Here is a 144179-nt window from a genome sequence, read left to right as displayed (position 1 = left end):
CCTTTTGGAAGACTTGTCTGAGACTATAAGCTGATTTTTGGCTTAAGAGCCATGCTGACTACTGTAAACTTATTTGTATGGTTCTTAGCCGCTTCCAGATCCCATCTGTGTCTCTCAAGGCAGTTTGAGAATGAGTGGGTGGAGTTAAGGTGAGTTAGGGCTAGAGTCATTAGAAGCTGCCCAAGCCCACCCATTTGAGCCTGCCCACTGTTGGCGGAAGTCAAACAGAAAAGGTTGCATGTGGCAGATGCAGAAGTGGGGAGGGAGAAGGGTTTAGAGCTTTAGCAGAAAGCTTGGAGATAAAGTGTAGATGTAACCAACCTTCTTATTAAATAAGAAACACAGAACCAATGCAAAGAAGAAAGCCAAGAGGTCAGAGCTAAGAGCTAAAACCTTACCCTTCCTCCAGCAGTGGTCCTACCTCTCCGAACCAGAGCTACCCCTGTGTTAAAGTCTTTATATAGAGTTCCTGTTCTGCCTTCTCATTGGTTGTAAACCCAACCACATGACCACCTCATCATGGCCTGTCTGTATAGGCCTCCAGGTTTTCCATGATTGGTATTGAGATTAAAGGCATGTGTATCCAATAATGGCTGTATCCCTGAACACACAGAGACTTACCCAGCTCTGCCTACCAAGTGCTGGGATTGCAAGTGTACACCACCACTGCCCTGCTTTCCTATGGCTTGCTAATAGCTCTGACCCCCGGGCAACTTTATTTATTAACATACAAATAACATTTTAATACAAATAAAATATCACCATATTTCCCCTTTTCTATTTTAATAAAAAGAAAAAAAAGAAAAAGCTTATAACTAACATAAGAAAAACTATATACAAAAGTACAATAACTATATACAATATATACAAGTAATAAATACCTAAACAATGTCTAGTTCATTTGTATTTGACAAATTCAGAGAAAATAATTCCATTATCTATTCTATTGTATCTAATTTACTTTCTATCCTAATTAATCTTCAACTATAACTAACTAATCTTCAACTCACTCAGAGACCCAAGAAGGAAATAATATTAGCTAACAAAAAAATAAAAACAGGAAGTATATGCAAGCAACTTCCAAAAAATTGTGAGTTGACAGAAACAGCCAGCTGCCTGGACAATCATCTGAGGCTTCTCCACAGTGTTGGGGCGTCATCTTCAGCCTATAGGCTTAGCATATCTGACAGACTCATTTGTGAAGTAGAATGTACACAAGGTCAACAGTTCAACCTCACATTGGGTGAGAGCAGTCTATATACCAGAAACACCTGAATTCCACTAGTGTCATGTCATGATTCAGGATTTTAAATTCTGGAAATTGTTGATGTTTTTTGAATTCAGCTGTCCATTCTTCTTGGCTATGTATATATGTGGCTTCATTTCAGCATCCCATTCTTCTCCACATCCCTCTATTAAATGCCATTCTACTGTTGAGAGGTGTGAGCTTAGTTACTTTTCAAGAATAACTGTTTCAGCTACCTTCCCATTGCACATCAGAAGCCATCGGCCCACTGCCTGTTCAGCTGCCTTCAAAGAAAAGGGCACTGTACCTTTCCTGGATTGTGAAGGCCACTTCAGGGATGGTGCCATATTGTCCTGGCCTCAGAAGATGCCTTTTGATAAAGCTATAACCACACTTGTTTTGACAAGAATCAGTAGTCCTTAGTTTCGTGTCCTGTCTGTCCTGTTTGTCAGCAGTTGATTTGAGGATACTTTGTTGTCCAGTGGCTAACTTTTGCCACAATGAAAGTTAACTCCAATTGCAGTTTTTTCAATGCCCATATTTTCTCTGAAGTAGATTGGTACTGCCAGGAGCCGACATGTCTCATAGTCATAACAAAAAAGAAAAATTTTCTAAGTTATTAAAACATTTTAAATGCCATATTCTATAGATCTCTGAAGGGTTTGAAGATAACCTGTCTACCTAAAATATATCTACTCAATCTTGAAAACATACCTAATATAACTACAAGTTCTATTATAATGTCTAACTACTAACTTTCATTTCTTTATATCCTAATAGTTGGTAATAACAACATTCAAGGATCAGAAAATTGCATTACATTGTTAAATGAATGGTACAATTAGAAATATACATATAGCATTTTCTAACAATATCAATTTCAATAATAAAGTAACTTTTTTATTTGCCTGTTCGCTGGCAGAAGTTCCCACAAAGCTGTTATTCGGCCAGAGTTATCGGTACCTACCCCTATCCGCCAATGTAGGTGGTAAATGTATCCGCCCCTTTGTCCCATGGCTGTAGCCGAGAGAAAAATAAAAAATTAAAAATAACAAACCGGGATCAGACTCTAATCTCGGGCTTCCCCAAAGAGTGGAGAGAGATCTAAGAATCAGCTCAAGTTCGCCATCCTCTTTGTCAAGGGATTGGAAGGGTTGCTACTGCACTACAGTTGGTCCACCATTGAACCCTAGATAGCATTTACCCCCTTGTCAGGAGTGAAAATGTGCCTGCTGTTGCCAGCACAGCCCAAGGACAACCCCCCCGGGGTGTCCATCGCAAAGAATATAGCTCAGACTACAGCTGCGAGAATGGCAGACTCACTATGGTGAAGAATCATGGCAGTATCAGTAGTGGTAGCTGCATAGGGGTCCAGCAGAGATGAGGGACACATGCGCACACTCTCACAGTCTCATGGTCTCGCTGGATGGGGGAGGAGGCAGCAAGTGGCAGCAGTCAGCAGGTCCTCAGTGGTCTATCGAGTAACGGCACCAAATGTTGGTTATGCTTCAGCGGAGGAGAGTGCTGGTCAGAAGAATCACAAGCCATGGTTACCTTTTTTGAGCTTTATTGGAAGTGGGGGAGGGAGAGAGAGAGGACAGATGGAAGGAGAGAGAGCAGAAAGAGAAGGGGGACGCACAGAGGGCACGCCCGCTTTTTAGGCTGGGACGCCGTCACAGGCTGGTGACGTAATTAAGGACATAATCCTCACACAAATATGTTTTTGTCTCTGTAGATACTTATTCAGGAGCTTGTTCAGCCACAGCACACACAGGTGAAAAGACTAAACACGCACAAACACACTTACTTCAATGCTTTGCCATCTTAGGCTTACCGGCACAAGTTAAGCCTGACAATGGACCCTGTTTTACTAGTAGGGCAATGTTTGATTTTTTTTTTGACAGATGGAATATTAAACATACCACAGGGATCCCTTACAACCCCCAAGGCCAAGCAATTATAGAAAGAAACCACCAGTATCTTAAGGAACAGCTCGTAAAACAAAAAGGGGAAATTAGCACCCATATTCAGTTACAAAAGGCCTTATTCACTACTAATATTTTAAATTTTTCCAAAGGAGCAACTGAATCTAAATTTCAAAAACACTAGGGCCAATTGAACCCCAAGCCCCAAGTTAAAGTTAGATGGAAGGACCCTCTGGCGCAACAATGGAGGGGACCAGACCCCCTGATCACTGTGGGTAGAGGGTTTGGGGGCGTCTTCCCAATGGGGGAAACAACCCTGATCTGGCTCCTGGCTAGGAACCTTGAGTTCCCACCCGTTCCCTCAATACAGGAAGATGCCCAAGGACAAACTGACCAACAAGGAGGACAACAACTATGGTGGCCACAGCTCGTCTTTAAAAACCAAAAATCCAGAAAAGTCACCACTAACCACCCCCAAGGGCTCCTAGCCCTTGAGAAGTTCTAATGTTCCCTAACAATTACAGATGGCGGTGCTCCAGCTGGTGGTCGTCCTGCTCTTCCTGGCTCAGGCTTCGGCCCAGAGGGACCCACACCAACCTCAGCGGGTGACCTGGGCAGTGATCAGTGCTGGCAATGGAGAGACCCTCAACAGCACCACAAGGGAAGTCGTCCCACAGACCTGGTGGCCCGATCTTTACTTTGACCTTTGTGACCTGGCCAGAGGATCCTGGGATGTTGGGGATTGGACCCCCCTTCATAAAGGACGGCCCGAGTGCGGGGGCCCACGAGGATGCAATCTGCCACAAGTGTCAACCCCTCAACATCCGGGCTGCTCTCATGTTCTGAAGAGGGCAGTCTTAAGAGACACTGACTTTTATGTATGCCCTGGAAGTAATCGAACTGTCATAGACGTTTCCAAATGTGGTGGGGCGGAAACCTATTATTGTGCCCAATGGGGCTGTGAAATGACTGGGACGGGCTCGTGGATCAAACATAAGGGGCCCATCATGGTTCAACGGGTCCCGCTCCCCCGACTTGCTACAAATCCCCTATATGGCCGATGTACTTCATATCTATGTAACCCTGTTAAAGTGACCTTTACAGAGGAGGGGAGGAGGGTAACCAATTGGGAAGCTGGCAGGATGTGGGGGCTCCGGCTATATCAAACAGGTTATGATCAGGGACTACTCTTTTCCATCCGGAGGTCAATTCAGCCAATTCAGGGTCCATAGCTGGTGGGGCCCCCACAAGCAAGGTTGCCCACGACCACTCATCCTGATCTGTACCTTTGGGCCCTGCATATTAAATAGACTGGTTATACTCACAAGGACTAAGAAACAGGAAATCCAGCTCATGACTCTCCATGCCCATTATGATAAGCTCAGCACCAAGGACTCACAATATGTCATAGGTATACCTTAAAAAAAGGTGCCAAATGGGTGAACTTCATAAAGAGGTGCCCTGAGCCTGAACCTTAAAATAAAGCGAGCCTGCTTAAAAACAAAAAGGGAGAGTGTGAAGGGCACATGGGCCACAATGATGGCACCAAGAGGAAGTTGGACAGGTGGAGTTGTTGTTTACTTTGAGATTAGATTGGATACAGAAATCAGGCCAGATGATGGCAGCACATAAACAGCTCATGGACAAAGGAATGAATATAGGGGGCCTGAACATGTGATAGGGTGACCTTTAAAATGATTGGTTGTTTCCTTCCACCCCTTCCTAGGGTTCTACAATTATCTGCTTTAAAAGATGCTTACTGCTTAATAACAAATAGGTTTGTGCTTGACTTGACTCCCCAAGATGTCTGTCCCTGGGACAAAAGGGAGGCTGTGGAACAGACCAGCAGGGCACTTACCTTTCCTCGCACCCACTCCATCCTCCTTCCAGTGGGCTAAGACCCTACAGAAATAGGTCTATGGAGATGGACTGCATAAGAGATTATCTGCATACTAAAGAAGGAGATGAGGGAACCAGGCTAGGGAGGTGAGGTCCTTTTGTAAGACCTGGCCAAAGCAGTAGGGGCTGTCTCAGAATTCCTGGAGCAAAACCATGCAGGTGAGCTGCTACGCAGACAGGTGTCTATGTCCTCCATGTGAAAGCAAAGGGGGCTTGGGAAGATGGGTACAGAGGGATAGTAAAGAAGGCATCTTCAAGACCAAAGACAGAAGAGATGGCAGCAGAGGAGGACATGGGGGGGATGGAGTGTGTATGGGTTAGCCACCACAGGGAAGGTTTGAACCAATGCCTGGTTGTTTTTCTGGAAGTCCTGGACCAGGTCATAAGTACACTTGGGACTTTTGACACATAGATGGGAACATTGTGAAGAGAGTTAGTGGCAGTCAAGCTCAGCCATGGGAGTCTACAAGCATGGGTGGGAAGTCTTCAGGAGACTGATACTGCAAAGGGAATCAAAGCAAGCAGATTTAGGATTTAGCTCAGCATCCAAAGAAAGGTATAAGAGAAACCCTGTTTAAAACACACACACACACACACACACACACACACACACACACACACACACAAATGAAAGAAAAGAAAAGAAATGAAGGGGCCCTGCAGGTGTCATACAGGGAAGCAAGCCCCACAAAGAGATAAGAATGAATACCTGATGCAGATTGACTTCATCAACCTAATCAGACTTCGGGGAGTCTAAAAACAGGCACCTTATTCACAATGTATTTAAGCCCTGCACAATTTTTAAAAAGTGTCCTTTTGTAAAACAATCCCCATTGCACAAGGAAGTGTAATTACATTGAGACTCAACGAGGAGTACATGTCATTTCTTCCTAGAAGATGGGTTATAAAGATAGGACACCTGCACTAGCTTAAGGGCCTAAAGCCTGGTCTCTGTCATACAGATAGCATAGAGCTCATTTGGGCTGTTAGACACCTCTGGTCCTGGTTGTAGCAGCTTGGTGGAGCCTCTGGCAATCAGGGTCATTTAGATTGCCAACCACCTCTGGTCTTGGTTGTAGGAGCTTGATATGGCCTGGCCCAACAGATAACACAGAGATCACCAGGCTTTTAATCACGTCCAGTTCTCAGCTTTCTGAATGGAAGAATAGATTTTTCATTTTTCCCATTGGAAAGACAATCCTGTATGCTTACTATTCCCGGTTTCTCTGGAGATCTGTGGGATCAAGGATCTTCTTGCTAGGTTCCTAACATCTCCCTTCTAATTTTTTAAGAAAACGTAGTGGCCCTAATAAAGGCCAAGGTTGAATGCATTTCCTCTATAGCTAATTTACAGGCAAGCATAAGAGATTTAATAAGAATATCTGATGGGGGACAGAGGAAAAGTGAAAGCCATTCTCAAAATTCATCCATCTCTTTATTCATTTCTGCTAATATTTTTGCTGTGAGCAAAATAGAACATCAGGCTCTTTCTTTTTATTTAGTATTTACTTTAGGTTGTATCTCCTTTATGGCAAATGCTTTTGGGCAGAAGAAATACCATTATATTTTAAAATGAAGTTCTAAAAAATAAATAAAAGTTAATATAGCTAAATAGTATAATAGTATGTAAGGAATTAGGTAAATGGGTGTAATATGGCCTATTTCACATAAACCTCTATATATAATTGTAGTCGTTAGATGTTCCAGCTTTAACCTGGAAGTATTACCCCCATTGAGGCTTTGGTAACTGTCACACCCACAAGGCAAGGCCAAGACAGGAGCCCTTAAGACCTGAGATCCGCATGCGCCGGCTCTCTTGGTTCCTGGATCCTGGACACTGGAGGTAGATTGAGCAGAGTTTTCCAGAGAACATCACTGGCCTGCGCTACACCTTTCCTAGACCCTGTAACCTATCCCTTTACTTGTAAGTTACCCCACAAAATAAACCTCCCTTTTAACTATGCAGAGTTGCCTTAATACTACAACCAATATCTGGCACCCAACATGGGGGCCGAACCCAATACCCTGAGATTAAAATGGATAGGTATAAAATATTATGGTAGATTATTGTATATACTAGTAAACAAATTTAGAAAAATAGCAGCCTTAGATAATTTGCACTTTTATAGATTCTTGTATATTGATACAATGTAAACTATTTTTATATTCCTGTTTAAGATAATTTAGATATTGATACAAAGAGAACAATATTTGTTGTAATGTACATATATTTTGCTCTTATTTGAAATATTTTGTATATTGATACAAATGTAAATTAATATCTGTCATACTGTATGTATGCTCTACCTCTGTTTAGGACATTTTGTATATTGATACATATTTAAGATTATTGTCATATTGCATATTGCACTATACATTCCTACCTCTGTTAAAGATATTTTGTTTATTGTCACAATTTTGAAGTCATTGTTCCTTTTACCATACATTTGCTTACAGACTGTTTACCTTGTTTACATGAAGCCTTAGTCCTTAGGTTATTTAGGTAGATAAGACTTATAGATTTATAGTCACCTATGCTTGTCATCTCTATAGTTATGTTAGTTAGGTTATCCAGATTTAAAGATACATAGGTCAAATGGACAGGTAATCTTCAACCACTTCATGGACCTAGAGAATATGGCATTTAAATAACTTAGAATTTTGTTGACACGAGACACAATTGCTCCTGGCAGCACCAAATTGATCCCGAGAGAATGTTGGGCTTCTAAGACATTTCCATTTGGAAGTTTGTCTTCTTGGCACAAAATGGCCTACTGGACAAAGAACTGCCCTTGCCTCAACTGCTGACAGTATGAATGCTGTCCCTTTGGAATGAGTGGGACACAAGGAAAAGTGACTACTGAACTCTGCCAAGACAGGGTAAGATGGTCTTTCAGAATTCCTGCTTCTGAAAATGGTCTGTCAGATACTCTAAGCCTATAGCCAATTTAAATGCACCAACAATGCTGAGAAACATTAGGTGACTGTCCGGGCTGCCAGCTGTTTCTGTCTACTCTTGCAAGACTCCCAAAAGTTGCTTGCATCCATCTTCCATTTCTCAGATATCATTATATTCCTTCTCAGGTCTTTGATGGGATTGAAGACTAACAGTTATAGTTACAACTTTACAACATATATATATATATATATATATATATATATATATATATATATATATATATATATATATATATATGCTGTGGGATGTTCTGTATGGCAAATGTGTTGCTCTGATTGGCCAGTGGCCAGGCAGAAAGTATAGGCAGGACAAGGAGGAGAATAAAGCTGGGAAGTGGAAGGCTGAGTCAGAGAGACACTGCCAGCCGCCATGATGACAAACAGCATGTGAAGATGCCGGTAAGCCATGAGCCACGTGTCAAGGTATAGATTTATAGAAATGGATTAATTTAAGCTGTAAGAATAGTTAGCAAGAAGCCTGCCATGGCCATACAGTTTGTAACCAATATAAGTCTCTGTGTTTATTTGGTTGGGTCTGAGCGAGTGGGACTGGCAGGTGAGAGAGATTTGTCCTGACTGTGGGCCAGGCAGGAAAACTCTAGCTACAAATGGCATCCAACATGGTGGCAAGAGTTTCCACCTAAAAACTGAGAAAAAAGATTCTAAAACGGAGCTAAAAACAGCTTCCTAATTGTCTCTCTCAAATGAGTGGCAGCTGCCAGTGTGAGCTACTGGTGGGTTCCTATTGTGCATGCTCGACCTGCAGTTTGGCGAGAATGAGGCCTCTGCAAGTGGCACATTAAGCTGCATGGTGGATTTAGCCTTTGCTAGTACAAAAAAAAAAAAGAGTTTTTGGGCTGCACGCTGCTTGGATAAAAGCATAGACCCACAATAGCTCCCAGAGCTGGTGGTAAATGTACCGTACCACCGCCATGTTGGGAAGCTGAGGTGGGTGGAGCCAGCAGCCACAGCTGCTGCAGTTTAAAGCAATAGATTCATAATAAGACAGATTCAGATGTAATAGTTTACAATGTGTGTAAAATATACGTAGCCTTGAAAGAGACAAAAAAGGTGATATATACAGTTATATAAACAAATAGTTTTAAAAAATAAAGTCTTTAAAGAGACAGTAAAATTAATATAAAAAATAAGCCACGTGAAGATGAATATTATACAAAGAATCTGGATTGTGTTGTCTTTGGGATTTTTAACTGCAGAAAACATTTGATTGTAAAAGCTGTTGAGTTATGCCAAAAATGTATATTTTAAAGGTACTTTGACTTCAAAATTTGGATGTAAGGATATGTTGTTTTGGAAAGGAGACTCTGCTTTTGTTCCCACAGAAAGCCAGAGGCTATGGATTTGTTCCAGATTAAGATACATCAAGTTTGACCAGCCAAGACCCCCTGAAAGGTCTCCGATGACACCATGGCCCAGATGTTCCAACATCCAGACTGGTTTGAAGGCAACTGGCTCAGACGATACAGCCTCACGGACTATTCCATAATCCTAAAATTTTCTTTATGTCCCCATAAGATACAGTGCCCCCCTCCAGCAGGAAGTAGTAAGAGAAGCTATGCCCAAATTCCCAAATTATATGTAATTTTACTTTGTTAAAGTTAAAACTTTCCTTTTTGAAAAAAAAAAAGAAAAGGGGAAGTGCTGTAGGATGTTCTGTATGGCAAATGTGTTGCTCTGATTGGTCAATAAATAAATTACTGATTGGCCAGAGGCCAGTCAGGAAGTATAGGTGGGACAAGGAGGAGAATAAAGCTGGGAAGTGGAAGGCTGAGTCAGAGAGACACTGTCAGCTGCCACGATGACAAACAGCATGTAAAGATGCCAGTAAGCCATGAGCCACGTGTCAAGATATAGATTTATAGAAATAGATTAATTTAAGCTGCAAGAATAGTTAGCAAAAAGCCTGGTAAGTCTCTGTGTTTACTTGGTTGGGTCTGAGCGGCTGTGGGACTAGCATGTGAGAGAGATTTGCCCTGATTGTGGGCCAGGCAGGAAAACAATATATATATATATATATATATATATATATATATATATATATATATATATATATATATATATCCTTAGAACATATTAAGTATTAGAATTAGGTTCTGTAGGATAGGACACCTTTTGGAATGATCTTTGTAACATGCCATTTACCTATGCTCCAGACTTCTCTGGATTTTAGTATGTGTAACTTGTTTGATATTGTTCGTGTTGGTTGTAGTTCCATCTTATCTAGGTCGTTATCCCTTATTACTTCTGCACAATATTTGATAATCATCCATATTGTATAAAGTCTTGTATTAGGTTAGAACCTTCTTAATTAGAAAAAGGGGGAGATGTAGTGGGTAAATGTTCCAGCTTTGACCTGGAAGTACTACCCCCATTGAGGCTTCAGTAACTGTCATACCTACAATGCAGAACTGAGACAGGAGTCCTAAAGACCTGAGATCCAGATGTGCCAGTTCTCTTGGTTCTTGGATTCTGGAAGCTGGAAGTAGACTGAGCAAAGTTTTCCAGAGAACACTGCTGGACTGCGCTACACCTTTCCCGGCCCCTGTAACCTATCCCTTTACTTTTAAGTTACCCCACAAAATAAACCTCCCTTTTAACTACATGGAGTTGCCTTAATAGTACAAGCAATATATAATCTTTAGCATGGCAAGTCAATATCATATGTCTACTATCAGAGGAGTGTCTTTCCTACTCCCTGATAAAAGGATTCTTCATTGATAAGAATTAACGTGCAATACAGTGTAGCTAGAGTTTTCCTGCCTTGCCCACGGTCAGGGCAAATCTCTCTCACCTGCCAGTCCCACAGCCACTCAGACCCGAACAAGTAAACACAGAGACTTATATTGGTTACAAACTGTATGGCCATGGCAGGCATCTTGATAACTGTTCTTACAGCTTAAATTAATCCATTTCCATTAATCTATACCTTGCCACATGGCTCGTGGCTTACCGGCATCTTCACATGCTGTTTCTCATCGTGGCGGCTGGCAATGTCTCTCTGACTCAGCCTTCTGCTTCCCAGCTTTATTCTCCTCCTTGTCCCGCCTATACTTCCTGCCTGGCCACTGGCCAATCAGTGATTTATTTATTGACCAATCAGAGCAACACATTTGCCATACAGCACATCCCACAGCACTTCCCCTATTTTTTTTCCAAAAAGGAAGGTTTTAACCTTAACAAAGTAAAATTACATATAATTTGGGAATTTGGGCATAGCTTCTCTTACTACTTCCTGCTGGAGGGGGGTGCTGTATCTTATAGGGACACAAAAAAAATTTTAGGATTATGGAGTAGTCCATGAGGCTCCATTGTCTGAGCCAGTTGCCTTCAAACCATTATGGATGTTGGAACATCTGGGCCATGGTGTCATCGGAGACCTTTCAGGGGGTCTTGGCTGGTCAAACCTGATGTATCTTAATCTGGAACAAATCCATAGCCTCTGGCTTTCTGTGGGAACAAAAGCAGAGTCTCCTTTCCAAAGCAACATATCCTTACATCCAAATTTTAAAGTCAAGATATCTTTAAAATATGCATATTGGTTTAACTCAGCTTCCTTTACAATCAAATATCTCTCTGAAGTTAAGAATCCCAAAGACAACACAATCCAGATTCTCTGTGTAATATTCATCTTTACGTGGCTTATTTTTCATATTAATTTTACTGTCTCTTTAAAGACTTTATTTTTTAAAACTATGTATTTGTTTATATAACTGTATATATCACCTTTTTTGTCTCTTTCAAGGCTACGTATATTTTACACACATTGTAAACTATTACATCTGAATCTGTCTTATTATGAATCTATTGCTTTAAACTGCAGCAGCTGTGGCTGCTGGCTCCACCCACCTCAGCTTCCCATCATGGCGGTGGTTTACCTCCAGCTCTGGGAGCTATTGTGGGTCTATGCTTTTATCCATGCAGTGTGTAGCCCTGAAACCTCTTTTTTTGTTTTGTTTTGTGCTAGCAAAGTCTAAATCCACCATGCAGCTTAATGTGCCACTTGCAGAGGCCTCATTCCCACCATACAGCAGGTCGAGCACGCACAATAGGAACCCACCAGTAGCTCAAACCGGCAGCTGCCGCTCATTTGAGAGAGACAATTAGAAAGCTGTTTTTAGCTCTGTTTTAGAATCTTTTCTCAGGTTTTAGGTGGAAACTCTTGCCCCACGTTGGGCACCAAATGTAGATGTAACCAACCTTCTTATTAAATAAGAAACACAGAACCAGTGCAAAGAAGAAAGCCAAGAGGTCAGAGCTAAGAGCTAAAATCTTACCCTTCCTCCTGCAGTGGTCCTACCTCTCCGAACCAGAGCTACCACTGTGTTAAAGTCTTTATATAGAGTTCCTGTTCTGCCTTCTCATTGGTTGTAAACCCAACCACATGACCGCCTCGTCACAGCCTGTCTGTATAGGCCTCCAGGTTTTCCATGATTGGTATTGAGATTAAAGGCATGTGTATCCAATAATGGCTGTATCCCTGAACACACAGAGACTTACCCAGCTCTGCCTACCAAGTGCTGGGATTACAAGTGTACACCACCCTGCTTTCCTATGGCTTGCTAATAGCTCTGACCCCCCCCCCGGGCAACTTTATTTATTAACATACAAATAACATTTTAATACAAATAAAATATCACCATATTACAGTCATTAACTATAACTATCATTTGGATTAGTCCTTGTTGTTAGCCCAAAGCCTCAGCTTAATGAGTTAATGTCCTGTCCTGATGTCTCCCCACATTATTTGCTTACTCTCCCCCTTGAGACTTCTCCTCTTAATAGATCTGTCATTCATCTTCAGAGATGTCATTCTTCTGGTGGTCTATAGATGTCCTGGTTGTATGTTTTAGATGTTTCCTTTCTCCAGTGGTCTCTGCATGTCCTGGCTGGATGCATTAGATCAGGAGCCTTCAGGGACTTTGTTCATATTCTAAAAAGATTCAAGCATCCCCTCACCTCAATGTTAGAATATCAAGTTCTTTCTTTTTACTTAATATTTACTTTCAGTTGTGTCTCCTTTGGGGAAAATGCTTTTGGGCAGAAGAAATAGCACTATATTTTAAAATGAAACTCCTAAAAATAAATTAAAGTTAATATAGCTAAATAGTACAATAGTATGTGAGGATTTAGGTGGGTGTAACTACCCTCATTAATTAATTAATTAATTTGTTTATTTATTTATGTATAATTTGCCAGTTAGTTACTTGATGGCGTTGACCTACAATAGCTTGACCCTGTGGATATGAAGGGATTTTAGGCACATGATTAATATTAAAATTTCTCAAATCATTTGGTAGCATAAGCAAGAAGGACCATTATCATTTTTCATTGTAATAGGTCCTACAAAGTACATACATAAAAAGCTACTAGGCAAAGTTAAGTTTCAGATAAACATAATGTTATCTTCCTGGAGTCACCAGGGCCCCATGCTCTGCAGCTGACTAGTTAGGGAGAGGTATTGTGCATGTCTGAGATGCACTTTGAGTACAGATCTTTACATACTTGATAGCAGAGAATGTCCAAGACACAGACAGCTGTATTTTCAGATATGAAGCTGATGTCCATTTATTACCAATTATGCATTGGAAGTTTGAAGTATTGTATAAAGTTTGTCTTTATGCTGTATATAAACAATGCCTTTGATAAAGGACAGGCACTTGTGAACCTCTTTTAATTGTTTTCCTTGCCAGAGTGTGATCTTTTCTCACGCCAAGGGAAAGCATAAAACTAAAAACAAACCAAATACATTTAATTAACAATTATCAATAATTTTTTAAAAATTTAAACAAGGCCTTAGGTTAAGATTTAGGATCTTTAAAGTTTAGGACAATTTTAGTTCTGAGTTTAAGAAGACCTTCTCACTAGGTAACAGGATATTTAGAAGTATCTCAGAACTAATCATAGACTCCTGCAGGAGAAAACAACTGGGTTCCCATGGAAGTATGAACGTACCTGTAGAGCTGATACTATAAATGAAACAAAATTGTGAACAATATCAAAGCATAACATTTCATGGAGGAAGAACTTGCTCGAGGATTTAGTTTTTACTACCTTTTACTACCTATAAGCAGTTTGATGTGACAGATTCTGAAGCTGTAAGAAAAATAATTTTATGTGAAAATTTTGAAAACTATCTAATTCTTACTGACTGTCTTTTTTGGTTAATCTCTTTTGGGACTCCAAGGGGATTTAAGAAACATATAATTAGGTTTGCATTTTTTTTTACCACCATATTATCTAGAAAAAAAATTCTAAAAATCTTTATTGATTCATATTTTCCTTTTTAAATCCATCCCAAGCCTCTGAGGTTTTTTAAAAAATTGTTATATTGTACAAAATTGTAAGTCTAAACCTTCAAGCTTTAGACTATAAGCAGTCTAGGTGGATGGGGTTTTCAGTGCTTAAAAGGCCTGAAATGGAGGAGGAGACTTCTATTTTCTTGATGTGAAGAACAGATAAAAAATTTTAATTTTGCTAATACACTGAGTACTTCATGGGATGGATGTGTGATTTGACCACGCAGCCATGATAAGTACATCTGACTTTAAACAAACTTTGCTGGTTTTAGTTACTTGTCTTAGGCTTAACCCTGAAAACATATATAGAAGGCCAAAGCTTTTCCTTGTAAATGAACTAAATTTGTACTTAGCATAACTGCAAACTTGGTTCTGAGCACACTAAAGAATATGATTGTTTAGGTGATTGGCCATTACCTTGCATGTCTTAATTGTCTTTTAACACTACATAAAAAGTTAGTAACTTTCACAACATTAGGATTTTACTCTTAGATATACATCTCAAAGTTAATTTTTGTTAACCTTACTATACCTTTATAACCCTTAGGAATTTATCATCATATAAAAATTTGTTCTAATCCAAAAATAATAAGCAGAGGGTTCATTAGGACTAGGACATTTTCTAGGTCCTGCCTTTTACCAATAGCAGCCACACTGCTCCTGGCTAAACTCCTAGGCAGGATTTTCCTTCTAGTGTTTTCTAGAAACAGAGGGCCCAGCTGTCCTGTTTCAGTAAGATTGGATTGCACTTAGCCTTTTCTTCACTTTTGTCTCCTTTCCATTTCTATTTCAAACTACGTGTGTCCTGTCCAATCCAACTCTCTGTTGACTAGTCTCAAGTATCACATTTCATTTATATCCTTCCACTATATCCTCTCTACATTCACATTCCTTATACAACATTCCTTTTCTCTCAAGTTCAGTCACTCACCATTCTCGGTGAATCTCTGTCCTTCATGTATTAATCTTATATGAGGTCAGTTAATGTTGAACCTCAGTCTTCCTTAAGGATAACTATTTTGGATGAGGATGTGCAAATTGAGGTTCCAAAGCTACCCATTATGACTATAAGACTCTGATTTTTCCTAATTCATCCACTAAACTATCATCCATATTAAATAAATAGCGGTCAGTTAAAATATTCAGTGGCTGAGAAGCAGCTAATAAAACAGATAACACTGAGTTTAGGTATTTGAGCTCCATAATAACCCAGAGTCAGTGGGTACAATCTTTATTGTGGAGCATGTGGAATTTGTGCATAAACAGGCTCTTTGTCCTTTTCAAGAGCCTCTATAAAAGCATTAAAAGCAATCTCTACAGCATTTGTAATTTGTGGCAATACCCATGAAGTATTTTTATAAAATCTTAAAGGAGGATTTTTTTTATAGATCCTGAATAACATTTTAATATGACCCACCAATTATTAACAGTATGGAACAAATAATTTACCTACATTTTATTTAGTAGAAAATAACTTTTGTAGACTCTTTCTCAGTAATCTATTATATTTGTGACCTGCTGCTTTAGTAGCCACATTATTTAATAAGCTAATAACCTGCTCTGTTTCAGGTGTTACATTTTTATAGAATTTAATCAAGTGTTTCAAGAAAGCAACCTAAAGAGAAGAGCCAGATATTCAGTAACAATAATCAGACAAGAGCACACTCAATGATATGGTTCAAAATTATGAATTTTGTGCCTTTAGTTTATTTACTTTAAAAATTAAGCATTCATTAAGCATTAACTAGACAATCAGGAGAAGAAAACATCCTCCATATAACGAATGACTAATACCTCGGGAAATTTAAACAGCATTGGCTTAATGTTTTATGCCTGGTTGTGATTGTTTCTGCACTAGAAGTTGGGTTTGTTTTAAATTTTTTTCTCCCAAGAAGGGACCACTGATGCTGGGATATTCTGCTATTGAGGGCAGGGGGGGGTGGATTTCCCATGAATGGGACTTTAATGTTGTGTTATTCCACTATGAGGGGAAAAAAAGACATTTAAACAGAAATCAAGCAAACAAACAAACAACAAGAAAATCTAAGTTCTGAGCAGGCTGAGCTAGCTGATGCAGCAGCAGCACACACCTGCCTGGCTTTTCATGAAACTCAGGTGTTGCACTTTGAGTAGGCCTGCCCTGGGCAGAAGGGGCTGACAGGAAGCATGTAGCCAGAGAGCTCTGAGCTCATGCAGGAGAGCAAGTCCTGAACCCGCCTGGATGGTCTGGAAGTCCAGAGGTTCTGGAGTCCATTCTGCCCACCCTGCCAAGATGGGAACAGCAGAAAATTTCTCTCTCTCTCTCTCTCTCTCTCTCTCTCTCTCTCTCTCTCTCTCTCTATATATATATATATATATATATATATATATATATATATATATATTTTTTTTTTTTTTAAATAATTGACAGGAAATTTATTATCCCCATTTGCATGTGCTCACTTTACTTTAGTTCCTGTTCCTATGAAGTGGCAGAGCTGTAACTCTGAATGTTTTGGTCCTTTGGATCTTAACAAATATTTTAATAATTGTACTAAATGTTTGGTCTCAGAGGACTTTGAAGAGCCCATATTTAGCTCCACTCTCTCTCTTTAGGGTCAAGATCCCTTTTCAGTGAAAGGACCAGGTTTCTCTAACCCTAATTTCTATTTAAAAAAAAAAAAAATTTTTTCTTACCATCTCTGAAGTCATGAGCCCCACACTGTAGTGCCAGTTGAGGGGGGACCCTGCAAGAGCCATACAGGGAAAGGCATCCCACAAAGAGGTAAGAAAGAAAACCCAGTGCAGATTGACTTCATCAATCTCAATCAGATTTTGGGGAGTCTAATAACAGGCAGTATATTCACAATGTATTTAAACCCCACATAACATGAAAACAAGTTTCCTTGTGTAATAGAATCCCCATTGCACAAGGAAGTGTAATTACATTGAAACTCAACTGAGGGTACATGTCATTTCTTCCAAGAAGATGGGTTCTAGAAACAGACTATCTGTACTAGTTTAAGGACCTAATCTGGCCTGGTCTCAGTCATACAGATAGCATAGAGGTCATTTGGGCTGAGAGCCAGTTCCAGCTCTGGTTGTGGGAGCATGGGGGAGTATCTTTCTATCAGGGTCCTTTAGATTATTAGCTACCTCTGGTCTTGGTTGTAGGAGCTTGATATGGCCTGGCCCAACACATAACACAGATCACAGGCTGTTAATCACTTCCAGTTCTCAGCTTTCTGGATGGAAGAACAGGTTTTTCATCTTTCCCATTGGAAAGACAATCCTGTATGATTAACATGCCTGGTTTCTCTGGGGATGTTTTGAGTTGTTTAACTTCCTGTCTTCCTAGTTTCCCCTCAGGATAGAATGTTCCCTCCCCCTGATGTAATTGTGTCACCACCATATTAACTCAATAAAGAAATTTGATTGACATTGTGACACTGGTTGGTATATTATTAATGTACAAACTGACTTGTAAGTCACACACCAAAGAAAGCATGGATTACCCTATTTATAATCCAGTGCCTAGAAAATTTTTAAAGCCCCTATCACAGAGCTTCTTCATATATAAAATAGGTCAACAGATGGCAATATCAATGGCAAGTCTCAGTAGATGGTGAATGTCCTGCGATTCCACTACTGCATTATGGAGATGAAAATGAAAAAAAAAAAAAAAAAGTCACCACTAGACTTTAACCTCCAAGTGAAACTGCTGCCATCCAGAGGTGACAGTTGTTCAAATATTTTTTTCGTAGTCACTGGAATTCACAACTAGTTGAAAGACATGAAAATTGAATTTTGCTCTTTCCTGGCTATAGGTAAACAATATGCATGCTTCTCTGTGCAAGGTAACAGAAGAGAACTGCAGCACCCAGACAGCCTCATGGTCAGAGTGTTCCCTGTGGTCACCATTGTTTAGATGCAGTTATTGGATAAATTTCAGGGTGGGTGTGTGTGTGTGTGTGTGTGTGTGTGTGTGTGTGTGTGTGTGTGTATACAGAGAGAGTTATATATTATATTTAAAAGTTTTATATTATGTGAAATATAACAATGTTTTATAGGCTGGGTGCAATAATAATAGTTTAATAGGCTGGGTGCAGTGGTGCATGCCTTTCATATCAGCACCTGAGAGGCAGAAGCAGAAAGATCTCTGTGAGTTTGAGGTTAACCTGGTCTACATATTGAGTTCTTGGCCAGCCAAGGCTATATAGTGACATCCTGTCTCCAAAACCAAAATCACAGAAACAAAACAAACCCAGTTTTATATCAGTGCTCTAACTTAAAAGCAATATCCCAGGGCCAGGCAGGAGAGATGGCTCAGTGGTTAAGAGCACTAGCCACATGGGGTGATATTGCATTCCCCAATATATTGTGCATCCTAATAAACTTATCTGGGGTCAGAGAACAGAACAGCCACTAGATATAGAGGCCAGAAAATGGTGGCACACGCCCTTAATCCTAGCATTCCAGAGGCAGAGATCCCTCTGGATCTCTGTGAGTTCAAGGCCACACTGGAAACAGCCAGGCGTGGTAACAGTGAGCCTTTAATCCCAGTAAGTGATGGCAGGAAGCAGAAAGGTATAAAAGGCGTGAAAACCAGGAACTAGCCTGGTTAGGCTTTTAGGCTTTTGGGCAGCAGTTCAGCTGAGATTCATTCTGGATGAAGATTCAGAAGCTTCTTGTATAAGGAAACAAGATCAGCTGAGGAATTGGCGAGGTGAGGTGGCTGTGGCTTGTTCTGCTTCTCTGATCTTCCAGCATTTGCCCCAATACATGGCTCCAGGTTTGTTTTTATTAATAAGACCTTTTAAGATTCATGCTACAGCCGCACTTGCAGAGGACTCAGATTTGGTTTCCAACACTTCATGGAGACCCATAACCATCCCTAACTCAAGTTCCAGAGCATCTGGTACCCTCTTCTGACCTATGCAGGCACCAGGTGTGCACATGGTACATATATGCAGGCAAACACTCATACACAATAAAATGAAATAAATAAATCTTGAAATGTTAAATAAGCTTAGAACAACAACAACATGAATCTCTATTACAGTTCTGAAGGCTAGAAGTTTAGAAGAGATCTTATTGGACTAAAATTTACACTGGGGCCTTTTTCCTTTGGTAGGGTTAAGGGAAAACTCTTCCTTGTTCTAAGAGTCTCTAGAGACTACCTGCTTTCCAAGGCAAGGGCCCTGTCCTCCATCTTCAATGCCAATACTATAGCATTTAACTGTTTCTCTGATGCCCTGCCTTCTCTATTGAGGAACCCCATATTTAGATTAGAACATCCCCCCCGCCACGTGATTTAAAAACATCTCTACATCTCAAGGTCTTTACTTCAATTGTATTTCAAAAGACCATTTTTCTATGTAACGTTCTTGGTTCACAGGATAGGGGTTTAGGACAAATTTGTCTGTGGACATTAGTTTGTAACTATACATGTATAAATGTAAACAACCATCAGGCTTCAAGAGTTGTGGGGGCTCACAGAGGCTCCCTAGTATGGCCTCACTCAAGGTCAAAAGTCCAACCGATAAAGACCTGACTCCCTGCGCAGATCTCTTAGCAGCCTGTCTCACCAGGCACTGTGCCCCTGGCCTCAGGTCACAGTTGATACACAAGGAACCTTAGAACATTGAGTTGCCATGGTGAATGGATCTGCCCCTTATTGTTTACTCAAGGAATGAGCTATGACCTTCAGAGGTAGCTTTGGAACTCCTTTTGTTATTGAAAAAAGCCTCCTGAAAAATATGTATATAGCTGTGCAGAACAGAGGAGAACTAGAAAGAATTAGAACTTAGAAGGAATTAGAACTAGAAAGAATTAAAGCCTTTTAAATTAGAACTGAAGAAGAATAAAGAGCATGACCTGACCAGATCGTATGTGAAGTTATTATAGAAATCTTTCTATCCTCACTCTTGAGAAGTCTTCTCTCAGTTACTCTGGGTAGTGGCTTGGGAGCCGGATTCAAAGGCGGCTAAAATCAACATTGCCTCAGGCAGCAACAAGAACCACAGACGCCTACATGGGCCCCAGTGGCAGGATGGACCATAGATATCGATATAGCCTCAGGCTGCAGCATAGATCATAGACATCCACACGGCCTCTGGATGTAACACAGATCACAGACATCAACACGGCCTTCAGCAGCAGCATGAACAAGGCCATGGACATCTGCTTGTCTTCTGGAGGTAGAATTGACCAAGAACATCAACATGGTCTATGGCTGCAGCACAGATCAAGGACACCAATGTGGCCTCTGATGGAAACACAGACCACAGACTTCAACAAAACCTCTGGTGGTAGCTCAGACCAGGAGCACCAATATGGGCTCCAATGGCAACATGGACCATAGGCATCAACAAAGGCCTCCAGCAGCAGCAAAATCCACTGACTTCAGCATGGCCCCAGGTAGCATCATAAACAAGGGATGCCAACATGGCTTGATGGCAACTCTGGTGGCACAGACCATGGACCAAACAATGAATATCAACATGGCCTCCAGTGGTAGCACAGACCACAGAGGCCGACAGGGCTCCTAGTGGTAACAGGAACCATGTTAATCTACATGGCCCCCAGCAGCATCTCAGACTGTGGACACAAGCATGACCTTGGGGGCGGGGGGTAGGCACAGACCACGAACATCAACACAGCCCCAGGTGAGAGCATAGACCAGGGGTATTCCATTATTGTAAGTAAATTTGTTGCAAATCTGTGGGTTTGGTCCTGAATTTCTGCACCAAAACATGAGTTTTGCAACTCTGGGAAGAGGTATCCTGACCACTTGGGAGTCAAGTAACAGTTGGAGCTGCCATGAGATAGCAGCCCTGGAGGGCGAGGTAACAGCTTAGAACAGCTGACAGCTGGAGGACAAGGTATCCCGTATGCCTGGAGCCACAAGCCGCATAGGACAGCTCTGATGGCTGGAAGGCAAGATGTCCAGCATACCTTGAGCCACTTAGGGCAGCACTGCCCTGCAGGGGAAGTTTTTCTGACTGCTCCAAGAGTCAGGCCTGGAACTGCTTCAGCAGGGAAGGGTATCCTGATTGTTCAGGAAAGTCAGGCCTGGAGTTGCCAGGACAGCTCTGCAGGGAAGGGTATCCTGACTGTTCGGGACAGTCGGGTGCTGTGGGATGTTCTGTATGGCAAATGTGTTGCTAATTAGTCAATAAATAAAACACGGATTGGCCATTGGCTAAGCAGGAAGTATAGGTGGGACAAGGACAGAGGAGAATTCTGGGAAGTGGAAGGCTGAGTCAGAGAGACACTGCCAGCCGCCATGATGACAAACAGCATGTAAAGATGCCGGTAAGCCATGAGCCACATGGCAAGGTATAGATTAATGGAAATGGATTAATTTAAGCTGTAAGAACAGTTAGCAAGAAGCCTGCCACAGCCATACAGTTTGTAACCAATATAATAAGTCTCTGAGTTTACTTGGTTGGGTCTGAGCGAGTGGGACTGGCAGGTGAGAGAGATTTGCCCTGACTGTGGGCCAGGCACGAAAACTCTAGCTACAAATGGCGTCCAACATGGTGGCAAGAGTTTCCACCTAAAAACTGAGAAAAAAAATTCTAAAATGGAGCTAAAAACAGCTTCCTAATTGTCTCTCTCAAATGAGCGGCAGCTGCCGGTTTGAGCTATTGTGGGTTCCTAGCGTTCACGCTCGACCTGCAGTATGGTGGGAATGAGACCTCTGCAAGTGGCACATTAAGCTGCATGGTGGATTTAGCCTTTGCAGGTACAAAACAAAAAAAGGGGATTTTGGGCTACACGCTGCTTGGATAAAAGCATAGACCCATGATAGCTCCCAGAGCTGGTGGAAAACGGAAAATGTACTACCGCCATGTTGGGAAGCTGAGGTGGGCGGAGCCAGCAGCCACAGCTGCTGCAGTTTAAAGCAAGAGATTCACAATAAGACAGATTCAGATGTAATAGTTTACAATGTGTGTAAAAGATACATAGGCTTGAAAGAGACAAAAAAGGTGATATATAGAGTTATAGAAACAAATACATAGTTTTAAAAAATAAAGTCTTTAAAGAGACAGTAAAGGTAGTATAAAAAATAAGCCACGTAAAAATGAATATTACACAGAGAATCTGGATTGTGTTGTCTTTGGGATTCTTAACTTCAGAGAGATATTTGATTGTAAAGGAAGCTGAGTTAAACCAATATGCATGTTTTAAAGATATCTTGATTTCAAAATTTGGATGTAAGGATATGTTGCTTTGGAAAGGAGACTCTGCTTTTGTTCCCACAGAAAGCCAGAGGCTATGGATTTGTTCCAGATTAAGATACATCAGGTTTGACCAGCCAAGACCCCCTGAAAGGTCTCCGATGACACCATGGCCCAGATGATCCAACATCCAGAACTGTTTCAAGGTGACTGGCTCAGACGATACACCCTCATGGACTACTCCATAATCCTAAAATTTTCTTTGTGTCCCCATAAGATATAGCGCCCCCCCTCCAGCAGGAAGTAGTAAGAGAAGCTACGCCCAAATTCCCAAATTATATGTAATTTTACTTTGTTAAGGTTAAAACCTTCCTTTTTGAAAAAAAAAAAATAGGGGAAGTGCTGTGGGATGTTCTGTATGGCAAATGTGTTGCTAATTAGTCAATAAATAAAACACTGATCGGCCATTGGCTAGGCAGGAAGTGTAGGTGGGACAAGGAGGAGAATAAAGCTGGGAAGCAGAAGGCTGAGTCAGAGAGACACTGCCAGCCGCCACGATAAAACAGCATGTAAAGATGCCGGTAAGCCACGAGCCATGTGGCAAGGTATAGCTTAATGGAAATGGATTAATTTAAGCTGTACGAACAGTTAGCAAGACGCCTGCCACGGCCATACAGTTTGTAACCAATATAAGTCTCTGTGTTTACTTGGTTGGGTCTGAATGGCTGTGGGACTGGCAGGCGAGAGAGATTTGTCCTGACTGTGGGCCAGGCAGGAAAACTCTAGCTACAGTCAGGTTTACCTGGTGTGATGGGGGATGGTCTCCCCACAGGATATAAGCAATCCTGCTCCTCTCTGGAGAGCTGCTACACCTGAGCTTTGCTCAGCCCCCACTTAAGGGGACTTCCTTGTAGAGCTCTGCTTCTCTGGCCTAAGATGTTGCTTCTTTTTCTTCACTCTGCAAAAGGGGAAACCCCTGCAGAAATATAGCAATCTCCTCCAGCTCAACAGAAAAGTATTACTTTTTCAGCTCTCCCTTGCTCTGTCCACTGAAGGACATCTTAGCAAGGATCTTCTCTACACCACTGAATGAAGATTCACACCCAAAACTTCACACCCAAAACTCTTTAGAGAAAGAGATTTATTTGGGAAGGAGTCATCTAGGTGGAGAGAACAGCCCACAACTGACCAGGCAGGGCAGTTTATATAGGATGCCTTGGGGGCAGAGTCAACCAGTGATTGGTTAGTTTTTTTTCTGCCCAGAGATATGGTGATATTTTATTTGTACTGAAATGTGATTTTATTTATATGTTAATAAATAAAGTTGCCCCCGGGGGTCAGAGCTATTAGAGCCATAGTGAAAGCTGGGTGGTGGTGGTGGTGCACGTCTTTAATCCCAGCACTTGGGAGGCAGAGCTATTTGGATCTCTGTGTGTTCAAGGATACAGCCAGCATTGGAGACACACGCCTTTAATCTCAATACCAACCATAGAAGACCTGGAGGTCTGTATAGACAGGCAGTGACAAGGCAGTCATGTGTTTGGGTTTACAACCAATGAGAAGGCAGAACAGAAAGTCTATATAAAGACAAACAGACAGGAAGTAGGTCTCTTTCGAGAGGTCTCTTGGCTGAAGAGGCTAGCTGCAGCAGGCGGGTAAGGCTCTTAGCTCTGATCTCTTGGCTTTCTTCTTTGCATTGGTTCTGTGTTTCTTATTTAATAAGACCGTTGGTTACATCTACACAGAGATTGGCCAGTTTTGTGGGCTAGGGACGGAGATGGCCCTGATTTCAGAGCCAAACTGTGTTTCTTTCACTGGCCTTTCTTGGCTTTTTGACACTGCCTCTAAGGCCAGGACACATTTCTTTTACTGACTGATTCTTGGGACCAAGAGTGTTATTTTGGCACTAGTTTCAGAGTCAGGGCATGATTCTTTGGTCTGGGTTTGGGGATAAAGTGTTCATTTCTCTGGCTCAGGTCCCCAACCCAGGCTGTGTTCTTTCCCAGCAGGACTGTTCTGCTCTGTGGTTGGTTGGTTTCACAAGTCAGTTGTCCAGGGGCAGAGATGGCTCTGATCTGAGCCAAACTGTGTTTCTTTCCCTGGCCTTATCTGAGCCATCTTTCCCTAACTCTGGGCTCCAGGGTCAGAGTGGGTTTCTTTAGCCAGCCCCTCTTCCCTATACATATGGTCTCCAGTAACGATATGCTCCATGGGTATCAACACAGCCTGCAGCAGCAGACAGAAAAATGGACACCCCAACTGTAGCACGGACCACATAAAGCAACATGGAGTGGCAGCACACACCATGGAGATTTTTTGAGAAGGCCCAATCCAGAAAATGAACCATTCTCCATCTTGGACATCCCATCGTTGCTCAGAGTCAGGGTGGTCGTGGAGCTGGGTAGTGCATTAGGGGGCAGAATGGCTAGAGATCCAGGCTGCTGCTTACCACCCTGCCAGTGCCAGGTTTTTTGAGGAGGCTCAACCCAGAAAATGAACTGTTCTCCATCACAGACATCCTGATGTTGCTCAGAGCCAGGGTGATTGTAGACTATCACTGAGACTGGTCTGGGATATCCTGCTGTTACCCAGAGACAGGGTGATCATTCGGCTGGTCAGGGTATCTGAGGCAGGATCCACTACAGCTCCAGGCATCTGCACATCTCTCTGTCCTTGGTGAAGGCCTTCCTGCTGACTCAGTAGGTATGACCTTTGTACCTGTGTCCCGTGGGCAGCTCCACAGCAGCGGTGTCTTTGTTGGGAACAAGAACCCACCCTACGAACCACCATCTTGAATCAATCTTCAAACATTTTTTTAAAAGTTCTGACAACAGATACTCCATACATGCCAGGGCACATTTACCGGAGATACAACCATTCTCTCTGACACTCTTCCCTGATTTTCTAACAGCAGGACACCACTCTGGCTTTGGCTTGAGTTGCTGAGGCTGAGGCATTGGTATGTGAGGCTCCTCCTTGGTGGCTGCAGACCAGTGATGAGGCCTGGTGCAGGATACCCAGAGCTGTGGGGAGAGGATGCAGGAGAGACTCTACTCCTCTGTCTCTCCCTCTAGTCTTCTGCAGGGAGCTGTGTGTGCTACAGCCATCTTAGCTCAATCCTGTCCTCCCTTCATTTTTTAATTTATCTGCCATTCAAAAATGAACTAATGGAAAAACTTTCATATCTGGTCATAAAAGTGGAGGTCACTAATACTGACGTGATTGTACTTCAGGTTTAAGATACGATGAGCACAAACTCGTATCAAAACACTGATTTAATTTAGAATTTCCCATAGGCTCCCAAGCACCGATAAGTATAGTTGTCTATGACAGTTTTCATATTGGATGTCACCACAGATTAAGCATTGATTTTGATCATTTTAGATGATAAAGAAATGAGTCAGTGACTGTAGATAACATGATACAGGTCTCTCATGATTGCTTTGACACAAGCTATGAAACTTCTGGGTACTGTAAATACCTATCAGGCTTGCTACAAATCCACTTCCTAGGCATGTGCTCCCTGCCATTGCTGATCCCTCTGTCACTCAGGTATGCATGTTCTCCTTCTCCTCGGATGGGAACCCTAAAACAAAAAACAAACAAATTTCTGCAGAGTCTGCCATTGCATTTACTCCTGCGATGATAGCTCACTCGTCTCCACTGCTTATTTATAACATGGATCACATAAAGGCAGAGTCCAGGAGGAATCACCAGCACGAGATTTACACCTAGTGACTTTTACATTTTCAGGGTTCGATTTGATGACCAGACCTTTGTGATTCGTCCATGTTGAAGCCTGTACTGTGTGTACAAAGCATTGACTGGTGCTTGCTGCCATGTTCAAATGAACTTCAGCCATGGGTAACACCACAGGGTGATCATCAATCCTATCTTGAAGTATTTTTCACATGTATAAAAGTGGGAGAAAATGTAAAACTTAGTATATGGCTGAAAGGTCTTTAATGATGGACATGACTGGGGCTGTGTTTCACCGTTCCAGTGAAATGGGTCTGTTCAAAACGGCTATGCTCACATCAGGAGCTGTCTGGGGTGCTCTTTGATGTGAGACTTGAGAGGAGGTTCCCAAAGCCCCTGGAGTCTCTGCTTCTGTGACAGGTGCAGCTGTGTAAACAGCTGTCTGACAAGTCCTACCCCAGCTGTTCTGCAGTGGATTCCTGGGGTTCCAGAGCCCTTAGTAGCCATCAGCAGTTCTGTCTACATCCCACAAGGACAGTCATCAGCAAGAAAAGATTTTCAAGTGGTGATAGCAAACAACAGAATCTACCCTAGATGCTATCATCATACTAGGGATATGGAGTGAAATAACACTAAATAAATCCAAGGGATTTAAATTTGTCAAGATGTGGAGTTTTCTGGGGATTGGCTGTTGCATTTAACACACAACTTACCCCAAGGCACGCCTCCAGCCCAAGGGTTTATTTTTCTTCCTTTCCAGTACAGTTGGCTTCACGTGACACTGTCTTTCATCTCTCATCACAACTGACACACATCACAACACATGAGCACAGCAGAAAGAAAAGAAGTCTGAAAACATACAAGTTGTTATATTCAGTGTTGTCTGTCCACCTCCATGGGTGTTGTGTTGACTCTCTGTGCAGGCCGATCCAGTGGGCAGAATCACCCTTGTATCTCATCAGGAAATCCTGTCATAAAACACAGAAAGCAAATACATGTGTCTCTCAAGCTTCAGATGACCACGGAGTCTCTGCTCTACAGTCTCTTCTCAAGATGGCAGCAGGTTTGAACTCAGGATAATCGACTTTGGAGTCTAAATAACCCTCAGTTCTCAGTGGATACATTTTACTACCATAATCCACAGTACAATGGCAAATATATGTCTGGCCATGCAGAGTGACTATTAGCATTACAGACAGAATGTCTTTGGAATGTCTCAGGGCTACAGCCAGATGTGTTACCATCACAAATGGCACATACTAACATGTGACCCATGTCCCCTGGTGCCTGGGGTGGAATCCTTCCTCACACTTCAGCTTTGAGCTCCCTATCTCAAGGAAGTAAATATTCAACAGAACAAACAACAAACCAATTCCTGATCCTTTCTTACCAGCTCATCCAGGCTGTCAAATCGAGCTAGATGGGCCTCCTGTGCCATACAGAAAGTCTGGCTGAATGTCCAGTTTCTCATGTCTTCAGAAAAATAAAAACATTTACTCCTAAATCCAATCCACTCTTTTGGGCAAACAGCACAGATATTTTTGATTGAGACCCGTTCTTTCTTTTCTTTTTCTATAATGACAAAATAAAGAAAACTCCTCACTTCACTGGATTTAACTATGGATAAATATCTGCAAGCAAATCATGACATGGTCAAAATAGGTTTTTGATATCAAAACTTTGAATGAGGCCTTCCTGTTATCATGTCACATATACATTAAATCCATATGAAAATATACCAGATTGTCAGAATGGCAATCATCAAGATATCTCACAACAGATATCAGAACTCTGGGCAGAAAGAGGGACACTTACTCACTGGTGGTAGAAGTATAAACTTAAACATCCAGTATGGAGGCTCCTCTAAAAATTACAAATAGATGTTTTGTGACTCATCTATGCCACATTTCTGGGTATACATTGAGAGAACACTATACCATAACACAGAGAAACTTGCACATCCATGTTTATTGCTGCCCCATTTACAATAATAACAAAATGGACCTGACCTAGATGTCCATAAAATGGCTAACAGATCATGAAAATGTGGTACATGTATAAAACAGAATGTTATTCAGACATAAAGAAAAAATGCAACTTGCAACAAAGTGGGAGACCTAGAAAGTATAATATTAATTAAGTTCACAGAAAATCAGAAAGAAAAAGATCCCATGCATTCCCCTGTGATAATATATTGTTTGTAATCTAACAAATAAAGCTTGCCTGAAGATCAGAGGACAGAGCCAGCCACAGAGTTAGCCATAGAGGTTAGCTAGTGGTGGCATACACCTTTAATTTAGCACTCAGGAGGCAGAGGAAGAGATCCTTCTGGATCTCTGTGAGTTCAAGGCCATGATGGGCTACAAGAGATTAATCCAGTCTTACAGAGAAACAGAGCCAGGCAGTGGTGGCACACAACTTTAATTCCAGCATTTGGGATCACACACCTTTAATCTCAGCACTAGGAAGTTTGCGACAGAAAGTGATAAGGCTGAGCAAAGAAAGGAATATAAGGTAGGAGGAGACAAGAACTCATACTCTTTCGGGCTGAGGAGTTGGTGAGGTATGACATGGTGGCTGTGGCTTGCTCTGTTTCTCTGATCTTTCAGATTTCACCTTATGTCAAGTTCTGGGATCTTTATTATAAGACAATTTAGGATTCGTACAACACACCCCCATATGCTTATCCTAGCCTATAATGTATAGTGTAAACAGCTGTGAGTGTGGGCATAGTGTAACACCAAGAACAAGGAAGAGTAGTGTAAGGCAAAGAGGAAGGACAGGATGCAGCAAAGGGCACATAAGCCATTAATAGGGTTATAAAGAGCATTATTTTTTTGCTGGTATTTTTTCTAATTTGTGGCTGATAAGTGTATAAAAATGTAAATTAGGCGAAAGTCTAAAACCATGACCAAAGTTCCTTGACTTCAAAATGTCTATCCTAACTGTGTGGAAGGTGAATGAGATAGATAGGATTTGGGACTTGGCAAGTGTTAGAGTGGCTATATTGATGGAGCTGTGTGATGTGTTCATTTGTGAGTCTATTATAATAAAGTGATTGTTTATAAGAAGCCCTAAATGCAGCAAGCTTTCAGAGGGTTGCTTTGAAAAATAACAGACATTTTTCTTTCATAATTTTGTATTTTTCTTCCTTTAACAGATAAGAATGAATGCATGGCTCTTTTGAAGGGCTATTGAGCCTAGAAATGAGTGGTTTGATAAGAAATATTAAATACTAGAAATGACACACACACACACACACACACACACACACACACACTTATTTTTAGTGTAGGGCAATTTGTTACATCTGTTCCCTGTTCTCATAGGCAGGACCATGAGGATTTAATGAAAGGGACAAATACAACAGAAAATGAAGGTGACTGTATCTTCTTTTTATCTGACTCTTTTCACAGCTACATAACAGGTTAGGCTACACTGACTAAGTCTTCTTGGCAAATGTTTGTCCAAGTTTAGACTTGTGTATTATTCATTGACATGGTTAAAGTTGATTTTATAAAATAATATCATGAATCATTTACTCCAGCTATGGCAGGAAAGCTACACAAGATTTTATCACATTATTCAAAATAGTCTAACAATGAAAGATTGGGAATCACCTATTTCTGGAACATTCTATTTAATATTTTCAAACCATGGATGAAGATGTTAACCGAAACCATGAGTCATGGTTGGTGTGGTGGTTCTGGACCTTCCCCAACCACACTGCTCTTCACTCCTCTCACTTCCCTTAGCTGCAGCAGCCTCCTTGAGGCTACTCCTTTGGGTTTTCTTTTCCTTGTTCTCTGCCTTCAATTGGTCTCCCAGGTGGACATTTGTCTCCTGCATCTCTCTAGAGCTTGCTGAACGCCATCTTCCCAGGGATGCTGAGCCTGGCCTCCTGTGCACACCACAGCCTGTGCTGTTCCTTCACTGCATCTTCCTGCTAGACCCCAAGTTCCCAGAGAACAGGAATTTCCAGTGTGTTTTCTCCCCAGCCCCTCCCACAGCGCCTGGCTCACAGTGGTCAGTAAGTCTAAGTGACAATGTGGATGTGGACAGAATGCTGCAGAATCTGGAGATGAGTCACTCACCTGACAGTGTAACAGTCAGTGCAATTACAGCTGCAGTGAGGACGACGATCACTGCATAGCAGCCGTAGAGCTTTGCAGGGGACCCAGGGGAGAGGACGCTGGGACAATGTACTTGGAGCTTTTTACCTGTAAAATATGAATATAAGAATGCCAAGTTCTTGAGAAAAATGAAAGAAACTGACCACAAAAACCCACTGTACAACTGCCCACCAGTACCTGAAAGGACACTGCAAACCCCTTTCAGAGAAGGTCCTGGTCCATGAAGGATGCCATGGTGGAAAGAAGACTAGAGAGGATGGAAACAGAACCTTGACCAGGGTCTTCCAGTTCCGGAACTAAGGGTGAATCATCAAAGAGCAAGAAACAAAAGGAGTGAGGAGCAGTGAGAAGCAACAACAACAGTCAGCTGGACTTCTCTCCGTAAAGTGTTCTGGTTAAAAGGAGGAACAGACACATTAGGGGGAAAAAAATCAGTGTAATTAGACCTATGAACAAACTGAGAAAAGAGGAAAAACAGAAATATCTCAATAAACACACCAAAAGTGTGTGAAAATTAGGAATCAGAGGAACTTCCTCAACCCTACAAAAGATATCCATTAAAAACAAAACAATAAATCCAACTGCAGTCTGCTTGATTCCCAAGGGTACAGTTGAGAATTCTGTCCCAGCAATCAGGAACAGGAGTAGGATGTCTGCTCACTACTCCAGGATGACTTTTCACAGGAGGGCCTCACCAGGCCAAAGAAATAGGGTCATGTGGATAGACAATGGCTCAGCAGTTAAGAATATTTTTCTTCCATAGGACACAGGTTCAATTCCTAGCACCTACAAGGTAGCTTTCAACTGTACACAACTCCAGTTCCAGGAGACCTATCACACTCTTCTGGTTTCTATAGTCACCAGGACGTATGTGATGAGCAAATGTGTGGATAAGACAGCCATATACATAAAATAAGTGTCTTAAAGAAAGTTTACACTTTTTGAAAACACATGAAAGTGTTTCTCTTCACAGATGACATGGTCCTAGCTGCATAAAAATTCTAACAACTCTACAAAAGACTACTGGATGTAAAAAAATGAGTTTACAAAGCTGCAGGACACAATGTCAGCATGGCAAAGTCAGCTGCATTTTACTGTCAAAAGGAAGTTAACATGTAAGACCGCACCATTTATTGTAATGCCAAAAACCATAAAATTATACATCTAAAAAAAATTCATAATCAGCATAACAAAAACTACATGTAAAATATGAAGGAATCAGAACAGAGCTAGAGAGTTGGCTCAGGACCTGGGGTGATTCCAGCACCCACATAGTAGCTTACAACCATCTATGATTCCAGTTTCAGAAGTCTGACACCGTTTCCTGACCATGGTCAGACCTAGAAATGCATGTGATGCTAGATATTTATGCAGGCAAAACACTCATATGCATAAATTTTTTTAAATAAAAAAAAGAAATCAAGGAAGATCTAAACACATAATTGTTGTGGGATATTTGTTCACACAGACACTCCAAGACTGCCAATAAAGTGTAACATTGAATCATGGGCAGAGCTAGTGACTAGGTGACCAAAATTAGCCATGGATGTTTTGTAGGACCCAAGATACATATATAGAGAGAGAGACACAGTAAGGGGCTAAGAAAGAATCCCAGCCCATTTTGGATTAGGGAAGGCAAGAGACAGGAGGTCACTGGTCTCTTCTCCACTGCTTCTCTGATCAATCAGGTTTTTACCCCCATTACTTGACTCCCTTATTTTATTCAATAAAAGAACAATATAAATAAATGCTTCACATAATAAACTGGAACACTCAATATTGCTCATATGTCAACAATTTCTTAGCAAGTTTATATATGCAACAGTTTCACTTCCTGGGGAATGATTGCCTTCAGAAAAAAATGAAATTTATAGCACCAAATTATATGAAAGGTACTATGATAACTAAAAAGAAATGAATAGTCCAAAATGATTCTGAAAAAGAAGGGTCGAATTCAGAGATCATTCTGCCTAATTTCATGATTTATGGGAACAGGAATAAAAAAAAAAACAGTACCACAGCCTGGTGCTAGGAAAAGAGTAGACACTAGAACAATACAGAAGAAAAAAAGACTCAGAAGTTATATCAAACACGTGTGGTCAACAGATATTTAACAGAGATGTACGGTTTTTAGACTGGGAAAGGATGGCATCGCTCCAGTATGTGCTACTGAAACAACCTGGTGTCTGTCTGCTAAGCACAAGACATGAGAAAGACTGTAGACCTAAGCACAAAACTTGATATTGTAAAGTCATTTGATTCCTCAAAAAGTGAGAGGAATGTCTCTGAACTTGTCTTGGGCAAAAATCATCTTAGATTCAAGAGAAATTTGACTGACTATATAACAGGAGGTTGATGAATTAGATGTTGATATGACTCTAATGCCTTTCTTTTAGAAAGGCAAAATTGTGCAACCACTATGAAGCTGTTTGTGCAGGAACTGCACAATATGGTGGTGTGCCCCCATCCTACCCACATATCCCCATACTGAAAGGAAAGCCGGCATTTAAGCTTTAAGAAAAAAGAAACTTTTACGTGTATATTTGTAGCAGCTTTAAGGATCACTGTAAAAAAAAAAAAATGCATCATTTGCAATCATCCAAATGTCCCGAAGATGATGACAAGTTAAACAAACTCTCAGAGGAAACAAGTTAGACCACAAGCCTGCACTTGCCTGTTTCTCATACAACTTTACCAGGCATTATCCCAAGGCTTCTGACTCAAAAGTCCATAAACAAAACTTATCAGCAAGCTTAAGCAAACTTATAGGCAGTGAGCCACAGGAAACTCTCCTTCCTGCTTATTTGAAAAGAAACCCAAACTGCCATGACTGGCTTCCTCCTCTCACTTCTCTACAAGTTTCCCACTAGATTTTCTTAACTTCTTTGTGTAACATTTAACTATATGGTGCTAGCACACTTGTGAATTCAGAGCACTGCTCCTGTGCAGGTGGTGCTGTGGACTGTCTCTTAGATTCTAGCCAGCAGTGTGTCTGACTCACTATTGATAGACACTGCACTGTCTGAAGAGCAATGCTGCATCAACGTGAAAGAAGTCAAATGTGAAGTCTGCTTCAGGGATCTATTTTGTGACATTCTGGAAAAGTAAGTGTGTAAGGGCTAGGGACAGAGGTACAGAGTGTCTGCAATAGGGAATGGGGAAGCTGAAGTGGGGTAGGGGGCAAGGAGTCTATATATCCTTTGTAAACTATTGTTTTGGATTTATTTTGTGTGTATGAGTGTTTTGTCTTTATGTATGTATATATGTGTACTACATGCATGCCTCGTGTTTGGGGTTCTGAAGAGTGTGTTAGATCCCTGGAATTGGAGTTAGGGGTGAGTGTGAGCAACCATATGGATGATAGGAATCAAATCCAGTCCTCTGTAAGAGCGATAAATGCTTTTAATGGTTGAGCAAACCCTCCAACCCCTATATATCTTGATGAAGAATGCATGATTATATGATTTCAAAAGTGATGAAGATGTACATCAAGTGAATTAATTTTACTGAATGCAAATTATACGTTTTACAAAGTTTCGACTGACTTTAGCCATTGCCTTTTGCTCGGTTTTACACATCTAAAATACCAGGAAGCCTCTCACATTAACAACAGGAGAGGATATGTAGGATTGGAAGGCTTTAAGCACTAAACTGTGGCCTTTGGATTTTGGGTCCACACAAAATCTCAACCTGCATTCTTTCCAGTTATACAAAGGTATGGAAAGTAGCATAATTCTCACGTGCTCATTTCCAGCTCCAGCACTTCTCAGCATGTGAGCAATCTGGTTCCCCCGGGTTCTACTCCTCATAGCTCCTCACATTCCCTATAGAAAGTAAATCTTGGGAGATTTCTAAACTCCTTCATATTTTTAATGCACAGACTTCCTTATGATTACTAGTTTTGCATCCTACTTTAAAAACCAATCTTTCCAAACCCAAAAAAATAATATAAACTCCTGTCTGATTTTAGCTAGTTCTTTCAAACTAACAAGCATTGTTAGGCTTTAATGCCTGACTAATTTCTCTCAACATGTCACCCAGGTCCACCCATGTTGTCACTAAAGAGGACACCCTCTCTTATCGGTGTGTAGTATTCCATTATATATGGGAGTTGATGAGTTTTGCATCCCTGTTATTGGATATCCTCCGCCACTGATGCAATAAGCCAATCAAATAGAATAAATCCAGGTTTAATAGAGCAGAGCAAAGCATCTCCCTAGTAGCTCTAGGGTAGCCTGTAGGTGTGGTCTTGATCATCTCCAGGAGGGACCGACTTTGGTGGGCTTTCTGAGCGGAGGGGCCCCTACTTGGCGGTCTTTCTGAGGGGGCAGGGTCTGGAAAGGGAGGAGTAGGACCAAAGCATGGAATGCTCCACTGCCCCCAGCTGGAGAGTCACCATCAGGAGTATGGATCACAATTATCCCCATTTATTCACTGATAGATGCAGATGTGTTCCACATTCTAGCTATTGTGAACAGTGTTACAATACACAATCGAGTACAAATATCTCTTGGGGAAGGTAGAGAGGAAGTAGACAATATTTACTATAAAGTGGTGTCCGTCTGGTGTTTAAAGGCACAGTAGGATGAGTACAGTTCACCATAACATACAGTGTTTCTAAAAATAGCTGAGAGGGTTTCAATATATTCACCATAATGAATCAAGGAACGTGTGTTAATTTTAATGTGCCAATCAAAATACACATCCTACTCTGTGTTGGATTTCCCAGCTACGCCTTGATCTATATGACCGCACATGCGCAGTTCAGTAGCCAAGCCAGGGGCCTTATGTCCTACATAATCCATGCACTGTGTGGTCACAAAATCTGCGCATGCATGTAGCTCTGTAAACCCATTTGCTCAAGTGCAGGGGAATCCATAAGAAGAAGGACACAGACCCCTCCTCCTCTTCTTCCTTCTCTTTCTCCTCCTCTTCATTGTCTTCCTCTTCCTCTTCCTCTCTCTCTCTCTCTCTCTCTCTCTCTCTCTCTCTCTCTCTCTCTCGTCATGCTATCTTCTATCCTTCCCCTCGCCCTTCTAATAAAACTCAGCTCTGATATGGGTTTTGTCGTGACTTGTGACTTTTTCTCGCAAAGTAAAAGCACCTCCTTAAAACCAACTCTTTGGCCTTGAGCTGTTGGGACTAGTTCAATGGCAGGGGCCCCACTGGCAGGAGAAAAAGCTTGCCGGTTTTGTTTTAAGCTGCCCTAGGCTTTGTCTCAGGCCTGGAAGGTGATGAAGAAGGCTGCCACCTTGGAAGTTCACCATCTGTATTGCTTAGTCACGGGCTCTCTTATAGCCTTCACAGTATTTATCTAACCCCTAATCCCTCAGAAGTATTTGGCTTGCCAGAGAAACCGTAGTATTATTCATGAGCTTGAAAGGACCAAGCAGATGCCATAACAGGCTGCTCAGTCTTCTCTGAGAGATCAAGCCTCAATTTCAGTTTCCTGAGACTGAGCAAGCAGTTTCTGGGAGGGTTGTGAACAAAAGACATAGTCCTTGCAGTAGCTCCCTTTCTGCATGTACTCTGACTGCTCAAAGTTCAGCCAGATGTTTACTGTCTGGGACACCTCACCAAATTAGAGTTATTTGCATGAGTCAAAAACAGAGCCTAGACCACTGAGCCAGCCCCCACAGTCAGTACGTGCTTGGCCAGCCAGCCCCCATGGCGGCTCAAGGACAAAGCCTGGGACTTGTCCTGGACTGCCCCCAAAATGATAATTGTAACCCCCAACCAGTAAATTCAAAGGTTACATACACTCACCCAATTAAAAGAAAACAGAAATAAAAATAAAACAATCCGAGTTGCACCGTGCAAAACCCCGAAACCCCCCCAATCGCCCTGAAGGGCTTGTGGGTTTTGCCTTTAAAAAGGTAGCCTCACAAAGAAAGAGCTACTCCTCCCTGACTCACTGTATTGGATGTAGGAATGAGTTCCCTGTCTAGACTTGTATCTACAGAATAAACCTTGCTGTTGCATTCTGGACATCCAAGGTCTTCAGTGGTCTCTTTGGGGTCACAATCTGGGCATAACAAGCTCTCTCTTTTGGTATTAGTTAGAGGAGGTAAAACGGTTAAGAGAGGCTGCAGTGGGTCTGGGACAGCTGAGTCCAGAGACAGCAGATATGGCAACTTTCACCTAAGTCAGTTTGTTTAAGGACGTTGCCCACTGCTGTGAGGACTTGGCTGCCGTTTTCAACCCACCAAAAAGTCTGAAGAAGGAAGGAAATCTTTACTTTTGTAACTTTTCCAAGCACAGTAAGTGCTCTGACTTACCGAGAGGAGTATGTGACTTGCTGGCACCTGGAGGGCCTAGCCACAACTCAAAGTTGGGGGCAGCACATAGAGACCAACACATGTGGCTTTCCCATACGCAGGGTGGGTTCTTCAGTCTGTTTAAGGGTCCTGGGTAGGTGTGGAGGAGGGCCACTTTAGGTGTGCACTGGATGGCCCAGGATAGGGCCCAGGGATTCGAGGGAGGCCTGGTTAGATTGCCTTCCTGTTCACTTTGTTCCCCACCTGCCAGACTGTGTTTCCCATCACCACAGCAGGGGGCCTGTCCACCTAGAGGAACTTGGCCTGAACACCTGAGGCTGCCACTAGACCCCTGAGCTAACAATAATTGTGAACTCTTTTTTCCAAGAACTATTCTATTCCTAAACAAAAATATGAAAGTGGAGGTGGAGCCATGGCTAGGAGGTGGAGAGCACTTGCTGCCCTTGGAGAGAGAGGACTCAGTTCATTTACAGCACCCACAGGGTGGCTCACAATTGTATAAGTCCAGTTCCAGGGGATTCAACACCTTCTTCTGACCTCTGTGAGCACCAGGCATGCATGTGGTGCTGTCAGGCAAAACACATAAAGGAAATAAAACTTTAAAAAATTAAAGGGAAAGGGATTTAAAGAATAATATATAACTGTTTTTCAAAATGCAAGGATACAGTTTTAAAGTAGAAATCTCCAATGTCCTTTTCCCATCATTTACCATAATGTAAAACTGCAGATGGATTTGCAGGTGGGATCGATCTCCCAGCCCCTCCCTACTGAAAAACCTGGGATATAACAATAGGAACAGAAGGGCTGAGATTGTTCCCTGATGTCACAGATTCATTTAAGGCCAGGAATATACCAGTGCCCTAAGGAAGTGGGAGAATTTCTGACAGCCCTGAAGTCTGGGGAAAAGGCGCACATGGGGAGGGGAGGGAAAGGGGGCACATGGACTGTGGGAGTCAGGAATGGAGGTGGAGAGGAGGTTGGGAGAGGGGCACTTTAGTTGTGTACTAGATAACAGGGATGTGTCTGAGCATGTCTAAGGTCCTCCAAACAATCCCCTGGGAATCAGGATGCTTACTTTGCTTCACAAACTCAGAAGGACTGTTTATTTCTCTCCCTGAGATAGCGGGGTTCTTAGAATCAAGTATGAATGCGGGGCTAAGTGGCTGCAAGTATCTCTAAGACTACGGGGAAATGTAATTTGATGGGTGGCTATTTCAATCCTAACTCCTACAACACATCTCTACAGTTCTTTTAATTACTGTGGGTGAGACAAGAGTAAACCGCAGCCTCACAGGCTACTTCTGTCTACACACACATTACCACACTCTGGGGGAACCAGTGGATCTAAAATTCCAGATGCCGGAGAAGAGTGCACTAACAAGTTCGCTGTTGGTTCCTCTTTCCCCAAATGTATATAAGTAACATACGCCATGACAGACTAATACAGAATTGCAACAGTGCTTCCTGCCCACGCTAGAGCTCTCCACCCAACCCCGGCTTCCCAGCCTCTACCAATCTCTAAGGACACCTGTTGCAGCCTAACACAGGGAGTTTCCTCTCCCCTAGCGAAACTCCCTCTCTCCCTTAAACTTAATTCATTAAATACATACGGTTTTCTCCCACGCTAGCTGGCAAGGAGGAGTCTGCAGTTAACGTTCTCATGGAGGCTCTTCTGCACGTGCATCTTCCTGCTGAAGCAACCCTGGAATGAATGAGGATGTTTGCAAACCAAAGGTTTGTTTGAGCTGGTTTTCAAACCACCTGACTTGGAGGCTCCGCCCAGCTTGCCAGTGATTTGTTGTTGCCTGATTCATCAATCCTGAATATATCCACCCTTTCAGCAAATAAAATCTGCTTCTGAGAGAAAGAGAGTTAGAAATTTGTAACAGTGAATGTGGTGTACCGTAAAGTAAATAAATGGAACTGAGAATTGTTTTACATTTTGATAGTGTAAAATGCTTTTTAATTACAGCAACTTCATACACTTTTCTCTTCTGCCAAGGTGTGATGACAGGGGGTGTTCCACTGTCCTGCGGAAATCAACCTAAAAGCAAAAGAACTGCAAAAGGGGGAAATGTAATTGCCAGCCCTTTTCAAGCCTTGTGAGAACGGAAGTTTCTGGAAAGTAACAGCAACTTCCACAGAACCTTCTACATCACGGACTGCCTAGCAATCAGTGACCACAGAGGATTTGAAAACCTGTAAGTTCAGAGCCATCTTTAACCCTCTTTAAAAAATTATTTTACCTTATGCATATTAGTGTTTTCCCTTGCATATATATATATATATATATATATATATATATATATATATATATGTGCACCATGTAAACGCCTGGTACTCATGGAGGTCAAAGAGGGCATCAGATCTCCTGGAACTAACTGAGCCACCTCTCCAGCCCTCCATCTTTAGCCCTCTCAATACCTATTTATTGCTCTTCACTGTCCCTGACCTTTATGACCATAAGGTAACTCAGAAGACTAGCTTTCCTTGGAATATATTAACAGACAGACAGCTCCCACAAACCCAAGGGCTAAGAGCATCATCAGGTACCATCTGACCCCTGGAACAAAGGTCCCCTCACTTTGTTGTAACCCCTCTCTGATGTTTCCACCAATGTGCTTAAAGTGTCTTTATGGATGGCTTCCTTTGTTCTGTGACTATAAAGACTCCACTACCACCTTGGAACATGGAATTTGGGGTAATGTAAATCTTGGTCCTGGGCCATGGTCACTCATTTTGTCTCCAGAGTAAACTTGTATCCCTTGAGGTGAGAGTTGTGATTCTGCATACAATGGACAGTGACTCTCTGGGAAGAGGATAGGAGAGCACATTGTCTCTGTAGGACAAGTGAGGCAGAGAAGAGGTAGACTGGATACCAGCAAGCTGAGAGTGCTTTATTGGAATAGTGAGGTGCTCAATCATTCCATGGCATGAAGATTGAGCACATTTATAGAAGCTGGAGGGCATACGTGTGTGTGTGTGTGTGTGTGTGTGTGTGTGTGTGTGTGTGTGTACCAGAAAATTGCAGCTGTGTTTGTGGTCTGATTGGGAGCAGGTGAGCTGTCTTCACTACCCAGGCACGTTGTTTTTGCAGGTGGAGCTGAACAGTCACTATGGGCCTAAGAAATTCCTTATGGATGGGGCTACAGCCTAATGCATCCTCACTCAATTCCTTGTGACCTGAGTCTATTACTCTAAATATCCCAACTCTGGTAGGGTGAAAAAAATGGTGGAGAGGATTTGTCCTTTGGAGATGATGCTGGTGGGTCCCAAAGGTGGAATTGGCATGTTGAGGATATAGAGGGGTCTTTCCAGAAAGTGTTGTCTGCCTTTCTTGGTGTTTGATTCTTTCTAATAATTGCCTAGCATTTCCCCATACTAGGCAGGGTTGATTAGCATCAAGTAGCACTCTGCCTACAAAGGCTATCCTTTAAAAAAAAAAAAAAATAGCCTGTCAGTGGGGGAGGAAGGTGAGCAACTTCAGAGATCAGAGTCTGATTAGAATAGGGAATGTAGGTAAATCAGGATATCAGCCGTCAGAGGGGCAGGGCTTATGGGAAAGGAGTGTGTTGGGTTGTTAAGGGCAGATTAAAGGAGCCAGAAAAGGCAGAAATAGAGAGGCAAGCCATATCTTCACACAGAACCATTTATACTGGTAGAAACATAGTGAGGGGGTCATCTCAGATCTCACTCACATGGATAGATGAGCCATATATCCCATGCCATGTTGGTATATGAGCAAATGTCTACTCCATGAGGGTGGACAAGAAAAAAATTCCAATGAAGGAAACTGACTTCAACCTTTATGGGGGCAGAAATGACTTCTATATTCCAGAAGCTGAGACTTTCAGTAGGAAACTATCCAAGTGTCTTGTGTGTGAACAGCTGTGATTTGGAAGGAGTGTCTTGAGTGTACAATGTTGGCCTTGGAGATGGTGTTTGTGTTGTTAGACCAGAGTTAGGATAAGACACAGCAGTCTGTTGGGCCATTTGGACGGCCTGGATTTTTGAGAAGAGAGATGAATCATTTGTCTTTTTGATGTCCCCTTGGTGGAGAATGACGTCATGGGAAGGGGAACTCCTTCATTTCGATATCCAAAGGGAGTTCATAATTGATGTTTTCTTTGGTTGGAAAACCCTTTACTGCAGAGTAAGGTGTTGCATGGACTATGTTGTAGACGTATTGGAAACCAGTGTATGTATTGGCTATAAGATAGGAAGAAAATACCTGGACTGAGTCTACCAGGTTGATCTCAGTCCTCAGGGGAGGCTTTGCCCTGGAGGAGGTGGGAATGGGGGGTGGGGTAGGGGGAAGGTGAGGGGGGTTGGAGGGGGGAGAACAAGGGAATCCGTGGCTGATATGTAGAACTGAACTGTATTGCAAAATAATAATAATAATAATAATAATAATAATAATAATAAAAAGATAGGAAGAAAAGCAAGTATGAGAGCCCAGGTGAGGACAGTTATTGCTGCCCTTGGGAAGCTGTGTGAGGAGTAGGGATTTGTCTTCTACTAAGTGTGGGCTTGGGGGAACAGTGGGGTTCTGCCAGCACCCATGTCAGAGGAACTACAGTCAGCATGGAGCTTATGGAGTTCAGTTCACCTAATAGCAAAGCTGAACCCTGGAGAGGCAAAGCCCTGGGCTCTGAGGGAAGGGAGAGAGAGATTGTTCCCAGAATGCCCCTTGCTGCTGCAGTGCATCCTCCTGCCTGCTGTGGCCATGTGCCTGCTGTGGCCATGTGCCTGCTGCATTCGGCCTGGTGTGATGAAACCCCACTGCTCACGGGCAGTTACCTGCAGATCACAATGAGGATGATTTTCATAAGAGCAATGATGATGAGGTCAATGATTTAATTGGACTTCCTGGGTTAGCCTAAAACATATAGATGGTTAAGACAGGAAAGATGATTAGGAAAGTGGTTTAGGTTATTTGGCCAATTGCTTCAATAAAAGATTTTTAAAAAACCAACTTTATTTTATACTAAAAGATACCTTCCTCTTTGTTGGATGTAAAATTTGAAGAGGATAGAAAATGAGAACAGAGAGGTTTTGTGTATTATAGACCCATGATTAGAAAAACAGGCTGATGATCAAAGAAAAAACTATGTCCCTGTACCCAAGGTTAGACCTGAGTTCCTTAGTCATGTAACTAACAGAATTAATCACAGGCCCCAGTATTCACCTTGAAAAAGCCACGTTGTGAAAGGAAATTAAATGACGCTATTGCTATTGTGTGTAAAGAAAGATAGATGATTAGCTGACCACTCCTTTAAAGTTTCTCTGGAGTAAAATCAGGATAAGAACCTGCTACACTAAAACTCAAACAGCTGCCAGCCAGTATGAAACACTTAGCTTACTTAAACCTTTGTCAACTAGTAATAAAAGAATCACCTCTAGGAGGTGAAAATGTTATGGTGGGAAAATTAATACAAACAAAAATGTTTAACTACTTGTGGGCTTCTAAGAAAAACAGGTAACTTGTAATCATAATGTAATTTCTTCCTGTGTAACATTTTAATTTTTTTTCAAAAATATGTAACTTATACTTATGAAGTAATCTTTTCTTTCATAGAAATTTTTGTCTTAGGGGGCTGGAGAGATGGCTCAGAGGTTGAGAGCACTGGCTCTTCTTCCAGGGGTCCTGAGTTCAATTCCTAGCAACTCCATGGTGCCTCACAACCATGTATAATAGATCTGATGCCCTCTTCTGGCATACATGCGGGGGAAAAAATTTTGTCTTAGGAGGTGTAACAGGAATAAGAGAAAAGTAAAAATAGAAGGAAAAATGAGGAAAGATGTAAAGGGAAACATCAGGAAAGAGGTAACAGGAAAAACATCTGAAGGAAGTAGAAGGGAAATAACTGGGAAGAATAAGAAAAAGGAAACAGCAGGGGAAAAGAACAGAACAGGAAGAAAAGAACACATATAATTTGGTAATTTGGGCGTAGCTTTTCTTACTACTTCCTGCTGGAGGAGGGCACTGTATCTTATGGGGACACAAAGAAAATTTTAGGATCATGGAGTAGTCTGTGAGGCTGTATCGTCTGAGCCAGTTGCCTTCAAACCATTATGGATGTTGGATCATCTGGGCCATGGTGTCATCGGAGACCTTTCAGGGGGTCTTGGCTGGTCAAACCTGATGTATCTTAATCTGGAACAAATCCATAGCCTCTGGCTTTCTGTGGAAACAAAAGAGACTCTTTTCCAAAACAACATATCTTTATATCCAAATTTTGAAGTCAAGGTACCTTTAAAATATACATTTTGATTTAAGTCAATATCTTTTACAATCAAATGTTTTTCTACAGTTAAAAGTCCCAAAGACAACACAATCCAGATTCTCTGTGTAATATTCATCTTCACGTGGCTTATTTTTTATATTAATTTTACTGTCTCTTTAAACACTTTATTTTTTAAAACTATGTATTTGTTTCTGAAACTGTATATATCACCCTTTTTGTCTCTTCCAAGCCTACATATATTTTACACACATTGTAAATTATTACATCTGAATCTGTCTTATTGTGAATCTATTGCTTTAAACTGCAGCAGCTATGGCTGCTGGCTCTGCCCACCTCAGCTTCCCAACATGGCTACGTTTACAGCCAGTTCTGGGAGCTATTGTGGGTCTATGCTTTTATCCAAGCAGCGTGTAGCCCAGAAACCAATTTTTTGTTTTGTACTAGCAAAGTCTAAATCTACCACGCAGCTTAATGTGCCACTTGCAGAGGCCTCATTCCTGCCATACTGCAGGTCGAGCAGCATGCTAGGAACCCACCAGTAGCTCAAACTGGCAGCTGCCGCTCATTTGAGAGAGACAATTAGGAACTGTTTTTAGCTCCATTTTAGAATCTTTTTTCTCAGTTTTTAGGTGGAAACTCTTGCCACCACGTTGGACGCCATTTGTAGCTAGAGTTTTCCTACCTGGCCCACAGTCAGGACAAATCTCTGTCACCCACCAGTCCCACAGCCTCTCAGACCCGACCAAGTAAACACAGAGACTTATATTGCTTACAAACTGTATGGCCGTGGCAGGCTTCTTGATAACTGTTCTTACAGCTTAAATTAATCCATTTCTATTAATCTATACCTTGCCACGTGGCTCGTGGCTTACCGGAATCTTCACACAATGTTTCTCATCGTGGTGGCTGGCAGTGTCTCTCTGACTCAGCCTTCCACTTCCCAGCTTTATTCTCCTCCTTGTCCCACCTACACTTCCTGCCTAGCCAATGGCCAATCCGTGTTTTATTTATTGACTAATTAGCAACACATTTGCCATACAGAACATCCCACAGCATTAACCTCCAAGTGAAACTGCTGCCATCCAGAGGTGACAGCTGTTCAAACCACTTTTTCATAGTCACTGGAATTCACCACTAGTTGAAAGACATGAAATTTGAGTTTTGCTGTTTCCTGGCTATAGGTAAACAATATGCATGCTTCTCTGTGCAAGGTAACAGAAGAGAACTGCAGCACCCAGACAGCCTCATGGTCAGAGTGTTCCCTGTGGTCACCATTGTTTAGATGCAGTTATTGGATAAATTTCAGGGTGTGTGTGTGTGTGTGTGTGTGTGTATGTGTGTGTGTGTGTGTAGAGAGAGAGAGAGAGAGAGAGAGAGAGAGAGAGAGAAAGTTATGTATCATATTTAAATGTTTTATTTTATATTATGTAAAATATAACAATGTTTTATATACTGAGTGCAGCAATAATACTTTAAAATTTCAGGTGCAGTGGTGCATGCCTTTCATCTCAACACCTAAGAGGCAGAAGCAAGAAGATCTCTGTGAGTTTGAGGTTAACCTGGTCTACATATTGAGTTCTTGGCCAGCCAAGGCTATATAGTGACATCCTGTCTCCAAAAGAAAAATCACAGTAAAGAAACAAACCCAGTTTTATATTAGTGCTCTAACTTAAAAGCAAAATCCCAATGAGGGGCAGACAGGAGAGATGGCTCAGTGGTTAAGAGCACTAGCCGCACTTGCAGAGGACCCAGGTTTGATTTCCAACACCCTGTGGAGACCCATAACCATCCCTAACTCAAGTTCCAAGGCATCTGGTACCATCTTCTGACCTATGCAGGCACCAGGTGTGTGCATGGTACATTTATGCAGGCAAACATTCATACACAATAAAATGAAATAAATAAATCTTAAAATGCATAAATAAGCTTAAAACAACAACATGATGAATCTCTATTACAGTTCTGATGGCCAGAAGTTCAGAAGAGATTCTATTGGACTAAAATTTATACTGGGGCCTTGTTTCTTTTTTAGGGTTAAGAGTCTCTAGAGACTACCTGCTTTCCATGGCAAGGGCCCTGTCCTCCATCTTCAATGCCAATAGTATAGCATCTTAACTTTTTCTCTGATGCCTTGTCTTGTCTATTGAGGAACCCCATAATTAGATTAGACCACCTACATGATTTAGAAACATCTCTCCATCTCAAAATCTTTACTTCAATCATATTTTTCTATGTAACGTTCTTGGTACACAGGATGGGGGTTAGGACAAATTTGTCTGTGGACATTGGCTTGTAACTACACATGTATAAATGTAAACAACCATCAGGGTTCAAGGGTTGTGGGGACACACAAAGGCTCCCTAGTGAGGCCTCACTCAAAGTCAAAGAGTGAGCTTGCTTATCCACCAGGGCTGCATAATGGGATAATTTGGCCATGGGCATGGTTACCAGGTATTTTCAAGGGTCTATACTTGGCTGTACATTGTGCTTTGATCTTGAAAGGGGAAGGTCTTTTCCCTCTCCCTTTGGAGGTGTATGGAAAGCCCATTAGAGAGTCGGGCAGTGGTGGCATAAGCCTTTAATCCCAGCACTCAGGAAGCAGAGCCAGGTGGATCTCTGTGAGTTCGAGGCTAGCCTGGTCTACAGAGCAAGATCCAGGTCTACAGAGCAAAGCTACGTAGAGAAATCCTGTCTCAAAAAAAAAAAAAAAAAAAAAAGAAAGAAAGCCCATTATTGACTGAGGAACCTCTCAAAGCTATTCTGTGTCTCTGTCTTTTTCTAAGCCTATATTTCTATCTAATACTTCCTCATTCCTCTCTCCTTCCCCCAAAAACCCTTCAAAAGGTCAGAGCTGAACTCCCACATATAGAGCATGGACGTGGAACTTGGATACATAGGATAAAGAGAAGTAACACTGCACGTTAAGTGTGCATGCTCGAATAATTAATTGGAGTGTGGTGATTTTCTTTTCTTCAGGAGTAAAATTGTAAATATAGAACAGGGTAATGTTAGACAGTTGTTTATACATTTGCTTGTATATAGCTTGAAATCTAGGGACACTGAGGTTAGGCTGCAGCAAGTATCTCTCTCTCTCTCTCTCTCTCTCTCTCTCTCTCTCTCTCTCTCTCTCTCTTTCTACTAGGTTAGGTCTAAAGTTGTATATAAGTAAGTCATTAAAGTTTTGGTGAGATTTGAGAAGTAAAAGCTTTATGTATAGGAATATGGTGAAAACTTTGGCTTAATAGAAGGTTTAACTTAGAGTAGATTTCCCCCAGCATGGGACCTGGGATGAAGAAAGCAGTGTCCAGGACTGAGAAGCCACTGTGAACCTAGCAGTCCCAGAATGAGCAGCGGCTTCAGAAGTCCCAACTGCAAACAGTAGCAGTGGGAGCAGTGACTGACCTAGCATTGGCATCACAGGGAATCATTGCATCACAGGCAACAGACACCAAAAGAGCCAGGGCAAGCAGAGAGGGTCTATGTGTTTTCTGCCATGAAAGAGCTGTGAAAGCAGTCAGCCAGAGTGTTTTTGAGGACATGGCTGGAGGCTATGCTCCACAACCGTGACAAGCTGCAGGCAAGTACCTTGAGCCCTTGTGATGCGAGGCAGCAATTGAGAGCCTAAGGACACCAGGGTCTGTAGGCTGGTGGGCCCAAAGATGGGTGGCACAGTGCTGTGGATATCTGTATGCTGTGAATGTGTTGCTCTGATTGGTTAATAAAAGTGCTGATTGGCCAGTAGCCAGGCAGGTAGTATAGGCGGGACAATGAGAAAGGAGAATTCTGGGAACAGGAGGGCTGAGTGAGGAGATGCTGCCAGACACTGCCATGAGAAGCAAGATGTAAGGCAGAACTGGGAAAAGGTACCAAGCCATGTGGCTAAACATAAATAAGAATTATGAGTTAATTTACATGTAAGAGCTAGTCAGTAATAAGCTTGAGCAAATGGCCATATAGTTCGTAAATAATATAAGCCTCTGTGTGTTTACTTGGGCCTGAGCAGCCGCAAGACTGGCAAGTGAGAGAGATTTTTCCTGACCACCGGCAGGCTGGGACACAGGAAAACTCCAGCTACAGCACAGATAGACCAGGTCTGTAAAAAAGCCAAAATGGGAAGGAGCTAGCAGCCAAAGCCACTGTTTGCTGGTGGGAAACAATGCATGGCTCCTTAAGAGACAGCTTCCTGGTTCATGCTGGCTGCATAGAGAACTCTTTCAAGAGGTCTACAGCAGCTCAACTATGGTGACAGTGATGCAACCTTCACCCTGGAGCAGATCGCCTAGGGGAAGGTTACCAGCCACAAAGGCAAAGTGCCTTTGTAGCTGAGAGGGAAGTTTCAGACACTCCTGTTTGAACTGAGTTGTTCCATTCAAGGAAACTGCAACAAGTTTTTGGTTGTGGGTTTCTTCACATTTGGATCTTTTCGCTTCAGATTCATTATGACTTGGAAAGCTATACTGTAGCTGGAGTTATCTCCACTCCCGCCCAGGCCCGCAGCCACTCACACCCAAATAAACACTCAAACACTTATATTATTTAAACTGTTTGGCCTAATGGCTCAGGCTTCTTGCTATCTAGTTCTTATATCTTAAATTAACCCATTTCTATTAATCTATAATTTGCCACGTGGCTCCTGGCTTACCGGTACTTTACATCTTGCTTCTCATGGTGGCAGCAGCTGGCAGCATCTTCTAACTCCTCCTTCTACTTCCCAGAATTCTCTTCTCTGCTTATCCTGCCTATACTATACTTCCTGCCTGGCTACTGGCCAATCAGCATTTTATTTATCAATCAATCATAGCAACACATTTTCACAGCATACAGAAAGACATCCACAGCACTATACATAGACTTCAGGGCAGCTGACAAGCCAGATCACTGATGTGGAGCTTTCAGTGGAACTTTAAGACTGGTAACAGAACTAGGTTTTTGAACTTTTCAGACTTAAGAAGTGGAATTGACAGGAGTGGTTCAATTGCAATGGGACACTTTTGATTTCACCTACTCATATATATACATTATCACTATAATGACTTATGAATTGTTTGTATAGAAATGGAATTGTTTGGTGTAGAAATAGAGAAGTTTGATTTTTCTACTAGATTCAAGATGCAGCTTCAAAAATTAATAAAGGGGGAGTTGTTATATTCCTCAGTCTATTTAATTTTTAAAAATGTACTGATGAATAAGAATTGGGATAAACTTTTTGCTGCTGGACTGGAGCAGCTCAGATGCAAAAACATTTTCTTGTTCTTTGTGTAGATAATGTTAGCCTATATTAATGTACCCTATGATTTGTTAGCAAAAGATGCAAAAAGTTTTATTAAGAAATTGCTTTTGGATGTTTCCTAAAGTTCATGAAGTGTAAATACTTCTACTAATAGTTTGCTTTTGGGTGTAAGTTTGTAAGAATTGTAATTGGGTTAGTAATATTCATACTAGAGTTATGATGTTAATGAACCATAGTATGGTGATGCTAAGGAGTCCTTAGGTTTGATGTGGTTGTATCATGAGTTTATTGAATAAAAAGAGAGCTTGGTGCAGCTAAAACTGCTAAAGTCATCTTAGAACCATTTTAAAAAGACCATTCTATCTTGATCATCCTCTACTGCTTTACTAGGAGGTATAGCAGCCATAAAAATCAGATATATTGATATGATTATTCCAGATATTTGCAAGATTGTAGTAGGACAGGCCCATAGGGTTGAGGAAATTGGCTCAAACCAGCTGCCAAGGCATCCTTACAACATACTTCCTTATGAGACAACCTGAAGTCTGCCTGAGGGTCTAGCAATGGGTGCTGTCAGAGTTCCTGATCACTGTTAGAGTTCCTAATGGTGTGAAGTCTGCCTGAGGGCCTAGCAACAGCCGCTGTCAGAGTTCCTGATCATGGCCAGCCAATGAGGGATGACTACACAATGCTAACAGATTGGGACACAGATTGGGTGCTGGGAGAAGGGTATATAAGGCCTTCCCTGTTATTGAATTTATGAGTTTACTATTTGCCTTCAACTGACTCTCGATGTCTGTGTTATTAGGCCCACCTTCTCACCCTCTCCCCCAAGAGAGTCATTAGGATCCAACAACATCTGGCAGCTGAACAAGGAGCTTCTGTTACATTCTCTTTCCTGGTTCAGATTCTGATAATCTCCCTCTCTTCACTGGAGGTACTTGACAGCACTCCCAACAATTAGTTTTGGTGAGAAGGCCCCTCAGTGTTACGTTTTTCAGTCCCTTTGGCAGGTAAGCATTGGGACCTCCATTTCTTTCCCTTTTTTGTGTTGTGTCATGTTTCTCTGCCCATCCCATTTTTTTCTGTTTTGGTATACCTGGTACATCCATTTAAGGATTGACCCCCACAGGAGGTAGAACCAAGCAAGGCTAGCCTCCTGAAAGCCATAAAAACCACAGAAATCCCCCACTAACCACAAGATGTAAGGGTACAATACAAATTTTCACCACTGTTGACTGTCATCTTCTCTTTGACTGTTGTTTGCTTGCTGTTTCCTCCAAAAGATGGCTAATCTTTTCATCACCCCAACCATTTTCATACTGGATATCGCTACAATATCCAACGGTGAGGAAGCAGACAATTTGGGTCCCACAAAATCTGTCAAGGAGAATGTAGCTGTCAGTTTGGGCCCCCTGAAATCTGTAAAGGAGAATGAAGCTGTCATTAAGTCATGCGCTGCTCCCTCCTCTGCTCGTCCACCACCGTAGACGACTATGCCTCCACTGCGATATTCTTGGGGCAATCTACCCAAGTACCTGCCTACCTCAGGAGATGGCTACTTTCCCATGGTGCCAGATGTCTTATAACCCTCACACCCTCACCACTGTCAGTCCATAGGCCCATACAAGCCTTCCCAGTCAATGTGGGCCCAACTGCCGATGCCCAGCAATGGATTCCGACCCCCACAGCTGAACTCTCCCTTATTCAGAAGGCAGTCAATGAGTTAGGCCCAGATTTCTCCTACTTTCAGCAGGTCCTTGCTCAATGGTCCATGCAGTTACAAACTTGTGTTGATTGGTACCATTTCCTTAAAGCTGTGTTGGAACCTGTAGTCTTTCTCAGTTGGAGATCGGCCTATGATAATCTGGCAGACTTCCAGGCCCAGAAGAACACCCTACTTAATACTGAGAGTTGCTAGTAGCAAAAGACAATGGGAGTATACAGCAGTGACAACTAGAGTTCAGAATGTCAACCTATCAGAACTAACAGATCTGTTAGAGGAAATCATCAGGCAAGGTGTTATGGAATTACTGCCTTTTGAATGAATTGGCTATTTCTTGTAAACTTCTTGTGCAATAACAACTATAAATCTTCCCATTTACCATGTATCTCCATGTCAGTGTACATGTAATCTCATGATTGCATCTCAGTCTTATGGGCACAACTCTTCTTATACATTTAGAGTAATTGGATAACTTTCCCCAGCTGTGTTTATTTTTCATTAACATATCTGGCCAGGGCCGTTCTCCAGAGAAAAATATTTCACCAAAGATACCTTTTTCCAGGGACAAATGCAGAGAAATAAACATTAGTTCATCTCACCCACAGATAGAGAAAAGAACCACTAACAATTAAATCCTCAACCCCTTACCTTCACCCCAGGTTATTTACACAAGACACTAACTTAAGAGACTTACTACTCACATTCCTGGGATGAAGTTTTAGCCACTTGCTAGTTACTGAGTTAAGGTAGTTCCTTCCCACTGACCCAAGGATATTGACTATAAGACCAGGCAGGTGATAGGTGCCAAGTTTCTTTCTTGTGCAAATTAAGTTTTAATTCCTCCTCAGCCAGGTGCTATTCCTAGATTCCCTAATTGATCTTGGTCTTTAGTTGACCCTACCAGAGAACACCCCTTTAGTCACTCACCATTTGGGTTTTAATTGGAAGCTGACAATTGCTGCTTTATGTGTGGATCCTTATCACCTCTCTTTGTGACCCTGAAAACTTCAAGCCTCACATTACTTTGCCAAAGAATTACTGCATGTGTATATATATATATATATATATATATATATATATATATATATATATATATATATATATATAGGTTCTCTGAGAGCATTGGGGGAATGGATTTAGAAAAACAAGATGAGGACAGAGATGTAAAAACTAGGTAGAGATGAGAGAACAGCAGAAGGGACTGAGAGCAGGAGGGACTGAGAGCAGGAGGGACTGAAAGAAGCTAAGTATGAAAACAGAAAAGAAACTGTGTAGATAGAATTGACAGAGAAGAATAAAATGAATGGACTGACGAACTCAGTGGGCTTAGATTCATTGAATATCCCTCAGATTAGTATCCTTAGCCACTTGTAGCATCTGTTCTGGATCCTGGTAGAAATCTCCTGAAAGTAGGCACTTGGGGGAATTCAGTAACTTAACATCACAGTGACCTGTGATATGCTCACAGGACATGGGGAATATGTCCATCCTGTGCACCAGGCACAGACTGGCTTGAATGCCTGTTTTCAAAAGGTCTTGGACTGGGCCCTGAGAACCTACTAAGGGTTCAGATGAGCCTATATGTATCTACTGTTTTCCTGCCTGGCCCACATTAAGGACGAATCTCTGTCACCCGCCAGCCCCACAGCTGCTCAGACCCAACCAAGTAAACACAGAGACTTATATTGCTTAAACTGTTTGGCCTAATGGCTCAGGCTTCTAGCTATCTAGTTCTTACATCTTAAATTAATCCATTTCTATAAATCTATACCTTGCCACATGGCTCGTGGCTTACCAGCGTCTTCACATGCTGCTTGTCATGATGGCAGCTGGCAGTGTCTCCCTCACTCAGCCTTCCACTTCCCAGAATTCTCCTTTCTCCTTGTCCTGCCTACTTCCTGCCTGGCCACTGGCCAATCAGTGTTTTATTTATTGACCAATTAGAGCAATTTAACATACAGACCATCCCACAGCACCTATAAGCACTGGGCATCTCTGCCAAAGAGCACACCCCTGCCCCTGGTGAGGTGGAGAGATCCTTTCTCCCTCCAATGGCAGCCATTAGCCCCCCTGATAACCAGAGGAAGAGGGTATGCTTGTGTTTTTTCTCAGAGTGTCACTATGCCAATATGGATCTCAGCAAGAAATGTTCACTTGGCCACAGATCAGCCTGCTTCCACCAAGGAGGAAATCACCCAGGATGGGTAATGTATATACTCCCCTTTCTTGTTCTCACTGCCCCTCTATAGGCTGAAGACTTGTGGACCCTCACTTTCCCTCATTTTGTATGACACCTTTTCAGATGAGGAATGTTAATTTACCAGGATGGAAGCTGGCTAAATATATTTTTATATTTAGGGCCAGGGCCCATGGTCTGCTAAGTTTCTATATTATTCATTATAGTTAACACATGGAACTTTCCAATTAAATCAAACAAGGGCAGAGGATATGGCCTTTGACTCTTTATTTTTTGAGGTTTGGCATGATTTAAAAAGACTGTTTGATCCCTCCTGGATTTTCACTTATGTTTTGATTGGTAGGGTAGTGCTTTTAATCTTTCTCCTTGTAATTATCTCCAACACATCAGGCAACAACAGGTGACCACTAAGGTGACTCTACAGGTGTTAATGGCTCTTAGACAGCCAACTCACAGCCCTCCACAGGAGGTAATGCATGCCTGACTTTCTGAAATTCAAAAGGCGACTGCCTGACCATCCCCACCCAGGATGACTCCTCAGAGATGGATGCTCTATGAGGGCTGATAGTCAATGACAGGTAAGAGCTTGTTTGCTACCCAACCTAATACAGGCACAGTCTAGTTGCTGAGCCCCCCTGAGGTGGGGTCAACAAGGCTGGAGCAAGGAACTACAACTCCCACTGATCACCCATGTAATAAAATAAAAGGGTAGATATGTAGTGGGAGAGACCCATAGGGTCAAGGAAATTGGCTCAAACCAGTTCCCAAGGCATGCACATAACATACTTCCTTATGAGCCAACCTGAAGACTGCCTGAGGGCCTAGCAACAGGCACTGTCACAATTCCTGGTCAGTGTCACAGTTCCTAATCATGTGGAGACTGCCTAAGGTCCTAGCAACAGGCATGTCAGAGTTCCTGATCGTGGCCAGCCAATGAGGGATGACCACACAATGCCAACAGATTGGGACATAGCTTGGGTGCTGGGAGAAGGGTATATAAGGCCTTCCCTGTTACTGAATAAATTAATTTGCTGTTTGCTTTCAACTGACTCCTGGTGTCTGTGTCCTTGTCACTTTACCTTCTCACCCCCTCCCCAGAGGGAGTACTTAGGATCCAACAACACAAGCTCTTAGTGGAAAGCTGATTCAGAGCTGCATGGAGTTAAGCTCTGTACCTCATTTGAAGTCTTTATATTATAAAGACAGGGGGATCTGGGGTGTGCAAAAGAGGCTCCCTAGTAAGGCCTTACTCAAGGTCAGACAAACTGAGCTTGCTTTACTCAGCAGTACTGCATAAAGGGATTCTTTGGCTAGGGATGTGGGTACCAGGTGTTTGAAGGGTCTACACTTGATGGTACATTATGCATTGATCTTCAAAGGGGGAGGTCTTTTGCCTCTCCCCTTGACAATGTATAAATAGCCCATTAGAATAAACCTTGAGACAACTGGGTATTGACCCAGGGCCCTCCTGAAGCTATCCTGCATCTCTCTCTTTTTTGTCATCTCCACCTATATTTCTATCTAATACTTTCACATTCCTCTCTCCTCCCACCAAGAATCCTTCAACAGGTCTGAACTGGACTTCGACAAAGGTTCATATTGAATGTGGCCTTTCGCCTCATAATATACAGTCCTTTATGCTGCTCATTCATCCAGTCTCTCTACCATGTCAGGCTGTGAAAAACAGAGGGTCCAAGGGCAATGAGGCAGAATAAACTGTGAACAATAATTTTCATGATGTTTTGTTTTTTTTTTATCTTTTCAACACAGTTTTGTGAATCATCACTCAAATATGTGTCCAGGACTTTTCTATAATGCATGTACCTAAGAGTCAACCTTGTCCCTTGAACAACCATGGTAAACTCTCTGGTCCACTAACCTGAACTGGGGTGTGCTTGTTTCTTTAGTTCACAGCTACCCACTCTATCTGGGAAGACTAGAAATAGACTTCTGGGGAAGATGTTGCCTCATTGTTTAAGGTGAAATTGATGGAAAAAAATGTTTTCTTCTGGGAGGTTGTAAGTATGTCTCAGCTTTATGAATAGGAAGAAATAGAAATATGATAGAAACCATTCAGTGCATAAGCATTAACATTAAATTTGTATGTAAGGACTAACTACTTTAAATATACAGAACAGAATAGTGAATTGAGGCTCAACCCACACAAAGAACTACAGGCAATTAAGTAATGCCTAGGGGAAAGAGCACACCACTTGTTTATCCAGTGCCAAATGATCAGCTCTGAGAACCACATAGAAGTAACATTATGCAGACTGAGCAGGTTCTATTAAGAAATATATGTATGCTTGCATGAAATAAAAATTAATGTGAAATAGGCCATGAATTTGAAAGAGGACAAAAAGGGAGTGCTCATATAGGAGGTCTTAAAGGGAGGACTAGGAAGGAAGAAATGTAATTATAAATACTCTAAAAAATCTAACTAGTTTATTTGAATTGTAATTGTTTTAATCATTTTATTTTCATTTTTTCTTATTTACTTTACTTTTCTTTATTGAAAATAGATTTTTTTTCATTCAGTATATTCTAAGTACATTTTCCCTCTCCAGTTCTTCCCAGATCCTCTATCTCCTACCCATCAAATCCATACCCTTTCTTTCTCTCTCTCATTAGAAAACAAGAATATAAAAAAATTAATTTAATAAGGTAAAACAGAAGAAAACCAGAATAGGACAAAATAAACAAACAGATAGAAAACAGAACCAAAAACAAAAGAAACAAGTACAGATGCAGAAACACACATTTGCTCACATAGAAATCCCATAAAAACACAAAATCAGGGGCTGGGTAGATGGCTCAGCGGTTAAGAGCACTGGCTGTTCTTCCAGAGGTCCTGAGTTCAATTCCCAGCAACCACATGGTGGCTCACAACCATCTGTAATGAGACCTGGTGCCCTCTTCTGGCCTGCAGGTGTATATGCAGACAAAACACTGTATACATAATAAATAAATCTTTTAAAAAAAAAAAAAGAGAAAAACACAAAATCAGAAACCATTAAAAAAAAAAAACCAAAAGACCTGTAAGTTAAAAAAGAAACTATATCCAGGCAAACCACAATGAGACAAAAAGACCTTCTAAAATACTTGGAGGTTCTTTTGTGTGGGCCATCTACTGCTGGGCATGGGTCCTAGCCTTAAATGTGGTCTGTGTGCCCTGTAAGACTCCAATGGAGAAAAATAATATTACTTTTGTGAGTGGATATAAAATTAGAAATAGCTTCTAGATTGGGGATGGGACCTTGTGTCCGCTTCCCCTCTCTGCACTGGCTCCCCATCCTGGCTTAGACTCATGCACACCCTTTGCATGATGCTACAGTCTCTAAGCTCATGTGTGCATCAGTACTGTGGATTCCAGACAGTCTTGTTTCCTTGGTGTCTTCCATTCCCACTGGCTCTTACACTCTTTCTGCGCCCTCTTCTGCAGTATTGACTGAGCCCCAAGGGGAGGGATTTGATGGAGACATTCCACTTAGGGTTGAGTTTTCCACAGTCCCTCTGTCTCTAGATGCTGTTCACTTGTGAGTCTCTGTATTTGTTCTATTTATCACACAGGGTTAGTCTTCTATGATAATGGCTAAGCAAGACACTGATCCATGAGTACAGCAAATGTCATTTGGAGACATTTTATTGCTGTGTTCCTTTAGCAGAACAGTAGTATTTGTCTTTCCCCTAGGTCCATGGCCTAATTAATCTCAAAGTCTTGGCCACCTTAACTTGGGTTCCATCTCATGGAGTTGGCCTTAAATTCAATCAGATATTGGTTGGCTACTCATACAACTTTGTGGCATTATTATACCAGTTTACCTTACAGGCTGGTCGCCATTGTTAATCCAAGGGTTTGTATCTGAGTTGGTCTTCATCTGTCTTCTCTGGTAGCATGGATAGCTGTAGGAGGCCAGCTCCCACCTTTTAAAGGGTTCCTATTAGGAGGAGAGAGGGATAAGAAAATATCAGATAAAAAGATGGACATTGACGGTGAGAAGAAAGACAGAAACACAGGATAGCTTAGAGAGGACCTGGGTCAATACCCAATGGCCCCTTCTGCCTCTTCAAAAGGGCTTTTTATAACAATGCCAAGAGATAGAGCAAAAGACCTCTCCCTTGCTAGATCAAAGCACACTGCACAGTCAAATGCAGCCCCTTCCAAACACCTGGTAACCATATCCATGGTCAAATCATTCCCCTATGGAGCTCTGCTGAGTAAAGCAAGCTCAGATCTCACTAGAAACTTCTGTGGGTCTCCACAGATAGTACTATCCAGTACCATGAATGCTAGTCAGTATAGGTGAAGGCTCTAGGTAGGCAACAGCTGCACCTCTCCATGTTCAGTGAGTTGTATAGGTGTTGTTTTCAACAATTGGGCCTTACCATCAGTTTGTAGAGAGCAACCAATAACCTTGGCTATAGCCTGAGTTATTTGGGGGTTTTCCAGGGGCCCCTTTGGCCAACAACTTGATTAGATGTAACCCACTGGAGGTTCATTTGGTGACAGATGTCCAGTTGGGGCTTAGCCTCTCCTGTGATTAATTTATTTCATTTATATTTCTTTCACAAATTAATGTATTTTAAGAAGCTTCTACTGTAACAGCCTTCCATACAACCCTTCAAATGGCCCTTGGTTTTGTTGGTTCCTCCCCATAATCCGTTCTTTACTCCCCTCTTCCAGTCCCTCTCCCAGTTTGATCTTCCCAATACAGTCCACACTCCACTGTCCATCTATAAAGCATTTATTCTTATTCCTTTTCCTAGGTAAAAATTTTTCCTCTCCTATAGTCCCTTACTCTATACCTAGTCTCTGTAGTTATATGGAATGTAACCTGCTTATTGAGAACTTTACAGCTAACTGTGGTGATATTGTGTCCCCCAATATATTGTGCACCCTAATAAACTTATCTGGGGTCAGAGAACAGAACAGCCACTAGATAAAGGGGCCAGAAAATGGAGGCACACACACCTTTAATCCTAGCATTCTGAATGCAGAGATCCATCTGGATCTCTGTGATTTCAAGGTCGCACTGGAAACTGAGCCAGGCATGGTGGCACACACCTTTAATCCCAGGAAGTGATGGTAGGAAGAAGAAAGGTATATAAGGTGTAAGGACCAGGATCTAGAGGTTTTTAAGCTTTTAGCTTTTAGCTGCAGTTCAGAAGATCCACTCAGATGAGGATTCAGAGGTGTTCAGTCTGAGGAAACAAGATCAGCTGAGGAATTGGCAAGGTGAGGTTGGATATGGCTTGTTCTGTTTCTCTGAACATTCAGTGTTTACCCCAATACCTGGCTCCAGGTTTATTTTTATTAGTAAGACCTTTTAAGATTCATGCTACAGCTAACATCTACATGTAAGTGACTACATACCTACCATATTTGTCTTTTTGTGTCTGGGTTACCTCATTCAGGAAAATTTTCTTTTTCTAGCTCCATCCTTTTACCAGTGAATTGCATGTTTTTTTTTCTTTTTTTAATAGCTGAGTAATATTCTGTTGTGTAAATGTACCACACTTTCCTGACCCAATTGTCTGTTGATGGACATCTAGGCTATTTCCAATTTCTGGCTATTTTAATGGAGCAGTAAATGAACATGGTTGAGAAATGTCTCTCTTGTAGGATGTAGTCTTTTGAGTATGTACCCAAGAATGGTATATCTGAATTTTGGAGTAGATCTATTCCCAGATTGTCAAGGATCTGCCACATTGATTTCCATAGTGGCTGCACAAGTTTGCACTCCCACTAACAATGGATTAATGCTCCCAGATGCCACATCCTCACCAGCATGAGCTGTTATATCTTTTATTGGCCAATCTGACTGTTGAAATCTGAATATAGTATTCATTTGCATTGTCCTAATAACTAAGGATATTGTACATTCCCTTAAATGTTACTCAGCCATTTGTGTTCATCTTTTGAGAACTCTCTAGTTAGATATATACAATATTTTTAATTGGGTTATTTACTGTCCATTTTTTCAAGTACTATACATATATTTTAAATATTGGCAATGTGTTGTTGGAGGTATTTTACTTTTCTGAGGGGCCCGCCACCCCTCTCCCATAATTATCACACACAGAGGCTTATTCTTAATTATGAATGCCCAGCCTTAGCGTGACTTAGTTTCCAGCCAGCTTTCCTTAAATTAACAAATCTGTCTTTTGCCTCTGGCCTTTTCTCATTCTCTAACTTCTGTAAATCTTACTCTTACCCCATGGCTTGCTGTGGCTAGGTGACTGGAGTTCTTCTTCTCTGGCTCCTATATCTCAGCTCTCTCCTCCTAGTTTTCTCCTTCTACATACACTCTCTGCCTGCCAGCCCAACCTATCCTTTCTCCTGCCTCACTATTGGCCATTCAGATCTTTATTAGACTATCAGGTGTTTTAGACAGGCAAACTAACACAGCTTCACAGAGTTAAACAAATACAACATAAGCAAAAATAACATACACTTAAAATAGTATTCTACTATATTTCCCCCTTTTTGTCTAAATATAAATAAAGGTTTTGACTTTAACATAGTATAACTATATACAATTAAAACAGTTACCAAGTAAGAAATAATTTACAATATTCAGTCCATTTGTAGTTAGCATATTCAAAGAAAATAATACATTATCTATCCTATTTTAGTTAATCCAAAGTTTTATATCTAACTTATTTTTTATCATAACTAAGAAAAACTGCAACTATAACTACCTAGTCTTCAACTCTATCAAAGGCCCAGAAAGATGTAATATTATTTAACAACAGAGACATTTAGGTGCCTGAACAGTCACCCAAAGTTCCTCTGCAACACTGGGGCATCCATCTTCAGCCTATAAGTCTAGAGTATCTGGCAGACTCTTCTGTGAAGCAGGAATTTCTAAGGACTGTCCTGCCTTGTTTGTGCAAAGTTCATCAGACACTTTCCTCTGTGTCCTGCAGAATGTCTGGCAGACTCTTCTGTGAAGCAGGAATTTCTAAGGACTGTCTTCCTTGTTTTGGCAAAGTTCAACAGTCACTTTTCCTGTGTGTCCTGCATGTCCAGTCTGCACAGCACATTGTCAGCAGTCAAAGGCAAGAACAGTTTCTTTACCTAACCATTGTGGCTAGCCTTGCCACAATGAAAGCAAACTTCAATACCCATCATCTTCTCTGAAGTAAATTGGTACTACCACCAACAGATGTGTCTCATTGTCCTGAAAAAACCTAAGTTAACAAAACATTTTAAATGCCACACTCTGTAGGTCTTTGAAATTTTTGAGCCAGGCGGTGGTGGCGCATGCCTTTAATCCCAGCACTTGGGAGGCAGAGCCAGGCGGATCTCTGTGAGTTCGAGGCCAGCTTGGGCTACCAAGTGAGTTCCAGGAAAGGCGCAAAGCTACACAGGGAAACCCTGTCTGGGGGGGGGGGGGGAGAAAGTTTTGAAGACCATCTATCTATCTAAAATACATGTCTATATGATCTGGAAAGCATACCTAACATATCTATAAATTTAATTGTTATAAATGACTAACCACTAACCTATGTTTCCTGATTATCCTATATAGTTTATAATAACAGCTTTCAAAAACTAGAATTTCACCCTACATTTTTTAATAAACTGCATAGGTACAATAATTTAAACAAAAATAGAAACATATATAATATTATATAACAAAAATAACCTTCAATTTTTAATCAATATACAAAAATCCTTTAAGCAAGAGTAGAAACATATATACAGTGTAACAAAAATAACTTTAAATTTGAATCAATATTCTATACTCCCCTAAAATGATAACAAACATCCATAACCCAACAAATAACCAAAGACCACCCACCCCATCTCTCGGGAATGTGGGTGTAGTATTCTCCATACTTCTTCCTGCTGTCTGTGAATGAAGTATCTTTAGGGTCTCAGAGAGAAAATTTGAGATAATGACCAAGTACTGAGAAGACCAGCAGTAATTTTTGCTGATAGATATCACCTGTCAAGTGTCAGGAGGTCTCCCCTGCTCAAACCTGATCCATATTAACCCTGAAGGAATCCAAAGCCTCTCATCTCCTGTGGGAACAAAACTCCAAAGTATTTTTGATTTCCATTTGACAAATATATTTTTGACTTCTTTTTTAAAGTTAAGGCATTTCTAAAATATCTAGATTGGTTCAATTTAGCAGTCCAGTTCACAATCCCATGTGTCCTAGCAGCTGTCTTTTGTTTCTCAACAGTCAAACAATTCAAAATCAACACATACAGGATCCTGACAACCTGTATATTTCCCATCTTACGTGGCTTTTTCCTTTTATATTACTTTTACTCTCTCTTTAAAGACTTTATTATTATTTTTAAACTATTTCTTTCTATGACCATCCATACCCTTTTTCTTAAGCCTACGCACATTGTAAACACACTGGAAACTAGAGTTTTTCCCATCTTGATCTCTTTTACTACATATCTTTCAGCCTTTTTTGACTGCACAAGCAAACTTTTAAACTGATAATGTACAGCTGGAATCTATGTGCGCTCACAGCTATCAGTTTGCTCTACCCACTTCTTAGGTCAAGAAAGCCAAGCATGAAACTTGCAGTATAGGAGGTTTGTCTGACCAGGAAGTGCATCCAACCTCCCTAGAGCTCTACACTGCTGATGCTCGCACTGCAGCAGGGGTTTTAACTTAGTTACTTAGTTTTTTTGCTCCTACTTCACGTACTGACTGCTCAAGAGCTTACTGACCAGCAGAAACTGTCTGGCCTAAACTCTTAAAGGAGTTGTTTCTCCAACTGCCTTCTCCTCTTCTTACTCTAAACTTGTCTCTTTCTCTCTTTCTCTCTCTGGTGTCAAGGCCCAGCCCAATGTTGAGGTTCAGCCCCAACCTATCAAAGGGTCTCTTGAAGGGAGGAGGGAGAAATTGGGGCATGCTAGATAGGAAATACAAAAGTACAAGAAGAAAAAAGATAGAGACAATGGATAGCTTCGAGAAGACCCTGGGTCAATACCCAGCAGACTTGACTTTATTTCTTGGGCTTTTTATATGCTAGTAAGGGGAGAGGCCAAAGACCTCCCCATTTCAAGATCAAAGCACAATGTACAACCAAGTATAGAACCTTCAAAACACCTAGTAACCACACCCCACAGCAAAGCATCTTGTGATTAGGCCTTGAAGTATAAGATACCTTGTGGTGATATTTTATTTGTGCTGAAATGTGGTGATATTTTATTTGTATGCTAATAAGTAAAGTTTGCCTGGAGATCAGAGGAAATAGCAAGCCATTTTAAGTAAACACAAAAGTCAGACAGTGGTAGCACACGCCCTTAATCTGATTTCTTGGAAGGCAAGGTCTCTGTGTGTTCAAGGCCACACTAGAGAACAGGGCCCAGCGTGGTGACACACACCTTAAATCCCAATACCAACCATAGAGACCTGGAGGTCTGTACACACAGGCAGTAACAAGGAAGTGCAGTAGCTGGGCTAAGAGCCAATGAGAGGGCAGAACAGTAAGGCAATAAAGATGTGGATAGACAGGAAGTAGCTCACTTTTAGGAGCTGCAGAGCTGGTGTGGTAAGGTTAGTTGGTGGCTCTATTTCCCTGATCTCTAAGGCCTTCACCCCTGTATTTGGTGCCATGTTCTTTATTTAATAAAACTGGTTAAAAATTCGTCTACAATACCTGGTAACCATGCTTTTACACCTTATTATGCAGCCTTGGAGAGCAACGTAAACTCTGACTCTCTGACCTGGAAACAAACCACAAGTTGGAATCTTCGTGGGCTCCCACACTCTGGATTAATTGTTACTACGTAAATCATGTTTGTTTACAAAAATCTTGGCCACATCCAGGAACTTCCTGTTAACCTGTTCAGAACCAAGTCACTAGGGAAAGAATGTTCTCCCCATGATTTGGGAAATTCTACAGGACTTTTTGGTTCGATTGGAGATGTCCTGAGAACTAAAAGTCTTCCTCCATAAACAATTATTCTCCCTGCATCTCTGCTCTCTGCATTGTCAGGAGCCAAGTAGCCTAACTGATTCTCATGGGAAAAAGCAGTGTACCCAATCTTCCGTTAACAGTTTCAATAGCAACCATTCTTCGAAAAAGCAGTGTACCCAATCTTCCGTTAACAGTTTCAATAGCAACCATTTTTCAACAAAACCACAGTATGTACCTTTTGATCTACTCCCTGAAACATAATGGTTTGCTGTATGGTCCGTTGATCAGGCCCTGGAACAAAGAGACCTTTTCCTGAACCCTACCTTACCCTAACTTCCTCCTAGTAACTTTCCATACCCCTATCTACTTCTCCTAGCTCCTAGCATATATAAACCTGATTCCCCTTGCAATAAACGAGACCTTGACGCAACTCAGACTGACTTTGTCTTCCTTTACGCGCCTGGTCTCCTTTCTCTCTCACCCCCATTGATCTTTCAGGAGGTGCCTCCTCGGGTCTCATCAAATAACGTGGCCCGCGGGACGGGTCACTGCATCAGACTGCATGCAATCTCCACTTTCTTTTAGGCCTCCATCTTCACCCCTCCCACCCACCCTCCCAATCCGGGTGGTCCACCAAACTTAAACAGGTACCCTGCTGACACTTGTCTCTTACAACTAAAGTCTACAGTTCTCACCAAGACATAAAGATCTTCCCCTTTAACATTTTAAATAATCTTTTTCCCCTCTTTCAACCATGAAACAGCTCTTTTGGTCTCTTTCCTGCACCTAATTTATCTCATGATGTGTTATGAATGATTTATAAGATTGCCAATTTCCCTATACATTTATGATTAAGAGCTTTCATTTTCATACTAAAACCACTTCAATTCAAACATTATTTTTTAGGCTAAATCTAACAGAGATAATATATAAAGTTCTAAATTTATACAGACAACTAACTTATACTATACACTGTTACAATAGATTTACTTAAACTTTAACCTATTAAACATAATTAAATATTACAACTTAATACTAGTCATCTACCCCTCACCCTATGAGAGAAAGATTTGCTACAGCAGATGGGTATATGGCTGATGTCTTCTAATGAACTAGTATCACCTCAAATGTTACAGATGGAAATTAGCACTGAAAAGGGCTTGGATAAACAAGCCCAGGACAAAATTGTTCCAAAGATTAAAAATGAAAGATCTAACTTAGGATATCAAAATTTAACACAGGGGCCACTGTTCCTTTAACTACTGATTCCATTACCTGGAATTCTGATGCTCCTATCTGGGTGGGACAGTGGCCTTTACCCTGTGAAAAGATTCAGGCAGTTACCTGTCTGGTGGAAGAACAACTTCAAAAGGGTCACATTGAGCCTTCCACCAGCCCTTGGAACACTCCAATATTTGTTATTAAATCAGAAAAAAATCAGGGCAAATGAGGATTGTTACAAGATCTTAGAAAATTAAATGAAATCATGGACCCTTAGGATTAGGGTCACCTAGGAGAATATTGAATAAACGTTTAAATTTGGCTGTGGGTATATCCAGGTAAGGACAAATCTAATATCTCCAAGCAGTTTTTGAAAATCATTTAAAGTTTTTAAATGGCCCATCCATAATTGAAAAAGTTGTGGAGAAATGGGCACTTTGCAACCTGGTCTGCCATCACTGTCTGCCATCCCTAAAGGCCATAATGTAATTGTTATAGACTTACAAGATGGTTTCTTTACCATACCATTACATCCCCAAGATGGTCAATGTTTTGCCTTTAGCCTGCCTTCACCAAATTTTCAGAGACCTTTTCAGAGATTTCAATGGAAAACTTTACCTCAAGGGAGCAGGACAAGCCTGACTTTATGTCAGAAGTTTCTTGATACAGCTCTCTTGCAAGTTCCTAAACAGTACTCTGATGTTTATCTTGTTCATTATATGGATGATATATTGATTTCTCATGCTGATAGAGTTTATGTACAGGAGGTGTTACAATTCCTGGTTCAACGGTTAACTTTATATGGGCTTCAGGTGGCCCCTGAAAAAATTCAAATTCAGCCTCCTTTTTCTTATTTGGGACATGTTATTCACACAGACTTCATTTCTCCACAACTTTTTCAATTATGGATGGGCCATTTAAAAACTTTAAATGATTTTCAAAAACTGCTTGGAGATATTAATTAGATTTGTCCTTACCCGGATATACCCACAGCCAAATTTAAACGTTTATTCAATATTCTCCTAGGTGACCCTAATCCTAAGTCACCACAAAAGTTAAGACCTGAAGCTGAAACTTCCTTGGCTCTTATAGAAGAAAAACTTAATTCTCAGAGACTTCTTCATGTAGATTATACTAACCCATGGAGTCTTGTTTTACTACCCACTGAATATATCCCCACTGCCTGCTTGTGGCAGAAAGAGCCACTAGAATTATTACATTTGCCAGCAACCCATAAAAAAATTGTAACTGCCTATATCCCTCTGGTTGCCTCGTTATTAAGTAAAGGAAGAAAATGGAATACAGAATTATTTGGGCAAGATGTTCATGACATAATAATTCCTTACACAGCTAAACAACATAACATTTTGTCTTATGAGTATATAGAATGTCCAATTGCTCAACTAGGTATATGGGTACTTTCTCATATCAATTACCTGACCATTATTTGTTAAAATTCATATTACTACAGCCTGTTGTATTTCCTTATAAAACTAAATCAGCCCCACTTCCTCCTCCAGCTGCCTTGTCTTTGTGATGATTCAGCTTCACGTCAAGCTGCATTGAATATTGTTGTTCAAAAAGAGTCCTGTCCTACACAGGAAACCTCTGCACAGGGACTGGAATTAGTAACAGTGATTACTGTTTTTGAAAGACTTAAAGATAAAACTTTTAATTTATATACTGATTCTCAATACATGGTCAGATTGTTTCCTCACCTAGAATCTACATCACTCCCCATCTAGCCAATAGTCTCAACAATAAACTGTTACAGATAACTTTTACTTACATCATAAGCTATTAAAAATAATTAAAAGGATACAATTTAATATTTAGTCATATTACAAATGATTGTATTCTTTATTATATTCAAAACTATATTTTAAACATGCTAAATATTAATATAAACAATTCCTTATTTAGCCCCCTGACATTTAAAATGTTTAAACTTCTCACAATAAACAAAACTATGCCTTGTTTTGATTTATGCTAGGGCTCTATTTTAATTTTGTATGCTTTAGACTCAATCGTCTTCTTTTGTCTGATAAAAAGGTGGGGTCTATTCCCCAAGTTACTCTTTTACACAAAAATCTCAGACCTAAATTCAATAGCAAAGGGCTATACTGCTCCTATTGGCAACTAAAATCTATAATCAGTGCCTCCAATAAAATTGTGGTTAAATATGATAAACACCCTTCCTGAGGTTTCAGCTGCCTTCTCAACTTTTCTTATGTAGCTAGAGTTTTCCTGTGTCCCAGCCTGCAGGACCCTGCAGGGTCAGGACAAATCTCTCTCACCCACCAGTCCCGCAGCCACTCGAACCCAAGTAAACACACAGAGGCTTATATTATTTATGAACTGTATGGCCATTTGCTCAAGCTTATTACTGACTAGCTCTTACACTTCACCCATAATTCTTAATTATGTTTAGCCATGTGGCTTGGTACCTTTTCCCAGTTCTGCCTTCACATCTTGCTTCTCATGGTGGCGGCTGGCAGCGTCTCCTTACTCAGCCTTCCTGTTTCCAGAATTCTCTTCTCTTTCTGTCCTGCCTATACTATACTTTCTGCCTGGCTACTGGCCAATCAGCATTTTACTTATCAGTCAATCAGAGCAACACATTTACAGCATATAGATATCCACAGAATTCTTATTAATTAAAAATCAGGCCACTGGCCTCACTCCCTTGTGTTAATGCCAAATCTGAGAACAAGTTGTTATGCTACCAGATCCCAAATAAAAAATAAATTCCCTATACAGGTTTCAAAATAACTTACTGTCTTACAATGACTTCCCTCAATAATCAACCACCTGTGTTTCTTGACAAACTAAATAAAAAGAAGATATTTTAGGAAGTAAATTTATACAAACTATAAAAGCTTGAGATATGGGAATTAAAGTTTAAATAAGTCATAAAAGTTTGAGTAAATAATTTTTGTGTTCAATAATAAGGTCTGAGATATAAAAGCTTAAATTATGACATATAAGTCAAGGAAAATGAATGATACAAGGTATACAGGTCTAAGGTCTAAAGTTATGACAATATATGTTAAAGTCTAAATAAGGTTTAAAGAAGTTATAAGGGTTTAAATAAATTATTTATGAGTCTGAGATATATAAGATAAAAAAGGCTTTAAAATGGAGATATATAATAGCTTAGACATAAAAATGCTTTGGGACAAATTATTGAGATATGTAAATATAATTTATGAGGGTTAGAGGATAAAAAGGCTTGGATGTTGATAGAAAGAAAATGATTTGAGATATATAAAGAATAAAACATGTTTCAGATTTCTTTCTCATGCTATTCTGTGTTATTCTGTTATTCTGCCATTATAACCTTCTCCAAAGGTTCCTAGTTCTAACATTTAATAAAATACTTATAAACTATTCATCTAGCACTACTACTAATATCTTAGCCACAGGCTTGGGATTTTAAATTCCCTTTGGTTGTTTTTTTACTATGGACTTAAATATGCTTCTCATTATGTTGAGGGAATCTGTATACACATCCAGTTTTTCTGGACAGAGAAAATGCTTTTACCAAAATCATTTTTAGGTTTCCAAACTTTTATTATGACTCAAACTATGAGTCTCTTTGCCTCTTCTACAATATGGATTTCAATACAAATCATAAATAATAATAATGCTAATGTATCTGACATTTTTGCCTCTTAAAGGGGATCTTACAAACCTCAGGAAATCAACTTGGATCCACCAACATTATCACAGATCAAAATAAATTCAGATAAGTATTACTTATGAGCAGTTTGTTTACCCACCTGCCTAATTTCTTTTTGGGGGAGGAGGGGGGCTGTCCTCTCTCACTGTCCTAGAATGCCCTTCTCTCATCTGCCAAAACTATACACTTAAAAATTCCAAATGTACACCTAAAAGGAAAGTTTCCTCTTTAAATTACCTTGACTTCTTGTCATGCCATTAATATATATTTGTCACCAGGTTTCTAATCATTTAAAAAAATTATAGATTATTCCAGTCTGCCCTCTGCCCTCCAGCTCAAATTCCAGAGGGCCATGCTGCACCCTCCCAATGCAGACTGCTCCAAAGCTGCCTACTTCTCACAGAACCTGGAAAGTGAATGAAACAATCTACTCTTCCCAGGTTTCCACTCCATTCCAGATTGTGAGCTCAATACAGCTTTGCCCCATATCAGCAGGAAGTAACCATGAGCAATTTCTACACCCCTGTCACTTACCCCTTTTGATGGTAATATTTTAATTGTGCTGAAATGTGATTTTATTTCTATGTTAATAAATAAAGTTTACCTGGAGATCAGAGGTCATTAGTGGAGAGCCAGGAATAGAAGTCAGGTGGTGGTAGGCCATGTGGGAGCCCATTTTCAGGTTCCTTGTGGCTTTACCCAGCAGGTCCACATAGAGAAGATGATTAGGAACATGGGCCTCAGTGCAGGTATTTGAGATGGTCTGCACTTGGCTGTGCTGGGGGGAGGTCTTTTGCTCCACCCCTTGGCATCTCTATAAATACCCTGGGGCAGAGTCAGTCAGGGCTCATTGGAATAGGTTCCAGGCCCTCTCCAGGCTATCCTTTATTTTCTATCTGTTTATTGCCACAATCTAAATCCTTCTAATATTTCCTGCTGCTCACACTCAAGAAAACTCTGGGGAGCTGTGGGGTTGGTGGGTAAATGCCCTGCAGAATGGCACCATGAACAAGGACTAAAGAAAAAAAAAGGGGGGACTAAAGACAAAAAAAGGGGGGCAGGACTAAAGACAAATGAACAGGGACTAAGGACAAAGTAATAGGGACTAAAGATAAAGGAAAATAATAGTTTTATTACAGAGTTTTTGGCAAAAGTGTGAGACAGCCCTGCCAGTGAAAAGGAGGCATGATTGAGGGGCAGGGGTTTTATCCTCAAGAGAAAAGGAAAAATGGACTGGAAGGATGTCCAATGCTGCAGTGCAAAATATTCTTCTACCAAAATTTTCTGTCTTCTATCCCTTTCTCAATTTCTATCTGTGAAAAATAAGTATAAGGTATAGGATAGTAACATAGTATAGGAAAAACTTCGAAGTGTAAGATCGTGTAGAAAAAATAAGTAAGGCAACTAGACAGAATAACCCTTCAATTTTCTAACTTTGGGGGCTATGAATGCAAACTGGGGGGGATTTTTCTTTGAGCTTTATGGGTAGTAAAAAAGTTCTTCTTTGAGCTTATAGGGAAGAAAAAGTTTCCTATGAAAGCTTTTGGCCTAGGGACAGCTAAAATGCTAAGTCCAAGCAGCAGGAGTGCGGCGCGCCCCGACCAGCGGGGAAGCAAGACACGACTCCAAGATTCTTCCTCTATCACGGTTTTATTGAACGCTGCTCGGTTATGGCTTCTCGGGAGAGCTGGTACGGGAGGAGGGCCCCGGGCGCCGGGGCAAGCTGGCTTATATGCAGGTTCTGGGGGCGGAGCTTGGGCGGTAAGCTGATTGGTCAGTACTATCGGGCGGGAGAGCGACACGTTAGCATTCGGGATAAACAGGAAACCAGCGCCATCTTGTAATGGCGTTTGAGCCAGCGGACTGCTGCAGTTCCCCCTTTTTGTTTTTGGCAACCCAGAGCTAGGAGTCTCCTCATGATGAGCTTCCTGCTCGATGGGCGAGTGCTGAGTAGGAGGAACAATGATACTCTCAAAACGGGTGCAATGAGCATAGCTCTCCGTGTGCAGGAGCAGTATCATAGGCTTCCTAATCGGGTGCAATGGGCAGAGCCCTCCGAGTGCAAGGACAGCCTACAGTTCCCTCAGCTGGGCCAACCAGATACTTGGGGAACCGCCAGCATCCAGGGCGGCCATAGCTTTGAGCATAAGTGTACGCTCTGTACGATTGCGCTTTATCAACCTACAGAGGATCCAACCCAGTATGACTAGACCAATCAAGCCCACTGTTCCCATCGCCCACACCCCAGCCCATTCCTTCACATAAGATGCAGCTGTGACCAAAAAATCAGTAAATTCTCCCAAGGTGGTCAAATGAGCACGCGTCTGATTTAGGGCAGCAATAGAGGCGGTGAAATTCAATTGTAACATTTCAAATTCTCTCTCATATCCCAGGGGTACCCTGCCAGACTTTTGTTGTTATATGCCTGAAACAGGGATCCTAACTTATTCTTGGCTGGTTTAAAAGGTTTACTGTTTAAGCACTGTTTTTGAACTGGAAAATAAAATCAGTGCTATTATAGCTTGAAGTTTGATAGGTGGTAGGATAACAAACTTCATCCTCCAGCCTGCAGATGGTGGAATGAAATTGTGGAAAGAGAGTATCCGTTAAAAACACAGGAGCGGGCACAGGCCAGGCTCGAAGGAAAGCCCAGAATATGTCATCCTGAGTCCAGGCCAGATTCAGGGAGGGGCTGATCATCAGGAAGGTCAGCATCATCTTCTCCATCTTCCTCATGTTGTTGTACCCCTCGTGTTAGTCTTGTCGGCACCCAAATCGGGTCTCTTGCATTCTGTGGGAAAACACAAAGAGATCCCCTTGACCTACGTAATACGGGGTCAGGGCCCATCCATTTATTTGTTAGCACATCCTTCCATAACACCATCTCCCGAAGGACTGGTGTTGCGCCCACATGGCGATCAGCAGAGGTCTTAGATGCTTCATCCAAAGTTAAAAAATTAAGAGTGAAAAGAGCCAAGGAGAGGCGCTCGCCAGGGGTGCGCCCTATTCCCCCTTTTTGTTTTTGAAGCAGTTCTTTAATAGTACGATTTGCACGTTCCACTATGCCTTGTCCCTGTGGATTATAAGGGAGGCCAGTGGAGTGTTGAACATCCATTGTTGCACAAAAGGAATGGAATGAGGAAGAAGTGTAAGCCGGACCATTATCCGTTCTCAAGAACAAAGGCTTACCCCAGCTGGCCCATGCAGCTAGACAATGGGCAATGACATGGCGTGTCGTTTCACCAGTCATGGCAGTGGCAAAAATAATGCCAGAAAAGGTATCCACTGAAACGTGAACATATTTTTGTTTCCCAAACTCTGAGATGTGGGTAACATCCATTTGCCACGAGGCTAGGGGTTTCAGCCCTTTGGGGAGAACTCCTATATGCGGTGGATGGTGAAAGGCAACACAATGTTGGCAGTTTTTGACAATCTTACGAGCTTGTTCCCTGGAGATATTGAACTTCAGGCGCAAGGTGTTAGCAGATACATGAAAATTATCATGGAACTTTTGTGCCTGTTCACAAGGTGTACTCATAATCCAAGCAGCTATGGCTATGCGGGTGGCCTCATCTGCCAACGTATTCCCGGCTGACATTGGCCCTGGAAGCCCGCTATGTGCTCGAATATGAGTCACATAAAAAGGTTGAGAGCGAAGTAACATCAAGGCTTGAATCTGTCTTAATACCGGCGCCACCATACTAGAAGGTTGTATATAGGCAGCAATTTCCAAATTTTTAAGTAAATTGACAACATATAGGGAATCAGAGACCAAATTAAAAGAAATATTAGGATATTTCTCAAAAACCTTTTGTATAATAAGACATTCTGCTACCTGAGGGGAGGTGGTAGGAAACTGGAAACTGTAGGTCTGACCATCGATGGACATGGCACCCTTGCCGGTCTTTGAGCCATCAGTATAAATTACAGGGGCATTCATGATGGGATTTTGAGATGTGATTCGAGGAAAATAAACAGTATCCTCCGAGGCAAATGTTAACAGAGGATGTTTAGGGTAATGGTTATCAATATATCCTGCAAAACTAACCACAAGAATAGCCCACCATGAGGTCGCACCTGTTAAAATCTCAATTTGTTCTTTGGTGTAGGGCACTATCAATGTTGCTGGTGGCTCGCCGAAAAACTCAAGGCACCACTTCAGGCCATTTAACGCCTGCCTTGCCACTAAATCGGGATAATAGTGGACATTTTTAGATCCCAATCCTTGTCCATGCAGCCACCAAAGAGGTCCATTCTGCCAAACCACTCCTAGAGGGACAACCTTTGTGGGGAGGATTACTAACTGGAATGACTGTGTATAGTCTAATCTCTTTAATTGAGCTGTTTTTAACGCTTCTTGTATCTTTTGGATAGAATTTTGAGCTTCCAATGTCAATTGTCGGGGAGAGGTCAAATCAGGATTACCTTCCAATATCTTATATAGGGGCATAAGGTCTCCTTTTGGAATTTTCAAATATCCCATTAGCCAATTAACATTTCCTAAAAATTTTTGAAAATCATTCAATGTATGAAGGCATGAAGTTTGTAAGGTAATATTCTGGGGCATAATCTCATCTGGGGAAATACGGGTACCAAGAAAATCAACAAGTATGCCCTTTTGTAACTTCTCAGGGCTAATATAAAGCTCTGCATTTGCTAAAGCTTTCAAAAGGCTTTGCAAGCATTCTTCGACTTGCTTAACCTTTTCTCCAGTTATAAGAAGATCATCCATATAGTGTATAATTTTCAAATTGGGAAACTGACTTCGAATAGGGTCAATGGCGCGGCCAACATAAAGTTGGCACATAGTCGGGCTATTAGCCATGCCTTGTGGTAAAACTCGCCATTGAAAGCGTTCATCAGGAGCTTCATGATTAACGGCTGGAACTGTAAAAGCAAATCTAGGTCTATCCTCTTCATGAATGGGAATAGAAAAAAAGCAATCCTTTATGTCTATTGTTATCACAGGCCATCCTTTTGGTAATGCTGTAAGCATAGGGAGACCTCGTTGTACGGGTCCCATAATAACCATCTGTGCATTTATGGAGCGTAGATCATGTAACAATCTCCATTTTCCTGATTTCTTTTTAATAATAAAGATGGGAGAATTCCACGGTGACGTGGAAGGCTCAATATGATGTAACTGAAGCTGCTCTGCAACTAATTGTTTTGCCGCTTGGAGCTTCTCTTTTGACAAGGGCCACTGAGGTGTCCAAACGGGTGTATCAACTTGCCAGGGTATCTTTAATGGTTGCTTATCCTCAGAGGCCCCTATGAAAAACCCAACCCTTCTCTATACCTATGGGATGACGGCTGAACTGGACTACTTCTTCCCTGAAGGTTCCTTCCCAACCCCTTTCCTGGAAAATATCCCTGTTTCCTCATGATAGCTTGTGATGCAGGGGAATACTCATTGGTAAGCTGCAAATGCATCTGTTGCTGCACATCCCGTCCCCATAGATTAACGGGGAGTGATACAACGAAAGGCTGGAACTTTCCTTCTTGTTCTTCTGAGCGCCAAGTAAGCTCCTTAGCGCTCATGCTAGGTGTTTCTTGGTATCCTAAGCCTTGAAGGGACTGGGAGGCGATAGTAAGTGGCCACTTTGAGGGCCACTCTTCCTGTCTTATGACACTCCGGTCAGCTCCTGTATCCAATAATCCAAGGAATCGCCTTCCCTCTATTATTAATTCTAACGTAGGTCTCTGATCCAAACCCATGGCAAGCATGAAGGCATTTTTCCCTGTAGATCCAAACCCATTAAGGCCTCGTTCCCTATCAGAAGCTGGAAATCTAGAATGATGAGAGGGGAGAACCAACATCTGAGCTATGCGGTCTCCTGGAGCAATTGAAAACAATCCCTTGGGAGACCAGCACATAATCTTGATTTTCCCCTGGTAATCAGGGTCAATAACACCTGGCAAAACCATCAATCCTCTAATGGAACTACCTGATCTCCCAATTATAAGGCCCACCTCATTTTTATTTAATGGATTCATAAGATCAGTATCAATGGCCTGCACCCCCATAGAAGGAGTCAGTACCATTGAGGAGGCGGCACACAAGTCCAACCCTGCGGCTGCTGACGTGGCTCTTTGCCCTGATTGGAGGGAGGCGGGGGGAATTCCCCCGATGCCTCGTTCTGAATAGCCCCGAACACTTTCGGGCCCCGGGGTCGCGGGCCCCGTGATCCGTTTTTTGAGACCGCAGGGAACATCGGCTGGAGGGGCTGCCCATTAACATCTTTCACTGATCTACATTCATTTGCCCAATGTTTTCCCTTTTTGCATCGGGGACAGGTGCCTGGCATCCTCTGTTGGTTTCCTCCTGAAGGAGACCGACACTCTTTCTTTAGATGTCCTGGCTTTCCGCAATTATAACATTTTCCTTTAGAGCCACTTCCTCGGTTGACAGCTGTCATAACTGCTGCAGCGAGGCCAGCATTGGTGAGAGGGCCCCCTATCTCCCTACATGCTTTCAACCAAGCCTCAAGCCCCTTCTGTTTCCAGGGCGTGATAGCCCGTCTGCACTCCTTTGTACATTGTTCATAAATAAGTTGCTGCGTTAAGGGGAGAGCTGTTTCCATATCCCCAAAAATTTTTCCCGCAGCATCAAGCATCCGGGCTACGAAATCAGCAAAAGGCTCATTTGGTCCTTGAATGATCTTAGTAAGGTTTCCACTCACTTCTCCTTTTCTGACCAGTTTTTTCCAGGCGGATACGTGTATCTCTTTCACTTGATTGTAAATTTCAATGGGGAAGTTTATCTGGTTATTTACCCATTGTCCTTGACCCAACAACATATCCGCCGTCCAGGCTGGCTGGCCATTTTGTGCATTACGCCGGGCCTGAATTTGGGCATGGTCTGTGACCAGAGACCTCCATTCTAGATAAGTACCAGGGGGTAAAGCTGCCCTTCCAACTTCCTGATAGTCTGCCGGAGTCAAAACATCCTTAGCTATTCTGTCTAAAATAGACAGAGGATAATGGGCAGTTGGGCCATAGGTCTGAACTGCTTGTACTAGATCTTTTAACATCTTGTAAGATACAGGCTCATGAGACCTGACCTGTGTGTTTGGGTCTTCGAACACCGGGAAAGCATTTGCTAGTTTAGTCCAGGTTTTGGGAGGAATGCGATGACTTCCTGCGCAGCTTCCTGTACTCACTTGTGAGTTAGGAGCGAAGGGCGGTGGTCGTGATAGCTCGGCTCCGGGCCCTGGGCCATAGCTTTCACGCTCATACCCCGCAGCCTCCCTTTCTAGGTCTATCTCATCCTCAGTATCTAACTCTGAGTCAGAATCAGGCAAATTAATAGCGGCCAGCTCCGACCATAGGTACGCTGGTGCTGAAGGTTCCCTTTCTGTATGTTGTAATTTTTGTTTCTTCTTTTCTCTTTTATTTTCTTTACGTTTAGAATTTTCTTTGCTAGCTTCTGTTTCCTTACCGGTTTCGGACTGACTATCCTGCCATTCTGCCATAGCCTTTCTCCCCTTTGCTACTGCTTCCTGTGCCTTTTCCTCATCCAGACAAGATTTCACCAATCTCCAAAAAGGCAAGGTGGCTTTTCCTAGATCTTGTTTGTGTTTTTCTAAATCTTTTCCTAGCTTTTCCCAGGAACTCATCGTGAGATCACCGGATACCGCGAACCATGGCGCATGTTGATCTATCTCTTTAAGCGCCCTTTTTATAGAACCGGAGGAAACATTAATATCCCTTGCACCCAGTAATTCCTTCACAGGTTTGACAAAAAACTCAATATGTGAGTCAAAGTTCCCCATCTTTGAAACTGATTTATCTACACCGGGTTTACTCAAAGAAAACAACGAGCTAACGAAAGACTATCTTATCTCCGGCAGTCCCCACTAAGGAGCTTTACTTTCGTTTCGCTCGCAGCAACACAAACTTTACTTTCGTTTCGCTCACAGCAACACAAACAAGTTTCCTCCGCGCGGTGGCAGCGCAGCCAAAAACAGCACCCAATCACCAAGATAACCCACACAAAAATTATCAACGGGAAAAAGTCCAACAAAAAGGCAAGATTGGTGTCATAGGCGTCAGTCATACCTTATGAGTACTCACCGTTCCCGTGTGAGGTTCTGAATCTTCGGCCCTCCTCCGAGTCGTTCGCAAGGTCCGAAGTTTCCCGGGTTTCGGCACCAGTTGCGGCGCGCCCCGACCAGCGGGGAAGCAAGACACGACTCCAAGATTCTTCCTCTATCACGGTTTTATTGAACGCTGCTCGGTTATGGCTTCTCGGGAGAGCTGGTACGGGAGGAGGGCCCCGGGCGCCGGGGCAAGCTGGCTTATATGCAGGTTCTGGGGGCGGAGCTTGGGCGGTAAGCTGATTGGTCAGTACTATCGGGCGGGAGAGCGACACGTTAGCATTCGGGATAAACAGGAAACCAGCGCCATCTTGTAATGGCGTTTGAGCCAGCGGACTGCTGCACAGGAGAAAGTGATTTCTCCCTGAGGCAAAAATGTGGGTGTAAGAAGCCAAAAAGGTTAAAGTTCAGAAGTTCTGGGGAAAGTTGGTCTTTCTCTTTTGGGGAAAAAAAAATCTTTCTCTTAAGCTAAAAAGCTTTTCTTGAAAAATTTGGGAGAAAAAAATCTCTAAAAAGCCTTAATCTTTCTTTCTCAAACTAACTCTCTTAAACTTAAAAACTAAAGCCTTTAACTTTCTCAAAAGGACAAAAATTAGAATCACCTGAAGATATTAGTATGGGGACCACCTGTGATTAGCTCTAAGGGAAAACAACAAACTTCTTAAGACAGCAAAACCTCTCCAAGTTCTCTTTCAAGCTTTAAAAATCCTCCCTGCAATGCAGGAGGCAGGGATGGAGTTCCTAAAAACCTCTTCTAAGCTGTCTCTTCAAGCTAGTAAAAGACAGTGGGTCAAAGTACCCTGAAGGGAAATGCTTGGGAGAGTGTGGGTAAAGAGCTACAGAGAGCCCAAAAGGGCAGGGAGCTTTACCTGAGAAAAGCAAAAAAGCCAAGCTTTTCAGTTACCACTGAGCTGAGGCATCAAGGGTTTTGTTTCTGAGTGAGTGTTTCAGAATGAAAAGGTGCTCATAACTGCCCTAACACAAAGATCCCCTGAAGCAATGCAAACTGTTAGCATTGTAACCTAACTTCTGACCAAAAACCCAGAGGTGACTGGCCATGTCTCTGAGCTGGAGTGCATTTCAGGGATACTAGGTTTCCTGCAGTTGAAAACTTCTGGAGCACAGAGCTGAGGCAGGAAGGTGCAGGACCCAGGGAAAGATTGCTAATGAACAAAACTAAAGCCAGTGGGAACAGCACAGTTGTCTGCTTTCCTGCAAGTCCCGGTGTAGCTCGAGTTTTCCTGCCTGGCCCACAGTCAGGACAAATCTCTCTCACCCGCCAGTCCCACAGCCACTCAAACCCAACCAAGTAAACACAGAGACTTATATTAGTTACAAACTGTATGGCAATGGCAGGCTTCTTGCTAACTGTTCCTACAGCTCAAATTAACCCATCTCTATAAATCTATACCTTGCCATAGGGCTCGTGGCTTACCAGCATCTTCACATGCTGCTTGTCATCATGGCGGCTGGCAGTGTCTCTCTGACTCAGCCTTCCACTTCCCAACTTTTTTCTCCTCCTTGTCCCGCCTATCCTTTCTGCCTAGCCAATGGCCAATCAGTGATTTATTTATTGACCAATCAGCAACACACTTGACATATAGACCATCCCACAGCATCCCAGGGTGATAGGTCCACAGCTGCAAAAAGAAATCTGAGGAAAGCTTTCCTATCAGAGAAAGGACATTTCTGGGAAAACAGTAAAGCTGAACTGTCTGAAGCAATTGTGCTGCTGAGTCAGAATGCTGTCTGGGGAAAGAGCCCAGCCAGGGCAGAACAGAGAACTAACAAAGAGTAAAGCTCTTTTCTATCAGAGAAAGCATCTCTTTGAGAAAAGCTTTGTTTCAACTGACTCCCAGTGAGATGAGGGAGTGCAGCCCTGAGGGGTTGATTGTCTCAGATAAGCTCTGTCTGAGAGCAAGGACAAAGAAACACAACCCACTGGGGGACTGGGCCAGGTGAAGGCCTGATGAGGCAAAACACCTGTCCTAATGCGAGCTTAGAGATGGCAAAAACCTCCCTTGCTAAGCTTGATTTATGAACACAAACCTCACAGACCCCGAAAACAGAAACAGACTAAAGCCCTACCTTCAGAGGCTGAAAAGCTGCCACTATGGCATTGGGAAATGTTTCTGGGGCAGAGGAGATAAACTGAGACCAAACTGGGAACTGTCTGGGAGAAAGACTCTGAAAAAAACAGACATAATCCTCCCCAGAAAATGCCTGACCTGAAAAACCTGATAGAGTTTGAGGCAGATTTGGGGGGGGGGGAGCCCCTACCTCCAAAGGCAGAGGAACAGAACAGCCTGAGATATCTGAAGCTCTGCATCTGGGGGGAATGGAACAAGCAAAGTGAGAATAAAATCAGTGGGAGAAAATCTCTCTGAAGGAGCTATGGAAAAGCTGTTGTAAATGTTTTTGTTTTTCACTGACTGGCTAAGGCAAACACAAGCCCAAGGGAAGTTGGTAAAGGAATGCCCGCCTCAATGCATGCTAACCAGGCAGGTGCAGTCCTGATTAGGGGCCAGTGTGAAATGAAGGAGAGACACCTGTTGAAGCCAGCTGAGGAGAGAATAGAAATCTCTCAATGTCCCATAATTGAAAACTCAAGCTTGGTTCAAACCTCCCGGGCAAGAATTTGAAAGTAAGCTCAGTAAATGAGAACCAGTTGGCTCCCGGACCCAAAAGGAACTATGGGAAATGGAGTCCATAAGCTAGCTCTTAACAGTGAGCTGATGAAGAGAAATGAATTCTGGGAACTGTAGTATTTCAGCTAAAGATGGCGACACTGTCCAAAAAACATTACAGCTCAGAATGAAGTTTCTTCTCTAAGCAATGCTAGAAAGCTTAATCTTACCTCTTGAGAACTCAGATCAGACAAAAAGCTACCTATAAGAGCAAACAAGCCACTTTAAAATTCTTAAGAAAGCAAAAGAAAGCAGTGTATACACTGAATGTTGTCTTAGATATGAAGAAACTTATGTGAAACTAAAAATTCTTTACCTCTTGAACAAACAGCCTGCAATGAGTGATTCCTTTGCAAATCTAATAAGGGAGACAAAGGAAACAGGCATTCAAAAAGAAATGTCTGCTTTATAGACTGGAAACAAACTTCAGAAAAGCTGTCTTAAAAAAAAAAAATAGTTGCTTCACCTGAAACTTCCTAATAAGAAATCAATGCTAAATATTACAGCTGCTAATAATAACATCAGAAGTAAAAGCTAATGAAGTGAAAATACTAAATCCTGAAAATGCCTTTTCAAAGAGTAAGCTAATGAAGGATACGTTTCATGAAAAACATCTATGTTTTTCACTCCTTTAATAGTAGCAGTTTCGGTGAAAATATTGGTGAAAGGTTTACAACAAACCCCCACGGTCAGGCATGTTCGCATATGCCTGGCAGACACTTCTGCCTAGCCAGGTCCAGGTCAGGATAGCCACTTCCGGGTCAGGGCATCTCGCGTGACCAAGATCCGTGACATTCCATTAGCCACGTAGGCGCGCAACGTGGCCATGTGATCTAGCGCTTGCGTGTAGTAGTGACGCTGATCTGTCCACGCCCAGCCTTTAAAATCTGGCGCCATGTTCCCGGTTCCTCCTTCTTCTCCACACACGTGTTTCCCCCAGGCCTGTTCACTCTTTGTCCCTTTACCTTTAATAAAACTCTTGTTAGCGGATTCTGTCGTGTTTCATGGCATTTCCTTGCAGGGTAAGAACACAACGCAGCCAAAAAACTAACATTTGGAACTAACAACAATCACGTCAAAATGTTTCAACAAATTCAAGAGTCTATTCACAAAAGAAAGCTGCCATGCGTTGTGGGCCATATTAGAGCTCAGTCCAATCTTCCTGGTCCTTTAGCTGAGGGTAATGCAATGGCTGATAAGTTAACAAAGATAGTAGCATTATCCCAAGTGGAAATGGCTCAACAGTCACATGCTCTTCATCATCAAAATAGCAAAAGCTTAAGAAAGCAATTCAATCTTACCAAAGAAGCAGTTCATCAAATAGTTAAACGATGTGGGGTATGTCCAAAATATTTTCCTGTCTCTCACTTAGGGGTAAACCCTTGAGGTCTTCTTCCTAATCATCTATGGCAAATGGATGTTACTCATATTACAGAATTTGGCAAATTAAGATATGTACATGTGACCATTGACACTTATTCAGGATTTTTAATGGCTAGTGCACAACCTGGGGAAGCTACAAAACATGAAATTATGCACTGCTTGAAGTGTTTTTCATATATGGGAATACCAAAAATTATTAAAACTGATAATGGTTCTGGATATAGTAGTAAGGCATTTCAACAATTTTGTACCTAATGGGAAATCATACATAAAACATAAAAGGTATTCATTATAATCCTCAGGGACAAGGTATTGTAGAAAGGGCTCATAGCAGTCTTAAAATATAATTTCAAAAAATAAAAATAAAAAAGGAAAAAATTTAACCTCAATTGCCACATAATGCATTAAACCATGCTCTTTTTGTTCTGAACTTTTTAAATATGGATGTCCATAAGCAGTCTGCCACAGATAGATTTTGGCACAGTGGTGTCCAAGAGACTTTTGCTCAAGTGAAATGGAAAGATCCCTGCTTGGGATTATGGAAGGGTTCCGATCCTGTGTTAATATGGGGTCGAGGACATGTTTGTGTTTTTTCACAAGAGGATAATGAAGCTCGGTGGTTACCAAAGCATCTGGTAAGGAGCATGGAACTAAGGAAGGTCAGCTCCAATGACGTTCCTATAAAGGAACCAGAATGAAAGTGGCTCCATTAGTGTTTCTGAGGTTTTGACACTGGTTAATGCAAACAGTGAGCAAATAGTTAGATGTGCTGCTTTTGGCTTTACTAGCTCCTTTAGAAAAATACTTTATATCACCTAATAGCTGTGCAGTATTTTGTGAAGAGCTTTACAGCAGCTAAATATGGTAATTTCACCCTCAGCATGAAGTGAAGTATTTCAGTAGAACAAACCAAAAGTACTGCTGTAATAGAAACGTTTGTCTGAATTGAAGCACTTGGGGGAGCTATTATGAATTTGGGTGAAGGGACAGCCTCTAGTTAAAAACCGTTTACTGCTGACAGTGCATCTCTGCCGGTTCCAGAAAAGCTGAGAGAACTGGCAACTTTGGGGTGTGGCTTTGTCCCAAGAATGTTACAGTCCCCTAGCAACAAGTATCACAACTCTATAACAACACTCACTAAATCCCAGTGTTGTATAGCAAAGCTGACAATAAACTCTAAACTTTAGAAATGATGTATATACTTCCTGTCTAGTTAAGATAATCTTTCTAATAGAGATAATGATAAGAGTAAGAAGTAGAAAATTATTCTGTCTTTTTATAAAATGTTAAATCTCTTCTAAGTGTTAAGAAAACTTTAGGTGTTTGCTAAGTTAGATATATGCTAATGGTAGCCCTATATAAGTTTGTAAAATAGATCTATAAAGTTCCTTTAAGAATATAAGCTTGCAAGAAGTATCTCAGGTAGTCTTAAGACATGTAATAATAAGCTTGTAAGAAGTAAATATGCTAGTTATAAATGTAAGTTTAAATAAGAATTTGTAAATGTAAGTTTAAGTAAAAATATAAGAAGTAAATAAGTAAAGATTCTAGTTGTAAGAGATGAAAATAAGAAATATATTTGCTAAAGTAGTTCTATAGTTTCCTTAAGAAGTATAAGTAGCCGGGCGGTGGTGGCTCACGCCTTTAATCCCAGCACTCGGGAGGCAGAGGCAGGCGGATCTCTGTGAGTTCAAGGCCAGCCTGGTCTCCAAAGCGAGTTCCAGGAAAGGCGCAAAGCTACGCAGAGAAACCCTGTCTTGGAAAAAACAAACAAACAAACAAACAAATATAAGTAAGTAGATGTTAATATGTTATATATGAGTTTGTTAAAAAGTATAAATATATTGCCGGGAGGTGGTGGCACACACCTTTAATCCCAGCACTCGGGAGGCAGAGGCAGGCGGATCTCTGTGAGTTCGAGGCCAGCCTGGTCTACAGAGTGAGTTCCAAGAAAGGCGCAAAGCTACACAGAGAAACCCTGTCTCGAAAAACAAAAAAAAAAAAAAAAGTATAAATATTGAGTGTGAATTTATGCTTAATGTATATGGTGAAAGAATCTGAGACACAGAAGGTAGTGTCCTAGTAGACTACAAAGTAGGCAGTCTGAATGGTTTCAAAAGATCCAGAAGCCGCTAAAAAGCTAAGAATGGTGGATGCCAGAAACAGCATAAGGCATCCGCAGCTGAGATCCATGGAAAATCAACGCAACACAGAAAAACCTGAGCTAACATCAAAAACAGTGTGGTTTAGAATACTACTGTAACTAAAAAGATCTCTGTCCATGAGAACAAAAGTTGCAGAGACGCATGTTTGAACTAAAATTGTTAACCGCAAAAAGTTTGATTGTAAAACATCTCTTCATATTTGGAAGTTGAAGTCTGATATCAGAATTTACTTTTTTTTAACTTTTTGAACTTATGAAAATGAGATAAAACTACAAAAAGGTTTTGTTATGGATTTCTTCATATTTTAAAGGCTTGTACCAGAATTTATTATTTGAATTTTGGGACTTAAGAAATGAAATGAACAACAGAGATTTAATTGCAATGGGACAACTTTGAGTTTATAATAATGACCTGGGAATTGTTTTCTGGAATTATTTGTGTTAAAAATGGAACTGTTTAAATAAAGAAATTTATTGTTTCTACCTAGAATCAAGATGCAGTTTTATGTATGCATATATGCTTTATTAACTGGTGATTCATTAATTGTTTTATGGAACTGTTTATGTAAAAATGGAATTACTTATGGAACTGGTTTTGTGTTACAAATGGAACTGTTTAAATGGAAAAGTTTGGGTTTTCTAATTAGGCTTGAAATTTTGTTTAAAAAGTTATAAAGAAAAGGGAGAGTTAATATTCCTTAGTCTACTTAATTTAAAAAATTGTTTGAGGCCGGGTGGTGGTGGCGCACGCCTTTAATCCCAGCACTTGGGAGGCAGAGCCAGGTGGATCTCTGTGAGTTCGAGGCCAGCCTGGGCTACCAAGTAAGTTCCAGGAAAGGCGCAAAGCTACACAGAGAAACCCTGTCTCGAAAAACCAAAAAAAAAAAAAAAAAAAAAAAAAAAAAAAAAAAAAAAAAAATTGTTTGAGTGAATTAATGTCATGTTTTGTTAGTAAGAAATGCAAATGGGGTATACTAAGAGACTACTTTTAAAGTGTAAAGAATTTTATTAAGAAACTGCTTTTGGATGTTTTGCTAAAAGTTTTCAAAGTGTTAATGGTTAGATTGAGAATACTGCATTTCAATATGGGTTTATAGGAATTGTGTAAGGTTGGGTTCCTCTAACTACCTTTGAGATTTTGCTTAAAAAATTATAAATAAAAGGAGGAGTTATGAGTGAATTAAGGTTGTATTATGTTTGCAGAAATTATGTTTAACCTATTGATATTTATGCACCCTGGTTTTGTGGAGTTAAGGAAATATTTAAGTTTGATGTGAATACATCAAAGTTTTTCCTATGTCCTATTAGCAAGAAAATTCAAATAATTCTATTAAGAGTTAAAGCTTTAAGACTGAGAAAATTGATAACTATATATAGCACCATATATGCTAATTCAAATGGTTCTGTTAAGAGTTTGCTTTGAGTTCTAAGATTGGGAGAATTGTGACCATGTATAGCAATATTTATGTTAACCTGTTAATAGTAATGATGAAGCTTAGGGATTCTTAAGTTTGTAGTTGCCTTAAGAGTTTTTGGTTTAAAGAGGGCTTGATGCAGCTAAAGACTGCTGTAGTCACCTTGGACCTAATCCAAAAAAGTAATGCCATCTTTATCATCCTCTACTCCCATACTGGGAGGTGTAACAGCTATGGAGATTGTTGTGAACTCTTAATAATGAGTAAGAAAGGGGGACCTGTGGGAGCCTGTTTTCAGGTTCCTTGTGGCTTTACCCAGCAGGTCCACATAGAGAAGATGATTAGGAACATGGGCCTCAGTGCAGGTATTTGAGATGGTCTGCACTTGGCTGTGCTGGGGGGAGGTCTTTTGCTCCACCCCTTGGCATCTCTATAAATACCCTGGGGCAGAGACAGTCAGGGCTCATTGGAATAGGTTCCAGGCCCTCTCCAGGCTATCCTTTATTTTCTATCTGTTTATCGCCACAATCTAAATCCTTCTATCTAATATTTCCTGCTGCTCCTACTCAGAAAAACTCTGGGGAGCTGTGGAGTTGGTGAGTAAATGCCCCGCAAGCCCACACCCTTAATCCATTCACGTGGCAGGCAGCATCTCTGTATGGTCAAGGACACAGTCAAGCGTGGTGAACCTTGATTCTTTAATCCCAGTATCAACCATAGAGGCCAGGAGGTCTGTATAGACAGACAGTGACGAGGAAGTCGTGTGGCTGGGCTTAGAGCCAATGAATGAGAAGGTAGAACAGGAAAGCAATAAAACTCAAGACACACAGGAAGAAGGTCTCTCTTTCTCTCATGGGAAGGATGGCAGCGAGTGGTAAGATAAGGTGGTCTTGGCTCTTTGCTAGTGCTTGGATCTCTTAGGCTTTTAACTCTATATTTGGCTCTGTGTTTCTTATTTAATAAGACCATTTAGAATTTCATCTACACCTTTTTCTATATTGAACTCTGTAGCTGAAAGATTCTCTGTCCTACCTGGTCCCACCATACCCTGCATTCCTTTGGCTTGGTGATCCCACAGCCACTTATAAAATAATCACTCAGAAGCTCATATTAATTGTAACTGCTTGGCCATTAGCTCAGGCTCATTACTGACTAGCTCTTATGCCTAAATTAATCCATAATTCTTATCTATGTTTAGCCATGTGGCTTGGTACCTTTTCTCAGTTCTGCCTTGTCATCTTGCTTCCTCTGTGTCAGGCTGGGAACTCCTGACTCCTCTCCTCTTCCCAGCATTCTCCTAGGCTGCTCACCCTGCCTATACTTCCTGCCTGGCTACTGGCCAATCAGCATTGTATTTATCAACCAATCAGAACAACACATACACAGCATACAGAACAACATCCCACAGCACTTGCCCTTTTCTGTCTAATCAAAAAGGAAGGTTTTAACTTTAATATGGTAAAATTGCATATAATAGAACAGTTATCAAGCAAGAATTACAGTTACAATGTCTAGTCTATTTATATTTGGCTAATTCAAAAAAATCTATTTATCATATATTTCTGAGTCTAAGGTTTTTATATCTAATTTATCTTTTATCATAACTAAGGAAAACTATAATTATAAATATCTAGTCTTCAACTATATCAAAGACCTCAGAAGGATATAATATTACCTAAGTAAACAGGAAGAGCATTGTAAGCAACTTCCAAAAATCTAGAATGACAGAAACAGCTGGCTACCTGGACAGTTACTCAAAGTTCCTCTGCAATGTTGGGCATCCATCTTCAGCCAACAGGCTTAGAGATTTTTAGTTGCTACTCCCTGTGTCCTGTAGAATATTTGGCAGTCTCCTCTGTGAAGCAGGAACCTGAAAGACCATTTCACCTTCTTTTGGCAAATTCAATGGTCATTTTTCCATAGGTCCTGCATGTCCAGTGGATACATTTTGTCAAGCAGTTCAGGCAAGAAAAGTTTCTTGCCCAAATGGCTATTTTTGCCAAGAAGAAGATAAACTCCATATGGAGTGTCTTCAATGCCCATCCTCCTCTCGGGGGTAAATCAGTGCTTCCAGGAGGAGATGTGTCTCACTGTCCAGAAAGTTTGAGTTTTTAAATTTAAACATTTTAAATGCCATATTCTGTAGGTCTTTGAAGTGTTTGAAGATTACATACCTAATTAAAATATACCTTTATATACCTAAAAAACTTAACTAACATGACTATAAATTTGATTATCCTAGATAACTATTAATCTGTATTTCTTAATTATTCATTACAATTTAAATGAGTTACATAAACATAATACCTTAAGTGAGAATAGAAATATATATACAGTATAACAAAATTAACTTTAAATTTGTAATGAAATAAAATCTATAGCAATGTAAAACATTTAAAACAAATTGTTGCTCTTTAAAAGTAGGTTCAATAATCGACCCTTTTATCCTATCATATGTATAATATCATTCCTTTTCTTCTTCAGAAAGAGATTGCATTTATAATCAACATGCTTTAAATAAAAATAAACATTTATAAACCATATTTTGGGAATTTGAGCGTAGCTTTTCATACTACTTCCTGCTGGTTGAGGGCACTGGCAATCTAATGGGGATCCTGAAAAAAAATTAAGAATTATGGTCAAGTCCTAACTGAACTAGTCTGTGGGGCTGCATTGTCTGAGCCAGTTGTCTTGAAGCCATTTTGAATGTTGGATCATCTGGGCCATGGTGTCATCAGAGACCTTTCAGGGGGTCTTCGATAATCAAACCATATTATCCTGGAAGCAATCCATAGGTACTCATCTTCTGTGGAAACAAAAGCAGAGCCTCTTTTCCAAAGCAACATAACCTTAGATCCAAGTTTTAAAGTCAAGATAACTTTAAAATATACTTTTTGGTTTAACTGAGTAGCCTTTTCAATCAAATGTCTCTCTCCAGTCAAAAATACCAAAAACATAATCCAGACTCTCTGTGTAATCTTCATCTTTACATAACTTAACTTTTATATTACTTTTACTGTCTCTTTGAAGACTTTATTTTTTACAACTATGTCCTTACATAACTTTCTATACTCCTTTTCCTCTCTCTTCCTGTCGCGTCCGCCTCGACCAGCAAGGAAGACGCGACCCCAGGCTCTTCTCCAAGCAGTTTATTCAGGAACCTTGAACAATCTTCTGACCCTGGGGAAAGTCATTTTCTTCTTCTCTCTCACTCTCTCTCTCTCTCACTCATACTCACTCTCCCATTCTCTCTCTCATTCTCACTCACAGTCACTCCCACAGCCACTCTCACAGTCACTCTTACAGTCACTCATCGGGAAAGTCAGCCCACGCCCTTTATAGCCACTGGGCAATCAACCCCGTGGTGCCCCGTGGACAATGCCGCTAGGGTCAGACATACACAAGCAAGCCAGATTAGGTCCAGGTGTGCAGAAGCAAGCCAGATCCTAGCCTTAGCCAAATAAGGAGCATCTGCCATCGGGAAGGCAGAAACCAGACGCCGCGCCATCTTTGAGGCACGGCCGTGCACGTCTCTCTACATCTTCCAAGCCTATGAACATTTTTATACATAATGTAAACAATTTAGAGGTTTATTTCATCTGAATCTGTCTTTTTGTGAATCTATTGTTTAAACTGCAGCATGGCTAGGACTGAAATGGCAACTTTGGCTGCTGGCTCTGCCCACCTCAGCTTTCCAACATGGAGGAACTACATTTACCATCAGCTCTGGGGGAACCATGCAGTGGATCTAGTCTTCCATCCAGCAGCGTGTAGCCCCAAAACCTTTTCTTCTTTCCTTATTTTTTTTTGTCTGTACTAGCAAAAGGTATATCCACCATGCACCATGCTGCATGGCTTGCAGATGCCACTTTGTACAGTGGCAGGAATCTACCATGCTGTATTCAAGCCCATACACAATGAATCCACCATAGTAGCTCAAGTCCACATGCTACAGTATCTCTGTACCTTGGTGTCTCTAGATCTCAACCTGTTTGGGGCTCCTTTATTCTGCGTTTAGAAGGCATTTTTAAACTCTTTTAGGCCTTATGGGAATTCAAGAGCCCCAAATTGGTACACCAAATATAGCTGAATGTTTCTCCATTCTGCCTGGTCCCACCAGACCCACATATCTCTGGGCTGGTGGTTCCAAAGCCACTTATGAAATAATCACTCAGAAGCTTTTATTAATTGTAACTGCTCAGCCATTAGCTCAGGCTTATTACTGACTAGCTCTTACACCTAAGTTAACCCATAATTCTTATGTATGTTTAGCCAATGGCTTGGTACCTTTTCTCAGTACTGCCTTGTCATCTTGCTTCCTCTGTGTCAAGCTGAGAACTCCTGACTCCTCTCCTCTTCCCAGCATTCTCCTAGGCTGCTCACCCTGCCTATACTTCCTGCCTGGCTACTGGCCAATCAGCATTGTATTTATCAACCAATCAGAGCAACACATACACAGCATACACAAAACATCCCACAGAAAAACTCTCCAGCCCAGGAGCTGGACTGTCTTTAAAAAATGTTTTATTACTAATTGTATAAATTTGGCCCATGATCCTGAAATGTACATACTATCAAACAATCTCCATATGTACTTCTGATAATTGTTCTGATATGTAAATCTTGCTATGTATACAATAAGGCCAATTGATACTGCCCTTTCAGAGCCAAAATGGTTTATAATTGCTTTGATTACAAGTTTAAATATAAGACAACTTCAGCTACAGCTTTGGTCCTACAGATGCACACCACTAATTCAGGTATGCTCTTTATCTAACAATGCTTCATTAAAATACAGACTAATCAAATTAATATAATTATTCAAAGATTAATAGATTAAAATTAATGTTCTAAACTATTCTGTTTTGATAACATAATATTTAGACACACTTAAACACATCATATCATGCTGACTAATGATAGATTTTTATGTTACTCCTCTGCCTTACTATAGATCAAAGGTATTCTGAAATCATATGCAACTACACCTACAGTGTTTTTACACTAGTTCTCAGCTTACCATCAATATAGATTATTGATTATTAATTAAAAATATAAATTATTGATTCATTATAAATATTGGTTATTGATATAGATGTTGTTTAAATGTCTATAAATTTGGATTCTTATTAATTTTAAAATCATTATAGTATTACTTATCATTCTTCCAATCATCTTTAGACTTTTAATTTATCCACATTGCTCACTACCCTAAGAGAGATTTACATGCTTCCATTTTTATTAAATGAAAAAAGGGGAGGTGTTGGAGGCTGTGGGGGTATATAGCAGGTGACAACTAGTGTTCAGCAGGTCTACCCACCAGACTAATGACTCCCTGATGGGAAGCCCCACTTGGCAAGGCTAAGAGGTCACTGACTGTAAATGACTGGTTGCTTCTGTCTGTAATTTTTCTCATGTGTCACTATATCTCTTCCCTAAAATCTGCTATGGGTGTTCTCCCCAAGCCTGTGTGTTTATCTCGTGAATATATTCCATCTACTGGGCACACACATAGCTGTGGATGGTCAGGAAGATGATTTCTACTTAAGCTGTATAATTTTGATGAATAGAATATGCTAGGATATGCTTCATAACTAGACCTATTGTCCCACGAGGATTGTGAGAGACTTAAAAGCCTACTTTGTTCCTTGAACTCAGACTAACATAAGAAAACAACAATTTCTCCCCAGTCTAAGGCAAACTACACACAATTAGCTCGTTTTTACCTCAGCTCAAAGTCAGGATGGTTGTGGAGCTGGGTAGTGCATTAGGGGGCAGAATGGCTAGAGATCCAGGCTGCTGCTTACCACCCTGCCAGTGCCAGGTTTCCTGAGGAGGCCCAATCCAGAAAATGAACTGTTCTCCATCACAGACATCCTGATGTTGTTTAGAGCCAGGGTGATCTTAGACTATCACTGAGACTGGTCTGGGATATCCTGCTGTTACCCAGAGACAGGGTGATCATTCGGCTGGGCAGGGTATCTGAGGCAGGATCGACTACATCTCCAGGCCTCTGCACATCTCTCTGTCCTTGGTGAAGGCCTTCCTGCTGACTCATAGGGTATGACCATCATAACTGTGTCCCGTGGGCAGCTCCACAGCAGTGGTGTCTCCAGTTGGAACCAAGAACCCAAACCAACATCTTGAATCAATCTTCAAACATTTTTTTAAAGGTTCTGACAACAGATATTCCATACATGCCAGGGCACATTTACCGGAGATACAACCATTCTCTCTGACACTCTTCCCTGATTTTCTAACAGCAGGACATGATTCTGGCTTTGGCTTGGGGTGCAGAGGCTGAGTGAGGCGTTGGTGTGTGAGGCTCCTCCTTGGTGGCTGCAGACCAGTGATGTGGCCTGGGGCAGGATACCCAGAGCTGTGGGGGAAGGGTGCAGGAGGAAGCCTCCCCCTCCATCCCTCTACAGGAGCCATGTGTGCAGCAGCCATCTTGGCTCAGTCCTGTCCTCCCTTCATTTTTTTAAGGTCTCAGTCATTCAAAGGAAGAACTAATGGAAAAAATTTCATATCTGGTCATAAAACTGGAGGTCACTAATGCTGACAGGATTGCTATTCATGTTTAAGATATGAGTACCAACTCATACCAAAGCACTGAATTTAATTTAGAATCTCTCCAAGACTCCAAAACATCCATAAGTATAGTGGTCTATGATGGTTTTCATCTTGGATATCACCACAGATTATGAATTGATTTTGATAATTTTAGAAGATAAAGAAATGAGTCAGCGACTGTAGATAACATGTTACAGGTCTCTCATGATTGCTTTGACACAAGCTATGAAACTTCTGGGCACTATAAAGTTTAGCTCTTGGGCTTGCTGCAAATCCACTTCCTAGGCATGTAGTTCTTGCTACTGCTGATACCTCTGTCACTCAAGTAGGCACATTCTCCTTCTCCTCGGATGGGAACCCTAAAACAAAAAACAAACAAAATTTCTGCAGAGTCTGCCATTGCATTGACTCCTGCAGTGATAGCTCACTCGTCTCCACTGCTTATTTATAACATGGATCACATAAAGGCAGAGTCCAGGAGGAATCACCAGCACGAGATTTACACCTAGTGACTTTTACATTCTCAGGTTCAATTTGATGACCAGACCTTTGTCATTCATCCATGTTGAAGCCTGTACTGTGTGTACAAAGCATTGACTGGTGCTTGCTGCCATGTTCAAGTGAACTTCAGCCATGGGTAACACCACAGGGTGATCATCAATCCTATCTTGAAGTATTTGTCACATGTATAAAAGTGGGAGGAAACACAACACTTAGTAAATTGCTGAAAGGTCTTTAATGATGGACATGACTGGGGCTGTGTTTCACCGTTCCAGTGAAATGGGTCTGTTCAAAACGGCTATGCTCACATCCAAGAGCTGTCTGGGGTGCTCTTTGATGATGAGACTTGAGAGGAGGTTCCCAAAGCCCCTGGAGTCTCTGCTTCTGTGACAGGTGCAGCTGTGTAAACAGCTGTCTGACAAGTCTTACCCCAGCTGTTCTGCAGTGGCTTCCTGGGGTTCCAGAGCCCTTAGTAGCCATCAGCAGTTCTGTCTACATCCCACAAGGACAGTCATCAGCAAGGAAAGATTTTCAAGTGCCATAGCACAAAACATCTACCCCAAGTGCCACCATTATCCTAAAGATTTGGAATAAAACAACACTAAGTAAATCCAATGGATTTAAATTTGTCGGGATGTGGACTTTACTGGAGATTGACTGTGGCATGTACCACCAACCTACCCCTAGGGCACACCTCCAGCCTAAAGGTTTATGTTTCCAGTACAACTGGCTCCACATGATACTGCCTTTCATTTCTCATAGCCACAACTCACACACATCACAACACAAGAAAAGAGGTCTGAAAACATACAAGTTGTTATATTTAGTGTTGTCTGTCCACCTCCAAGAGTGCTCTGATGACTTCCTGTGCAGGCCAATCCAGTGGGCAGAATCATTCTTGTGTCTCTTTAGGAAATCCTGTCATAAAACACAGAAAGCAAATACATGTGTCTCTCAGCTTCAGATGACCATGGAGTCTCTGCTCTACAGCCTCCTCTCAGGATGGCAGCAGGTTTGAACTCAGGATAATCGACTAAATAACCCTCAGTTCTCAGGGGATGCATTTTACTACCATAATTCATAGTACACTGACAACCACCCACCCTTCTGCGGCTGAGCAAGTCCCTTGTTAAACCTGTACTTGCAGCTACTAACAGTTGTCACCCTAAGTATGCAACACCTGCCAACTTGGACAAAGACTGACATGACCACCATGTCTCTCAGTCAAATATACGTCTGGCCATGCAGGTTGACTATTAGCACTACAGGACAGAATGTCTTTGGAATGTCTCAGGGCTACAGCGAGATATGTTATCATCACAAATGGACCATACTAAGATGTGCCCCATGTCCCTCAATGCCTAGGGTGGGAACCCTCTTCATGCCTCAGCTTTAAGCTCTCTATCTCAAGGCAATACACATTCAACAGAACAAACAACAAACCAGGTCCTGATGCTTTCTTACCAGCTCCTCCAGGCTGTCAAATCGAGCTAGATGGGCCTTTCATGTCATGCAGGAGGTCTGGCTGGATGTCCAGTTATTTGTGAATTCAGAAAAATAAAAACATTTACTTCCAAATTCAATCCAGTCTCTTGAGCAATTGGCATGGCCAGCTTCAGGGTTTGTAGTACCTGTTTTTTCCTTTCTCACTAAAATATACAAAATGCAGTGACATACCATAAATAAACATTTCCATGTATTGTCTCTTCAGCTAACCATCCAATCTCAGTTGAGGTGTGTGTTTGGACTATAGCTTTCATTACTGATCACTAAGAGACTCCTCCTAGCATGGTCATCTCCAATCAAGAGCCTTCATGTGGGACTCTAAGGAAATATTTTTCTTTTTCTTCTTTGTATTTATAGTTTGGGGACAGAATCTATGTCCTCCTGCCTGGTCCAGATCTCACTCTGTGGACTGTACTTGTCTGGATTTTGTACTATTCCTCCTGGCTGTACCTGTTGAGTGCAGGGACTAAAGAAAACAATACCCTGCACAAAATCATAGGTCCTTAAAACATTAGGACTGTCCCTGATTGCTGGAATCCTACAGGCTCCTTTCCTATAATTCTCCTTCACATCCTCCTTTTGTAATGAGAAAATAAAGAAAACTCCTTCCTTCTCTGGATTTAACTATGGATAAAATACAAAAAAGCAAAACATGACATGGTCAAAATAGGTTTTTGATACCAAAACTTTGATCAAGGACTTCCTCTTATCATGTACACACATTAAATCGATATGAAAATATACTGGCTATCATTAGAGGCTGTCAGAATGGCAATCATCAAGAAATCTCACAACAGATGTCAGATCTCTGGTCAAAAATTGGGACACTTATTCACTGCTGGAGAAAGTATAAACCTATACATCCAGTATGGAGTCTCCTTTAAAAATTACAATTAGACCTTTTGTGATGAACCTATGCCACATTCCTGGGCAAATATCGAGAGAACACTACATCATAACACAAAGAAACTTGCACATCCATGCTTATTAATAGCTCCTCTATTTACAATAGTAACAAAATGAACCTGACCTAGATGCCCATCAACTGATTAACAGATCATGAAAATGAATTACATGTACAAACACAATGTTATTCAGACACAACAAAAAATGAAAGTTGCAGCAAAGTGGAGGACCTAGAAAATATAATATTAAATAAGGTCACACAAACTCAGAAAAAGACCCCATGCACTCCCCCATATGCTCATCCTTGCCCATAATGTACAGTGTAAACAGCTGTGAGTGTGGGCATAGTGTAACATGGAGAACAAGGAAGAGTAGTGTAAGGTGAAGAGGAAGGACAGAATGTAACAAAGGACCCATAAGCCATGAATAGAGTTGTAAAGAGCATTATTTTTCTAGTTTCAACTTTGCTGGTGTTTTTTCTAGTTTGTGGCTGATAAGTCTATAAAAATGTAAATACAGCCAAAGTCTAAAACCATGACCAAAGTTCTTTGGCTTCAGGTTGTCTATTCTAACTGTGTGGAAGTTCAATGAGATAGACAGGATTTGGGAATTAGCAAGTGTTGGAGTATCTATATTGATGGAGCTATGTGATATGTTCATTTGTGGGTCTATTATATTAAAGTGATTGTGTGTGTGTGTGTGTGTGTGTGTGTGTTGTGTGTGTGTGTAATAAGCCCTGAATGTGTGTGTGCCTGTGTGTGTAAGAAACCCTGAATGCAGCAAGTTTTTAGAGGGTTGCTTAGAAAAATAAAGACATTTTTCTTTCATAATTTTGTCTCTTTCTTCCTTCAACAGATAAGAATGAATGCATGGCTCCTTTGAAGGGCTTTTGAGCCTAGAAACAAGTGATTTGGTAAGAAATAAAGGCTAGAAATGACACACACACACATACACACACACACACACACTTATTTTTAGTGTAGGGCAATTTGTTGTAGCTGTTTCCTGTTTTCATATGCAGTACCATGAGGCTTTAATGAAAGGGACAAATGCAACAGAAATTGAAGGTGACTGTATCTTCTCTTTATCTGAATCTTTTCACGGCTACATAACAGTTTAGGTTACACTGACTGTCTTCTTGGCAAATGTTTGTCGAAGTTTAGACTTGTGTATTATTCATTGACGTGGTTAAAGTTGATTTTATAAAATAGTATCATGAATGATTTATTCTAGCTATGGCAGGAAAGCTATACAAGTTTTATCACATTATTCAGAATAGTCTAACAATAAAAGCTTGGGAATCACCTATTTCTGGAACATTCTATTTAATATTTTCAGACCATGGTTGAAGATGTTAACCGAAACCATGAGTCATGGTTGGTGTGGTGGTTCTGTACCTTCCCCAACCACACTGCTCTTCACTCCTCTCACTTCCCTTAGCTGCAGCAGCCTCCTTGAGGCTACTCCTTTGGGTTTTCTTTTCCTTGTTCTCTGCCTTCAATTGGTCTCCCAGGTGGACATTTGTCTCCTGCATCTCTCTAGAGCTTGCTGAACGCCATCTTCCCAGGGATGCTGAGCCTGGCCTCCTGTGCACACCACAGCCTGTGCTGTTCCTTCACTGCATCTTCCTGCTAGACCCCAAGTTCCCAGAGAACAGGAATTTCCAGTGAGTTTTCTCCCCAGCCCTCCCCACAGTGCCTGGCTCACAGTGGTCAGTAAGTCTAAGTGACAATGTGGATGTGGACAGAATGCTGCAGAATCTGGAGATGAGTCACTCACCTGACACAGCAATAAAAGCCACAGCAAGGATGGTATTCACTGCAAACCAGCAGAAAAGCTTAGCGGGAGACAAAAATAAGATAATTCTGAGACATTTTCCTTGGAGCTTTTTACCTGTAAAATATGAATATAAGAATGCCAACTTCTTGAGAAAAATGAAAGAAACTGACCACAAAAACCCACTTTACAACTGCCCACAAGTACCTGAAAGGACACTGCAAACCCCTTTCAGAGAAGGTCCTGGTCCATAAAGGATGCCGTGGTGGAGAGAAGACTAGAGAGGATGGAAACAGAACCTTGACCAGGGTCTTCCAGTTCCTGAGCTAAGGGTGAATCATCAAATCAAGAAACAAAAGAAGTGAGGAGCAGTGAGAAGCAACAACAACAGTCAGCTGGACTTCTCTCCATAAAGTGTTCTGGTTAGAAGGAGGAACAGACACATTAGGGGGGAAAATCAGTATAATTAGACCTATGAACAAACTGAGAAAAGAGGAAAAATAGAAATATCTCAATAAACACACCAAAAGTATGTGAAAATTAGTAATCAGAGGAACTTCCTCAACCCTACAAAAGTTATCCATTACAAACAAAACAATAAATCCAACTGCAGTCTGCTTGATTCCCAAGGCTGCAGTTGAGAATTCTGTCCCAGCAATCAGGAACAGGAGTAGGATGCCTGCTCACTACTCCAGGATGACTTTTCACAGGAGGGCCTCACCAGGGCAAAGAAATGGGGTCATGTGGCTGGAGAATGCTCTGCAGTTAAGATCACTTGCTTCCCTTCCAGAGGACACAGTTTCAATTCCTAGCACCTACAAGGTAGCTTTCAATCATGCCAACTCCAGTTCTAGGAGACCCATCGCCCTCTCCTGGATTCTATAGGCACCAGGCATGCCTGTGATGAACAAATGTGTGGGCAAAACAGCCATATACATAAAATAAGTGTCTTAAAGAAAGTTTGCACTTTTTGAAAACACATGAAAGTGTTTCTCTTCACAGATGACATGGTTCTAGCTGCATAAAAATTCTAACAACTCTACAAAAGACTACTGGATGTAAAAAATGAGTTTACAAAGCTGCAGGACACAATGTCAGCATGGCAAAGTCAGCTGCATTTTACTGTCAAAAGGAAGTTAACGTGTAAGACCGCACCATTTACAGTATTGCCAAAAACTATAAAATTATAATACATCTAAAAAAAAGTTCATAATCAGCATAACAAAAACTACATGTAAAATTATGAAGAAATCAGGACAGGGATGGAGAGTTGGCTCAGTGGTTAAGAGCACTTATTGCTCTTGCAGAGGATCTGGGTTTGATTCCAGCACCCACATAGTAGCTTACAACCATCTATAATTCCAGTTTTAGAAATCTGACACCTTTTCTGACCTTGGTGGGCACCAGAAATGCATGTGATGCCTAGACATTTATGCAGGCAAAACACTCATATGCATAAAATTTATTAAATTAAAAAAGAAATCAAGGCAGATCTAAACATATAATTGTTGTGGGATATTTGTTCACACTGACACTCCAAGACTGCCAATAAAGTGTAACATTGAACCATGGGTGGAGATAGTGACTACCTGACCAGAATGGCTATGGACGTTTTGTAGGACCCAAGATACATATATATAGAGAGAGAGACACAGGAAGTAGTAGGAAAGGCCTAAGAAAGATTCCCAGGCCATTTTGGATTGGGGAAGGCAAGAGAGAGGAGGTCATTGGTTGCTTCTCCACTTCTTCTCTGATCAATCAGGTTTTTACCCCCATTACTTGACTCCCTTATTTTATTCAATAAAAGAACAATATAAATAAATGCTTCACATAATAAACTGGAACACTCAATATTGCTCATATGTCAACAATTTCAATGTCAAGTTTATATATGCAACAGTTTCACTTCCTGGGGGATGATTGCCTTCAAAAAAATAAAATTCATAGCACAAAATTATATGAAAGGTACTATAAAAACTAAAAAGAAACTAGAATAGTCCAAAATGATTCTGAAAAAGAAGGGTCGAATTCAGAGATCATTCTGCCTAATCTCATGACTTATGGGAACAGGAATAAATAAATAACACTACAGCCTGGTGCTAGGAAAAGAGTAGACACTAGAACAATACAGAAGAAAAAAAGACTCAGAAGTTATATCAAACACGTGTGGTCAACAGATATTTAACAGAGATGTACGGTTTTTAGACAGAAAGGGTGGCATTGCTCCAGTATGTGCTACTGAAACAACCTGGGGCCTGTCTGCTAAAAATAAGACATGAGATGGACTGTAGACCCAAGCATGAAGCTTAATATTGTTTTTGTTTATTTGGTTGTTGTTTCTTGTTTTGCTTTGTCGAGACAGGATTTCTCTGTGCAGCTTTAGAGCCTGTCCTAGAACTCACTCTGTAGACCAGGCTGGCCTTGTTATCACAGAGATCCACCTGCCTCTGCCTCCTGAGTGCTGGAATTAAAGGCATGAGCCACCACTGCCTGGCCAAAGCTTAATATTGTAAAGTCATTTAATACCTTATAAAGTGAGGGGAATGTCTGTGAACTTGTCTTGGGCAAAAGTCATCTTAGATTCAAGAGAAAACTCACTGTCTCTATAACAGGAGGTTGATGAATTAGATGTTGATATGACTCTAATGCCTTTCTTTTAGAAAGGCAAAATTGTGCAACCACGATGAAGCTGTTTGTGCAGGAACTGCACAATATGGTGGTGTGCCCCCATCCTGCCCACATATCCCCATACTGAAAGGAAAGCCGGCATTTAAGCTTTAAGAAAAAGAAACTTTTATGTGTATATTTGTAGCAGTTTTAAGGATCACTATTTTAAAAAGAAAGAAAGAAATTCAGCATTTGCAATCATTCAAATGTCCCCAAGCTGATGACAAGTTAAGCAAATCCTCTCAACAGAAGAACCAAGTTGGACCACAAGCCTGCACTTCCCTTTTTCTCATACCACTTTACCAGGCTTTGTCCCAAGGCTTCTGATTCAAAAGTCCTTAGACTAAACTTATCAGCAAGCTTAAAGACAGTGAGCTACAGGAAACTCTCCTTCCTGCTTACTTTGAAAAGAGACTCAAACTGACACGACTTGCTTCCTCCTCTCACTTCTCTACAAGTTTCCCACCAGATTTTCTTAACTTCTTTGTGTAACATTTGATTATGTGATGCTTGTACACTTGTGAATTCAGAGCACTGGTCCTGTGCAGGTGGTGCTGTGGACAGTCTCTTAGAATCTAGCCAGCAGTGTGTCTGACACTGCATGGTCTAAAGAGCAGAATGCAATGCTGCATCAAGGTGAAAGAAGTCAAATGTGAAGTCTGCTTCAGGGATCCATTTTGTGACATTCTGGAAAAGTAAGTGTGTAAGGGCTGGGGACAGAGGTACAGAGTGTCTGCAACAGGGAATGGAGAAGTTGGAGTGGGGTAGGGAGCAGGGGTCTATATATCCTTTATAAACTATTGTTTTATGTTTAATTTATATGTATGAGTGTTTGGTCTGTATATATGTGTACTACATGCATGCCTAGTGTTGGGGGTTCTAAAAAGTGTGTTAGATCCCTGGAATTGGAGTTAGGGGTGAGTGTGTGAGCCACTACCTGGATGCTGGGAATCAAAGCCAGTCCTCTGTAAGAACAATAAATGCTCTTAATGGTTGAGCCAACTCTCCAGCCCCTATAGATCTTGACGAAGAATGCATGATTATATGTTTTCAAAATTGATGAAGATGTACATCAAGTGAATTATTTTTACTGAATGCAAATTATACTTTTTACAAAGTTTCCACTGGCTTTAACCATTGTGTTTTGCTCAGTTTCACACATCTAAAATACCAGGAAGCCTCTCACATTAACAACAGAGGAGACGGATATGTAGGATTGGATGGCTTTAAGCACTAAACTGTGGCCTTTGGATTTTGGGTCCACACAAAACATTCCACCTTCATTCTTTCTAGTTATACAAAGATATAGAAAGTAGCATAATTCTCACGTGCTCATTTCCAGCTCCAGCACTTCTCAGCATGTGAGTAATCTGGTTTCCCCGGGTTCCACTCCTCATAGCTCCTCACATTCCCTATAGAAAGTAAATCTTGGGAGATTTTTAAACTCCCTCATATTTTGAATACATAGACTTCCTTATGATTACTAGTTTTGCATCCTACTTTAAAAACCAATCTTTCCAAACCCAAGAAAATAATATAAACTCCTGTCTGATTTTAGCTAGTTCTCTCAAACTAAAAAGCAAGATAGCTCACAAATGTGTAAGTCCAGTTCCAGGAGATTCAACACCTTCTTCTGACCTCTGTGAGCACCAGGCATGCATGTGGTGCTCTAACAGACAGGCAAAGTCCCCTACACATAAAATAAAATAAACTTTAAAAAAATTAATGGGAAAGGGATTTAAAGAATGAAATATAAACGTTTTTCGAAATGAGAGGATACAGTTTTAAAGTAGAAATCTCCAATGTCCTTTTCCCATCATTTACTATAAAGCAAAACTGCAGATGGATTTGCAGGTGGGATCGATCTCCCAGCCCCTCCCTACTGAAAAACCTGGGATATAACAATAGGAACAGTAGGATTGAGATTGTTCCCTGAAGTCACAGATTCATTTAAGGCTAGGAATATACCAGTGCCCTAAGGAAGGGGGAGAATTTCTGACAGCCCCAAAGTCTGGGGAAAAGGCGCAAGTGGAGAGTGGAGAGGGAAGTGGGGGGGGGGGGGAGGACATGGGCTGTGGGAGTCAGGAATGGAGGTGGAGGGGAAGTTTGGAAGAGGGCACTTTAGGTGTGCACTGGATAGAGCGATGTGTCTGAGCATGTCTAAGGTTCTCCAAACAATCCCCTGGGAATCAGGATGCTTACTTTGCTTTACAAACTCAGAAAGGCTGTTTATCTCTCTTCCTGAGGTACCGGGGTTCTCAGAATCAAGTATGAATGCGGGGCCGGTTGGCGGCAAGTATCTCTAAGACTGCGGGGAAATGTAATCTGATGGGCAGCTATTTCAATCCTAACTCCTACAACATATCTCCTCAGTTCTTTTAATTACTGTGGGTGAGACAAGAGTAAATCGCAGCTTCACAGGCTACTTCTGTCTACACACACATTACCTCACTCTGGCAGGAACCAGTGGATCGAAAATTCCAGATGCCAGAGAAGAGTGCACAAACAAGTTCTCTGTTGGTTGCTCTTTCCAAAACATATTTAAGTAGCATACGCCATGATAGAATAATACAGAATTGCAAGGGTGCTTCCTGCCCACCCTAGAGCTCCGCACCACCCCACCCTCTAAGGCTCTCTAGAGACACCTGTGGCAGGCTAACACAGGGAGATTCCTCTCCCCTAGCGAAGCTCCCTCTCTCTCCCTTAAACTTAGTTCATTAAATACATACGGTTTTCTCCCACGCCAGCTGGCAAGGAGGAGTCTGCAGTTAACGTTCTCATGGAGGCTTTTTCGCATGTGTGTCTTCATGCTGGAGCAAACCTGGAATGAATGAGGATGTTTGCAAACCAAAGGTTTGTTTGAGCTGGTGTTCAAACCAGCTGACTTGGAGGCTCCGCCCAACTTGCCACTGATTTGTTGTTGCCTGATTCATCAATCCTGAATATATCCACCCTTTCAGCAAATAAAATCTGCTTCTGAGAGAAAGAGAGTTAGAAATTTGTGACAGGAAATGTGGTGTACCGTAAAGTAAATAAACAGAACTGAGAGTTGTTTTACATTTTGATAGTGCAAAATGCTTTTTAATTGCAGCAACTTCACACACTTTTCTCTTTTGCCAAGGTGGGATGACCGGGGGTGTTTCACTGTCCTGCGGAAATCAACCTAAAAGCAAAAGAACTGCAAAAGGGGGAAATGTAATTGCCAGCCCTTTTCAAGCCTTGTGAGAATGGAAGTTTCTGGAAAGTAACAGCAGCTTCCACAGAACCTTCTACATCGATGACTGCCTAGCAGTCAGTGACCATAGAGGGTTTGAAAACCTGTAAGTTGGGAGCCATCTTTAACCCTCTTTAAAAAAAAATTTATTTTACCTTATGCATATTAGTGTTTTCCTGGCATATATGCATGTGCACCTTGTGCATGCCTGGAATTCATGGAGGTCAAAGAGGGCATCAGATCTCCTGGAACTAACTGAGCCACCTCTCCAGCCCTCCATCTTTAGCCCTCTCAATACCTGTTTATTGCTCTTCACTGTCCCTGACCTTTATGACCATCAGGTAACTCAGAAGACTAGCTTTCCTTGGAATATATCAACAGACAGACAGCTCCCACAAACCCAAGGGCTAAGAGCATCATCAGGTGCCATCTGACCCCTGGAACAAAGGTCCCCTCACTTTGTTGTAACCCCCCTCTCTGATGTTTCCACCATGTGCTTAAAGTGTCTTTATGTATGGCTTCCTTTGTTCTGTGACTATAAAGACTCCACTACCACCTTGGAACATGGAATTTGGGGTAATGTAAATCTTGGTCCTGTGCCATAGTCACTCATTTTGTCTCCAGAGTAAACTTGTATCCCTTGAGGTGAGAGTTGTGATTCTGCAGACAAAGGACAGTGACTCTCTGGGAGGAGGATAGGAGAGCACATTGTCTCTGTAGGAAAAGTGAGCCAGAGAAGAGGTAAACTGGATACCAGCAAGCTGAGAGTGCTTTATTGGAATAGTGAGGTGCTCAATCATTCCATGGCATGAAGATTGAGCACATTTATAGAAGCTGGAGGGCATACGTGTGTGTGTGTGTGTGTGTGTGTGTGTGTGTGTGTGTGTGTGTGTGTCTTCCAGAGAATTGCAGCTGTGTTTGTGGTCTGATTGGGAGCAGGTGAGCTGTCTTCACTACCCAGGCACGTTGTTTCTGCAGGTGGAGCTGAACAGTCACTCTGAGGCTAAGCAATTCTTTATGGATGGGGCTACAGCCTAATGCATCCTGACTCACTTCCTCATGACCTGAGGCTCTTACTCAAAATATCCCAATTCTGGTAGGGTGAAAAAGAAAATGGCAGAGAGGAGTTGTCATTTGGAGAGGCTGCTGGTAGGTCGAAAGGTGGAGTGAGCATGTTGAGGATGCAGAGGGGTCTATCCAGAAAATGTTGTCTGTCTTTCTCTGTGTTTGATTCTTTCTAATAATTGCCTAGCATTTCTCCTTACTAGGCAGGGTTAATTAGCATCAAGTAGAACTTCTCACCTACAAAAGCTAGCCTTTTTAAAAATTAGCCTGTCAGTGGAGGAGGAGGGTGAGCAACTTCAGAGATACAAGATCAGAGTCTGATTAGAATAGGGTCTAGAATAGGAATTAGAATAGGTAAATCAGGGTATCAGCCATCAGTGGGGCAGGGCTTGTGGGGAAGGAGTGTGTTGGGTTGTTGAGGGCCGATTAAAGGATCAAGAAAAGGCAGAAAGAGAGAAGCAAGCCAGATCTTCACACAGGACCATGTTTATATTGGTGGAAAAATAGTGAGGGAGTCATCTCAGATCTCACTCACATGGATGGATGGGGCATATATCCCATGCCATGTGGGTATATGTGCAAATGTCCACACCATCAGGGTGGACAAGAGAAAATTTCCACTGGAAGAAACTGGCTTCTATCTTTATGGGGGCAGAAATGACATCTATAGAACAGAAGCTGAGACTTTCAGTAGGAATCTATCCAAATGTCTTGTGTGTGGACAGCTGTGGTTCGGAAGGAGTGTCTTGAGTGTACAATGTTGGCCTTGGAGATGGTGTTTTTGTTGTTAGAGCAGAGTTAGGATATGACAGGGCAGTCTGTTGAGCCTGGTTTTTTGAGAAGAGAGATGAATCATTTGTCTTTTTGATGTCCCCTGCAGTAGAGAATGGCTGACTGGGAAGGGGAACTCCTTCATTCGGTATCAAAAGGGAGTTCATAATTGATGTTTCCTTTTGTTGCATAGACTATGTTGTAGACGTATTGGAAACCAGTGTATGTATTGGCGATAAGATAGGAAGAAAAGCAAGTGTGAGAACCCAGGTGAGGACAGTTATTGCTGCCCTTGTGAAGTTGTGTGAGGAGTAGGGATTTGTCTTCTACTAAGGGTGGGTTTGTGGGAGCAGTGAGGTTCTGCCAGCACCCATGTCAGAGGAGCTCTAGTCAGCATGGAACTCATGGAGTTCAGTTCACCTAATAGCAAAGCTAAACCCTGGAGAGGCAAAGCCCTGGGGCTCTGAGGAGGAGGCAGGGAAGGGAGAGAGAGATTGTTCCCAGAATGCCCCTTGCTTCTGCAGTGCTTCCTCCTGCCTGCTGTGGCCATGTGCCTGCTGCATTCGGCCTGGTGTGATGAAACCCCACTGCTCACTGGGCAGTTTACTCGCAGATCACAATAAAGATGATTTTCATAAGAGCAATGATGATTAGATCAATGATTTAATTGGACTTTCTGGGTTAGCCTAAAACATATAGATGGTTAAGACAGGAAAGATGATTAGGGAAGTGGTTTAGGTTATTTGGCCAATTGCTCCAATAAAAGATTTTTTAAAAACCAACTTTATTTTACACTAAAAGATACCTTCTTCTTTGTTGGATGTAAAATTTGAAGAGGATAGAAAATGAGAACAAGGAAGTTTTGTGTATTACAGACCCATGATTTCTGTCTGTGGAAAAACAGGCTGATGATCAAAGAAAAAACTATGTCCCTGTACCCAAGGTTAGACCTGAGTTCCTTAGTCATGTAACTTACAGAATTAATCACAGGCCCCAGTATTCACCTTGGAAAAGCCACGTTGTGAAAGGAAATTAAATGACGCTATTGTGTGTAAAGAAATATAGATGGTTTACTGACCATGTTGGACCCCAAAGTTTAGGGTCTCAAGTGGGCGCCCCAAGAACCCAGACTCTAGTCCAGTTGATGCAACAGCACGAGGATTTATTAAGCTTCTATATAGAAGGGCTCCTCTGCTCCCAAGAGCAAGAGTCGCATCTTACTGCAGCCCCATAAGGGCTTTTAAAGGAAAAACCCATAAAACCCACAAGATTACAATTCCCATACAATGTTACTTCGATTGATTTATGTCTAGAAGCTAATTTCATAAAATCATTGTCTGGTTACAGAGTGATCACAGAGGGGGATACAATTAAGTCAGTGTGCACATTTTTCTTGAAACCTCAAGGGAGGTATCAGGGTGGGAGTGGAGTTCGCATACAGGTCACAGTGGTCCTTCCTGGAACACCTGCAACTATCCCAGTCACAGTTGAGCACATCTCTTAACAGAAATCTCTTTACATTGTTATATTGTTACAGGGTTGATTGAGTAGTGGCTGAGTTAGGTTGCCCTGGGAACTAGATTTTTAGTTTCTCATTTCCTGGTGCTTGAAGTTTCTCTCTTTCTGAGGCTTGGGGGTGTAAGTCTGAGGGGCTAGGATCTTTCAACCACCCCTTTAAAGTTTCTCTGGAGTAAAAACAGGATAGGCATCTGCTACTTTAAAAGCACAAATAGCTCCCTGCCAGTATGAAACACTTAGCTTACTTAAACCTTTGTCAATCAGTAATAAAAGAATCACCTCCATGGGGTGAAGATGTTATGGTGGGAAAATTAATGCAAACAAAAATGTTTAACTACTTGTGGGCTTCTAAGAAAAACAGGTAACTTGTGATCATAATGTAATTTCTTCCTACGTAACATTTTAATTTTTTTTGAAGAATATGTAACTTATACTCATGAAGTAATCTTTTCTTTCATAGAAATTTTGTCTTAGGGGGCTGGAGAGATGGCTCAGAGGTTGAGAGCACTGGCTGCTCTTTCAGAGGACCTGAGTTCAATTCCTAGCAACCCCATGGTGCCTCATAACCATCTACAATAGGATCTGATGCCCTCTTCTGGCATACATGTGGGGAGGAAAAAAGTTTTGTCTTAGGAGGTGTAACAGGAATAAGAGAAAAATAAAAATAGGAAAAGGAAGAATGAGAAAAGATGTAAAGGGAAACATCAGGGAAGAGGTAACAGGAAAAACATCTGAAAGAAGTAGAAGGGAAACAACTGGGAAGAATAAGAAAAGGGAAACAGCAGGGCTAAAGAACAGAACAGAAAGAAAAGAACACAGAGTAGGAAGAATGACCAACAGAGAGAAACAACAGGAGGAATTGAGCTTTGTCCCTCAGATAAAGTCCCCATGTGTGTGGGGGTGCGTCAATCCAATAGTTTGCCCATCCATGTCTCCTCTCCAGTTTCTCTGACCTCCTGGGAGCCTGCTGGGGGCTGGGCCCCTCCACAGCAGGGTTCCCTTGAAGTGCAGCACATCCTTCTGTGTAAGGGTCTGTTTTAGGCTGTTCCCATCTGTCAACAACCTGGGGCTTCTTCAGGGAGTGATCAAATACATGGGCAAAAGGGTTAGAAGGAAGGTCAAGTGTCTCAAAGCAAGAGTGAAGGAGATCAGAGGATGTGCAGGGTTATGGAGAAGTGGTGTGGGGTTGATTGTGGGCATGGCTCCAATATGAGGCAGCGATGTAATATTAGTAAGTCTGGAGAAGCTGTACTCTGCATAGAGAGAGAGTCAGGAAATCTCAGTGGTTGATGAGGCCCTTGAGTGAGTGTAGTGAGGATGTGTAGGGGTCTGTGAACTGAGATTTTGTTTGTCTAGGTGATAAGCAGTACCACTGTGGCCAGGGTCTAGGGGCAAAGTGGCCAGCCTATGCTGACTATGTCTAGTTGTTAGAGAATAGGCCATGAAATGATATGTGTCCCCTCTCAACTTTTGGCAAAGTATTTTGAGGGCTCATCCTTGGTTAGCATGTGAAAAGAGACAGAAGGGCCTGGGGGGGGGGGGTGCACGCCTTTAATCCCAGCACTTGGGAGGCAGAGCCAGGCGGATCTCTGTGAGTTCAAGGCCAGTCTGGGCTACCAAGTGAGTTCCAGGAAAGGCGCAAAGCTACACAGAGAAACCCTGTCTCGAAATACCAAAAAAAGAAAAGAAAAGAGACAGAAGGGCTTGTATGGGTCCAGAAAAAGTAGTGTAGAATCCAGGGAATATACTTAAGTATGTTTATTGGGGAAAGGAGAGACTGAAGGGGAGAGTGACTCCTCTAGGGTCCTCTTCATGCCATAATAAAGAGGCTGAGCAGCAAGGGAAATGTTAAGAACCCATATGCAGAGGAATTAAAGAGGCCTGGTAACACAAGCAGCTCACATTTGGTTTGTGGGCTGGAGAAGGCAAGGAGTTCCTCTAACCTGGCTCTGGGTAAACTTTTCCCTCTTGTGAGACGGACAGGCCCAGATAGGTGACTGATGGCTGGAGGATCTGGGCCTTGTGTCTGGAAATCATATAGCCACAAGAGGCCAGTAAAGAAGGGTCCTGGAGAGCTGGAGATAAGTCTGTGGAGAAGGGCTGCATAAGAGGAGATTATCTGCATACTGGAGAAGGAGATGAGGGGGGCAGACTAGGTAGGTGAAGTCCTTTTGTAAGACCTGGCTAAAGCAGTCGGGGCTGCCTCAGAATCCCTGGAGCAAAACCATCCAGTGAGCTGCTGGGCAGGCAGGGTGTCTATGTCCTCCCATGTGAAAGCAAAGGAGGCTTGGGAAGATGGGTGCAGAGGGATAGTAAAGAAGGCATCTTCAAGATCAAAGATAGAAGAGATGGCAGCAGAGGAGGGGATGGGGGATGGAGTGTGTATGGGTTAGCAACCACAGGGAAGGTTTGAACCAATGCCTGGTTGTTTTTCTGGAAGTCCTGAACCAGGTGATAAGTACACTTGGACTTTTTGTCACCTAGATGGGAGGTTGTGAAGAGAGCCAGTGAGAGTTCAAAGGGCTGCTTGAAGAGATCAGGGAAGTAGTCAGGCTCAGCCATGGAAGTCTGCAAGCATGGGGGTGGGAAGTCTTCAGGAGAGTGAGACCACAAAGTGACTGTTGATAGGGATTCACAATACACCCCCATGGTTGCGGACCTAGACACTTCCGTCTAGCCATTTCTGGGTCAAAATAGCCATTTCCGGGTCAAAACATCTCATGTGACCAGGACCCCGTGGCTTTGTGTGGTTGCATAAAGCCTACAGCGCAGCCATGTGATCTACGTGCATGCTTGGAATAGCCACATGGCCCTGTGTGCATAGGCGTTGCCTGTTTTGTCACGGCACCAGATGTTAGTTATTTGCGGCACTCTTACCCTGCGAGGAAATGTCATGAAACATAACAGAATCCACTAACAAGAGTTTTATTAAGATAAGAGAGAGAGACAGATATGCTCAGGCCTGTGGGAAAGACATGTGAATAAAGTGATGGAGCTGGGAATATGGTGCTGGCTTATAAAGGTTGGGCAACGCCTACGCACACAGGACCATGCTGCAGACATGGGAAATAAGGCTTCCAACTCTATCAGTCCTACTTCTCCCTTAGGCTGTCTTCTTGAATCTTTGAAACCTCTCAGCTTAATGCCTTACTTAAAGATTCCTAAGCTTATCCATCTCTGTACTAAGAGATGGCCCAAATATGCTTTAGAAAATAACAAAAAATGGCCACCAAGTGGCTCCTTAGATCCCGATATTTTACAGGAGTTATCTAATTTCTGCCAGTGAACAGGCAAATGGAAAAAGTTACCTTATATCATAGCTTTCTTCTTTCTCAATGCTAAACCATCTCTTCTGGATTCCTTCTCTCCTGCTCATATGCTCCTAGCTATGCCTAAACCGGAGGATTCTCTGACTCCGGAATCTCTGACTCTAGATCCTGCTAACAAACCTATCTGACCTCCGGCTCCCACCCCTACTCCTAGGGCGACTGTTCCTTCAGCTCCTCTTCCAGATTCTTCTTCCTCTAAAGCTGTTTCTTCCTCGACAGCAGCTGTTTCCAAAGGCCCTGCCCTGGCTCCAACCTTTACTCCTCCTACTACCCGTTCTCAAACTGCTAAAGTGCCTGTTTCCAGCCATCCAAACCCATCCACTATTCTTCCTTTGCAAAAGGTGGCTGGTGTGGATGGACTGATTAAGGTTCATGTTCCATTCTCTCTCGCAGAACTCTCTCAGATAGAAACTAAGCTGGGTTCTTATACACTAATTCTGCTTCCTTTATTAAACACTTTCAATATACAACTCAATCTTATAGTCTCACCTTTCATGACATATACATGATACTTTCTAATAATTTACTTCCTGAGGAGCGCAGGCGGGTATGGGAGCAGGCTAGAACTCATGCAGATGAGGTTCACCAGACTAACCCCTCACATCTTCCAGGAGCCAAGGCGGTTCCTGACCAAGAACCACACTGGGACTATAACACCCAGGGTGGCTCTCTAGCCAGAGATAGGTTTATTACCTGTCTCCTGACAGGCCTCCATAAGACTGCCCTAAAACCAGTAAACTATGAAAAACTAAAAATGATAATTCAAGATAAGGACAAAAATCCATCTCACTTCTTGGAGCACCTCACCAAGGCTCTACTTCAGTTCACTAGCTTAGACCTGGACAGCCCTGAGGGCAGGCAGCTCCTAATGACCCACTTTGTCTCACAGAGCTTCCCCGACATTAGGGCTAAACTTAAACATTTAGAAAATGGCCATCTGATCCTACAGGCAGATGTGCTGGCGATAGCATTTAAGGTGTACCATGGGAGAGATGAGAAGGCCCAGAAAAGGAGCTGCCAGATGCTGGCAAACACTATCCAATCAGCTCCCCAAAAGCCATTTGGTCCCTGTTTCAAGAGTGGGAAAGAAGGCCATAGGGCCCGGGCTTGCACCACCGCCCCACGAAGGGCACCAACAGGGCCTTGTCCAAAATGTTGCCAAAAGGGTCACTGGTCAGCTGACTGTCCTAATGTCCCAAGCGACACTGGAACGCTAGACGAAGACCACCCTCTGGCTGACTTTCTAGGCTTGGCCTACAGCGAGGACTGACGCTGCCCGGTTTCCGCTCCGGCCACTCCCATCTCACACAGGGAACCAAGGGTAGTAATAAAAGTAAATGGGCGCCCCATCTCGTTCCTTTTGGACACCAGAGCTACCTACTCTGTCCTGAGAGAGTTTTGGGGGCCCACCTCTCCTTGTCTCCCTATTGTCGGGGTTGGGGGACAGCCTTACCTACCTCATCAGACACCACCACTCAATTGCATTTTCAGATGCATCCCTCTCACACACACATTCTTAGTGGTGCCAAGCTGCCCTGTACCTTTAATGGGAAGAGATCTTCTAGCTAAGGTAGGAGTGTCCATTTCTTTCACTCCACACATTCACCTCACCCCAGATGTGCCAGCAGCTCCCCTCCTCCTCCTAGACACTCACTCTACTGACTCTAACAGTTCTTTTCCCTTGCCAGCCTCTCAGGTAGACCCAAAAGTCTGGGATACCCAGAACCCTTCTATTGCTAGACACCATCAGCCTATTGCTATCCAGCTACAAAATCCTACCAGATATATCACCCAAGCTCAGTACCTTTTCTCACTCCAAAGACTAAGAGGACTTAAGCCTATCATTTCTGACCTTCTCAGGAAAAAGCTGCTCCGCCCAACCTCTTCACCTTTTAACAATCCCATACTTGCAGTTAAAAAGTCTAATGGAACCTACCACCTGGTTCAAGACCTCCGGCTCATTAACTCTGCAGTGGTCCCCCTCCATCCTGTAGTGCCTAACCCTTATACTCTCCTGTCCACTGTCCCTTCAGGAACCTCTCACTTCTCAGTTCTATATCTCAAAGACACCTTCTTTTCTATTCCTCACAGTCCTCAGTCTCAAAATATCTTTGCTTTCACCTGGACTGACCTTGACACTCACCTGACCACACAGCTGACCTGGACTGTCCTGCCACAGGGATTCAGAGATAGTCCACACCTATTTGGTCAGCTCTGGCCTCTGACCTGCTTTCTGTCTCTCCCTGGCTTTAAACTAATACAGTATGTAGATAATATTTTACTCTGTAGCCCGTCCTTACAGGTTAGCCAAACTAACACCTCTGCTCTCCTAAATTTCTTATCCAGCCGAGGTTACAGGGTATCTCCTTCTAAAGTTCAGCTGTCAACTCCCCAGGTCACCTATTTGGGTCTAACCATTACTCCAACCCACAAGGCTATTACTGTAGACAGAAAGCGTCTAATCCAGTCCCTCACAGTCCCTTCTACTAAACAGGAGATTCTGTCTTTCCTAGGAATAGCTGGCTTCCTACAGTCTTGGGTTCCATCTTTTTCTCTCCTTGCTCGCTCACCACATTCTGTCACTAAACCTTTCCAGAAGCTCCAACAGACTCTTCTTCAGGCCCCATCGCTTCATCTTCCAGACTTAACCCGTCCCTTCTCCCTCTATGTAGCAGAGAAGGAGGGATTTGCCCTGCGAACTCTAGGGCATCAGCTGGGACCCTCCTTTGCACCTGTAGCCTATCTGTCAAAGAAGTTAGACCTTACCAGTCAGGGCTGGGCACCTTGCATCCGTGCCTTAGCGCTGCAGAGCTCCTTATTCAGGAATCAAAGAAGCTAAGCTTTGGGTCACCCATTACTGTCTTCTGTCACCATAATCTGTCCCATTTCTTAGCTTATAAAGGCTGACAAACTTTATCTCCTTCCTTGGTTCTTTCTCTCCAGGTGACATTACTAGAGGATGCCACACTTACTTTCCAGACTTGTCCACCTCTTAATATTTCAAGCCTCCTCCCTCAACCTAATGCTGACTATTCTCCTTCTCATTCCTGCACTGAAACCTTAGAGGAACTGTTACCTCACCCTTCACACATACAGGAGGGCACATTGCCTCAGGCTACTTATACCTGGTACACAGATGGCAGCTCCTTTTTATATGAAGTGGGTTATGCCATAGTGTCAGATACTGAGATAATAGAGGCACAGGCATTACCCCCACACACCACTAACCAACAGGCTGAGCTGATAGCTCTCACCCGTGCCTTCCAATTGGCACAGGGACAATCTCTAAATGTTTACACAGACTCCAAATATGCTTTTTATATCCTCCTGTCCCATGCTGCCATTTGGAGGGAGCGTGGCCTTCTCACAGCAAAAGGGGGATCCATATCTAACTCAGGCCAAATAATGGCCATGCTGGAGGCTTCCCACCTCCCCAAGGCTATAGGAATTGTCCACTGCTGGTCTCATCAAACTGATAGCTCTGTCATCTGTAAGGGAAACAATCGGGCTGACCAGACAGCCAGGACAGCGGCCCTCCAGAGCCAAGTCTCACCTCACCCACTACAGGGAATCCATACAGTACGACTTACACCCTCACAGGGAACTCCAGACACTAGACAAATTCTTTCCTATCTACACCAGCTCTTCCATCCTAATAATCTTGCTCTGTCTCAATTCGTAAAAGCTCACCTGCAGCCCACCTCTGAGGACTTACAGTTCTTAAGAACTATTAATGCCTCTTGTGAGATCTGCCAAAAAAGCAGATCCCAATATCAAGTACAGGAGTCAGCCTTTTCCCACCCACCAAGCTAGAGGTTCCCTTCCAGGGACTGACTGGCAGCTCAGTTTTACCCATATGCCCACCGTCAGGAAAGTTAAATATCTCCTCATGATGGTGGACTCATTTTCAAATTGGGTGGAGGCATATCCAGTTTCTAATAAGCGGGCTCAGACAGTTGCAGACCTCCTTCTCTGAGAAATTATTCCTGCTTCTCTTCAGTTTGACAATGGCCCGGAGTTCATCTCTCAGATTTCTCAGACACTAGCTAAGGCTCTTAACATTCCTTGGCATTTTCATATCCCATACTGTCCTCAATCCTCAGGAAAGGTAGAGCATACCAACCGGTCTTTAAAAACTATTCTAAGATGTCACAGGAACTTCATCTTGACTGGGTAAGATTATTGCCTCTAGCTCTTCTCAGACTCAGGGCCCTTCCTAAAAAGCCTCTTTCAATTTCTCCATTTGAACTTATGTATGGAAGGCCAGTTCTAACACCAGGTCTTTTATCCAACCCTCCAACTGTTCCAGATAGCCGGTTAACTCCCCTTTTATGTCACCTAAGGTCTATCCTATAGAGCTACACAGACTGTTCATTACCTCAGCCATGTGACAATAATTGTCCACCTCCAATTCACATCGGGGATCAGGTTCTTCTCTTTCCTCCAGGCCAGCGCCCTTCACCCCTTTCCCCTAAGTGGCAGGAACCCTTCAAGATAATTCTTGTGACTCCTACAGCTGCTAAACTCAAGGGCTTTCCTCACTGGGTCCACCTGTCTCATCTAAAACCTTTTATCTCATCTCCATCCCAGAAAAATCTCTCTTCATATATAGTAAAACAAACAGGGCCTTGTACTCTCAAGCTTCAGAGGACATCAGGATCCACTGCCTTGTCACCAATTCCAGAGGAATAAGGTATCACCCCTTCCTTTACCAACTAGGGCCACACAGAGCCGGAGGCAAAAAGGACCATCAAAAATATCCAGGCGGTAAGGAAAAATGTAATACAACAGTCTATCATTGTTCAATACTCACAACTGATCACCTGCGTTTCCTAAATGCTAAACTAATGAAGGAAACAGGTGCCTTAAATAAATTACCTCTAATAAGGCTTGTCTCAGGTAAAAATTAAGCAGAGTACTAAGGCCAGAGTACCTCAGATAAATGTCAACTCCAAAAATAAAATAGTAATGATTCTTTTTTCTCTAAGCTTTTTCTATGTCACCAGTATCTTGTCAGACAAAAGGTTCCCAGCCACACCATGAAGGATGGACAGCTGCAGAACAAGGGGATGACAGAACTTCATTCCAGAACTCCCACCATCATCCCAGGACTTCAGAAGCTACCGTCCCCATTTCCCCCAAGAGCCAACTGACGCCCACCATTCAGCCGGAAGCAGTCTTTGAGAGAAACAATGCTCCATACCCACTCATGTGCCATTTTTTCTTTAAAAAAAAAAAAAAAAAAACAAGAGTTCGGGATGATAGGGATTCACAATACACCCCCATGGTTGCGGACCTAGACACTTCCATCTAGCCATTTCCGGGTCAAAATAGCCATTTCCGGGTCAAAACATCTCGCATGACCAGGACCCCGTGGCTTTGCATGGTTGCGTAAAGCGCACAGCACAAACATGTGATCTTCACGCATGTGTGGAATAGCCACATGGCCCTGCGTGCACAGGCGTGGCCCAGCCTTTATAAGCCGGCACCATATTCCCAGCTCCATCTGTTTATTCACGTGTCTTTCCCGCAGGCCTGAGCACATCTCTCTCTCTCTCTCTCTTATCTTAATAAAACTCTTGTTAGTGGATTCTGTCGTGTTTTGTGACATTTCCTCGCAGGGTAAGGGCGCCGCAAATAACTAACAACTGCAAAACCAGTCAAAGCAAGAAGGTTTGGGATTTGGGTCAGCAGCCAAAGAAAGGTATAAGAGAAACCTGTCTTTAAAAAATAAAAAATGCACAAAACAGAAAGGGGGGGAGCAAACCCCACAAAGAGATAAGAATGAAAACCAGGTACAGATTGACCTGGATCAGACTTCGGGGAGCTTAATAATAGACAGTTTATTGACAATGTGTTTAAGCCCAGTTCAGCTTGGAAAAACATTTCCTGGTGTAATACAATCCCCATTGCACAAGGAAGTATAATTACATTGAAACTCAACTCAGGGCACATGTCATTTCTTCCAAGAAGATGGATTCTAGAGATAGGCTATCTGTACTAGCTTAAGGGCCTAAGGCTTTGGCCTGGTCTCTGTCATACAGATAGCACAGAGGTCGTTTGGGCTGTTAGACACCTCTGATCCTGCTTGTAGGAGCTAGGTGGAGCCTCTGTCTATCATGGTCATTAGATTACTAGCCACCTCTGGTCTTGGTTGTAGGAGCTTGATATGGCCTGGTTCAACAGATAACACAGATCACAGGCTGTTGATCACTTCCAATTCTTAGCTTTCTGGATGGAAGAACTTGCTTTTCATTTTTCCCATTGGAAAGACAATCCTGTATGCCTAACATTCCTGGTTTGTCTGGAGATCTGTGGGCTCAAGGACCTTCTTGCTAGGCTCCCAACATCTCCTCCCTTCTAATTTTTTAAAGAAAACATAATGGCCCTATTAAAGGCCAAGGTTGAATACATTGCCTCTATAACTAGTTTACAGACAGACATAAAAGATTTAATAAGAATAGCTAACAGAGGACAGAGAAAAGGTGAAAGCCATTCTCAATTCATCCATCTCTTGACTGATTTCTGCTAATATTTTTGCTGTGAGAAAAATGGATATAATATGGCATATTTCACATAAACCCCTATATATAATCCTTAGCATGACAAAATAGTATCATATATCTCCTATCACAGGTGTGTCTTTCATTCCTCCTGATAAAAGGCATTTGGATTCTTCATTGAGAAGAATTAACATGCAATACAGTCATTAAATACAACAGTATCATTTTGGGTTGGTTTTCACTGTAAGCCCAAAGCCTCAGCTTGATGAGTTAAAGTCCTGGTGTCTCCCCAAATTATCAGCTTACTCTCCCTCTTGGGACATCTCTTCTTGATGGATTTATCATCTGCCTTCAGAGGTTTCATTCATCTGGTGGTCTCTAGATGTCCTGGTTGTGAGTTTTAGATGTTTCATTTGTCCAGTGGTCTCTGGATGTCCTGGTCAGAAGCATCAGGTCAGGAGCCAACTGGGACTCTGTTTATATTCTGAAAAGACTCAAGCATACCCTCACCATGATGTTAGAATATCGGGCTCTTTCTTTTTATTTAGCATTTTACTTTTGGTTGTGTCTTCTTTACAGCAAATGCTTTCGGGCAGAAGAAAAACTATTATCTTTTAAAATGAAATTCTTTTTAAAAATTAAAGTTAATATAGCTAAATAGTTAATACTATGTGAGGATTTAGGTGGCTGTAAATACCCCCATTTATTTGTTTGTTTCTTTCTTTGTTTATAATTTGCCAATAAAGTAGTTTATGGTGATGTTCCACAATAGCTTGACCCTGTGGGTAGTCAGGGATTCTAATAATTTTAATAGTAAAATTTCTCAAATCATTTGTTAGCATAAGCAGGAAGGACCACTATCATTTTTAGTTGTAATGGGTCCTAGAAAGGACATGCATAAATGGTTATTAGGCAAAGTTAAGTTCCAGAGAGACATAGTGTTTTTTCCTGGAGTCACCAGGGTCCCATGCTATGCTTGGGGCTGTGCTCTGTAGCTGACTAGTTAGGGAGAGGCCTTGTGTGTGCCTGAGGTGCACTTTGAGTACAGATCTTTACATACTTGAAGAGAAGGTCCAAGACACAGACAGCTGTATTTTCAGCTATGAAGCTGATGTCCATTTATTATTAATTATGCATTGGAAGTTTGACATATTGTATAAAGTTTGTCTTTATGCTGTATATAAACAATGCCTTTAATAAAGGACAGGCTCTTGTGAGCCTCTTTTAACTGTTTTCCTTGCCAGAGTATGATCTTTTCTCACAACAAGGGAAAGCATAAAACTAAAAAACAAACTAAATACATAAAACAATGATCACTAACCTTTAAAAAATTAAACAAGGCCTTAGGTTAAGATTTAGGATCTTTAAAGTTTAGGACAATTTTAGTTCTGAGCTTAAGAAGACCTTCTCACTAGGTACCAGGATATTTAGAAGTACCTCAGAACTAATCATAGACTCCTGCAGGAGAAAACAACTGGGTTCCCATGGAAGCATGAACGTACCTATACAGCTGGTACTATAAATGAAACAAAATCGTGAACAATATCAAAGCATAACAGTTTCATGGAGGAAGAACTTGCTCGAGGATTTAGTTTTTACTACATGTTGTAGGCAGTTTGATGTCACAGATTCTTAAGCTGTAACAAAAATAATTTAGATAAAAATTTTCAAAACAATCTAATTCTTACTGACTGTCTTTTTGGTTAGTTTTTTTTTTTTGGCCTCCAAGGCCAAACGTATAATTATGATTGCATTTTTTACCACCGTATTATCCAGAAAAAAATATTATAAGAACTTTATTGATTCCTATTTACTCCTGTTTTCCTTTTTAAACCCATCCCAAGCCTGTTTGATATTTTTAAAAAAGATTTTCTTACGTTGTATGAAAGTATAAGTCTAAAACTTGATGCTTTAGTAATCACAAATGAAAGCAGTCTGGGTGGCTGGGGTTTTCAGTGCCTAAGAGGCCTGAAATGGGGGAGGGGGACCTCCTATGATACCTTAGGTTCCCGGGTTGTGTACAGATGATCACAGGCAAGCTCTCTGTCTCTTTCTTCAGATTTTTCTTCAACTGCAATTTGTAGCTTTCATATTTTGGAGATTCAACTGATAAATGTCACACCCCATGGGCAAGACGATTGACAGTCATGTCTCTATGACATGCAGAGGCGCCTAGATTATAATAAATAGCAACATAAGGTCCCTTTGGGCCACTGCAGGAAACCCCCTTCAAACAAACTCACTTGCCTTGGGCCCCAGCGCTTGCCCGCTGGAAGATCTCTTTTCTGTGGTTTTATTTCTAGGCTGTCTTTCCCTTGCTTTAGAATTCTGCCTCCGTGGGAGAAGGATGGTCTCCTTTCTCCTCCCCCTGGAGGACAAGGGCAGGACAAGACGGACGCGGGAAGCCTGTCCTTGCCGCATCCTCATTTGTGGGGCTGGTGGCCTGGAGGTGTGAGGTGTGAAATAAGAATTTTATCTCTCTCGCGCGCCTTCCACTGGGCTCTATGTGTGTTTCGGGTCACTTGCACTTGCTCCATGTGTTTATCTATCCATGTTGACCAAAAGGAGGGGTGGCTACACCCCGGTAATATTTTCTGATGTCCCTGCTGGTGATAAGGTCAGTTCATTTCTTCTACTGGATCAAAGAAGTAATATCGGACTTTTCAATTTTGAGTTCTCCGTTTTTGAAATGTTACTTCGCATAATATGTACCGTGTCCTGAAGGAAATCAAGAGATTCCCTTGCGAACATCACCTCGCTTGTGGCCAACAAGAAGTATTTTTCGGGTTGAGGTGAGAAGTGTCCTCCCAATAAGGAAACTCACGGTGTACCTGAGAGAGGCAATCCTACCTTAACTGTGCATTAAAATATGTATATATATAAAGCTTGGTCCCTGCCAAGGAAAGTAACTCTAGAGTCGCTCTGTGCATTTGAGCGCCAAAAAAGTGTATAGCCCAAGCTGGCCTCGAACTCAGATCCACCTGCCTCTGACTCTTCAGCATGTCCTACCGGCGTGCGCCACCACAGCCGGCGAAGGGGGTCTGTTGCTAATTTAGTAGTTGAAGCTTTCTCTTGATGACGTAACTGTCGAGGGTGAGTGCCCCCTGGCGGTCCTTCTGAGAAATACACTCCCACACTCCGGGCAGCTCCCAAGCCAGAGTCCATTCTGCAACACAGCCCACGCTTGCCTCCGTGCACACTTGCAATTCCTCTGCCCTGCGGCCCTTCACATTCACAGCGGCAGATCAGTGCTCGGAGGAAGGCAGCACACAGAGGTGGCCTTCCTCAGGGGTGACTGACAGGTCTCAAAACTCAATCCTCGGGAAACTGCTGGGGCCACTAGCACTCAGACGCTTGACACTGAATTCTAAATGCGGAAATCAGGAGAGGCCGGGTCAGGGTGGGAAGAGAAGTGCATGGACACTGTTGGTCCTTGCCCAGTGGTCCCCCATCACCGGAGCATTCTCCTCCCTTCAGCTGTAGACACCTCCTTCAAGGAGTCCACTAGCGCCGCAGGACTATCCCAGCCCCAGCTTTAGGTGAGTTCAGAATTTCTACCCCTCCTACGTGCCCATGAATGGAACACGATGTTAAAGAATGTTTACGATTTTCAGTTCTTTAAGCCCGAGGATAAGGAGGGTGGACAAAATCCAGTTCTCACAGTGTTTCATACACAGCACAGGGTGATTGTCATTGTTTCTTTTCCTGTCGCTGTGATAAAATACCTTCTTGACAAAGGCGATTTAAGGAAGGGAGGGTTCATTTTAGCTCACAGTTCAAGGTACAGCCCGCAGCTGGTCACGTGGACTGCACCCTAAGGAAGAAGGAGGAGGGGCCTGTGCCCAGCTCACTTTCTCCATTTATACATTCCAGACTCCCTACCCAAGGAATGGTCCTGCCCACAGTTAAGATGGCTCTTTCCACCTCCACTAACGTAATGGAGATGATATCTCACAGACATTCTCAGAGACTCAGGTTAATCTAAATAAGCCTCACAAGTATGCCTACGGGTGTGATTTGGTCTCACGGGTGATTCTGCAGAGTCTACCAAGCAGACAGTTAACACTTACCATCACGGTTTTGTTCCTTTGAAGTTTCAAAAATTGTAATGAGCATACATTGTGAAATATTAACACTGTGTTGCTCTGGGTTCTGAAATGCTTTGTGCAAGTATTAAAATAGTAATGCTGTTCAGAGAGGATTCCAATGTTTGCCTGTTGTTGCTTTTTCCTCTGCAATGCGTTAATCAGACTTCATCTCTGAGTAGAGTATCTGGAAGGGGTTTAAAGCAGAAAGTGTTTCTTCAGCCTCGGGTTCGAAGTTTTAGTCCCAGTGTGCTGTTTCTGGGCCCATGAAGATGCAGAACACGATGACGGGGAGTGGGTGACAGAGCAAAGGTGGCCTCGGGACAGTGGGGATCCAGAGAGTGACAACGTTGGAACCAAGAATAAGACAGACACGTTCCAGGGTCTTCCAGCAGCTAGGTCTCATCTCAGAAAGTCGCCCTCACTCACAGTAAGGCTATCAAATTACAAAGTCACGTGTGGATTGATTCATTGGTGGAGGCTGAGCCCTCATAATCCAGTCACCGTTCACTGACTGCTTCCATCAGTAGAGACCAAACCTCCCACACTCAGCCTATGCAGGGCACCAGACATCAAAACACAACAGAGGCCATCAAGGACTATACCCTGTGCCCGTGAATTCAGGCATGGCCATGTGACTACTGCAATCTACTCAACTAGTATCTTACTGCGGGGTGTTTTAAGAACCAGGGTGTAATTTCCCTTATTTTCTTTACCAAAGCAGACAATGTTGCCAAGCCTACCATCTCCCTGTGGATCGTGGAATGAAATAGAGGAAAAACAGGGCCTCCAAGCAACTTGAGTGGGCACATTGTGATTTCCTATATATTTGAAAGGACGTCTCCAGTCGTCTCTCCCCGAATTTCTCTCTCTCTCTCTCTCTCTCTCTCTCTCTCTCTCTCTCTCTCTCTCTCTCTCTCCAGATAGATAGATAGATAGATAGATAGATAGATAGATAGATAGATAGATAGATAGATACAGATAGATAGATAGATGATAGATAGATAGATAGATAGATATAGATAGATAGATAGATATTTCTCTCTCTCTCTCCCTCCTCCCCTCCCTCCCTCCCTCCCTCCGTGTGTGTGTGTGTGTGTGTGTGTGTGTGTGTGTGTGTGTGTGTGTGTGTATTCAAGCATACATACTCTCTGTATCGACCTCAGAACATCACTTCTCAGGCAAGCACTCACTCCAGGACCTGAGCAATAACTCGAGACCCTCTTTCTGTCTTAGGTCTGCCATATCTCCCATCTCTGTCTGAGACGACTCCAGACCTGCCATGTCACTTGATTGAAGTCTTGAAAGAAACTGGATGAGAAAAACCCAGCTACCCCATACTTGTAGCATGAATCTTAAAAGTTCTTATTAATAAAAGCAAACCTGAGGCCAGTTATTGGGGTGAAGGCTGGAAGATCAGAGAAGCAGAACAAGCCACAGCTACCTCACCTCGCCAGTTCCTCAGCTGGTCCTGTTTCCTCAGATTGGAAGCCTCTGTGTCCTCATATCCGAATGGGTCTCAGCTGAACTGCTGCTCAAAAGCCTAAAAGCTTAACCACCTAAAAGCTTCTAGTTTCTGGTCTTCACACCTTATATATCTTTCTGCTTCCTGCCATCACTCCCTGTGATTAAAGGCTCACTTCTTGGGATTAAAGGCCTGTGTCACCATGCCTGGCTGTTTCCAATGTGGCCTTGAACTGACAGAGATCCAGAGGGATTTCTGCCTCTGGAATGCTAGGATCAAAGGCATGTGCTACCACTGCCTATCCTCTATGTTTAATATCATAGCTGTTCTCTTCTCTGACCCCAGATAAGTTTATTAGCGTGCACAATATTTTGGGGAACACAATACCACCACATTTCCCCCTTTTTTGTCTAAAATTTAAAAAAGCTTATAACTAATACAAGAAAAATTATATCAATAAGTATATACAATATACACAGTCAAGATTACATTAACGATGTCTCGTCCATTAACATTTGACAGATTCAGACAAAAAACTTCATCAATATATAACAATGTCCATTCCAGTAACATCTGATAAACTCAGACAAAAAAAAAGTCATTACTTATCCTATTTAAAACAAGTAGTTCCTTTTTAAAAGTAGATTCCATAGTCTCCCTTTTTATCTTATCATATCCATATTCTCTCTTTTTTCTTTTCATAATAGATTCAATAATCTACCTTTTGTCATTTTTATATCTTCCCCCTTTTCTTTTTAGAATATATTCAATGATCTACCCATTTATCCTATTATTCTTTATCTTTTTTCTCAGAGTGGATTCAGTGATCTACCTCACACACTTCTGACCTGCAGACTGTCATGTAAAATAATGGTTGTTATATTAAATCACTACATTTTGGAGTAATTTCTTCAACTGCAAAAAGGGGGGGGAAAAGTCAAATATAACCATCAAAAAAAGAACCATATAACAGAAGGAAATACGGAATGTGGCTAGGAAATGAGGGTATCAACACGGATTCCAGGATATAGTATTACAAAATACAGTATTTTGTTCAGTGTTAAGTTTTTCCCCAATTTAATGACATATTCTATTTGAAGCTATTTCCTGTAACCTAACAAAATAATTGAGAACAGGTTATATACATACATACATATACACTAGGAGACAGCAGAGAGCTCCTGGCCCTACCCTGACAGGCTTGGGGCTCTCCGATTGTACTGCTGCATTGGACAAGCGGGAGCTTGAATAAAGATTCTTCGCTTTTGCATACCGATTTGGGCTCCTTGTTGGTCTCTGAGGGACTCTGCGTCTTGGGCATATCAGGAACATCAATTGAGAAAATGCCCCCAATTAGAATGGTCTGTAGGCCAACCTTTCAAGGCACCATCTTAATAAATATTAATGAGGGCAGGTTGGGGAAGCTAGCACATTGGCTGAAGTACTGCCCCAGGGCTGATGATCATGGAGGTGTAGGAAAGCAGACTGAGCAAGCCAAAGGTTGAAAGCAGCATTCCTTTGAAACTTCAGGTTCCTGTCTCTGTGCTCCTGCCTCGAGGTCCTACCCTCAAATTCCCTCAGTGAGGGAGTGTGATTAGGACCTGTAAGCAAAAGAACCCTTTTCCTCCCCAACTTGCTTTTGGCCATGGTGTTTTTTCTGACCTATAGGAAGCAAACTAAGACAGGGAAGATTCATGAAATGACAACATATATTTTTAAAAGAAGGAAAAGTATGTACTCACTCTTAAATGGATATTAGATGCAAAGCAAAGGATAACCAGGCTGCAATCCACAACCCCAGAGAAGCTAGGTAAAAAGGAGGACCCTAAGAGGGACACACATGGAGAGCCCCAGGAAGGGAAAATAGTTAAGATCTCCTGGGTATATCGGGAGGAGCGGATAGAAGGGAAGGGATGAGGGATGAGAACAGGAGGGACTGAGATGGTCACGTGGAAAGAGGGATGAAGAGGGAGAGCAATGAAAGAGATCTTGGTAAAGGGAACCATTAGGGGGTTAGGGAGAAACCTGGGGCTAGGGAAATCCCCAGGAATCCACAAGGACGACTCTAGATTAGACTACTAGCAATCCTGGAGAGGGTGCCTGAACTTACCTTCCCCTACAATCAGATTAGTGAGTACCCTAATTATCATCATAGAACCTACATCCAGTAACTGATGGAAGCAGATGCAATGATCCACAGCAAAGCACTGGGCTGAGCTCCTAGACTTCTGTTGAAAAGAGAAAGGAGGGATCACAGGAGTTAGGGAGGTCAAGATCACAATAGGGAAAACCACAGAGACAGCTGATCCAAGCCGGTGGGAGCTCATGGACTCCGGCCTGTCAGCTGGGGAACATGCATGGGACCGAACTAGGCCCTCTAAATGTGGGTGACAGTTATGTATGTGGCTAGATCTGTTTGGGGAGCCTGGCAGTGGGACCAGGAATTATCCCAGGTGCATGAAATGGGACACCTTGCTCAGCCGGGGAGGGGCTTGGTCCTGCCTCAACTTAGTATGCCAGACTTTGTTGACTCCCCAAGAGAAGCCTTACCCTCTCTGAGGAGTGATTGGGGGTAGGATGGGAGAGGGTGCAGGGTGGGATAAGGGGAGGGAGAGGGAACTGGGATTGGTATGTACAATGAAAAAACAATTTTTTTTTGTTTGTTTTAAAGAAGGAAAAGAGGGGAATGAAGAGGACAAGGACAAAGAAGAGTAGAGATTCCGTGTGGCGGGCAGCAGCAATGGGGGAGGAAGAAAACGCACCGGGTCCAATGAAGGTGAAAGAGGTCATCGTGCTAAGTGAACAGAGCAGACACAGAGCACACGTCCGTGGGTCACATGCAGGGTGGGATGCGGAGGGCGTGTGGGAATGCAGATCTCTTTGGCCGGGGGTTCGCTGTGAGCCCCACACTGCGAGCCCTGAAGCTGATGTCAAAATCACCAGGCAGAAGGGAGATGGTGCCGAGAAGACGAGAAGTGTGGTTCTCTGTGTCTGTGAGTGTCCCTGAGCACTGGGAGTGGTGCTGGTTGAATCTGGCTTTCAAATCAGTTAACAGAGATAAACTGAGAATTTCAGGGCAGCTAAATTAGTAGAAAGGCTGGGCTTTTAGGAGTAAATGAGGAAGAGTTTCAGCGACTACACACAGGATTCCCTTTTTTGTTTTTTGTTTGGTTTTTTTTTTTTTTAAACTTTCTACCTTCCTTTTCCCCCTCTTAAGATTGTTGTTTCTACACACGCTGTCCGTGTATTGGCGGTGCGGTGTAAGACAAAAAAGGTGGCTGGAGAGACAGCCGTGGGTGCTGGGAACCGAACTCTTATATTTTTGGTTGTGAGCCTAGCCTTTAACGGCTGAGCCATCTCTCCAGCCCGACCGCCACTCGCATTCTTTCCCCTATGTAGTCAGCAGGCGTTGCGCAACCACGACGACGCCGGACATTTTCTCCTTTCCAATCTAAATAAACCTCATTTTTTCGCGTTGTACAGAAAACCAAAGACCCGAGGTTAAAAAACAAACAAAAGACGACGGACTCTTTGCCGCGAACGTTTCTGCTCTGAGCGGTGGCTGCTGACTTGTCCTTTCGCGTGTGCAGGACTAGAGGAAAGGAACCCAAGGGTCGGGAGGGCTGAGATGGCGGATTGTAGGGAGGGGAGCGTGTCCCGGGAGGAGTGCGCGGTGCGGCCGTGGACAGGCGCGGGGGGCGGGCGTGGGAGTCGGTGCGTGGGCCAGGGCTTGGGAGCTGCGGTGTGGAGCCGGCGCCTGTGCGTCCGGAGGAGCTGGTGCGGGTTGGGTGGGGTGGGGACGCGGGTAGCCGAGCCGGATCCGGGTGTAAGGAGCATGGGGGGCGGCTTGTGGCTGTTGGAGGTTTGTTTGGGGTGTCGTGTAGCCGCCGATGTATGTAATCTCGTTGAAAATTGGAAAGAAAAAAAAAAAGTGTGTATCCCAGGCTGTCCTCGAACTCCAGATCCACCTGCCTCTGCCTCCTTCAGCAAATCCTACCGGCCTGCGCCACCAGAACCGGCGTCTGTTGTTCTACAAATAACCCTATTGAAGCTTTTGCTTGATGACGCAAGCTAACGTGCGTCTAACCGGAAGATTGCCGCACCCGTGGCGCCAACAGTATCTCGTTTTCATCCAAACCCACGTTCTCCACCAGCTTTCCATACACTGTCCGCTGAACTCCCACACTCTCTGGCCTCACTCCTGCCGTCCCCACTCCAGGGAGCCACCCCTGCACAATCCCGGAAGGTCCTCTGCCCCGCGACCCCTGCGTGTCACGCCGGGAAACCCACTCCGGCACCGCCAGGCAACTCTGTGCTCAGCTGCAAGTCCCTGCTGCCCAGCGCTCTGCCCCGCAGCCCACGCGTGGACTCCTCTCCCTCTGCCCTGTCGCCCTCCACATTCACAGCGGAAGATCAGTGACCGAAAGGAGGCTGCACACGGAGGTGACCTTCCTCAGGGATGACCACAGTCTCAAAACTCAATCCTCGGGAAACTGCTGGGGCCACTAGCACTTGAGGGCTTGACACTGGTTTCCACGTGCGTGGCTCCAGGAGAGGCCGGGTCAGGGTGGGAAGAGAACTCGATACGAAAATAAAACAGTGCGTGGACGCCGCTGTTTCTTGCCCAGTGGTGCCCCCGTCACCATCACCGGAGCACTCGCCTTCCTTCGGCTGTAGATACCTTCTTCAAGGGTGCTCAGGGGACCCCCATACCCCCAGCTTTAAGGGGGATCCCCACACTCCCAGCTTAAAGCATCCTTGCCAAGGGTGGGGTAAGGATATCCACCATCTATGCATGCCCTGAACTTGGCTATAGCAAAATGTCAAAAGAATGTTAATAATTTTCAGTCTTTAAGCCCCAGGATAAAGAGTGTGGACAAAAATCCGGTTCTCGTATTGTTTCAGACAGCACGAGGTTGTCAGTTAACACTTAACCATCACCGTTTTGTTATCAAAAAGGGAAAAATAAAAGAAAAAGAAAAACATCTTAAGCATGCATTTTGAAATATTAATAATGTATTGTTCTGGACCCCGGAGTCTTTGTCAAAGCATTAAAATGTTAGTGCTGTTCAAAAATGGATTCAGATGCTTGCTTTTCTCTACAGTGCATTAGACTTCATCTCTGTGAAAAATACCGGAGGGTTTAAGTGGGAAGCACTTCGGTCCACTCAGTTTCGGAGTTTCAGTCTTGACAAGTTCTTTCTGGGCCCATGGGGGAAGGCACAAGATGGCAGAGTGTTTGTGGCAGAGCAAAGCTTCCCTCCTAACACTGAGCAGCGAGACGGAGAGCCGATCGGAGGACAAGACATAGCTCCCAAAGAGTACCTTCAGTGTCCTCCAACCATGAGACCCCATCTTAGAAAGCTTCCCTCACTTTTTGATAAGGCTATTAAATTATGAAGCCATGTGTGGATTGATCCATTGGTGGAGGCTGAGCCCTCATGATCCAGTCACCGCTCACTTACTGCATCCATCCATCAGCTGAGATCAAGCCTCCCACACTCAGCCTCTGCAGGGCACCAGACATCCTAACACAACACAGGCCATCTAGGACTATACCTTTGTGCCCGTGAATTCAAGCATGGCCATGTGACTACTGCAATCTACTCAACTAGTATCTTACTGCGGGGTATCTTAAGAATCAGGCTGTCCCAAATAATTAATAAAAACATTATGATGGGGGGGAGAAAAAGAAGATGCTTCCATAAGAATGGGGCTATAGGCAAGCCTATAGGGCATTTTCTTAACTAGTGATGGGGAGGGCCCAACCCATTGTGAGTGATGCCATCCCTGGGCTGGTGGTCCTGGGTTCTATAAGAAAGCAGGCTGAGCAAGCCATGAGGAGCAAGCCAGTAAACAGCATCCCTCCATGGCCTCTGCATTAGCTCCTGCCTCCAGGTTCCTGCCCTGCTTGAGTTCCTGACTTGACTTTCTTTGATAATGATCTGTGATGTGGATGCATAAGCAGAATAATAGCCCCCCTCCCCCGAAAGAAAGAATCAGGCTGTAATTCGTTGTTTTATTTTCAGCACAGTGGCTGCGCCTTAGTCTACTGCTATTTCAGCCAGCAATTGAGACTCTGCAGTTACCTGACTGCTTCTCAGTCTGACAGAGCGGCCTGGCAGGAATTCTGTTCCCACAGCCACGGCCCTGTCGCTGTCTCTAAAGGTAACTTGAACTAAATCTCTATTGTTCTGTTTATAAATAAGACTCGAAATTCAAAGGCTGGGATGAAAACCTCCGAGCTCAGAGAGGCTGAGTAGCAACTAGGTAACCCTCTCTCCTTGCTGGTATCTGGAAAGTCCCTGCTAAAGCTTAAAAAAAGGTGGGCCACTCTAAATCCCTCCCAACTACTTCCTGTGCTTCTCCTTAACTCTTCCGGATGCCCCCATGCTATATGATTTCTTTCTGTCAACTAGTTGCTAGCTCAGCCTCCTGACCCAAGGTTACTTTTATTTAATTAATACAAACGCAAACTCAGGGTCCACAGTGTGATCGAATATCCCCCAGCAGCAATTTTCCTTATTCTCTTTACCAAAGCAGACAAGGTTGCCAAACCTACTAAACAACTCGAGACCCTCTGTCTGTCTTAGGTCTCTGTCTGAGACGACTCCAGACCTGCCATGTCACTTGATTGAAGTCCTGAAAGAAACTGGGGTGAGAGCAGCCAGCTCAGCTACCCGACCCTTCTGACCTGCAGGCTGTCATGTAAAGTAACATTTGTTGTATTAAATCACCACATTTTGGAGTAATTCTTCAACTTCAGTAAAACCAAATATAACCATCGGAAAAGAACTGTATAGCAAAAGGAAATGTGGAATGTGCTAGGAAATGGGGGTTTCAACACGGATTCTGGCAGTCTGGCTTGCAAAGCCAGCATCTCTAATAGCTCAGCCACCTCCTAACCCTCTTCTTTACTTGTGATGAATACAATATTTTGTTTGGGGTTAGGTTTTTTTTCCCACCTTGAAGACATCATTTGAATAAGTTTATTTTTGTAATTCAAATGAAATAATGGAAGCCAGGTAATGTAAATAAAACTGCTGTTATTAGAGACATGTACCGCCACAACCCAGAAATAGTTTATTAATTATACAAAAATAACAAGCTTCCTTGTGACATGATCATGCATACCTATAATATGTTTTGGTCACATTGACCACACCTTCACCCTCACTTGTCTCTCCCCCTTCACAAATAATCCTTCTAATTTCATGAAAAGAATTTTCTCTGGCTTGTGGTTTTGAAGGCTAATACAAGAGTAGGTGACCTCATGGGTTTGACCCCCGGTGAAGGGCTCAGGCAAGCAGCATCCCCAGGGAAGAAGCATGTGTGAGATCACGTGTTGGAAAGGGATTCTAGAGCAGAGAAGAGCCAGCAAGGAACTCCCACCAAGCCCCACGCTTAGGAATCCTGATCTACTCAGTGTTGACACAGTATGTCCAGCTATTTGAAGTTGCAACAGGACAGTGTCATCCCAAAAGTTCACCCTTGAAATCCACAGTATTGTGTCACACACACACACACACACACACACACACACACACACACACACACACTGTTTTAATCAAGTCTACATATTTGTTGTTCTGTATTTCTAACTCTTCAGGGGCACATGCACCTCGTGGTTGTGAGTGTGAATGCAGGGTCCTAAACAGGTAGATAGTCAATCATTCATGTTGATGACAACAGCATTCACAACAGCCAAGTGGCCAAAGCAACAGGCAAATTTGCTTATTCCTAGGAATGGTTGGTTACCCAGTAAATAATGTATGCATAGGCCCAGAAATTCTCCAGCCTAGGATGGAAGGGCTGTATAGTTTCATTCACCTCCATACTACCCACACTGAGAAAGACCTGGAAATCCATCGCCAAGGAACAACTGCCATCCATTGTCCTCATCCCCCAGTAGCAGAAACACTTCTGCCCTGCTCCTGCTGGTGGTAGCCTGCCTCACACATCACCTTTGACAGACCTTAGGAAAGCATGCTCTTAGGAGATTTGACCACCGCGGGGAATACCAGAGCTGCAGCCCAGGGGTCAGGCTTGACGCATGGGAACAGACAAGCATGATGGCTGCCCTGGACAAGAAGAGTTGGCCCTTCACCGAGCGTATGGTGGGATTGCCACAGATGTCCAGGGAAGGGAGAACTCCCTGGGCAACTGAATAGTTGAAGACAGCTGAGCACAAGAGTCTAGAAGAAGGGAAAAGTTGTTGGGAATTCCTGGCTAGGTCCTTGGTGGCTTGAGGGAAGTCCATGAATGCCAAAAATATTTTTCAAAAGGAGAGAAGGGTTAAGGGGGGGAGAAATAGGAAGATGAGGAGGGGAAGGAGGAGGAGGAGATTTGGAGTCACCGGTAGCAGCAATGGGGGAGGAAGAAAACACACCGGGTCCAATGAAGGTGAAAGAGGTCATCGTGCTAAGTGAACAGAGCAGACACAGAGCACACGTCCGTGGGTCACATGCAGGGTGGGATGCGGAGGGCGTGTGGGAATGCAGATCTCTTTGGCCGGGGGTTCGCTGTGAGCTCCACACTGCGAGCCCTGAAGCTGATGTCAAAATCACCAGGCAGAAGGGAGATGGTGCAGAGAAGACGAGAAGTGTGGCTCTCTGTGTCTGTGAGTGTCCCTGAGCACTGGGAGTGGTGCTGGCTTGAATCTGGCTTTCAAATCAGTTAACAGAGATAAACTGAGAATTTCAGGGCAGCTAAATTAGTAGAAAGGCTGGGCTTTTAGGAGTAAATGAGGAAGAGTTTCAGCGACTACACATAGGATTTCCTTTTTTGTTTTTTTAAACTTTCTACCTTCCTTTTCCCCCCCTTAAGATTGTTGTCTCTATACACGCTGTCCGTGTGTTGACCGTGCGGTGTAAGACAAAAAAGGTGGCTGGAGAGACAGCCGTGGGTGCTGGGAACCGAACTCTTATATTTTTGGTTGTGAGCCTAGCCTTTAACGGCTGAGCCATCTCTCCAGCCCGACCGCCACTCGCATTCTTTCCCTCATGTAGTGAGCAGGCGTTGCGCAATCACGACGCCGCCGGGCACTTGCTCCTTTCCAATCTAAAGAAACCTCATCTTTTCGTGTCGTACATAAAACCAAAGACCCGAGGTTAAAAAACAAACAAAAGACGACGGACTCTTTGCCGCGAACGTTTCTGCTCTGAGCGGTGGCTGCTGACTTGTCCTTTCGCGTGTTCAGGACTAGAGGAAAGAAACCCAAGGGTCGGGAGGGCTGAGATGGCGGATTGTAGGGAGGGGAGCGTGTCCCGGGAGGAGTGCGCGGTGCGGCCGTGGACAGGCGCGGGGGGGCGGGCGTGGGAGTCGGTGCGTGGGCCAGGGCTTGGGAGCTGCGGTGTGGAGCCGGCGCCTGTGCGTCCGGAGGAGCTGGTGCGGGTTGGGTGGGGTGGAGACGCGGGTAGCCGAGCCGGATCCGGGTGTAAGGAGCATGGGGGGCGGCTTGTGGCTGTTGGAGGTTTGTTTGGGGTGTCGTGTAGCCGCCGATGTATATAGTCTCGTTGAAAATTGGGGAAAAAAAAACGTGTATCCCAGGCTGTCCTCGAACTCCAGATCCACCTGCCTCTGCCTCCTTCAGCAAATCCTACCGGCCTGCGCCACCAGAACCGGCGAGCGATGCTGTCGCTAACTCAGTAGTTGAAGCTTGTACTTGATGACGTAAGCTGCCGGATATGTTTCTATTTGCTGGCCTGAAAGGTAAGTAAAAACTGGGAATGCCAACAAGGCCCCTACTCTCCTACTCTCCAATCCCACACTTTTCGTCCGGTTCACGAACTTCAACTCCCCACTCATTTTCTCGACACTGTTGGTTCTTGCGGGTCCTCCCCCTGCGTGCCACACCTCCTTCAAGGAGCCCGGGAGCAAGGGGCGAGCACCCTACCTAGCCCCGTCCCCCCACCTTTGTGTTTCCTTGCCAAGGGTGGGCTCAGAATATCCACTCATCTTTACATGCCCTAGACCAGACTGGAGCAATGTTAGGAATGTTAGCAGCTTTTAGAGCGTTAAGACGAAAGATTCCGTTTGTGAACAAAATTCAGTATTCATTAGTGTTTCGGAGATAGCATGGGGTTGTTGTCTTCGTTTTGTTCTTCGTCGCTTTGGCAAAATATCCTGAGAAAGGAAACTTAAGGAAAGACGGGTTTATTTTGGTCCACACTTGAAGGCACAGTCAATCAAAGTAAAGGCAGCCAGAGCTTAAAGTGGTTGATAACATCACATGCAGTCAGGAAACAGAAGTGTGCACTCAGCTAGCGCTCTCCCTCTCCCTCCCTCCTCTCTCTCTCTGTCTCTGTCTCTGTCTCTGTCTCTGTCTCTGTCTCTGTCTCTGTGTCTCTGTCTCTCTCTCTCTCTGTCTCTCTCTCGTTGTCTGTCTATCTCTCCCTGTCCCTGTCTCTGTCTCTGTGTCTCTGTCTCTCTCTCTCTGTCTCTCTCTCGTTGTCTGTCTATCTCTCCCTGTCCCTGTCTCTGTCTCTGTGTCTCTGTCTCGTCTCTCTGTCTCTCTCTCTGTCTCTCTCTGTCTCTGTATCTCTGTCTCTCTCTCTGTCTCGCTGTCTCTCTCTCTCTCTGTCTCTCTGTCTCTCCCCCCACCACCACCATAGCCCTGGGTCCTCCCACGTGCATTAACGTTGCTGAGACGCCCCCTCAAATGCATTCTCAGAGCCACCCTTAATCCGGGTAACCCCTCACCGGTGTGCCCTGAGTCCGGCCAGTACGGCCCAAAGGCAGGAGCAGCTGAGTAGTCAGTACTTGAAAGCCTTGAAAGCCACCGGGCGGTTCCGGCTTGACAGTTAGAGAAGCCAGTGGAACAGTTTGAGGGACGCCAAGATCAGAAGAATAAGGAAGACAGAGGAAAGATGACAAGAGGGAGCAGGAAGGGGAGGCTAAAGGGTGAAAAGCCATGGGGAGCTACTGAGACTTCAGAGACAAAGGCCTGGGACTGAGACTGTCACAATGGCTTCTGCCAAGGTCCAGGCACTTAGGGCCCGAATGCGTGTGGCATGCACCTCTTCTAGCCTCGGGATGCACTTATACCCACACAGAAATATGAATAATTAAAAGTAAAAAGTAACAGGGCTCTTACAGCATATGTCAATGCTTCTACTCACACTTTGTGTGTCAGGCTAAAATGTGAATGTCTAAAATCAAATGTATTTATTAAAATGTATTTAATAAATGTATTTTATTAAATGTACTTTTAAAATGTCATTTTCCATTTTGCTCCTTCAGAGGGAACACGTAGATCTGAGGTTTTAGAGACTGTTTGCAGGCATGTGTTTTGTGTATTGACCATAAATATTTAATGATAGATGACATAGAAATTTGTTTACGTAAATTTCTGTCTTCCCAGTCACAGAGATCTGCCTGCCTCTGCTTCAGAGTGCTAGGATTAATGGCATGAGTCACAATGCCTGGAGGAAAGAAAATTTTAACACTATCCATCCCCACAGACTTCTGGCAAGTGTTATTGGCCTGTTAATATACTAATGGTTAGCATGCCTGCCAGCCATAATTACGAAGCCAAAGCCTCTTGGCCGCTACCTTGGGACTTTCTGTGCTTTATGTAGATTCTCTAACTTTTGCCTCCATCCCTAACACCACAACTATCTAGGTAATACCAGGCAAGCATCTACTCCAACTTAGACTTTGAATTATGGAGATGCAGCTTTTTGCTTTACATTTGCTGCTGCCAAGCTTATGCCGTGCACTTGAATCTCATACTTCTGCTTTTACATAGGGCTCTCTCAACAAGTAAGATGGAGGGTAACATGAATGAATGTTCATTAACAACAGACTGATTGAACTGGTTCCCTCCTAATAAAGGAACCATGTTGCTTCCTAAAAGGGGAACTGAGCATTTTAACTTCCAGCAGCTGTCTTATTCCCATCAACAGCCTTTGTTTTTGATAACACAAAATTATGTCAACCATATTACTCTAAAAAATATAATAAACACCATTATTAGGTAGGGAAAGACAGCTTTTGGTTTTGTGTGTGGCTTGGGGTTTTCATTTGTTTGCTTGTGTTTAAGAAAATGTCTCATTACAACGACCCCGCATGAAACTCACTATGTATTTCTGCCTGCTTTTGCTTCAGAGTGCTGGGATTAAAGGCATGAGCCACTACACCCGGGGGGAAAAAGAATTTTAACTCTTTCTATCCCCCACAGACTTCAGGCAAGTGTCATTGGCTCATTAATACATGGGTTGACATGCCTGCAGCCCGTGATTACGAAAGTCTGTTTCTAAGGAGACCTTTGTGGTTGGTATTTCCTGTGAAGAAAACAACTGACCTTCTTTTGTTTCCAGTTACAAGTTCTGTAACTGGAATAGCAACATTTTAAGCTAATGTTTTGTTTTATCATGATTTTGAAATTTTTCTGAGTGTTGGTGTAATTTTATTACAGAGTAAGTTAGAGAAGAGCACGTACTATTTGAATGAATTTGCGTTTGAAGTCTTATGCTAACCAGTAGTTTCACTTGGTGTCTAGAAGTCATAATTTTTTGGGTTCTGACCTGCATATATAAATACCTATACATTCATTTATGGCCCAGTCATATACACACAAAAAATCATTTGCAGGCAAATGCACTGCTTTAAGTTGAGCAGGACATGTTATGAACTGAACTATGTTCTCTGTTCCCCCAAACCACAAGAAAACATCATAGGTTGCTCTAAACTATTAACACTTCCCTCAGTCACTGCCACTTTCTCACCTTAACCCTTTCCTGTCCTGACACTTCCTTCACTATGACAATCTGTAATAACAAAAAGTTTATTACATTTATGGTATATGGTTTATTTTCAGACTAGAAGATCTCCAATTAAATCTTCAACTCAAACTTAACAGGGATAAAGCTGCAAGTCCTAATCTTACAAAAACTATATTAACTTACTATAAACTGTTAAAGATAATTAAAACATACAAGTTAATTATCAGTTACCTCACAAATAATCATATTCTTTAATATATTCATACATATACTTATAGTATGATTAATTATAGAAATAAGCTTCATTTAGCATATATATGTATATGTATATGTTTTCAAAGTTGAGCCTTTGAAACAAGTAACTTGAAACAAAGTTTATCTAGTCCAGGTACACTTAATAGATAATGGTTCTCAAACTCCTCAGAGACTTGATGAATAAGGCATTTAAAATGTTCAGTAAAAGCTTTCCACAACAAACAGAGACACCACCACCACCACCACCTGCCACCTTGGAGACTTTAAGGTCTCCAAGGAAGACAGATAAAACACTAAACCAATGTCTCCACCTGGACTGTGGTAATGCTAACCACTGGGAAAACTGCCCCATGCCTCATCTGCTACCAGGATCCTGCACATACTGTGGACACTTTTGGATTGACTGTTGTACCCTGCCTTGTCAAAATAAAGTTAATTTTCCCAAATTCTTCCTCTCCAGGACAAATTCAGACCTGAGTCTGACCAACTGAAGGCCTGCTGCTCTGTGAGAAAACTGAAGATAAACAGTGCTCTTTTCTGACAATTGATGATTGACTACTGCATCTATAACATAAGCCTCAAATGACTGTCTAAGCAAGCCTCTGTCATTATTATTGATACAAAAACCACTTAAATTATACTTCCTACTCAAATTTATCCTTCACAGGTCTCTGATGACTAACTGTAGCTTTAACAACAGCAACACCCAGCTGCCTGGTCAGTCCGTTTCATATGCACAGTTTATCTTGCTGACAGGCTTCACACTAACAAAGACTTAAAGTTTCTAGAGGTTATGACAAATGGACAAGGAAGTTATGTAGGTCAAGGGAAATTAATGATACAAGGTATGCAGGACCAAGTTATGACAGTATGTGTTAAGGTCTGAAGATATGAAAGTTTAAGTAAGTCATGAAAGTTTGAATAAGCCATTTATGGGTCTAATCAAGTAATTTAAAGTATATGAAAAATTGTTTTGATTTCTTTCCCTCTTTCTGTGTTAACCCCTCTCCATCACCCATAGTCAGAATATATAGCTAGTCTTCCAGACCCCTCCAGACTCTTCCCTTAACTTTTCACAGTTTTTTCTCCTCATTCCCTCATGCCCTATACCCTTACTAGGAAAGAATTTCCTCTCCAGAATTGACATACATTTTGCCTCTTACCCCAACCCATAAACACCTCACTTTAGACCACCTTGCCCATCTCTGCCTTCATAGCCAATTTCCTCTGCTCATGGTTCCCTAAATATTCAATCCTAGTACATCCTCTATCCCAAGCTGCTTCTGCCCCACCCCCCATGAACCTCTCCCTCCCATTAATAAACAGTTCTTTAAACTTTCCTTTCAGCTCCAGATCTCCCCGTTACAGATCTATATACATCTTTCCACCCTTACACTTCCAAAATACACAAACACTTCCTAAGACTGACCTTTGCCCCTGCAGGCCACCTCTCCCAAACTCTAGATACCACCACCCACAGCTGACCTCCCTGTCTGTCTGTGTGCTCTTGCTACAGGCCCTCTGCTCACCACTAAATCTAACAAATTAACTCTGGGATCCCCTATTGTGGAGTATTATTTTAACTAGGCAAAGATGTGTTGCATTTGTTTATGCTGTGGAACTTACTTTAACTGTGGAAAGGTGTGTTTACACTGCATTTGTTTCATTATGTAAAGCTGTGTTGTTGTTGCATTTGTTGCATTTCCTGCCTGATTGGTCTAATAAAAAGCTGAATAGCTAGTAGCCAGGCAGGAGAGGGATCGGTGGGGCTGCCAGGCAGAGAGAATAAAAAGGAGGAGGAGGACTCAAGGCTCAGGAGAAGAAGAACAAGGGAAGAAAAGAGGAGAGAATGAGACACCCAGAGCCAGAAGCCAGAAAGCCGCCAGACAGACAGACATAGAGGAGCAGTGAAAGTAAGATACACAGAAGTAAGAAAGGTAACAACCCCTGAGGCAAAATGTAGATAAAGAGAAATAGGTTAACTTAAATTAAAAGACTAGCCACCGGTGGCACACGCCTTTAATCTCTACACTCGGAAGGCAGAGCCAGGCAGATCTCTGTGAGTTTGAAGCCAGCCTGGTCTACAGAGCGAGCTCCAGGACAGGCTCAAAAACTACACAGAAAAACCCTGTCTCGAAAAACCACACACACACACACACATACACACACACACACACACACACACACACACACAAAAAAAAAAAAAAAGCTTTCAAAACTAATAAGTCTCTGTGTCATGTTTGGGAGCTGATTGGTGGCCCAAAAAGAAAAAGCCTGGTACAATCCCTTCTCACAATTTATTCCCACCAATATCTCCTTCAACTCCTAAATCTCTTCCACCGTCTCGTATTCCATCCCTCCAAACTTCTTCTATCAAATATTCATCACTCACATTCCTTATCTGTCCTCCCATCAATCCTTCCACACTTATCCCTTTTCCTCAGTGTTCCCCAGATCCTCTACACTCCTGTCCCAAACTCTCAAGGACCTCCTCCCCTATCCCTCTCAGACACTTGTCCCCTTGATCTAAGTCCCCCTTTGGGAACCAAAGCCAAGTTCTCTCAACTTTTTCACAACAACTTCAGAAACCTGTTACAGACCATCCCTCTCACCATTTGCCAAGAGCCTCCTCAATCATCCATGTTCCTAAAACATTTCAATCTCAAAACCCACCTAAGCACCCTAGGAAAGATGATTCTGGTGGAACCAAAGCCTCTCAGATTGTATTCTCCCAGACACAACATGCTTTCAGATGACAGTTGTTCCCCAATTAACTTAGTATAGCAAATCTAAATTTTCCTGTCTCCTCTCAAGAACTCTCAACCTCCAGGTAAGTACTCCTGCCAACCAACAGCCCGAGTTTTCCTGCCGATTGATTGCCTATTCCTAAGGGTGGGACCTCTCCCCCTTTCCCTGGGATCTCTGCCCCTTTCTCCTCTTCCCAACAACCAGGACCATGAACCTAACAGTTCCAAATGTACATACAAGATAATTTTTTTTTCTAAATTCCTTAACTTCACCTCTGTCCCTAGTCTATCTGTCCCAACAGATTTCAAGTCAACTACAGACTAAACTTCAACAACTCAGGATCTCCATCCTGGTGCAGCCTCACAGAGCCTTCAAATAGTTTGTCTGGTTCAGTAAACTGAAGCTTTTAGGGTTACCCCAGGCTGAAAGTAAGGGATTAGAGCACAGACACACACTGGAAGAGCATGGAGAAATGAGAGGCAGCCTTGCGAACCCAGGAAAGAGGCCTCAGGTGGAAACTCTGCCAGCTCTCTGTAGACTTTAGCTTTCAGAACTCTGAGAATGCACAGTCCTCTTGTTTAAGCTATCTAGTCTCTAATGCTTTTTTTGTTTGTTTGTTTTGTTTTTCGAGACAGGGTTTCTCTGTGTAACTTTGCGCCTTTCCTGGATCTTGCTCTGTAGACCAGGCTGGCCTCGAACTCACGGAGATCCTCCTGCCTCTGCCTCCCGAGTGCTGGGATTAAAGGCATGCGCCACCACCGCCCGGCCTCTAATGCTTTTTAAAGCAAGCCTTAACTAATACAGAGAGTGATCCATATCTGCTCGCCAGTGCAAACAAAAAGCCCAGGAAAGGCTTTCATTTAAGTCATAAAATGATTCTACCATAACACAAATTATTATAAATCTTTTATGTACAGAACCTGAAGGAACACAGAAGAAGGAAGGGTTAAATGTATTTTTTTTTTTAACTTATTTTTGGTGTTCTGAGACAGGGTCTCACCTTGGAGCCCAGGCAGAGTTCTCTTGGGTTTGGATGTTGGGACTGACTCAGGAGGAAGAACAGTGTGTGGCAGAACTATACCTCGGCCTTCCAGGACCCTACAATAAATCTCCCACACTGTAGTGAGTCTTTCTTCCTAATAAATTTTACCCTTTAAGCAGACTCCGTGGATCTCTCATAATAGTTCTCAGTTCATTCACATTGGCACATATGTCCAAATTTCTTCTCCTTTCAGGCCAAGTAAATTTCCTTGTGTAGATACGGTATTTTGTCTATTCATCAAATGATGAACAATATGAGCTTGTCCACATTCTGGCTGAGGTGAGCACTACATCCTTGAACAATGGTGTGCAAATAGCTCTTCTATTTGTCTTTAGTCTCTTTGTGGGACCACAGACACAAGCACACAAACTGTTTCTCACAGTTCTGGAAGCTGTCAAATCCAAGGTCAAGACACAGGCTTTAGTGTCTAGTGAGGACTTTCATACTTTGTCCTTACATGGTGAAAGGGATGAAAAGGCAGAAGGATGAATGCTGCATCCCCACACAGCAGTAAGGAGAAAAGCAAAAAGATTGTGAACAGGTTTGTTCCATTTATAAAATCCTAATCCATTCATGAGGGTACAGTACTTGTGGCTTAATCCCTTCCCGAAAGGTTTCATCCTTAACAGAATTCCCATCACGGGCTCAATTGCAAGCGTGGATTTTGAGAGACACAAAATAAAATTTTAACAGAGATCCTGTTTTCCATATTAGAGGACTCACCACATTGTTTTCCACAGGGGTGGCACCGTTTTGATTCTCCAACAATGATGTATCACGTTTTCAACTCCACATTCTCACCCACATTCAACATCCTTTCATTTTCTTAGTAGGGAAATTGCTTGCTTGGGAGTAGTCATCCAATGGATAGATAGCAGGTGATACCTCGGGGTGATTTTAATTCTCAAGTCACATGTTTTGCTTGTGCAGTGCCTGGGGCTTTTTCTAGGGTAACCAGGTAAAGGAAGTGCAGAATTAGACCTTTGGGGTGCTGGCGAGGTGCCAAGAGAGGCAAATGTGCTAAGGGTGTTGTTGACCTTCTGCCTCTATCTGTGAACTCGAGTGTTTCTTCACTATTTCCTCCCGTCTTACGAGGGAGAACTGGTCAGACAGAGCAGCTGAGGTTGGCCGCTTCCCTTTTTCACCTAGAAAGCTAGAGTGGGCTGAAATTGACATTTACCTTCTCTGCGAGAAAAGTGGAACTGGTGGAGTTGGGTATCTCTTGTCCCTGGTCCGTTAGGCTAAACCTCCAGCCACTTGGTTTCTGGCTCCTCCCTTTTCTGAGAGCACAGTCTGTTGGGAAGAGCAGAGGGCTTTGTCATTTTTTTTTTTTTAAATAATAGTTTCTCTTCCCTATGATGTTCTTAAGGTTAATTTTGTGTGGTAGTTACTATGAAAACTAGGACAAGTTCCTGGAGGCCAGTATCACAAACTCTGGTTGCCTTCCCACTGGCTGCCCCTGTTGCTAGTAACTACAAAGTTAACCACATAAAGTCCACGCACTCTGTAGATGGCAGCTGAGGTTTGCTGGTTCTGGCTCCCTCGTAGGAAAGACAGAGCCTGAATCTCTGCGCTCATGAGCCATGGTTCCTGCCCTCCCTCTTCTGTCTCTCCAGGGCTGGGGGCACATCTTTGCCCTGTGTCCTCACCTCTCTTGCACAGCCCAGAAGAGCTGGTTCACCTTGGTGTTTGTGTGAGGATGAACTGGAAACATCCAAGCTCCTTCATGCAGAACTAGAAACCAGGAATCTTTCCTCACTGTGTTTTCATTTTAATCCTCATGATGGTTAGTGATGTTTGCAACCTTTCACCTGCTCCTTGGGCATCTTTATGCTGTTCTGATACTTGATTGTTAGCTTGCTAAGGCTAAGATACAAATGCCTAAGATGTTAGTAAAGCACATCTCTGTGAGTGTCAGTGTGGATGTGTCCAGACACCATTACGTTGTGAGGGCTCTAACATAATTAACAGATTAATCCTTTGCAGTGTTTCACCTTGGGCTCTCCCTGTATGCTCAAGGCCCTTTTCTGTGCTATGTGGACCACCTTGTCACCTGTGACATTTGTCATTAAAAAACCTTTAAGGTTCACATAGTCTCGTTTATCTATTTTGCTTTTGTTGCTGATGTGTTTGATATTAGTCCCAAGAAGTCTCTATTACATGCAATGTCCTGAATATTTCCCTATATATTTTCTTGCAGAAATTTAATAATTTTAGGTTTATATTAAGTATCTAATCCATTTTTAGTCTATTTTTGCATATGGTGCAAATTAAGAGTCAAAGTTCATTCTTTGTGTGTAGATATATAGCTTTAATATTACTTATTATTACTTAATATTATTAATATTTAATTACTTAATATTATTAATATTACTCATTGAGGGATGGAGAGATGATTCGGCAATTAAAACATTTTGTTGCTCTTGCAGAGGACTTGAGATCAGTTCCCAGCACCCACATGGCAAACTCATTTCTGCCTTCAGCTCCAGGGCCAGGGGATCCAATGCCCTCTTCTGACCTCCACAGGCTCCTGCACCCACATATACATAAACAAATAAAAATTAAAAGTACTGTGCATTTAAGAGACTATTTTATCCAAGTGTATACATTTGTCAAGATCATTTGACCATATACGTGCATATTTATTCATCCTGTCTGTTCTATGTTTCTTTCTCTTGATCTATTTGTCTTTATGATAGTAGAATTTTCTTAATATGGATAACAAAGACTTTTTCAAATAAAGCAACATGAGTCCTCCAACTTTGTAGCCTTCCAAAAGTGTTTTGAATGTGTTGAATCCTAAAATTATGTTTATTAAGGGAACATTTTTATATTTTCTCAAAAGAGATAGTTCTTAGGATTATGATGAATGGAGATTGCTTCGAATCTGTAGATCACTTTGTTAGTATAGTCATCTCAACAGTGTCAAAGCCAACCATCTCATTAATCCAAGATTTCCTTTATTAGTGTGCGCTTAATTTCATCCAGCATGTTTTATGGTGTTTGCTGTGTAAGTCTTTCACATCTATAACTGGGTTTATTCTTCAGTATTATAGTCTGTTTCATGACATTATGGATGGAATTGTTCTCTTAATTTTCTTTTTGACTTTCTTGTTATAAGTGGAGTACAGAAAGGTGACTAATTTGTTATTTCTGAATACTTATGATTTCCCCTCCCTTGTTTTTCTCTTACTGACTCCTTTCATATTTCATTTTTTATAGTGCTATGCTTTGATTTGCATCTTATTTTCTTTTGTCTTTGTTCTATATGAGGTGGTTTGAATGAGAATGTACCCATAAACTCATCATATATTTGAATGTGGTTCTCAGTTGGTAGACTATTTAGGAAGGATTAGGAGGTGTGGCCTTTTGGAGGAGGTGTATCACTGGAGGTAGACTTTGAGGTTTCCAAAGTCCACACCAGGCCCATGATAGAAATGGACTCATTCTCTGAAGCTGTAAGCAAGCCCCAATTAAATGCTTTCTTTTATATGATACCTTAGTCATGGCGTCTTTGTTAGGGTTTTATTGCTGTGAAGAGACACCATGACCACAGCAACTCTTATAAAAAAGAAACATTTAATTGGGGCTTGCTTACATTCGGAGGTTTAGTCCCTTAATGTCATGGTAGGGAACATGGTGGCATGCAGGCAGACATGGTGCTGGAGAGGTAGCTGAGAGTTCTACATTTGGATCCCAAGGCAGCAGGAAGTGACAGTGATACACTGGCCAGGCTTGAGCTTCTGAGACCTTAAAGCCCACCCCCTAGTGACACCTTTTCCAATAAAGCTACACCCACACCAACAAGACCACACCTCCTAATAGTGCCACTCCCTATGGGTCTATAGGGGCCATTTTTATTCAAATCACCAGTGTCTTTTGATAGCAATAGAACAATAAGACACTAGATGTATTAGCTTTGTGGTTACCATTGCAATTATATAATGAAGCTTCTTTTAAGAATTGTTAAAAATTACCATTTAAATTTAAAGAATGTGGGTGCACATGCAGAGGTCAGAGGACAACTTGCAAGAGTTGAAAACCCTCTTTTCACATGTGGGTTACAGCATGCATATTAGACTCAGGCTTGATGGCAAACTCCTTTACCCACTGAGCCATCTTGTCAATTCCTGTATAAAGCTTCTTGGGGTTGGGGATTTAACTAAGTGGTAGAGCACTTGCCTAGCAAATGCTAGGCCCTGGGTTCGATCCTCAGCTCAAAAAAAAAAAAAAAAAAGCTTCTTAAAGATGTAGAATTCTATTTTAAAATAGTATTAGCTTAATTTCAATCACAAACACTCCATTATGTTGCAGTTTTATTCACTCAAGATTGGTTATTGATGTTAAAGTATTATATACACATTGCACACAATTCTACCTGCTTTTTCACGTTTGTTTGTGACTGAAAATCTGTGTACCAGTATTAGAGTAGCTTGTGTTGCTGTGTGTGTTGACAACTTTGTGAGACTGTGTTTTTCTCCTCACTGTCCTTTCGCTTTGAAGACCTCTGGATCATCTCTTGTGCAGCAGGTCCAGTATTAATAAGCTCCTTCAGATTTTGAATATTTGGGAAAGTCTCAGTTTCTTCTTCATTTTTGAAGGATAATTTTGCTGACTGCAGTATTTTTGGTTAAAATGAATTTTTCACCACTTGAAGACGTCTGTATGAGTACATTTGCTGCAGTTATTATGAAATAATTGAGATCAGAATATCTGGAAAGAAAAGTGGCTCATCATTTTTTCCACTTTATATTAGAAGGTATTAAGTGTACAGCATAATGGTTTTCTCCATGACACGTTGGCACATGCATGTACCATGTCTTGACCCACGGACACCCTGTCACCTTCAGTAGTCTCCCCTCTTTTTCCCCCAGTCCTTCTTCTCCTTCACGAATATTACATCTTCTGCTTTCAGGAGAAGAAATTTGTCTTGCCCACATGTTTGAAAAGTACCAGGCTCCCTTGACTCCCAGTGAACCTTTCATTTCCGCTATTGTAGTTTTTCATTCCCAAAGTCTGTTTGGTTCTATTACAGTTTCCGTGTCCTTGTTGAGAGATGACTTTCCTTCCTTGTGTGTCACTTTCCTGTGTCCCTGCAGCTGTTATCTGTGGTGTCAGCTCATCAAAACTCCTCCTGAAGAAGCTCATACATTTGTGATGCTTTAATCTATAAATCGTTCCTTCCTTTCTCTGACTGGGCCATCTTTCCCTGTTTTTGTTTTGTTTGTTTGTTTTTGTATCTGTGTAAATTTTTCAGTGATTTTGACATTTGAAATTTCACTCACCTCTCCTAGTCTTTTTTAAAGTATTAAATTACTTTTATTTTATTTCACGAGTGTGGGTGTTTTACCTGCATGTATATCTGTGCACCATGTGAGCACTTGGTGGTCAGAGAAGCTAGAAGAGGGTATCAGGACCCTTGGGACCAAGTTACAGACAGTTTTGAGCTGCCTGGTGCATGCTGGGAATCAAACTCTGGAAGAGCAGCCAGTGCTCTTAACCTCTAAACCATCTCTCCAGCCCCTCCTTTTGTCACTGTCATTTGTGTAGCCTCTTTTTTATTTCTTCACATGCAAGAGTAATGTTCATATTTCACTCTATTTTTCTACACATTCTAACTTCCACTATAAAAGTGAAAGAGTTCAATAACAAAGCAGGCTACCACTAGGAAGCTTTTCTTTCTTAATCTTTGAGATTTTCATTATGACTTTAACTATAGCCACTTTAAAACTCAGTATCAGGGTTTGGAGAGATAGCTCAGCAGATAAGAATGATGTAGCAAGCCAGGTGTGGTCCCTGGAACACCTGGAACCCTAGCATCCAGAGGAGAGGAGACGGGAGGATCACTGGAGTATGTTGGTTTCCAGACTGTCTAGAACACAGACAAAATCAATTATGAGGTCCAGAAGAAACCCTGCCTCAAAGGAACAAGAAGGAAAGAATATCTCACACTCTCCTCTGGCCTCTGGGCATGCACACAGTGTGTACATCCTCAAACACATGCACACATGCCACACAAACATACACTATATTCACACACATGTATAAACACATACACCTACACGGATAAATAAAAGTCAATAAAATCCAGGATCACTTACAACCATTCACCATTTGAATTCTTCAGATTTCAGATCACATCATATATGCTTAATATCACATTGTACTCTCTCTAGCACACAAATACACATCCGCTTACCCTCCTTATATTTTATAGCAGCAAGATTAATATAATCCTGGGGCTGGAGAGATGGCTCAGAGGTTAAGAGCACTGACTGCTCTTCCAGAGGTCCTGAGTTCAATTCCCAGCAACCACATGGTGGCTCACAACCATCTGTAATGAGATCTGGTGCCCTCTTCTGGCCTGCAGTCACATATGCTGTGTACATAATAAATAAATAAATAAATATTAATATAATCCTGAAATCCGACAGTGAAACTATCATTTGGGCAATGAGGTGGCCAGACAACTTCAGTAGCCAGATGTATCCCTGGATGTGAATTCTCAGGAGGGTTTTATTTTTATTTGTACAATGATGACTACATAACAAAACTTTTGTTGTAAAAATAACTGTGTGGTAATTGGTGTGGCACCTGTCACTCCATCACAGGAAAAGTGGTCTATCAGCTGCATGGAACACACTGACCAATGACGAAGTGTTTGGTTGTTATTTTTAGTTTCTCTACGCTTTGTGGCTTCGAGGCTTTTGGGAGCACCTGCTGATGAAAACACCTCCCCTCGAATCTCCTGCATTTAATAAGGCCATTGCAGATCCACCAGAGTCAGGCTTCAGAACTTGTTAAATTTCAATGTTGGGCCTGCAGAGAGGGCTCAGTAGTCAAGAGCATGGGCTGTCCTCCCAGAGGACCGAGTTCAGTTCCCATCTTACAAGGCAGCTCACAACCACAGATCAGCAACACACATAAAATATTAGAGTAAGACTAAAAAGAAAAACCTTCAACGTCCTCAAAGCTTCGTTTTTTTCATTGAAATACAGCTTCAGACTTCTCTTCACTCTGTTGATCTGTCTAATATATCCCCATAGTCACTGACCACAGGATTGTTTCCTTAAGCATGGTCCAAGACTCACCTCAAATATTTGGAATGTTCTTCACATATTTACCACTGAAAGCTAGTGATACCTTGGAAAGGGAGAGGCATTATGGGACAGCAAAATGAATTATTAATAAACTTTTAGATGATTCTTATATAAACTAAAGCCTGAGGACCTGATGTATATGAAATTTATCTATACTAAAGGTTCAACACTGGTTGAAATCAGCACTCTTGTCTACCAGAGGATATAGAAATCTGAGTAAAAGAAATACATAGAATCACTGAAGATGGACAACTCTGGAAAATCTTGTACGCTTATTGAAACTTTAGGTTTCGATGAAGCATGGGGCAGAAGCCCAGGCCTGGCGTTGAGTGACGACTGCCATCCAACAGTGACAGCTGGTGAAGATCCACTGAGTCACTAAGTGTGCTGTGAGACCCTCCCTTTGTAATCATCAGTAGTCTTGGGGAATGAGGGTGTGCCCCGTGCTGTGGGAACACACCGCCTGTGTCTGGGAACTCACAGCCAGCAGACTGCTGCCACTGTTACAGAATTGTGAGTACCTGGTACAATTCCACTCTGACCACAGAAAGTGGCTTTAAGGAAATCCTTGCTTTTCTTCTTCTTTTTCACTTGTGATATGAGAATGTCTGACTTGGTGGCATGTGTAGTCCTTGCTCTAAGGCTCTGGGTCTGGAAATCGTTAGAGGAGTTAGCATGTGCCATAGACCGGTGTCCTCCGCTCTCTGTAGCTCTGACGGATGAAGTCTTTTCACTCAGGACAACGCTGAGTGGCATGTGCTGTCCCCCATCATTGCTCTTCCTGCTGTGTCCGTCACGAGTTTTTCCCACATTCATGTCTGCATTTCCACACTTCACAGCTCCTTTCACAGTGTGGATATCTCAGGAGGGTTTTAGAGCTTCAGCTGGTGCCAAATAGCACCACGGACTCTGATGTACTAATCCTCAATTTCATAGCATAGCATGAAATGTCATACATCTTAACCCCTGGGAGTTCAGGGGGAAGGCAAATTTGAATTCGAGATGAATATTTCATTGGAGCTCTGAGAAGAAAACTCACAACAGATGGTTAGAGAACAAGAACCAGAAAGACCTTTCCAGAAATTTTTCTGAAAAACCAAACTCTATGTTCTGTGTGTTGCACATTCTTTCTTAAAAATAAAATAAAATGTAAGCTATGTGAGCAGGACAGACACCAAAGTCAGTAGCTATGGAGAAACCCTCAGAGACAAGTGTGGGTGGGTGTGGACACACAGCAGAGTGTTCGCAGCAGACTTCCTTTTTTGCTCATTTCCTCACAGACCTTGGAGTTTGTCCCTGTCCACAAGTTCAGTGTCAGGTCCCTCCATCTACAATGGATGCTTCGGTAGTCTACGCTGACTTAAACCTAACCAAGACCCGAGAGCCTAAGCGTGCATCACCTCTGTCTCTTCCTCCAGGTAAGCAGCTTTACTTCTCTGTTGTCTGAATTATCTTCCAGAGTTAAGATTTCCCTCTAAAACCTGTGGGTTTAAGTCACTGCTCTGAAGGTGAGAATCAGGTCTATGTTAGTGTTAAATAGTGTAGGCACCCTGCCTGCAGAAAACCACAGTTCTGGAAAGGTCGTACATTCCATTTTTATTCAGGTAGACAGCAGGAAACCTGAACATCAATTCTCCTATTCAGCCTTTGTTAGATATCCTGAAGAGAGGATACTTTACTTACATGAGCAGAGGCCTGTTTTTAGAGATACTTGATGCAATCAATTGCCAATTCCAAATTTATCTACAGAATGTGGACACTGTGACCCAGCTGTACTTCAGCAGTAACCCCAGCTGTCACTCACAGTGCAGAGTGTAGACTTCATGGTTGATGTCTTAATCTCCCAAAAAAGAAGGGTGGG

The 144179-nt window shown here is 42.4% G+C and overlaps 2 protein-coding genes across 2 annotated transcripts in view; one reads left to right on the top strand and one right to left on the bottom strand.

Moving 5' to 3' along the window:
* Positions 1-25663: 25663 nt before the first annotated feature.
* LOC131906510 (C-type lectin domain family 2 member E-like) lies at positions 25664-122285 on the bottom strand. Its single transcript, XM_059257126.1, has 5 exons — positions 121991-122285; positions 30304-30429; positions 27600-27781; positions 27071-27177; positions 25664-26096 (listed from the first exon to the last, which is right to left on the bottom strand). Exons 1-5 carry the CDS (start codon positions 122283-122285, stop codon positions 25964-25966), a joined length of 843 nt encoding a protein of 280 aa, XP_059113109.1. The 3' UTR covers positions 25664-25963.
* A 21366-nt stretch (positions 122286-143651) lies between these two features.
* LOC131906134 (killer cell lectin-like receptor subfamily B member 1B allele C) overlaps positions 143652-144179 on the top strand; it is a 16387-nt gene continuing 15859 nt past the window's right edge. Inside the window, exon 1 of the mRNA XM_059256925.1 lies at positions 143652-143736. Within this exon, the coding sequence (XP_059112908.1) occupies positions 143652-143736 (85 nt within the window). The remainder of the gene's footprint in view (positions 143737-144179) is intronic.

This window comes from Peromyscus eremicus, chromosome 3 (genome assembly GCF_949786415.1).
Source record: "Peromyscus eremicus chromosome 3, PerEre_H2_v1, whole genome shotgun sequence".
NCBI lineage: Eukaryota > Metazoa > Chordata > Mammalia > Rodentia > Cricetidae > Peromyscus > Peromyscus eremicus.
This window is presented reverse-complemented; position numbering and strand designations above follow the sequence as displayed.

Excerpts from the sequence above, each read along its gene's own strand:
- LOC131906510 (XM_059257126.1), bottom strand. The coding sequence starts at position 122,285 with ATGCTCCTTACACCCGGATCCGGCTCGGCTACCCGCGTCCCCACCCCA. Across the intron at positions 30,430-121,990 it reads CCACCGCTCAGAGCAGAAAC|GTAAAAAGCTCCAAGTACAT; the intron begins GTTCGCGGCAAA and ends CATATTTTACAG. Across the intron at positions 27,782-30,303 it reads ACTGACTGTTACACTGTCAG|AAAAAGAAAAGAAAGAACGG; the intron begins GTGAGTGACTCA and ends TTGTCATTATAG.